Consider the following 144179-nt stretch of genomic DNA (forward strand, 5'->3'; position numbering starts at 1 on the left):
TAATATCAGAAAATGAAGTAGAAATGTTGGAGAAGTTGAAGATTACTGTTCAGAATTTGCAAGACTCAGTTCCTCCCTCAAAGAAGTTGTAACAACCAAGTGGGATATTCTAGAATGTTGCAACAGCCATTTACCCGCATTTTCAATAATGTTGCCCTGCAGTATTTCTGTAACGTATATTTGCGAGATATTCCAATATATGTGTCTTTCAAAGAAGCCCTAAAGGCTGGGGTTACTGGACATTCAATCTGCGGATTCTGATTCCATCATCCAACATGCCAGTCCTTTGAAACGTAGGGGTGATATAATGTGATAGTGAATCCAATTTTAGATTAGTGGAGCTTAGGACTTTATGGTGTTTATTATTTGCCTTCCCTCTAGTTTATCACTTTTAAGTTAGGGACAGCTAAATTATACAGCCATTGGGTAGCTTGCGCGAAGTTCAAAAAACAAACTTTCAAACATTTTGGCAAAATCTAATAATTTCATACTCACGTGCAATAAAATGAAAGGCAAGAATAACTTGACAATGATTTATTAAGGCCAAGAACAACTTAATACAGTTAGACTATCTAAGATCTGTCGCACACTTAATATAGCATAGCGAGTGTATAAAACAGCAGGATGTATCAATTTATAATACATTTATAATAGCCAGACCGTGAAAGTGCTGTTAGAGTTAAATTGTGTGAAGACTCTTCATCAAACTATAAATATTTGAATCATAACAAATATTAGCAAACAAAAATGTTTGAAGGCTGAATAAAAATATTTCCAAAGGCGTTTTTGTTCAAAGTAAGCTTTGAATTAGAAGACCGTTTTTAATACTATTTTTAGCCTCTAGCAATTTTATTGAATTCTACAATATTTGTTTGCTTGTTTTATAATTAAGCACAGAGCTACACAATGGGCTATATCTGCTATTCTCACCAAGGGTATCGAAACTTGGTTTCTAGCATTGAAGATCCGGAGACATACCGCTGTGACACTTGGGAGGGCGCAAAGCTGTCACGCAAGTTGTAACTGTGTAAGTGTGTTTCTTAGTGCTTTATATTCACGCAGAATTCCTTATATTTGTTCACCACTTTCAAATTCTTCGTGGCAGCTTTTTTCCTTTCATTATTTTCCATCGTTGAAGCTTACAGGAATCATAAGGAAATATTTGGAATTGTTCTCAAGAACCGTTGTAATCACGTAACAGAACAGAAAACAATATAATGTTGAACTGAAATTCAGTCTAATACAGTGGAATTCCATCAGTAAAACTACGATTAATTATCATTACGTAATTTTCAACTAATTTTATCCTAATGCATCTTTAATCGAGCAATTATTCAAATTCTTTTATTAGAAACTTCAAACAATTTCAAAAAGCACAAATTTTTCAGTTCTTAGATCGATTATCAAGTATTTTTATCAGCACTCGGAAAAACAGCATCAGTTTGTTTTATTACATTACTAAAGTAAATATCTTGCATACTGGTCTTTTACCATTCAAATAACAAGGTCATTGTGCACTTCTTACGTATGTTTTTTTTTTCTTGTTTGTTTATAGCATCATAACCGATATCACCTCTTTTCCGACATTTGTTGGTTCTTGGATTTTAATTTTTATGTTCTCCTATTTTATCCTTCGTTTTCGTCCAGTGACTTAGAATGGAATATAGGATTCCTAATCACGAAACAATTGACGGTAATGAGACCTTAAGAGAGAGAGATATCCTGTCGGCCTGCACAACTATGACGCCAGAGCAATACAGTTTTAATATTGAACCTTCGAGCATATCAGAAAGATAGACAGTGCGGTACAACACTTTAATATAGAACCCCCCAGCATGTCGGAAATACAAACAGTCTGCATGAATTTAAGATTAGAAACTATCTAAACAACTCATTCGGATTTCTTTCGGCGCAAAGTTAAAATGGGTTATGCGCGCTAGGGCCACCAGGAAGGGGGGGATCGAACCCCAAATATTCGCGTGGTGAGTAAGTGAAGCTATCGCTACTTCACCGGGCAAGCATTCTATAAAAACTTGATATAACAACTTGTTAAACAGATAAAATGCTCTAGTGCAGTTATAGGCTTTTATACTTGTCGTATACGTCAAAGAATCGAGCATTTAGTTCTGAGGTTTTCAAAGACAGTAGAGCGTTTACGAGATATGTTAAATAATGTTTAATTATGGGTTTGTTATTACATGTTTCTTTCAAGTTAACATAATAAAGTGATGCGTCTGTTAATGTGTCTTGAAAGCATCATTAGAAGTCAGCATTGTCTTTCAAAAGCCATGCATTCCTAGGGCAACTAACCACTCCATCCACAGACAGTCACAGAGAAAGGTGGAGGTAAAATAAACAGATATAAAGGCATTATTAGTACGAAACAGTTTTGGTCAAGTTTTTAGGGTAAACTTTATAATACGCTTCAATGCATCCCTTCTTAGATAATAAAACTATGGATCCGTTTTCGTAGAAGTTGTAATCAGTTGATTCATTACAATTTTGTTATTGTTGTTCAGTAAATTCGAAATGATTTATCTGAACGATTTCTGCAATTTATATTTAAAACTAATTCTTGTAGCTTCAAATACACAGGTTACTCGAGCGATTATAATGCGACCAAAACCAAAAGTGTGAAGCGCATTAAGAGGCATCATGGCTCGAGCCTTGGACCTTCTCATCCCCAGCTGTAAATAAGGCTACTTTTAGCCCAAATATCAATTGCAAAACGTTCGTTCATTGATCTGTGGGCTTAGAATCAATAATTTAGTTGTAATATTTCTTTCCTAGTAGTCAGTGTCAGTCATAATAAAGAAGATAAATAATTAATTTTCAAACTTTCATATTCTTTCTGCGATCTAGTTAATTTCTTTTGTTATTCTATAACGGATACAAAAACATCTGTAAAAAAAGGCAGAAAAATATATACAGTAAGAAATATACTGATGTGAACGATAATTCTCAAAATACATTATGAGGCACAGAGTTAAAGACGGATTTCACGGATATTGTTAAACTTCCTTATACATTTCGTTAGAACAGCTTATTCACTCCCAAACATAAAAAAACGTATAGAAAATGGCATAACTAGTTATGTCCTTTCGTTTCAATTCCAAATGATTTTAAATAAACACTAATGGAGTTGGGAGACAAAAAGAAGCGAGAAGACACTACCAAGTCAGCAGATGAAAATTGAGTAACAACTAATTCTACCTCTTCAGACCTAGTCTGTTACAGTAATACGAGGTGCTGTTCATTAACTCAACGCTTTAGTTCCAAACATTTCTTCAATTCCTAATCGGATATGTTAGTGTAAATAACTCAGTCAGGCCGTACTGTGTTTTCTACATTTTTATTGAATTCATTCAACCTGTCATCTTTTAAATTAAATTCGGAGGTTTGAGAAAGACGATATAAAAGAGAGTAACGAACCGTCAGTAACAGACATCAAGAATTATTTAAATGAAAAGGAAAAACTCGGTTGTTGATGAAATATCCTACACAATAAACAATCTTTCTCCTCTTACATTAACGCCCAACAAATTTCAATGTTTGGTATTAATATTAAATACGATTATCTAAGCACGGCTCGAGTCGTTTCGGTTCTTGTAACCGGTTCTTCTTCGTGTACGAGAAATCCCACAAATTTTATAATTGATCCATTACGTTATAGGACGTGGGGAGTTTTAACCAGCAGTAAAGAACAAAAAGAATCGTAATATGGTTTTCACTTATTTTCAATAAGAATAAAAAAAACACCTCGGTCATGTTAGTCATTTATACCAATACCAGAAATCAGAGGGTTTTTTTTGCAATCAGTTTTATTAATTAGTAATATTATGATTGTATGTATACTTTACTAAATGAAAACACGTGTTCATTATTTCGTTAGGGATACACAGTAGAAGCTAAAAATACTTAATATACCAAAACAACAATTCCGAAAACGTTGTTGTGCTTTAAAGATATATTTTATTGTTCTAACGGAAGAAAAAAAAAACTAAAACATACTTTCAAAATAATAGAAACATTCAACAGAAAATAAAATAAATAACTAACATCGTACATTAGAAAGTCCAAAATGAAGTTCAAAGATTTCTACATACTGACTTTCAAAATGCACACTATATACAAGTATACATATTTCAATTACTTTTTTCTATAGAATATTGACAACATATATAACATCAGAATGAATTCTAAATCAGGCAGAAATTACACTGAGAATGTAATCCTGCTTATGAGAAAGTTTTTGACCTTTGTCTGGCCTTTAAACTTAAAATTAGATATCCTGACACTGTTAATACAGGTGACCTTTTCACTTGTATCAAAAACTGCAACCAAAAACTGAATGAAAGCCGCACTTATTATATTAAATAAACTTAAGTAACTTGGATCCACCATTCAAAAGTTCTCCTATGACAAAGTGCCTGAAAAATAATTCTTCCGAATTATACTACAAGGATGAATTGTAAGCAAGGGTGAAATCAGTGCAGTAGTATAATGTTACCTTAACTTTAAAATTTAGTATTTAGTTTATACAAAAAAAAAACCAAGAAAAGATATGAAATAACATTAAGACCTTCAATATATAACGCGTTGTACTTTGTACGCTGTATTTATATAGTGGCATGCTTTAGACATTGAGCATTGTGTAGCGATAGAATGGACGTTCTTCTTAAAACAAAAATAAAACAGCAGCTTTCTTGAGCGACTGTTTGCCACGAAAAACAAAACAAAAAAGCTAAAGTTCGTTATGTACATGTTTGGCGCGTGGCTCCTACAAAGCAGAAGAGGGGCTGCAAGATCTCGGAAGTAGCTTACACGGGCATATCACAGTACTGACTATATGAGCCTTTCTTGGTAATTAGGAAGAAACTAAACAAATTCTATCTGAAAGCTTAACGACTGATTGATTTGACACTTTACAAAATTTATTTAGGCGCAGTACTTGCAAACAGAATGTTGTTACCATTATTATAATATTGTTTTGTTTACATCAAGGGCTACAATTATTTACCATTCAATAGTCAATAAACATTTTACCTCACAAGCAAAGTTTACTTCACAATGTAAAAGACAACTTCCGTTTCCGAGATTATGAGCGCTTATTAGGTTTCTGAGGAAGATAGGAGTAAGAGACCTTAACTGAACGCCATCACTCACAAATATCATTAGTTCTTTCCATTGCCTGGCGTGACCAAAACAACGGCGATGGAAAAATTAGTACAGAAGATAAATGTTAATTTAGTAATCATGTGCCTATTGTTCTGGAATCGTTCACGGGCCTAATATCTCCATAAGATTCCTGTTGTTCGGCACTGTTTGCAGATGGAATGTTTTGGCTGGCTAATGTTTTGTTCGAGTCCTTTGGCACTCCGCGTCTATCAAAATTTTGTCTCGAATCCGCCGGGTTCCGACTAGTGTTCTTGTGACTACCATCAACGGCGTAAAGCCCATCTTCGTCTATTGATGCGTAAATATTATCCGCATTAGGTATGTTCCTACCTCCTGGTCGAAAGGTCCCTAACTCAGGAGGACCTGCCGAACGCGGATTGTCAGTTGAAGGAATATTACGAGGTTGATTACCAGGATATAATCCTGGCTTCTTAACAGATCCACTAAGTCTCTGATTAAGTTCGGAAAGAACAGCTCCTGGAAGTCGGCCAGATTTAGATCTGGGTGTAGAACTGTGAGGACTTTGTGTAACTTGAGCCTGGGCAACGTCTTGATCATAAGGGCTAGGAAGAGGAGACGGGGAGCTCTCGGTTCGTTTTTGGGTCCGCCTATCTGATTGATGGCTAGAATGTATTCCTTTGTGACCACTTCGTGAGTAACCTGGGTCATGTACAAACGCAGGAGCATTGGATGAAGTACCAGACGTAATCGGGTGTGGTTTAGGTTTTAAACTACCTAGAGGTAAATGCGTTACACTACCTTTTGGTAAATTAGGATAAGATATATCAGGGCCATTCGCATTTTTGTGTAGATAATAATGTTGTTTGGCTTCAGACCCGTCACTAGCATGTCCGTTTCGATTGCGTTCCAACGACAGACCGCTATTTTTACGTTTCGAAGATCCACTCTTGTTCCCACGAAAAAGTCCACGGAGTTCTCGCGAGTCCGAATGGTCAGTCAACGCACCTTCACTAGAACCAGAAGCTACATCAGGACACAAGTCTTCTCCCGTGGACCCCTGCAAACTGATAGTTATCGACCCCACCTGTCCCGATTCTCTTGGGAACTCTGCGAGGCTCAACTCGTCTTCTGCAAACTCGTCCTCACTGCTAGTTATCCGAGCTTCCGTTTCACTGTCATCAATGTCCGAGTCTCCACTTCGACTGCCACCCTTGTCTTCGGAACCTCCCGAAACCTCTTCGTAAATTGGATTGAAGTGTTCTTTATTTTTATTAGATCTTACGTTTCCTATTTCTTTGTTGGAAAATGTAAAGTTGGGGTGTGTAAGTTGGGGTGCTCCGTATCCTCTATATCTGACGTCCAGAAGTTGCTGCTGATCAAAGAAGAATACAATATTGATCAACTGATTGATGAATAAAATAATTTATAGAAACTAGTTTTAAAACTCAATTAGTCGTCGGCTATCCCGATTGAAACCGAAATAATCGTAAGTTATTACATACGAAGAAAAAATGTTTGTTTGTTTTGAAATTTCGCACAAAGCTACTCGAGGGCTATCTGTGTTAGCCGTCCCTAATTTAGCAGTGTAAGACCTCTATAGAGGGAAGGCAGCTAGTCATCACCACCCACCGCCAACTCTTGGGCTACTCTTTTACCAACGAAAAGTGGGATTGACCGTCACATTATACGCCCCCACGGCTGGGAGGACGAGCATGTTTAGCGCGACGCGGGCGCGAACCCGCGACCCTCGGATTACGAGTCGCACGCCTTACGCGCTTGGCCATGCCAGGCCTAAAAAAAAAATGAATGGCAATATTTTTAACCAAGTATTCTGAAACAAACAATAGGTATGAAAAATTAAGTCAGATACTCTATCTGCATAATTCTGTTTAAAAAAAACACCTGAATTTAAAATACGGTTATTGTTTCGATATGTTATGAGATTTTTTTTTTCTTATTTACCGATTTATACATTTATTTTCATATTAAACAGCGTTCGTGTTGATGAATATTAAATAAAATACAACAACATCCATGAACATAACAGCTATTGAACAATAAATAAGCTAAAATATGACCACAAGTATTTTGGTCAAAGTAGTACACAACATATACGCAGTTTAAACAAATGCTACTTACGATTCGCCCGCGTCGCGCTAAACATGCTCGCCCTCCCAGCCGTGGGGGTGTATAATGTGACGGTCAATCCCACTATTCGTTGGTAAAACAGTAGCCCAAGAGTTGGCGGTAGGTGGTGATGACTAGCTGCCTTCCCTCTAGTCTTACACTGCTAAATTAGGGACGGCTAGCACAGATAGCCCTCGAGTAGCTTTGTGCGAAATTCCCAAACAAACAAAATACTTACGATTATAAAATTCACATATTTTATTTCTTCCCATTAGGTTAAAAATTTATCACCTTTAAAAACTGTATTTAAAAATAATTAAGATATGTTAACGGGACAAAGTTCGTAGTGATAAAAAAAAAACAATCAAGCTCGTTGTTATTAACAAAAAATGTAGAATCGTCTAGAAACCCTGTAGTTACAGCTACGGATTTCCAATATACGAATTACGTTACCAAAATTACCAAAATATAAATTAACAATCACTGGTGTGAACAGTATATATGAATCAAGTTTTAATCAAATTATAACAAGTTTTAGTTGATTAGCAAACACGCTGAGAATGGGATTCCTTAGAGTATTAGTGTTCCTGATGGTGTAATTTTCGTTTATCTAACTGAAAAGCATTATACGAAACAAGCATATAACGTTTAGGTTAAATCGTGATTTCCATTCGATCTATGAAATCATTTTTAGAAGAAACAAAAATTAGCAGCTAAATCAGCGATGAAATTTTACACCAACAGAAGCGAAAATTTAGCTACTAAACCATGATAATTTTTTAACGTTTGAAGTATTAGGAAACTACTTACTTCGAACGAGGTCAGAGTTTGGTTACTGGATCCTCCATGTATTCTAGGGGGATGATGACTGATCAGTACGTCGTCATACGGAACTCCAGTAGGACCAGGAATATCACATGGTGGTTGGTGATCACTTTTACAGGGCAGAAAATTCTGAACCTTCTTCTTATGTCTAAGCAAATTAAGATACATATTTTTTTTACAGTAGGGAAATGATACCTTAAGATAAAGCATAACTTTTTTTTTTTACTGTAAGGAAATGCTAGGACTTCAGTGAAAACAATTTTAGAAGAAAAGTAGAACATATATAGATTCTGAACAGACATTAAAGGTGAACAAAGAAACCTTTAGGTTTACACTACAATACAAAAATAACACGGCCTTCGGTATTTGTAATTAAATAGAACAATCTAAACACAAGGTGGATGGAATGTTTGAAAAGACAGAAGAGAAACGCAGAAATGGAAGTCTGGAAAGTGCTTCTTATGTAGAGAAACTATCGTGTGCAAATTATTAATTTCTATTTAGGAATTAGATTTACAGTTCTGTTATACAGACATGTTTGCAGATACGGTGATAATACTGTATCTGTTTTTGTCATGTACCCTGACGACCTTTAATATTCATTAAAATTCAACTTTTTTTTTTACCCTTTACACACAGGCATATATGGGTCACGTGCTATCAAACTCGGATCACATACAGACACTGTAAAATATATATAATAGCAAAGTCTCACGATACTGTAGTATTAGCTTTTCAGGAACTACTAGTCATGTTGATGGTAGACTGAGCGACAAAGCAATTTTTTTCATTTGGCATATACAATTTGTCAAGATAAAACAATACGTACATTTTCATCGACTGTGTTCATTACGTGGAAGACAGAATGGCGCCTCTTCGTACAATAAAATGTAACAAGATATAATTTGTTAAAGGGCTGATGGTATGGCAGAACTAAAGAATTGAGAATGAAGAAAACTTGAAACTTCAAGTATATCAAGGTGAAACTGGCGTTAAGAAAGCCATCTCAAAACATGGTAGTTTACAAGCATGTGTAGCACGCTGTTTTTTGTTTAAAAGTTCACAACTTCTATTATGTTTGCAATATGAAAGGCAAGTAAACGCCTTTGCGTCTGTTTTCCATCCTGAATATCCAATTTGCAAAATGTTTGTCAGAATTCAATACGCGAGTCAAATGTTCAGTTTGATAAAATAAAAATGGTTTGTGATTAAGAAATGTTTGTAACATAATGTGAAAATACCCAACAATATTTTCATTACCCACTATTGTTACTATTATTACTGGACTGAGGTTGTTTTCACTCTCTGTTGTGTGCGTGTGCGAGTGTTAACAAGAATTATCGAAAACGGCTTGTTGGATTTGAACGAAAGCTGGTACGCATTTTGGACTATAATCCAACTTGAAGTGTTTAATTTTGAAAAGTCGAGTTCAAAGGTCAAGGTCACAAAAATCCTATCTGCTGCCCTGCGAACCGATTTTGCACACCGATAGTTGCTGTATAAGAAACTCAGTCTAAAAATGTTTGAAGTTCAATGAAACGTAGAATATTGTTCACGGCCCTACCAAATATGATTCGTATCCATTGATAACGACGGACATGCAGACCTAGTTTCGTAGGTTGTAGAGCCAAATGTCAGCAACAATGCGTGACCTTATAACCCCCTAGGTGCCCCTACAGTCCTCAGAGTAATGTTGAAATATGAGATTTAAAAGCAGTCGAATTTGTTTCGTGAAAAATAAAAACAAGTGACATCGTCTAATTATAAGTCACTTTTAACATTATATTCAAGACAAAGTACACAACTCGTAAAACACTACAAATTAAACAAAACCAAAATTAGTAAAGAAAAATAACGCGAAACGTGCCGATAAATCATCTAACCAGTTACAGTAACGGTTTATATTTACAGAGCTCATTGGATTCGTTCTTTCATTATCATCAACAGCAAGAAACATACGACCATTACTTAATACAAGTCTTTACATGGGGCAGTTTATAACTGGTAAACTTAATATGTACCTTTAAATATGACAAAAAAGTAAAGTTAAAATACTTCACTAAATGCCCGTTTGGGGGTGTACTTACATAAATCAATTTCTATGAAAAAACTGAAAACCACTGATAGCGCTCTAATCTCTGTCTGCGTCTGTGTGTAAAATAAACAACAACAAAAAACTATTACTGCGTGTTGATGCTCTATAAGGCAACTTCTCGAAGGTATTTATATTATTATTACTCCATTTTATAACTACATTGTAATAATACGAATGTCGGTTCACTAGCTAAAGACTTTCGTGAAAGCGTGACGCTCGTAAAACAGTTAGGTTTTAAAAGTATACAAAGTTGGCTCGTAAAAGCGTGCGCTTATCTTATTTTAGCAGGCTAAAGGCATTAAGCATTTTAATGAAACAGCTCAACTCGTAAATTTCATTAGTTCTAGTTTCAGGTTGCTTTTAATTGTAATTAGTTCTAATTGGGATTATATTTTGGATAGTTTCAATCACAAATATAGTTACATTTTTGTTACTTAAAAATGGAAAATAAAACATTACTATAATATACCATTCTTACAAACAAGTACTTCAACCTGCCACTTGCTGCTTAGTATACATACTAGCTGATGGCCAGTCTGATACATCCACTGACCACACAGGAAAGAGAATACGGTTACCCTCACACCCTCTCCCCAGGAGGGTGTGTTGTAGTCATATCCAAGAGCTAGCCTTTCTATATCACTGCCGATAGGCCGAAATATACATATCAGGTTTAGTGACAAGGGATCCAGCGGTTCACTTTATAGGGGAAAACATTCTTACGAAATTTAGTCAAATAATGACGTTGTTCAATGGACATTAGCGAAGTTTAAAATCAAAGCTTTCGAACACGTACGAATCGTTAAAGTAAAAGGAAAGTCTGATTTATAATCTTTACGAATGTTTGGATGTTGTTCTTCCTATTAAAACCGACAAATTTAAATCTCCGATTTTCAGAGTGTTAAGGGAAATGTAATACTTGCCTACGAGCAAAATCTCACAATATTATAATTACAAAAATATATAAATGAACAGACTGTTAGATATAGCATTCAAAATGCTTGTATCTCGATGGGATTTTCAGTCATGCTACCAACATACAGGGTGGCCCGTAAGTCCCTACCCATCCATATGTAATTATGTTATATTCAATAATACTAATGATGAGTTGAAGGCAGCTGTTACCGCGACATTTGGAACAATAACCCCTGCTACGTTGAGGAAAATGTCTCATAGAACATGGCGTTGCATAATATTATGTAGCGAGAATGAGGGACAACACACAGATACACTGGATATCTAAGATATATGTTGAATCTATATGTTTGTCTACTTACTGGGCCACGCAATTAGTGTACTGGCCTGTAGTTCTTGGGTTCCGTCGCTCATGTTCCACCACGAACTACAAAGAAAAATTTTGATACAAACTTTGGAACAATTACGGGTGGGTGCTAAGAGTGACAGTCAAATGCGATTAGAACCGTCTACGTGATGGCAGTAGGTGGCGTTTCATCTACTTTATCCTTCAAGATTACGAATATTAACCCTCGAGCAGCTTTGCGCGAAATTCGACAAGCAACATGATCTTGCATATTCTCAGTTGTATGGTTCTACGACAAGTTTACATACATCCATACATAAAAATCAGATACACTCCTAATACTACAGGCATAATCGAGTATGTTTTGTTTTTAATATAATGCATACAGTGAAAGAACGGAGCTTCGAGATAGTAAAGAAATTAGGTAAAAAATATAGTTTAATAATAGAATCTATAAAGTGTGTATGATTTTCTTAATATTAAAAGGTGCCTTGTGAAACATACGAAACTGTCATTACAACCACTATGTGATAGTTCTAGGTCCAGAATAATATCAATGTGTTTGGGTATGTTTTTTGGGGTTTTTTTGCTGCATTTAATTAAGGACTTATTTTACTTTTAGAATTTTGCGCAAAATTACACGAAAACTAACAGTTTGGTTATTTAATATCCACACATAGCTTCTCGCTAATCGTCCCTAATTGTGAAAACTAACAGTTTGGTTATTTAATATTCACACATAGCGTCTCGCTAATCGTCCCTAATTGTGAAGTATTTTACAAGAAAAGCAACTAATCAGCACCCATCTTCAACTCTTGAGCTACTCTTTAACAATGAAGAGATTTAAGAGTGAGATTGGGCGTCTCATTACAACAAGGCAGAAAAGACAAGCGTTTGTGAAACGGGTTTCGATCCCATGATCCACAGATTACGAGTCGAACGTTCTAATCACAAAGCTATTCTAGGCCAAGGGGCTATCGACAGAGTTTTCCCCACCTTCGAACTGATTAGCAACAATCATCGCCAAGTTGTATACTACTATTGTCTGACCGAATATAATTCTAGAAGTTGACAAACGCTTTTTAAGAGCAGATACAACGCCATAGTGTAGAGTGCATTTTTGCAGAAACAGAACTTTCAATCCGTTGATTCACAGTCCATACAGCTAACCTATTAGCTAAGCCTATCCTATTTCGTTAAGAGAAAAGCAGACGACGCTGAGACGCAGATGTGATCGCACAAAAACTTGATAGATGGATTGTAAAGTAGAAGTAGAAAATAAATACAATTCAAAATAAAACATTATCTCAACTGACTTTCTCTACGAAAAAATCTTGTTAATTAAAAAAATTTTTCGAAACATCATTAACAAGGTACGACACATTTCGGGCAAAACTAAGGGCAATTCGAGTCCCTTCAAAATGAGCAGTTTTATATTTGTAAATTCCCAGATATGAAATCTTTTAAAAAATAAAATAAATCACTGCTTACGTAATGGAAAAACTTATCAGAAAGAAAATCTGAAATCGATAACGTCGGCTACTTTGCTTTCTATACTCAGACTTTCAAATTTCATTTCGAAAGCCATAATTACAAGGACGAGAGCAAAATTATGTACACAAGCAAGGAACATCTTAGTGTGACATCAGTAATTTTTCAATAGAGGCCGATTGGCCATTTGCGTGTCAGATGTGCTTAACGTCACACGGAAAAGGAAAGTGCGTGTATATATTGAAAACAGTGTATAAGGATCTGACTTTGTGGTGCACTCGAGTACTGACTGACTGTTAAGCCTATTTCTGTGACACACGTCAGCATTGTAACCCTAGTTAGATCTGACAGTGTAGGAAAACATAAGTATAGAACTTCAAGCTGTAAGGATCGTGACTTGGCAGAAGTACGGGAAAAATTACAAGTGTAATCAATAACTTAAACATGGTTTGCATTCGTATTCTTAGTGGTATAAACCAAAGACATTTTAAAATTTACGTTAATTTCGCAAGATTGAGTCGATGCTTCTTTGTAATAATATTTGTGTTATTAGTTTGAAAAACAGAAGTAAAGTAATAAATTACATTGCAAGGTCGTAATCCTATGTGCACTTTCCTCAGTATCTAAGTGTTAGTCGTCTAAAACAAGTCGCGTTGTTTAAACCATGGCTTATTACTAGTTTCTGCCAAAGAAAGATGGCCGCTGGATTAAATGAATACAAAAATATACAAATGAACGAGTTATAATAAATCGGAGGGTAGTAAAAGAGTTTTTTTTTCAGTTAAACATATTTATTCGCACTTTATAACAAGAATTATGTCATAACAAAATCGATGTTTACATTTGAGCCTCAATGTCTTTCATTATATACAATTGTTAGATCTAACTCAAACTTGACCATTTTTTTTTGTATATTGTGATTTTTCAACTTGCTTTTGTTTGATAGCGAGATAAAACTGGTGAATAGAAGTCGCTCTAATAGTTTGGTGGGTGATTCAATTGTGGTAAACACTGAAACCCAATATAAACTTATTTGAAAAGCTGCTTGATGCACTTTTTTTAATTTATAACAGATTTTAAAAGTGAACTATTTTCTAAAACTAAATTTTCGTTAAATACTCAAATTATCAACATATTTTTAAACTTTATTCTAAGACTCATCAACGGTCTTAAAAGAAACTTCATTTACGTCATTCTCAGCGTGTGAAAAACAAATACCGTGCAGCTGCAGCCATTGGTCATGTGGCTACTTGAAGATCACGCCATCTATACACTTTGATTTTTTCTAACCCTTTATAATTATTTAAGACAATTATTTTCACTTTATTTAATTTATATAGGTTTTTTCTTTAATATCTCTAGCCATCATATTACTCGGTTGAATTAGAATTAGTATTTTCCCACTTGATGACATGACCATTATAACATGCATGTTTAGCTAGTTTTCATTTAACATTTCTTCTAGTTTAACCAACGTGTACGCAACCACATTTATTTTCTCCATCAAACTGGTTTCATCTTCAGTCTTATTCAATGTTTGGCTAAATGTGAATGAGCTTTTCTTGCATTTATTTATAAAACAATCTGACCTGACAAACATTCCCTTTTTGATCTGTTTTATGAAATGTTGATTTTTAGTATAATTTTATCATCACTTTCTGCAGCTGTATCGATATTACGTGTGAAATCTCTAATGATTCAGATTTAATTAATAAATTATTTTTTTAAATCTTCTAGATTAGAACATTTAAAGACCTGTAAACATAGGAATAAAAACCTGATTTTTTTATGGCTTCGTATCACATGATTCATTAAAGTAAGCAGAATAATTAAAAAAGATTTATGATAGAAGTTAACTTTGGTTTCTTTTGACTAACACGTCGAAGAACGGTAAACAATTATTTTCTTCAATAACGCGGATAAATTGAAAAGCAGACTTAACCATTCAGGCTAGTAATAAGAACTAACATTTTTCTTTAACATGCCGCCACACCAAAAGAATAATTTATCCGCCTCAGAACAATTATGTGTGTACTAAACAGATTTGATCGTTTGGGTGTTTTGATGCATTTCAAATATTTACACAAGTTCCTGGAATTCGATTTTTTTATTTCAATTTACTTTTTGTTGTTTGTCGCTTTCGACTTAATTTACAAAGTCGGGAACATTGAGTGTCAGTGAATTATTCAATCAAAATCGTAACTATAAGCGACATAGGAAACTGTTTGGAATCTCTGATTAAAAACAGAGAAATCAAATAAATCCATTAACTAAATAAGACAGTAACTGCTTGAATACATACGATTTACATCCAAAGCGAAGATAATATTCTTCGAGATAACAACTCCAAGGGTACATTGGAAGGTTTTACAATCAATCGTATTAAGTAAATAATGAATCATGCTGCTAGCAGGGCCCTGCATAACTAAGTAATGATATAATCAGATAACAAACGTCTTTCCTTAATTTCCATTCTTGCTGTTTAATCATATACTACCTGTTTACTCCTCTGCCTTTTTCTTCCTATTCTTGTTCCGTTATTCATTTCTCAATAAAATCATTACACTTTTTTTTTTATCTTGATTTTTCAAGGAAAAGTCGCAAAATAAAACAATTTCAGTGTGACAACAAAAACCTGAAGTAGAGCTAGAATATCAAAGAAGTGGCAATTCCTTTAACATTAAGATAACAAAAGACGACCCAGTGTTACGGATTGAAATTGTACTTTGTAGCCTTAAGAGATAAACATAACCTTGGGTTTAACATTCAATGTAAATAGAAAAGAACATCATAACAAAAATGTTTGAGAGAATGGCATTTGTTTTCTTCACTCTGTCATACTTCCAAAGCAAGTTCTAAGTCTTTTTTATCCTTTGTTAAAAGTTGCTTCACTAATGGTTTACGTAATATTTAATACATAAATGTTGTGTAATCTTACATGTTGCTTTCGATTTTTTGGAATAATTTATTAAACCTGATTTTAAAAAGTGACAAATTCGTTTACATTTAAAAGAATGAGTGGAAGGGGGCAACGGGAAAGTGTCTTTTATTTATACATTTATTGGATGGTTGTGGGGTCATTCTGGGTGCAGAGTTTTCCGAGGCAAATCACGATCCAAGATTCGCAAATGAGGGAGCTGCAGGAAAAAGTCTATGGAGGGATTGTAGAAAATACAAAATACTGTTAAGATAAAATTTCTCGATAGATACATTAGGTGAAGTGTGCGAAATGTTCTGCGGGGAAAGAAAGGATTCTTGTACTGAGAAAGTCTGGAAACTCGTGGCCACAATCCAAAACTTAATACTGCTTTACGTTTGAAATACCGAACAAGTATTAATTGTATTGTCCACACACAACGGAACCGACATCTAATAAATATTACTTTTCTAATTTCATTTTCGCTAATTATTAATATTGTCCACAAAAGACAACCCAACTATGAAACATGCTGATTACTTGGCACTGGTACCAAAGACTCCACAACCGAGCTAAAGTTAGAGAAAGCCGAAAGTAATTACTTTGTGAGACAAAAATTTAACATCGAGTAAAGTTTGCACTTTTTTTTCCTTTCTTTTTATAATGTTATGAAATCATATATTTCAATCATTTATTTTTCAACCAAACTCAAACATCATCGTTCATATGCATGGTTCGCCAAGAGATAATATGAAGCTAGACTGAGTGGTCAGTATGGTTATTGTCACACAAGCAATTTGCTTGTGTATCAGATATTTTTATCCACCACAGATTTTTATCATATGATCTATTTACAGTTGGATACAATAAATGAAACCTACCACCAAGGTAAGAGATATAATTTTCAAATGGAACTTGTTAATTATATTAAGAATATTCTTCTACTTTGTGCAAGTAGTAAGCTATACTTGTCTAATGAATAGAATAAGTGGTTTTGCATCTTGGCTTCAGAATATAGTATTACATTTGACACTATTCAATTAGGTTTAGCTTCGAAAAACAAATAATATCTCAACCAAAAGAAAATAACTTAATGGAACGATTAGAGAAACATTTGAATGTATGTTTTTAAACTCTAGCCAACAGAATTAATTATGCTTTTCTATTAACACTACGTTCTTTATCCAGCACCTCAAAAGATTTTGGTACCAGTGTACTCCTTCAAATCTTTCACTCCCGATGAGGTAAAGTAGATTGTATTGTCCAATAAAGACAATTTCATACATTGCATAGTAGTAAGCAGCGAACTAGACAAATACCACAAATAATATGACATGTTTAAACCTTAAACGGCAGCCATCGTCAGTTGATGATGGTACCTACAACGTTCCCACTGTTTAAAGGTTAATATCTTCTTCCAAGAGTAGGCGGTCATTTTACATCTGCTGGCAAAGTTCGCCTAGAAACCGTATTAACGTGTGGAAACGCACGTAGGTGGCTGAATGCATATATTTGTGGTTCTTTACTTGCAATCTTGCTTGCTTTCCATACAAGCACGCGTTGTTTAGAAATTATTCTTAAAAAATCGATTATATCCTCAAGTATGTTCTCTCTCCGTACCTAAATGATTTTACTAAAAAAAAAAAAATTAGTAACTATTCTTAACTGTGCTTTAGAGCCAAACAAAATATTTGATGAAGGAGTTAATCCACCACAGCCTTACTATCTTGTTAGGCCTAACGAGTAAAAGTTTCAATTAACACCAACACAGTCGCTCTCCTAGCTGTCAAGTATATAGAAAACAGGGGCGCCAGGGGGCGCGAGCGATTAGGGCAGAGTCAACAGTGCAATAATGTAAAATTAAAAGATGTGTTAAAATATGTAATTAATGAAAATAAATAATTACGACACAATTTTAAAGCACACCTGGTGTATTATATTTCGTTACTTAACCAACTCTTTCACTCATTTAGAAACAGAAGGAGGCGCGCAAGAACCATATGTATAAAAGGAGGGCGTGGATGACAAAAGTTTAGAAAATGCTGTTCTTAGACCATTAATCATTCGTGCCTTTTTGTTTTTTTGAGGGGGAGTTGCTTATGTTATTGATCTATTGATTAATGTACTTCTAATAATCTTACGCTAATCACACCCGTTTCATAGAATATGAAGATACTTACAGGATAAACAATACGAAACTTGTGCAACCCTAAACTTATCGTTTCCTCGGATGTTTTTGGTACAAAAGAAACGAGATGAAAATACTACTTGTATGCATTTTAGTGAAACAAATTCATCGTGTAATAATCAATTCTTAGTTTGTCTGCATGAAGATTCAAAATCAAATTTTTTTTGTTTAAGAGGATAACGTTAATTTAAGTATTTTAGTGCTTACATTAACAAAGATGAAATAGCAAAAAGCTCACCTTCTATTAAAACATCTATTTTCATTACGGAAACTACACTTTAGGATTACATTATTTTTTATCCACTCAAAACCGTGTTTCATGTTCATAGCTCACTCGCATAATTTGAAAAAGATAAAATAATAAGAAGGGTTGAACAGTCCAATTCCTTTAGTTCATTTAGAAATTTTACGTAAAACGTTATAACTTTATATTTGCGGTTGGTTTTTCTCAGTTACTTCAAATTCATTTATTTTTGAAAAAGCTTTTAGAACGTTTTGGAACTTCGTGTGGATTTTCAAACAGAAATACACAATCTATACGAATTTTTTTTTTTTTTTGTAAACAGGTTTTCAGATCTGACACTCATGCAGTGTTGTTTTTTCCCCTTCTACAATCAAAATATTTCATGTGTTAGTTAGAATGTAAGTAAACAAAATTAAACATTGCATCATGGTGATGGAAATGAATCATTGTCACCACAGCCACCAGACAAAACCACATCGGACTATCTGCTGTGTCCATCGAGAGGAATCGAACCCCCTGATTTTAGGTGAACGAAGATGTTTCCACCCATGTGTGTGTTTGTCACGAAGAGTTCTCGAAATTGGTTGAATATTTGGACACAAGTTGGTTTAAGTTTGGACTATGACCCAACTTAGAAGGGTCAAGGTTATGGAATTCCAAAACAGATTCTTAGTAACATTAAGACCGATCTTTCATACTATTTTTTGCTCTGTACAATTGAAGTTTAATAAATCTTGGTAGACATATGCAGAGTAGTATTCCTCGTTGTACTGTCATAAATGGTCCGTATCTATTCATCATGACAAACGGCGATATATATATTTTAAAGAGCCGAGGCACGAGCTCAACTAATCGCCCCTCTACTTGAGGTTCGAAAGCCCAAGACAAGACAATTGATAAAGGTCTGGCAAGCACAAAACAGTCATGTATGCGCGCGCACACAGAGTTCGTATTATATTATTCCTAGTGAACATTAACGTCTTTCGGTGGAGCAACTGGCATCCTGTAAGCCAAATACATTTGCGTTTTGTATCTCAAAACGGCTGTTACAGGTATTAAAACTTTTATCAAAATAAAGAACAAACGTCCCGACCTTCTCAGGTCATCTTCAGGTTAGTAGAGTTTGCAACTGACACTTGCGGGGCATACGTCTTAGCGACGAGAGTGTAAACAGGTACGAGATTGTGGGGGGCGTTGCAGTATATGTTAGGTTATTAGTCAGTATAAGTTTTTAAAGGTATTCCTTTATATTGATTTAATTTTGGTTTGAGTTGTTATACAGGGTGGCCCATAAGTCTCTACCCATCCATATGTTATTATGTTATATTCAATTACGCATGTATTATAAAATTGTTTCTTTTTTTTTTTCAGAGAAATATGGCCGATGTAAGCCTATTTACACTTGAAGAGCGAATTGTGACAAGTACGTGGGTACATAAGCGCAAGAATACTGGTGACACCCTGAATACAATAACTGGCAAATTTAGAGAAAGATCCAATAAGGATCCACCAACACGAAAAACGATGTCAAATTGGGAGAGCAAATTGTTTGAAACTGGCAATATTAAGGATGCACCTCGTTCAGGAAGACCAGTTAAACGTAGAGAGTCATGTGCTGGTGTGGAAGAGTCAATAATTAACTCACCATTAAAGACGACAAGGAAAAGATCAGCTGAACTTGGTATCCCGCGAGCAACCATGTAGACCTTTATGAAAAAGGACATGGGAGTTAAAGCATGGCGACCCACATTTGTGAATGAACTAAGTGATGCTGATAGAGAAAATAGGAAACTGACGTGTGATGAGTTACTGCGAATCTTCAATACGATCCCTTCTCGAGGAAAGGTGATGTTTACAGACGAGTGTGCAATTTACCGTTCGAGTCGAGCAAGATATGTTTACTTCTGAGCAAAGGATAATCCTCATTATTATGAAGAAATTCAATACAAAACTCCGCATGTCATGATGTGGAGAGCACTTAATCCGCGTCATGTTATTATTGGACCATACTTCTTTGAAGGGCCAGTAAACCATACCTCATCTCTAAACATGTTACAAGAATTGTTTATACCGAAACTCGATGAACTTGGAATCAGAGAGGAGGTTTAATTCAAACAAGATGGAGCTCCGGCTCATTATGCCATCACTGTGCGAGATTATCTTAATGACACTTTTCCAGATAAATGGATAGGTCGTGGTTCTGTAACATCCCCGGCACCCATGTAATGGCCCGCAGGAAGTCAAGACTTAACATTTGATAACTCTGGGGATACATAAAAGACATTGTGACTGAACAACGTTATAATAGTAACGATGAGTTAAAGGCAGCTATTACCGCGGCATTTGGAACATTAACCCCTGCTATGTTGAGGAAAATGTCTCACAGAACATGGCGTCGCATTATATTATGCAGCGAGAATGAGGGACAGCAGACAGATACTCTGGATACATAAGATATATGGATGGATAGGGACTTACGGGCCAGCCTGTATAAGTAGGGCTACTTTGATTTTCCGTTTATTTATATTTGTTTCCCTACTTAGTATCTGGGAGTTTTCTATGGTTATGTAGTGTTTATTTGATTTGCAGTGTTCAAATAAGTGAAGATATTTTTGTTCTTTGAATCTAGTTTCCATTCTCCTGCTGGTTTCCTCAATATAGAAGTCGTGGTAGTTTTTACATTTTATTTTATAAATAATTCTGGTGTTGCGTTTGTGTGCGTGTTATAGCAAAGCCACATTGGGCTATCTGCTGTAAATCCGGTGACTTACCGCTGAACGAGCGGGGGGGGAGGGCGTGTTGCGTTCGTCAGTGTAGTTTTTACATTGTATGAACTTTGGTTTGTACCTGGTTTTTTCAATAAGTTTGGAGTTTGTTGGAATAGTTTGGTTTGTTTTGAATTTCGAGCAAAGCTACTCGAGGGCTATCTGTGCTAGCCGTCCCTAATTTAGCAGTGTAAGACTAGAGGGAAGGCAGCGAGTTATCACCACTCACCGTCAACTCTTGGGCTATTCTTTTACCAAACGAATAGTGGAATTGACCGTCATATTATAACGCCCCTATGGCTGAAAGGGCGAGCATGTTTAGTGTGATGGGATTCGAATGTTGGTTATATTTTCGCCGATATTGGAAATATGGTATGCAGTAGCGTAAAGTTTTGTAGCTTTTGTGTGTGTGTGTGTGTGTGTGTGTGTGTGTGTGTGTGTGTATTTTTTCACAGTTTTTTAAAGACATTTGTTGATATTGATGAATGTGTAGTCCAGGATAGGTGATTTTTCTCTGGATTTCTGTTTTGAATTGTGTATCAGTTCTTGTGATCTTGGGGAATGCTATTAGTTTAGGTTTTTCGTGTTCAAAGATAAACTTTATGTTTGGATTATGAAGTTAACGTGGTTAAAAAAACCTAAGTGTGTGTTCTGTAGATGTGAATCCAGCAATTGTATTGTCAACACATCTGTACAAGTATAGTGGTGGGTGTAAGGCTGAATTGATCGCTTGTGATTCACTCTGTGTCATAAAATGTTGGGCTGAAACTGGTGACACGGGTTAAGTATGAGCAATCCCGCTAGATGGCGCTACGTCAGAAGACTTTGATATATGAATATAATTTTTTACAGCTATGATAATTTTTTACGTTGTGAACAAATTTAATTGTACAAACAATAATACATGTAACGAAACATCTTATGTTCCGACAAAGTCTACATTTTCTTCTCCAAGATTTTTCTACTTATAGGTTACAGTTTCATCATAAATTAAAAGTAGAAAATACATTACCCGGTTAATTAACAAACATTATACCAATCATACGGTATTTGAGTATATCTTATAAATAGTTCGCATTTTATTTTTATAAAAAAAATATTACTCTAACCACCGACACAAAAAATAATAAACGTTTTGTAAAGTAACGAGATACTCATACGAACATTATTAATTTAGTAATTTCTAAAACAACAACGTTATGTTTGTATTTGTTTAAGTATTTCACCTAAAAGAATGATACCTCAAAAAAAAAGTTCACAATACTGATCGAAGTCCCACGAGAAATACACTTATTCTGATCACCTCAACAGACATAATTCAGGTTTCCATTTACAAAAACAAAAAACGTGAGGCTAGAGTTACTATTAAATAATTTCACTTTTAAAGTAAGGAAAAACACAGATAAGCATACAATTAATTTTTAGCAAGTTCGATTATGTAGCTCTTTCAAACGACTTAATCTGCATAATTATAAGCCGTTTGTCATTAATTTACCTTGTTCTCAATCGACGTGTATTAGACTACTCCAGAGTTACCTCCACAACGAGACAGCAGTTAATACAAAGTTGATCGATACATGTGTGGATTTAGAACTGAAGTCGTTAAGACTTCATTTTATTTATTTCTTAAGAAATTAGCAGAAAAAAATTGTACACGAGATTTCTCGAAGGACAATCTTAATAGACGAAGCTTCTTTGAATATGAATTTTAAGAGATGAAAGAATAGTTTTTTTTGTCATAAACCGTACGTTAAGAGTGCGGATGTTAAAAATAAAAAATGTCAGCCCTGTCTATACAGTTTACAACTTTAATATAAAATCTTGTATGGAAAACAGAATGTAATTCGACATTGAAAAATGATCTATATTGGAAAATATTTGACTGTACTACATTTTACCAGTATAACTAGTCATACTTGCGTTGTTCATATCCTAAGCTGTGACAAATATTACAAGTTTCTTTGAACTAGGCATATTCGAAACGTATTAACCCCCCCTTTTTTTTTTTTTTTTTGCAAAACTTGTGTATAAGTATTTTCGTTACTTAGAAAATAATTTTAGGTCAAGTTTACTTTATCTTTATGACCCATAGTGGTTCGACGGTAAATACGAATTTCTAACGCTCAAAATCGGATTTAGATACCCGCGGCTGTCAGATATAACCAGTCCCTTCAAAGCACATTTACAAACAAGAAAAATAATTAGCTTTGTAAACGGAACATAATATTATGGGTAAATATATTCTACTTAGGTTGAAATTGCCTAATTATTTCTATTTTTACTTGTATAATCTATAAAGGTTACTCGTTGTTTTGATTCATTCTAGCGTCATTTGCTTTGACGCTACGAAGTCACTAAAATTGGGAATTTCTAGGAGCCTTTAGGATTGAGATTTTGCAGCAAGTGATTTTAGTGATTGACTGTCACTTTTATAACGCGCCAATAGTGAAAAGAAAGGAGCATGTTCTGTGGCATCACGTACCGAGTTTCACGCTCTCCGACCCACAAAAAAGAACGGTAATACATTATTATAGTGGACTGACGTATCAACATTGGACCACCCAGTTTTCTTTGTAAATTTAAATAATTTAAAATGTTAGAAGTCAAACAAGGAAAGACAAATCATTAGGATTGCGAAAACTGATGGAAACTTGATGACTATTTGATATTATTAATCTATTTATTGATCAATAGTTAAACAACAAATAAACATACTCATATGTCGCTAAACAAAACAAAAGTTAGTATAAACAAATCGCTAATGTTTTTGCTGAATGTTCCCCTCTTCCTCCCAATTAGCAACAGCATAAAAACAAAACAAAGAAGAATAATACAGACTAATGCCAAAACCTTATTCAAGAAACTAAATTCGTCTAAAACTACAACATACCTATTATTTTCTTATTAAAAGTTTAATATTTAAAAATGAGAATAAAAACAAATTCTAACTAATCAAGTTTTTCCAAATAATATACTTCGGTGTATCAGCCGTAAATTCACGAAACTAAACGCTAAAATTCGTAATTCGATTATTGGCAGGTGCCAATATATTTCATAACGTCAGATAAAAACGTAGGTTCAAGAAATATTGACACAAAGCGATAAAAATCTTACAATCCTAGCACTTTCATACATGTAAACACTAGGAATAAAATCACCTTAACAATGAAGCTTTTTTTTTTTTTTTTTCCTTTTAATATATCAATTAATGTAGAACTAACAGCTAAACTTCGTGTTCTTATGATGACCCGCGTTACAGAACACAGATACAATAGCCGGGTCTAGGAGATTAAGGAGAAATCGACTGTGGCAGCACAATCATGAGAATGCACCCATCCATGACGTTCTTTGGGATAATACCAGTGTTTTCTTACACAAAAGCAGTTATTCTAAAAAGGCAATACTGATCGACACTGATGACAAAAAACTGAAGAGTGTTGGATATTAAGAGACTGGGGAAACCGCAACACCGCTCACTAAGGTTTGTCGTCACGTAATGTTTACTGTAAACTTCTATTCTCAAAAGTTAAATATGCAGAAATTATATAAACATTATATGAGTTGTCTTTTAAATGTATAAAAAATGCTAGTACATGATACTTAAAGAACATTTAGGTTTAAAAATTCAGTTACGGAATGACTGAGACGAGGTGTTGGTGTTACTAATGGTGTAATTGTATCTCGGAACGGCTGATATGGGTATTAACACTTATTGATAAGCAGAGAACAACGTTTCAACCTTTCTAGGTTTTATCTTCAGGTTAAAGAGTTTGCAGCTGACCGTTGCCAGGTACGTCTCAGGGACGACAGTATATACGGGTACGGGATTGTAGGGGGCGTTGCAGTTGGACGTTCGGTTATTAATTCGTATAGGTATAAAAGGTGTTCCTTGCCAAAATTAAATCAATATAAAAGTAACATATTTATACCTATACTAATTAATAACATCCAACTGCAACGCCCCCTACAATCCCGTACCCGTTTATACTCTTTTCTCTAAACTATGTGCTCGGCAACGGTCAGTTGCAAACTCTTTGTTGACCTGAAGATGAAACCTAGGAATGTGAAAACTTTCTCTACTTACCAATAAGTGTTAATACCCATACCACCCGTTCTGAAATAAAACACTTAAAATTAAAAAAAAAAATGTTTCTCGTCATTAAGAAGTAATGATATAATTATTCGAACTATTATTCTTGTCTTTATTGTGTGTATAATTATTTTCACAACGTTTCGACCAGGAATTTTTACGGCCGTCGTCCGATGCCATAGCAAACATTTCTGGATACGTTACAACCAGAGAGTTTGTTTTTGTGGAAACTCCCGCATTCTGGTACTCCAGCCATGTGGCTATATATTGCCCGTACTCCCGCATTCTGGTACTCCAGCCATGTGGCTATATAGTGCCCGTACTCCCGCATTCTGGTACTCCAGCCATGTGGCTATATAGTGCCCGTATTTACCATCTGTTGTTTCTGATCCAAGTAAATGACATGAAAATTCAGTTTCTTTATATTTTTCTTACCATCCAACTAACTTAAGGCAACTAAACTTTTCGTAAACAGGCAACGTATGGTTTTACACTTAAAGTAAACAAGAGGGAATCCTCAATAGTCACGGCACTTGAAATTCTTTCAGGCAAGATTAAAGTTAATTTATGATACTATTTTTCCTTTTTTTTTTTGCGAGCTATATTTTAGCTATCCCCTCGTATACAAATTCAATGATGTGACCATGACAACATTTATCTAACGTTTCTTGTTTATTAGTGTTAGGTAATGCAATGAAAGCTAATTTAAGATTACACAAATACTGTTATCGATAAACCAAGCAAACCTTTTATACAATAAACAAGGATGAGAAACGACTGAATAGGGGTACGTAAAGTATTATCAATTGAGGATAAATTAATTTTTAACTAAATTTGATTGAGTCAAAACAAATTATGCAAATGAACACCGAAAAGTTAGTGAATTATAGGACGAATAAACAAGACCCAATAAAAAAATAGTTTCAGCTTTGTTCGTGCATTACTTATCTAGTTATTAGTTCTTTGTCGTGATTCATACGTACATAGGATTCTTATAAAATCTGGAAATTGTTTCCAAATCCTTAAAACCAACTGAAATGGGGATTTCGGCTTTATAATCGTTACGTAAACAATAACATTTTGTTTTTAGTGTAGTATGTTTTCATGCATTATACTATCATACTTCAAAGTCCAATAGTTTGAATTTTCAGGTTTTCTGTTGTTTTACGTGAACCTGCTTGACCTAGTGGTTAGAATAATTGAATAACAACATATAAGTCGCGAGTTCGAATCCAGTCCTTGAATATGTTCCATATTTTAGTCGTGGTAGCGTTGAGGGTCATTCCCACAATATTCGTTGGTAACAAGGGGCCTAAGATTTGGGATGGATGGCATAACTGCTTGTCCCTCAGTCTATCATTTGAAAATTAATGATAGGTAAAGCAAATAAAACTTAAGTAGTTTTGCGAGAAATCTGACAAAAAAAAAACAACAAAAACGCATAATTAAAACAAAATTTATACCAGTTACTAAATCATGAGAAACATGAACGAAGTCAAAATATCTCAGGACAGTTAAAGTTTTAGTATCGTATTGATATTAGAAATTCACAAAAATATTTAGAGGCAACATCTAGGTATTAGGTGAGCCACCACAATAGCTCTCATTCTACATAAATGGGTTATATAAACGCTGAATATAGTGTTGACATAGCTAGCACGGATAAAATACGTAAAAGTAAATCGGGCTATCAACTAAACATAATTATCCAAGGATGACAACAAATAAAACAAACTTTTTTTTTAAATTTTGAAATAATGAGGAAGAGTGCAGTTACATGATGCATATTGTTTCGCGTCAGTACTTTAAAAGTTCTCACGATGTACATTTCATAAAAGGCTTAGCAGAATGCACATAATTCGAAGAGCCATCGCAAGGCAAAAAATTTAAAAACACAAGACACCTAGTGACAGAATAATTTACTCCTGACATATCAAACACCAATGTATAAACAATCTAAGCTAGGTGTTTCTTGAAATACAAGGGGGGGGAGACAAATGTTGTATTTCCCTACTCACACATTAGTTGCCAGCCGCGATAATTATATAGCAGACAGAGCCGATGATAAAGACATCCGAAACCTCATTAGGATGGCCGTCGGGCAGGTGAGGACAACGCCATCTGCTACTTCCCTATAAGCAGGTCATCTGGAACAGCAATAGAAATTCTGAGGTAAGACCGCCTAAAGAAGGGGGTCAAGGTGTGCATTGCTAAATCTAAACGTGTGTGGTATTAGAGTTAGCGCTCGAGCACCTGCCACACAAGAAATATCTTAATCTTTCTATGGGCCGCGCCTTCTCTTGAACACGTAGGTGTGCGTACTCCTGCTACATTAAGTTAAAAAAAAAAAAAAACTTATCAGCGTCTGGTTGCTGCATACACTGATGTAGGTATCGTTTGTTTACGTCATTAAACCTCCACGAAAAGTCACCACAACTAGTTTCCAGAGCCGATCACAATATTACCAATTTAAATTATTTTGTTTTCCAGAAAACACTTAAGATAGATGACAATCACTGCATAAGGTATTCAGTGCATTTCCTTTTATATAATGCGTTATTGTGTATTTATTAATATGCACTATATTTTTGACAAGGTTATAATTTAAACAAATACAACACTCTCAACTGAGTCTCAACTGATAGAAGTATTTTCTTTTTCTTTACATTTTTGTGCAAATGAAATATTTTATAGAATAGTTAACCTAACACTTCACATCACGTTCAACTCATGTAAAAGCAACAAGTAAAACTGGGTAAAATGTAAAAAAAAAAAATAGTGAACCAGTTAACCTAGCCTGTCTATTAATGCGAATATCATTTACTATGTTGCTTTATTTATCATTTAAGAACTAATCTATTCGTGTTACTTCTCATGTTTGTTTTTATTCTGTTCCTTCAGTACTAGCTTATCAATTAGCAAATGCATGTCACAACTGCCGTTTATTTGTTTAAATCTAGGTAGGTGCGACAACGGTAAATCTACGAACTTACAACGCTAAACACGGGGCTCATTTCTCCGTTGTGTACAGAGCAAATAAATGTATGGCCATATTGGGGTGGGGATGAGTTAAAAAATTTCAGGCAGTGGCATTTGCAAGAAAGGCTGAAGCTAAGACGCAAAGGTAACCGTGCTTTTTCCTCTAGTTCTAACACAGTTATTGAATACCTAAACGTAAGTGAATGTCTTATATAAAGAGAGGATAGTTTGAGGTTTCATTCATAGGACTATTTTTAACTTAATGATGTCGAGAAAACCCACTTGTAGGGAAAACATACATGTAAAAACTGCTGCTTTGGGTTGAGAAATTTTTTTACGTAGAGAATCGAACAACGTTTCGACCTTCTTCGGTCATCGTCAGGTTCACAAAGGATAATATTCTATTTCTACAGTTATAATGAAGTATACTAAAACTGCGAAATATTTGTACGTTGGGAATTATGGGGTTAAAAATGAGTTTAATATTTCTGTAGTAGACATTCATATGTCCAATGACATCTCTCTAAATACCCGCCCCCTCCTTGTTTGGTACGACGAAAGTGGTTCTCAGGATGAGGTGCATAACTTTCTTTTTAATTTTTTTATTCTTCCTAGCTGGGTTCAAACAGCCCATTTCCTATAAATTTATAAGGGCTTGGTGAATAGAAGATAAAAATATTAACTTTCCTTGCCCTACAGATAATAGTTTTTGTGCGACGCTTTAAGTGAATGCTCTTTTAACAGGTTTTTGATGGTGAAGCCATGGTCACAGTTAAGCTTTTAGTGTAGCCTTATTATGAAAAGATAATCCCCTGAATTCCAGCTGCCATTATCTCGGTTCAAACCTGAACATTAAAATGTCAGGTTACGTAGAATAGCGTATAAAGTCAACAACTTTAACAAATTCTTCTTTGTTCGTTACTAATCTGCACATAATTGCCTTTCTTCAGTTTCGAACTGATAGACTTAAAGAAAGACAGGCAGTCATCACCAACAACCGTCAACTGTTGGGTTACTCTTGTCCGACCGAATAGTGGGATTTAACTATCACTTTTATAACGACCCTATGATCCGCAAGTGAAAAAAAAAAAAAACAACTTTCAAGCAACGGGACGCGATTTACTGCTAACCATGGGATTACATTTCAGCCTACAAAGGCGCACTTATGGAAATAATGCAGTAGCGCGATGTTTAAACGATAACCGTTAAACTGTGCTCGTAGTGCACAGACGACCTTCGTAGCGGATGAAACGTTAATTTTGCGAATTCTAAAAACAGACGTTACATATAATTGGACTTTTATCTTGCTACATGTTTTAGCGAAACCCACGCACAAAATCAAAACAGATCGACTTCAACACCACACTACTGTATACGTTCCGCAAACTAAAGAAAGGATAACTTTAATTCAGTCAGAAGGCAACAGAAGATTATAGATTACGGCAGAACCAAGTTAAATCATTTTGTCAAGTGTGCTTATGTTAAAAATTTGCAAGTTTTCAATGTGTTACGAGAGGTCTACCTCTAAACGTATGTTGTATTTTTAAGTTACATAAATAAACCTATAGTAAGCTTACTTGTAGTAATGAGTATTTCGAAACCTTCTCATTTCTAGGGGTCCGGTGTAGCCAGGTAGATAGGGCGCTCGACTTTTAATTTGTGGGTCAAGGATTCGAATCCAAGTCACACCGAACATGCTCGCTCTTTCAGCCGTGAAAGCGTTATACGTGACTGTAAATCCCACTATTCGTTGATAAAAGAGAAGTCCAAGAGCTGTCTTTGGGTGGGGATAACTAGCTGCCTTCCTCATAGTCTTACACTGCTAAATTAGGGACGGCTAGCGCAGATAGCCCTTGTGTAGGTTTGCGCGAAATGCATATCAATCAAACTCATTCATGGGAAGAGAATTTCAGCCCTTTGTCGAATTTATGTATAGAATAAAATACTTGACGAAACGTTTAATTAAATACACCGAATTGTTGGAAATTAAGTTGTCTTTGTTGCTTTTTATTCAATCCACAAATTAATCCAGTAAAACCATAGTTTCGAAAATTAAGTATTTCCAAGCGTTTTACTGGGCAGATTTAACATGCTAGTAATCACAACAGAAAGAACAAATACTTGTAAACAGGCTAACAAAACTAATAAATACAGCAAGTTGTAGTAACACTAGCGATATTGTGTACTTTGTTTCTTGCTAAGCATAAACCTATGCGCAAGAGGTTATCTGTATTTTTATCACATGGATGTCAAAACCCGGTTTTTATCATAAGCTTTTTAGACTCTTCACTAAGCCATTGGGGGGAGCATATTATATACTATAATGACCTTGACGGAACTTGTGAAATACAAGTTCGTCCCCTTCCTCCCTCAGTAAAAACTAGTTAGTCTCAAGGTTTTCTATCTTTTTCTTCCAGCGATTTTTTTGTATAAAATGGATACCCTGTGGATATTAATAAAGCTAAATTTTAAATTTGATTTTTATATAAACCAATTCTAACAATTATCATGATGTGTTAAAATTTAATAAAATTGTATAACTTAAGTTTCTTCAGAAGGTTTTACTGTATCAGTTTTAAAATGTTTGTATTTTAATCAAAGCTATTGTTAGTTACATTAATTTTGTATGACACAGGTGATCTTTCACCAAGAATGCGATCGATTATAGGTTCATCATGAATCAATACGTCAGTCGCGAGGCAATAATTTTTTTTTAAAACGAATTCCTTTAATTGTATTCACGATTTTTAGTAGTTACCTTTATCGGCACCTTAAGCTAAGATTCATGTTCAACCATCCCTAATCTAGTAGTAACTACACTAAGAAAGGACAGTCCGTCAGCAACACCCACACCATCCCTAATCTAGTAGTACTACACTAAGAAAGGACAATCAGTCAGCAACACCCACAGCCTACGCAGATACTCCTTTCTACAGACAAACAGCATGTCAGAGACTAGATCGGTGACCACATTCCGGCACATTGACGGCCAGGTGATTAAGGCACTCAACTCGTAATCCGAGGGTCGCGCGTTTGAATCCCCGTCGCACTGAACATGCTCGCCATTTTTTCTAGCCGGGGAGGGCGTTCTATTGCGATAGTCAACCCCACTATTCGTTGGTAAAAGAGTAGCCCAAGAGTTGGTGGTGGATGGTGATGACTAGCTGCTTTCCCTCTAGTCTTACACTGCTAAATTAAGGACGGCTAGCACAGATAGTCCTCGTGTAGGTTTGCGCGAAATTTAAAACAAATCAAACTGACCACTAAGCCATGTACGGGCCGCTTCTTGAAATGACACCATGTTATACACTTTCAAACGTAAATTGACAGTAGCTATGACGAGGTAAAGTTGATGTTATAAAATAATGCCAATTATCCCCTTGATTAATTCATTGTCACTCAGGAATCTGATAATCCGTCATCTAAATTGTGATCTGAATTGCAAATGATTAGTTATCCAGCTTATGCTTGTTAATGAACATTTTGAAGAAGTTGCATACCATTTTGACATTTCATTATGTAGTACGATCACCCCAATCAACAAGTGAAGCAGACACGAATCTTACGTGGGAGAAAGCAGTGCTGATAAGATCCCGAGATCTCTACAGCAATTCCTCTGGAAGACTTGTATCTAGGGCATATTTATCGTTGTGTCGCTTAGAGATATAACACGTTTCAGAGGAGCCATCTTATACTGGTATTATTGATGGAACTGATTTCAGGGGAACGCGTAGGCAATTCTTTCTTCTCCGTAGGTTTGAATATTACCATTATTTTTGATTGGTAGAGTCAAAACTAATTGCATCGATATATGTACCATGAAAAATCGTACGGTGTAGTCGCTGTAGTAAAGTGGTTCCCAAATTTCTACAATTGCTCAAACCCTTTTGCAACTTTTTAAATAGATTTTATTATTCTGTAGAAGTGCATCTCAGAACGGCTGATAAACAGAGAACAACGTTTAGACCTTCCTAGGTCATCTTCAGGTTGACAGTTTGTTTGTTTGTTTTTGTTAACATGAAGATGACCAAGGAAGGTCGAAACGTTGTTCTCTAATTATCAGTAAGTGTTAATACCCATACTAGCCATTCTGAGAAGCATTATTTCAAATGGATTTCTCGTTATCAAGAATTACTTCTGTAGAATTATTCTACGCGTTGTTCCATCAAGAATAAATTAAAAATAATGAAATATTAAAGAGAAAGAATGACAGCGTGATGTGTGAGCTTGATTCCCTTCACGGTGAAAGACTGATAACTGTTAAAACGGGCACCGTTAATGTTAATGAAAATAGAAACGCTACTGATGTTAATGCCTTAGTATTGAGCAATTCGACAGAAAAAGAAAGAAAAAAGTGAATTCGTCATTGCTAAGTTTGTTTCACGGAACTCTTGGAAAGTGTTCATAGGGTAAAGGTAAGTACATATTCCATCACACATCACCACTACCATAGAAAGTACGTTCCTGTGCAAAAATAAGGTGTGGCCAGGTGGTTAAGACGCTCAACTCGAAAACTGAGGGTCACGTCTTCAAAACTCAGTCACACCAAACATGCTCGCCCCTTTTAGCCGTGGGGGCGTTATTATGTGAAGGTCGATCCGCTATATGTTGGTAAAAGAGTAGCTCAAGAGGTGGCGGTGAGGGGTGATGAATAGCTGTCTTTCTTCTAGCCTTACACTGCTAAATTAGGGACAGTTAGCATAGATAGCCCTCGTGTAGTTTTGTGCGAAATTCCAAAGAAACTAAATTTAGCCAACTGTCACGCGCACAGCTACACACTTGGCTGTGTGATTACCCATAATATATCGAAAAGTCCAAACTTTAGAATTTTAAGTTCGTAAACGTACCGCAAACCTATCGAGAGACAAAACAAACTGAATAAAACTGTACACTGTGTTTCAACTCCAAATAGCTCGTGCATGAAAACGCTGATAAAATATGATTTAGTATTTGTGTCATTTCTTACATTGTGAAGAAAAATGAAAAAAAAAAGTGCTCCCCGTTGTCTTGCACTTCCTAGTGCTTGTATAGCTTTGCGCAAAATTCAAAAACAAACAAACAAAAACAAAATTGGATATGGATCCAAGTTATCCGAGTGTATGGATGTTATGCGGTTGCAAGGTGAATGAAGTCCAACTCGCCTGTGAAAAGAATGTTAGTGGTGCAGTGGACGTGATCTTGCACTATTACAGGCGAGGTGTTTTGTGATGCGAGGAGATTCACCTCATAGGGAGGTATGGTATAAAATTGGCTTTGGGAGGTTGTTTTAGCTATATCATTTGGTTTTGAAGCAAATACCCTAACTATTGCAGCGAGTAAGAGCCCGCGTAGTTTCAGTCGTCCGTTTGTGTTTTGGGTATATTTTAAGTGTTCAATGAACTGTACAACAGTTCCTTATTCTACAAAACACTTAAAGACGTTTGTAGCTAATTCAAAACAACGGCTTTCTAGATGAAGGAAACATCCAAGTATCTTCTTCGAAGTCTAGACAAGGTTCTTAAAGTTCAAAGCTGTAATTTACTTCAAAAGTACCAACTGAGACAAGTTTGTGTAAGAAAACTTCGTACAACATAAGTTATATGACTAGTTATTTGCATTTAAAACTATAAGACTAATTTCGGAAACACCAAAGAAATTAATGTTATAATTTTTCGACAGTGCTTTTGCCATGTCATAGTTATATTACATTATCCAACTTGTCTTGTGCAATTTAGTTCTTACATCAACGTAAACTGCATACTTCATTAAACTTTAAAAACAATCTTATTTAGTAATAAGTTAGCCAACACAATGCAACTTATTCAAAAGTTTCCATAAAGCTTTAGAAACACTCATAAGTCTGAGATTTCCGTTACTTTCAAAGAACAAAATTTACAATATCAACATACCACCGTAAACAGAGTTAATTATATGACTATATTATAGAAAATTAAGATGATTTGTGTTGAATATTTGTACCACTCGTATCTACTGTGCACACTGTAAGAATGACTTTATAAAACGTTCTTGTTACAATAAGTGGTATTAAGCCTACTTGAAATTTCTGAATTACGTCTATTCATCCATATTATTAAAAGCAATTCTTAAAAAAACAAAATCGAATGTTACAGGTAGCTATGTATAAATTTGTATATAGCTATGTATATATTTGTACAAGTATTGGGAACTTTGGTTGGCGGACGAAAACAGATATTTGTAATTCATTCTTTGGAAATTAATAAGCTAGTAAGTTTATGTAAGATCTCACTTCTTTAAAATCTCAAGTAATTTCTTCCATATAGATCTATCATACGAGTTTGAGGAAAGAACTGAGAAAGCCAGTTGTCACCATACGATCGTTTCATGGATTATTTAAGTTTTTTTGTTTTTTTTCCAACACACAAAACTTACGCCCTCTTGTGCCTGAAGGTATTCGTTTGAAGAAACTTGCATTACTTTGGAAATTTACTTAAGAGTCTCAGTAGAATAGTAAATGCATTATTGTTAATAAACAATTGCTATAAACTATATTATTAACAAACTACTGCTCTTTGTACCTTTTCGGATTTAATAAGGTGCTATCATTTTATTGAAACTTAATATCTTACAAATGACCCTAGTGGATAATCTGTGAAAAGTTAATACATTCGTCAAACTTTGATTTAAAGTTTGCACAAAAACGTAGAACGAAATTGCAACTAAACATATTAGTTGCTGTTAACTTCCTGTATAATACGTGCAAACACACACACACACACACCATATATGACGCTTGAGACCCAAGTGCGCGATTCTTAAATGAACCACGCCATTGGCTGTTTCAGCATTAAACTTGTGCAATGGATTATCCTAGAACTGTTTATACGATATATACGTACATCATGACGGCCTCAGTTCGTCTTCCTATCTTTGGTCACAAAATATAATTATCTCCCAAGGTAGTAGTTCTAATTAACCGTTTCTCGTCCTTTGACAAACTAATTTATCAGTAATGAACACTACAGGCCTTCAAGTGAACCTCCTCAGTTCTATTACTAAGTTACAAACAGTTTAATATACAGCCAATAATCTAGGAGTGTTCCTTCTCCCCTCAAACAGCTTTGTTTCTTTAAGAGTAACGGTATGTACGCTGAATTCGATTTCTTTCCGTAAATTTAATAGACAATGTGCTCCTGGTAATTACTTCTAATAAGACAGCGATTTAAAGTTCTTGGACTAGGTGGTGGTTAGAAATACACTAGAGGACTGACTGAAATTATAACTTTATAGTCACGTAGCGCTCTCTACTGGCTTCCTTTTTTTTTTACTTTTTCTTGTTAAAAAGAAAATTGAAGTGGATTTCATCGAATCTCTCTCTCATATATGAAGATAAAGCAAAATAAAGTTTAATCGTATTTTACAATGTTTGGCTCAACGCTGTGTCGAACATGGAATTATTCAACACTTGTATCAACTAGCGACTTCTTTCACGCTATACGTAAATTTAGATGTTACAACGACAGCTCTAAACAGCCACCGATAGGAAAGTGCCTCCAGATACCGCACCGATTGTACAATCGAGAAACGTGTAATTAAATCTTCGCAAATAGATGCTATAAATCACAATACGAGTAGTTACTAAAGCCCTGCAGGCTACATCACTATTTTCATGCGGAGTCCGAGACAGTTCTTGCGCTGCGAAAACTTTAGATTAGCGAGACAAAAATCTTTACATCTCTTGTTACTTGAACACGGGCATGGCTGAAGCTACTTAGTTAAGACTTTCTAGTTCTGGTGACGATCTGCTGCCGGCTCAGAAGCCGTAATAAAAGCTGTTTTACTAGAATGTAGGGACTCGAAAAGTGAGAAAGGGCATTAATCTGTTAACCATATAAAACCGATTAGCATTCATCCTCAAATTCGTGGGCTTAGGAAGGAAAAAAGCAGTCAAGAATACAATCGTACAATATGAAACACATCCTGCTTATAAAAAAGAAACACCGTGATATGCATAATTAGAAGCAGTTCGCTTGGCCTACTCGCAGGGCGCCGTGGGTGGCCCCCGTTTATTTGAGTGCGTTCGTTCACTTTTATCTTAAAATCGTTTTGAAACTCCATTAATCCCAAAGGTAAGGTTACAGCATACGTGAAAGAAATTACAATAATGCCAACTACTACTAACAAGTGTATTAATCCTGCAAGTTCACCAAATTCAAAGACATATTGACAAACACGGAAGAAGCAAGATTTCTGAATTAAGAATATTGATGTTGGCGATAAGAACTAATTGTAGATCTAAAAACACAGATGGAATTAGTTATTTCCTTATTTCAGAATTTCGCGCTAAAAGTCAGTAGGGCTACCTGGCTATAACCGACCTCGAAAGAGTAGAAAGAATGCAAATAGCCAATAGCAAATATCGTCAGCTCTTCGGTTACTTTTATCAAATACTGAAATTTGATCATTCCTCTTATATCGGTGCTTATGACCCAGAAGTCCGGGATGCGTTTCTGTAGCAGTGGGCCGCGAATCGGGGATCCTCTGATTCAAACGCCAGATATAATAATCAACAGACCACCCTTGACCCACAAACAAAACAGTTACATTTCAGTCTACGGTGATAGACGAGTTGAGAAAGTATCCATTCAGTTCCAGCACTAAAATATAAATTAACATTCGACGCATTTACCTTCTTTTAAAATTTCTCTAGCGACAGTTGTAACTTCGTTTTGCTTTGCCAAGTATTATCCAACAGCACTGTTGAACAAACTAAACATCAGAGCTTTTGTTCGTACTCAAAACACTGATTATATGAGGTCTTGTTTTTCCCTTCACCCACGACTAAGTGCAAGGAAACGATAACTACAATCGTCTATTAGAACAATTTGTCCTGTTCGGGGCTACGTTCCAATGTCTAGAGTATATGGTTGACTGAGCCACTGCTATCAAGGGTCACCGATTTCCAATAAAGATACCATCACTAACTAAGCCTGCTGGAGGGGGGATCCCTGCGAGGCAGGAAGGCAATCAAGTCAGAAGACGAGTGGCCCCTGCTGCTCGATCAAGGCACCCGTAGCTTCAAACTATTTTGTTTTTATGAGGATTAAAATATATCCCCCAGCAATTTGTTTTCTTACTTTCCTTTTATTGGCACTTCTTGCAAGATTTTACAGTTTACTAAAGTAAAACGTAACACAACATCACCAGTAAATGGCGCACGTTCCTTACACGACCAACGTGGGAACACAATGTTCCTTTTTATTTGTACCAACCAACGATATATTTTCTCAGACCAAAGCTACAGTTACTTTGTCACCTTTGTGGATGTAACTTTTGTCAACTTTTTTTTCTTTCTTATCTATAGAAACGTGAACCTACTTTCTACGGATAACTCTGGCCTTTTCATTTCATTATAAAATGACATTTCAGGCTCCATTCTGAACCCACATGGTCCATTTGAAAACATAACCTACATATCAAATACACTGCATAACCGTATTGCAAAATAATAACCTTCAGGAATGTTTTGTAACCATCGATTTTCATTTTATTTTAGGCGGATCATATTTTTTTGAGTCAGTAGATTTTGTTATTTTTTGTAAAATTTCGTGCAAAGTGACTCGAGAGCAGCCTGCTCTAGCCGTCCCTAATTTAAAAGTGTTAGACGGAGACTAGACGAAAGACAAACAGTTAAGACCAAGGAAAAGTGGGACTGACCGTTACATTATAACGCACAACTGAACGGGCGAATATGTTCGGTGAGAGGAATTGAATTCGCGGTCCGCAGATTGCAAGACCAGGGTTTTAACTTCTAGGCCATGCCAGGATAGAGAATTAACACTCAGAAATAATCGAATCATTTGAATTATATTGTTCAATGCATAAAATACAGCAGCCACATACACCTTGTTAGATTCACTGATTTCTGGGGCTATTCTGAATCAAGTCCGTCCTAAAGCTCTTTATACAAGTTTCATTACTAAGCACCTGCGTAACTTAACACAGACATACTCAGATTACATGAAACAGTTATGCTTTCAGAAGCACTACAAATTGCTATCCACTCTTAACAATGTATCAGTAAACTTATGCACTATACGCACGTTCGCAGGTTACGTTACGAATGATGCATTAAATAATATTGAAAATATATTTTAACTCCTAATGCATAAACCGTGTCAGCGAACATCAATAACCTGCTTTTGTTTCAAATATGAAATGTGCTGAGAACGTACCTTACTCAGAGAAGTAAGGTAACTTTAATGCCGTTTCCGGGCGTCTCCAGAGAATGCGTTTATGAACTTACTATTTTTCTTGTTGATGATAAAGGATGCTCAAATACATGTCGAAAGACAAGAACTTGTTTCGTGGGTCATTTCTTTTACTATCATAAAAAGTCTGCATTTAAATTGTGGATACGTTATAAGAGTGTCGTTCAATTCCTTGATATAGACAATAAGTGATAGGGGTCATGGGCGTCGGAAGAAACTATTCCAGGGAGGGGCAAGGTTTTCCGGAGTGGGGGAGAAGACCACAATTGAGAATTGAATTTTAAAAAATCATATTCATAGACTGTACTTTGTAACAAACACCCACGACCCTTATACACATTGTGCATAACAATACATTCAAATCAATTGGTCACTGACTTTAACTACTTACGGGTCCTCAGTAGCTTTCAAATCTGTGTTTTTCAGGAAACTGCGAAAATCCATACACTGCATTCATCTGTTCAGAACAGTATGAATAATGATAACAATCTACGTCAGATAACGAAATTCTGTAGACACCTGGCATAATAAACTTAGATAATTAGTTTACGAGCCAATTTACTGCCATTTGTAGTAATGTACGAGTGGGTTGCGTGACTTTGCAAAAGTACAAAATCCTGTGCACGAAGAATGACGCCTATAAGAAAATGTAACTTTTCCCGTCATATACATCAAGTGCTTACAAGTTGAGTTGTTTGCTGTAGGCAGAAAGGGAGTACAATTTATCAGAAGAAACCTGAGATCTACTCCATCAGGACTTACTTATTCTTACCCAGCGATTTTTATGTAGTTACTTTACTTTGTATCACGCTACGTACTTAATGTAAATTTTATGCCTCTAATATACAACAACAATGTTGTATTATTTTGACAACACTCCACCTCGTAATGACGTGGGACCAATCAACACAAGGCTTTATAGGCGCGTGTTTTAGTAATAGCGTTTTTTTTTTTTTTTGTTTAATGATAATAAGTGTTGCAACTCTTGGCGACAGGTGCCAAAATACGAAGTTTTCTAGTACATTATTCCTCTAGCGTCGTGTAGAGATTTATGTACACTTATTTAAATAATTATTAAATAATTTATTTAATAAAGAAAATAAAAAATTGTAAACTCTTGAATGACGACTTGTGTTTAAGACAATGGAATAATTAACTCGTCCGGTCTTTCGTGTGGTGCCTGCCATAGGAGAGGGGGAGAGACTAAGAAACGTTAAAAATATTATATAAATTTTTGACTTATTCGAAATATTTCTACTTTAAAACATACCTCGAAGTTACCATTACTTGTTAATTTAATATTTACAAATAAAAAGACATTGCTTGGACTTTTCTTTTAATACTTATACAAATGCGAACACATACAACTGTCACAACTAACAAACTGACTAAGTTATAGTGTGAAGTTTAATTTTTCATGTAAGGGTGGCTCGTAAGTCCCTACCCATCCATATATCTTATGTATCCAGTGTATCTGTGTGCTGTCCCTCATTCTCGCTGCATAATATTATGCGACGCCATGTTCTGCGAGACATTTTCCTCAATATTGCAGGGGTTAATGTTCCAAACGCCGCGGTAACAGCTGCCTTTAACTCATCATTAGTATTATAATGTTGTTTAGACACAACATATGGATGGGTACGGACTTACGGGCCACCTTGTAGGTAACGTAGACTTATCCATGTACAGTTGATGCTTGGAAAAAATCTAGCTGTTCGAAACCACTTTACGGAAAAGTGTCGTATCAGCAAACGCAAACGAATGTGGCAGGGGTTTAGTTTAGAGAGAGAGAGAAATCTGAAGAATTCTCTCTCCAATTGGGGTGAACAGGAACGTTGTGGTTCCTCTTCGTCCCCTCACGTGAGAAATTATCATGTATCAGTCTTAGCTTAATACCTTTTATAGCAGACAACTCTTCACTGATATTTGTCTTGAAAACTTTAGAAAGTCACTGGCGTCCGTAAAAACCTTTTCCGGGGGAAGCAAAGCAGTGCGACATTGCGAATTGAAATTAACGAAAAAATATCAATTATACACATGTTGAATGAATAAAGAAATAATTGTTTCTTATTTTCCAGGTCAGGGCAAACCATAGCAAACGAATAATGTGTGTCGTCTCTTGGCGTTTCGCGTTGGTTACATGTTATAGGCGTGAGACGAGATTCTAGAAATCTCATCTCGCACAACAGTACTAACGTAATAGTGTTTATTATTGCACTCGAGAATCTTCTACAATTTTAATGAATAGCCCGGAATTTCGCAATACAAACTAAACAGTATAATATACGTACATTGCTAAATAAAAATTTAGCTTAAACAAGCATCGACATTAAAATAGATGCACAATAGTAAATACGTCACATTACATAGTGTCAAACTGTACAAGTTTGTGTCGTGTACTTACTTCTTTCATAATACATGTGTATTCAATATTTTCTTTTCATGGTTTACAGAAAGACAAAAAACTAGATCTAAAGAGATAGGCGGAGAATTATATAAAAAAGACTAAAATCTATTTTAATATTTGAAATGTCATAATTATATTCATGAAACTATCTTCTTTTCACTCATATTTATCTTCTCGTGTAGTTTTAATTCTAAGCTTACGCTGTACGCGTCCCATTTATTGATCCAAGTGATGCAACTCAGATTCATTAATGAAAGATTTTAAAACCTGTTTAAACTACACGTGGCTCGTTACATTCACGTGTCCCATTTTGAATAAGGATCTTTTTTTCCCATTAGAATATTTTTCTGAAAAATTACTCACTTTTCTGCACAACATCGCATGAACAAAGCGAATTATTTAGCAGAAAATAAAATTTAAAAAAATAATGCTTTGACAGCTTAATATGTTCACTGGTTGGCAGCACAAACAATATGTGAACTCAGTCCATCGGCTTCACTCTTCAAACAAAAACATTTCATAATGCAAGTTTTAGGGCAGTTTTAATTTCGAAAACAATACAGTTAAAAGAAACAAAGTTATTTCGTTCTGTGTATTTGTATGGGTTGGCATTAAATGGAAATCCGTGCAAAGTGACGTTCACGGTTCATATAGAAATTTTGCTTCAATTGCTAATCGTTCAGTTGAAGTCCGTAATTACACCTTAAAATTCATTTCTCCATTTATTCCTATTCAATGGTCCGTAACTTTTAACCTATCATCTCAACCAGAGTTTTAGAAGACAGATAATATATCTATTCCATAATATAGTAACTACGTTTGAACCACGCGATATGTGGACCTTCATCAATCACGAGAGTACGGATGCATTTCCAGTGTTCTCATTCTAACATTGAACATAACGTGAATTCAGTCCCTCGTGGGATAAGAATACTATAAAAGAAACTGAAGACTTGACAAAACACCTTATTCTAGTCTGGAACTCCAATGATAACTTTTATTCTTATAAAAGAAAAAAGAGGAAATACTAGAGAACACTGAATTAGTTAATTCGCTATATGCGATTTTTACGAACGTTTCCAAATCGCTAGTGTAGTTTACCCTCTTGCACAATAAATCATTTGTTGTTGTTGGTACGTACTAAATGTTTTCTTTATTCAATGATTAGATTTCCGTCTATATCGACAGATCTACCTATACATTTTTTTTTTTTTTTTTTCAATGAAGGAACAGTTGGGGTCGATGAACATCCCGTCCATGTATAAAAACATAACACGTTTATCAATGTCTCTATGAATCTTTAAATTTGTGGCAATTAAAATGTTTTCAACGTGATTCAAAATTACATGGTGTGATATAAACTTATTTTTATAATCAATACCGTGATGAAGAAATCGGGGAAGGAAGGGAAATAGACAACAAATAACACTGTCAGTACACGTTGTTTGTCCAGATGATATAAACTTATTTTGATAATGAATACCGTGATGAAGAATGCGGGGAAAAGACAACAAATAACACTGTCAGTACACATTGTTTGTCCAGAGTCGATTTTAATATTCAAAGTTCGTGAAAAATTACACTAGAATCCTGTTACAGGGTTTCAAAAATAACTATACTTAAAAACGTTTCATCTTTATGGAAAACGTTTGGAAAGAAACATTCCAGACTGTACAGAAGTGAATGTCATATATATGGGTTTCTGCAGTGCTTGAGAGTTACATTGGGGTAAAAAACAAAAAAGCCTAGAAAAGTAAGGTGAAACGTCAACCACAGAGTTGATGGTGTGCATGACTGCACGTTACCACAGATATCATCATACGACTTGATGGTGTACATGACTGCACGTTACCACAGATATCATCATACGACTTGGTGGTGTGCATGACTGCACGTTACCACAGATATCATCATACGACTTGATGGTGTACATGACTGCACGTTACCACAGATATCATCATACGACTTGATGGTGTACATGACTGCACGTTACCACAGATATCATCATACGACTTGGTGGTGTGCATGACTGCACGTTACCACAGATATCATCATACGACTTGATGGTGTACATGACTGCACGTTACCACAGATATCATCATACGACTTGATGGTGTACATGACTGCACGTTACCACAGATATCATCACACGACTTGATGGTGTGCATGACTGCACGTTACCACAGATATCATCACACGACTTGATGGTGTGCATGACTGCACGTTACCACAGATATCATCACACGACTTGATGGTGTACATGACTGCACGTTACCACAGATATCATCATACGACTTGATGGTGTACATGACTGCACGTTACCACAGATATCATCATACGACTTGATGGTGTGCATGACTGCACGTTACCACAGATATCATCATACGACTTGATGGTGTGCATGACTGCACGTTACCACAGATATCATCATACGACTTGATGGTGTACATGACTGCACGTTACCACAGGTATCATCATACGACTTGATGGTGTACATGACTGCACGTTACCACAGATATCATTACACGACTCCTATCATAACAATCCCTTACTGCGTTTTGTGCTATAGCAACGCATTACTGTTAGAAACTTGTTGTTTCTGTCCTCCATTATTAATGGTCCCCAATGACACAGAAACCAGGTTTCAATACTTGTGATGGGCAGACCATAGATAACCCATTGTGTGGCTTTATTCTGAATTCCAACTAACCGACCAATCCATTATTATAGCTTTTGTTAAGAATATTCGTTTTTCCAGCTAGTACGTCGAGTGTACTAGCTTATTTTAATGTATTGTTATACTCTTATTATACAGATAATTTTACTTTGTTCATTAGGAATTTGTATTCAAGACAAACACAAGTCTCCTCACCTGACCAAAAACTGATAAAATATTATTGTAATTATGGCTAAAAATGTAGTTTAAGGTGATGATACTCCTATGATGAAAGTGTTCTAATGTATTTAGAACGGCTGGTATACGGTTAGTATGGGTATTAAAGCATTGATAGTTCTAAATAGTAAAAATAAATTAATTTAATTAACTATGCTGTTGGCCAGGATGATGTTTCTTAGTTTCGCTCTAAATAAACAGCTTATTTTGATCGAAAGTTATTAAAACAGCGAGTTACTGATACAGGTATAACACGTTATAAATGAAGGCACTGTGCTACGTGTCCTGTCTTACAGTGTAATACAGGGTGTGTTCTATGCCTTCGTATGGATTAATAGCAGTTACTCGTCTTTTATACTCGTCTTACGGTATAAAAATATTAATAATATACGGTAACATGTTTTTGCTTTTTTAAATAACAAATGTTACTAATAGAATGATCAACGGTACACGTGTGCTCGTATATTACATACACACGCAGTATGAAACCGCTTCGTGCAACGGTTTTCTAATTCACTTTGGGAGCCATTATCCACATTCGTAATATTTTTACCTAAATATTTCTAAGTATCACTAATGAAATAATTTATATTAGACGATACGTCGAGCAGGTCACCACATCTGGAAAGACGTTATTACTTTAGCAAGTAGTAATAAGAGAAATTTCCTTGGATTGAAACACTAAAAAGTGTAATCAAGTTTGTTTGTTTGTTTTTAATTTTACGCAAATCTGTATGAGGGCTGTCTGCTCTAGTAGTCGCTACTTTACCAGTGATAACCTAGATGGAAGACAGCTAGTCAGCACCACCACCATTTCGGATAATTTTTTTTAAACCAACGAATAACAGGATTGATCGTAACATGTCACGCCCTCAAGGTTCAAAGGGCGAGCATGTCCGTAGATGGGAATTCGAATCCGCGACCCTCAGATTGCGAGTCGAACACATTAACCACCAGGCGACTTAACGTTTGCTACAATGTTTTGTGATTTAATTTATCTTAAAGTTTAATTCCAAAAATCCAACTGCTGCAAAATCCAGGAATAATAAACTTGGATTTATGTATTTTGCGAGATAACCAACTAAACCTCATGTGGCAGTTACCCGATATAATAACCTTATCGATCAACCAACTGCTCCATTTCCATTAGAAAAAAGGAGGATAAGAAATTAATCTGTGACAAACCTCCTTTAGTCTGTGTTTAGGTCAAGTCAGCTTTCTCAACTACACACATTTAGCAATGCACCATAGCATACTCGCAACAATTCAGTAAGTGCCAACAATGAAGGTTAATATTGAATTTAATGAGCACCAGAAGAAAGGCTATTCTGAATGATTGACGTTTCAAACGCAGTTTCGTAATATTACGAAAAATATACGATTACTCTAGCCTCTGGTATCGCAATAAAAAGACACCACGAAACGAGATAACTTTTGTATATACTCTACTACAAAATTTAATAAGCGTTAATATTATATAAAACTACATAATTAATAGCAAACATAATTGGGTAATCGTACAATAAGTTACACGTAACGTGGAACAAAATATTTTTACTCGCATCATTTTGCAAAGAGGTGGAAATTTAGAGTTATACCATCCACAGATGGAAACAAAGTGAAGGAAGCAAAGCTTGTCAGATCAAGCGAAGATAAAAAATGGACCTATTAATTTAATAGAATGTCTATTTTGACACAGACTAAAAGAAATGCATCTGTATGTGTGAATCTAGGACAAGACAGTAGTGGATTGTTATAACAGGAACCATAATAACGTATGTGGCAACCACCTGGCCAGTATCAAGTTCATTCAGAAAGATACCTGCAAGGTTTATTAGACCAAGCGAAGCTAGGAAAAGTATGCCATAGGCACATCTGTCATTACTGTAGTCCAATGTTCGCCTTATAATCGAAGCTTTTGGTTTGTGGATTAAGTTTTATGAATTATCCTGCTTATCCTGAGACTAATTTTTTTATTTTGACGCATATATACTGGAACAGATCGAAAAGTAGAGGGCATATTCTAGCAAAAACGCAGAGGCTTAAAACTAGTGCCATATATGTATATATTTTAATTTTTACAGTATTTTTTGTATATTATTTTGTTTGTTTTAGAACAAAGCCGCATTAGCCAGTTCGTCTTCACCGGGGGGATTCGAAGTCCGTAGAACCACCGTTTTCACAAAGGGAAGGCTTTTAATGGTAACTATATCAGTTATGATCCTAAAGAAAATCAATTATTATTACTTAGGCAAATCAGTGTATATATTTCCTAAGTGTATGAATTAATAACAGTGTACTTATAAGACTCTACAGTTTATTTTCTGTTTGTCCATTTAGAGTTGCATAGAGCACTTTAAAAGTAGCAATATTTACATTTATAAAAATCCCAACTTAAAGATTTTCTAAAATGATCCATTCAAACTATTTTGAGTTAAAAGACCAAATAATACTTACATAACTACCAAATGTACTTACAATGATCAAAATGTCGAATGAAAATGTACAGTAATATTAACATCAAATGTCCATCAAACAAGACTGTTATTACGAATTTATCTACAAACTAAGGACAAACAGTTGTTCCAATCTGCACCAGTCACTCCCTAGTTTATTATATACCGGCGTTACACTATCAACAGACTAAATTGTAAACAGACTAAATTTCTGTATAAGATGATGGGAGAGGGGTCCGAGTAATGCTGGATTGTTTTGATTTACTTTGAATTCGCGTAAAGCAACACGAAGGCCACCTGCGCTAGCCATCCCTAATTTAACAGTGACAGACAAGAGGGAAGGCACCTAGTCATTATCCACTGCCAATTCTTGGGCTACCCTTTTACCAACGAATAGCATGATTGACATTTACAGTACAATTCCCTTACGATTGAAAGTGACGAGAATATTTGATTGGACGGGAATTCGAATCCGCGATCCTTAGATTGCGAATCGAACACCCCTAACGACCAGGCCACTCCGGGACAGGGTAATATTGACATGAAACAACTGAAAAAATGTACAATAAAAATCAGATTGGTCATACTATGTAGCAGTAAGGCAATTGGGTACAAGTTATTTACAAGAGGATTATTGTCTTTGTTTAAAGCTACAGCTATTTAACCAAAGCGATTTTTAATAGAATGTTAAAGTAAAAAACAACGTAACAAAAGAAAAGCAATTCATAATATACTAATTACAGATGTATAAACAACAATGCAAACGTAGTTGCAAGCGCGTTAAAAATAAGTAAATACTTCATTTTTTTTACTTCTTTGCCAAGTCGCACATTTGCACAAACGACTCACTAGCCTAGAAACACATTTATTTTACAGCCTATACACTCATTACTGTACGACTTTGTTTTTGTAATTTCATTATAATGCAAGATTTAACTATATCGTTATTTTAAATGAACTTTATAAAACATTTTATATAAAACACACACAGAGAGAGAGAGACGAAAGAACATAATAATTACGAAAAAAAACCCAGTAAATATCATACTATAATAAATAACGTGGTCAGCCAGGTATTTGCTTTGAGTACAACGTGTTTTTTTGTGTTGGTTTTACAGCTCAAGTATATATATTACATATATACATAGTACTTTTAGTACTTGACACAAAGTATAGAGAGATATTAGTACGTTATATTACCATCAAATGAACATTTTAAATTTATTTGGCACTACGTAGGTAGTTTGATGTAATAAAAAATTATCGCTTTTGGGTAGGGTATGTGAACCTTTTCTGATGCAAAAATGCTCATATACTCATTTAGAAGTTAAGACGATATCCCTAGTGCTTTAGGGTATTGAAAAACAAGATAATATGGATCAATTTGGGGTATCAGAATCATTCTGAAAGGTACCTGCAAAAAGTCGTACTCTAGCCGTGACAAGTAAAATCCACAAACACAAAAGTCGTGAGAAGAGCCGCCCACGTTCTCAAGGCAGAGTACACAGTTTATTTCTACAACGTATCATTTCCTTTCAACCGATGCATGCCTCAAGCAGCTCGAGAATGAAAAGCCTTACAATTCAAAACATTGCACAGCTATTGTCAATATCACAATCGTTAGATAAAGCACAACCGGACGTAATAGCATAGTAACTTCAAAATCGTTTTAAATGTAATGTACTCGAACTCTGTGTATATGAAAGCAATTCGTATTAATTGTGCTAGTTTGATAAACGTTTGTCATGTGATACGTAATGATTTCAGTAATTTTTGATCATACATATAGACATACAGTAAATATTTGCTACATGCGATTTAATACAGAGTACATGTCCATGATAAGGTACATTATTTATCATTATAAATCACCCTTCACCACTTGTATAAATAGGTGAAACTACAGTATGAAAAAAAAACCAATGTTGAAATACCAAATATAAATATCAGCTAAAAAAAATCTCAAAATGTATTACTGTTATAGATCTTGAAAACACGTTGATACACAATCGCATAATTCATTCTACAGTATAATACTAGAAATATTTAATGGGGATATATTTAAGTTGAATACGTGTCAGCGAGTGACACAAGGTTACCAGAGAAACGACGTTGCGCGTGTGTAAAATAAAAACTTGAGTTGGAGACGATGTTCTTAAACAAAAAAATTCCTGAAGCAGATAGTCACGAGAGGGAACTACGACATCTCCACTCGTGCAGAGGGCGCAATGTATTCCTGTTATGAAAAAATGGCAACGTCTGACAGGCAGAAATATGTAAAGTGCCCATTATAGTTTGGTCTAATAGTACGTTCAGCTTGTGACGACTGGCACGTTCTGTGAAACCACGTGGAATTCTGTTTAGAGTAAAACAAATCTTTTAATATTTTGTTAGTGTTTTACATGATACCGTAAATATCACAATAACACACTCAGTTTTGCAAAACACGGTTCTGGAGGTTAAATCCATAATATGCTGTGCTAGTAATAGTTCTTCCCAACCCAGTTTTATTCTCAGTTTTCTAGTTGCGTAATGTTTAGTTCGTAGGTCGCCTGACATGTTTTGTCAACTGATGGTGATAAAAAGTTTTTTCTTGCTGTTTTTGTTTTTAATCTAAAGCTGATAAAAGACAGTACAACAGATTTAGAAGACCTTTGGTTGATATATATATATGCTACTTTAATGAATAGCAAAATTATTTGCAAGAAATATTTTTGCGCCTGAGGTACAGCTTTATGCTTGTAATTTCAATATCCTGTTCAAGTGTAGTTTCATTTTCACGCACAATATTGACATTACGAGAATGTGAAAGTTTCATGATGATAAAAAAACCACTAAGTAAAAATGTATTCTCAAGACGGCTGGTATAGGAACGAAACTTTAAAATAAAATACAGAACAACGTTTCGATGTTTTTTGGTCATTTTTAGGTTAACAAAGATTGTTTGCAACTAACCGTTGCCGGGTGCATATCTTAGGGACAAGAGTATAAACGGGTACGGGATTGTAGGGGGCAATACAATTAGATGTTAGGTTCTTAATTAATATATGTATAAAGGTGTTCGTTATATTGGTTCGATTTTGGTTTAAATTGTACAATGTCCTTCAAAAACCGTTGAAAGAAATCACATACACACCTAGAGTAACAAAAAAAACAAAAAATTAATTACAAGGAACAAACTAAAACCTTACACTGCTGCATACCACGTATTCCTGATATTAGCGAAAAAACAACCAACATTTAGAAGAAACTTACCAAAAGAATAACATTCCAGTAAACGTAAAATTTATTCAGAAACTAGATACAGAACTAAAGTTCATACTATGTACAAACTACACCGATAAACACAATACCAACATCATTTATAAAATACAATGCAACAACTACCATGACTCCAATATTGGAGAAAAGCAGAAAAATGTACCCCAGATTCAAATAACACAAACAACTTCACACGTTTTTGAATGCTGCAAATCAAATAAACATAATCATAGAAAACACCTAAATACTAAGTAAGGAAACAAACATAAACAAACGCGAAATCAAAGAAACCCTGCTTATAGAACTAAAACCAAAATTAAACCAATATAAAAGGAACACCTTTGTACCTATACTACCTAATAACATAACATACTGCAACGCCACCTATAATCCCTTAAAAGTTTATACTTTCGTACGCACGTGCCTGGCAACGGTCAGTTGGCAACTGTTTTTGTTAACCTGAAGACACGTGCCTGGCAACGGTCAGTTGGCAACTGTTTTTGTTAACCTGAAGATGACCTAAAAGGTCGAAACATTGTTCTGTACTTCATTTAATTAAAGTATTAATATCCATACCCGCTGTCTCCACACTACAATGTAAAAGTTTGGTAATCAACATAAAGTAGCTTTACTTGTAGTACATAACATTGTATTTGTAGAGGTGTGGACCCACTTACATCGGCGGATTCAAGTTTGTATGGTCCCAGGGACTAGTAATTTTTTGTGGACTATCCCACGTAATTTTACATAGAATAAAATTATCAGGGAGTCGTGGGGTTGAGCCCCTTCTAAATACGCCACTGCTCACCTACCCTATTTACAACGGATGTATCTTGTGAATATAGAGTGAAGTCACTATTTCAACATACAAGTGGGTATTCCCTGTCTCAGTGAAATCAATATGTTTAAGCTTTTCGAGAGATTTGCAGTACATAGAAACAGATAGGTGTGTAAGCATCCAAAATTGTTAAGTATAGGCTGCTTTATATACACGTTGTAGGTGAACAAAACATAAATGACAGTCATATTTTGATAGGGCACAATAAGTTGCATTTGACGTTTTGCTGTGAAAACGGCGTTGTGACCAAGAGATGTTGGAAGAGCACGTTATCTATGGAACTAAGATTTGTTAGTCAACCATGAATTATCTCACTCTGCCGTTCCCTGCATCCCACTTCTTCAAATATATATATACATGCGCTAAGAACGTGTTAAAAATAATAATATCACGCTTACTCTTGTCGCCTAACTTTTAAGAGGAGCTTACTATTTTAGTTGTGAGAAACAGAACGTGTTTTATAAAAACACTTTGAAGACGCAGTTGTTGCAAAGTGAAAACCAAGTGCTTTAACCCTTTCGCTGCCGCATTTATAGATGGCAACTCTCCCAGTGCCAGATTTATTTTTAGATGCGAAAAATAAACAGCTTTTTATGTATTTTATCACTTCCCGAAACTTGATATAAACTGAGAACATCGCGGGAGAGTATATTTGTTCACGGTTGCACAAAGGTTTTAATTGCTTGTGACAGATTAAGAGACGGTCCATTAGCAGTGAGAGAAATACGAGTAAAGTTATTCTCAAGTCTTTAATGTGGTGAAGTTAAGCAATAAAACAAAACTTTCTGCCTATAGAAGAAATGTTTCTTTTAGAAGAGCTACAATGGGCTGTTTATTACGTCCACCGAGTAATCAAATCCCGGATGTTAGCGTTGAAAGTCATTGAACTTACCTCTGCCCAGAAACAGGGGAGAAACACTAAACTTAAATAAAAAAATTGTACATTCAACATTCTTCACCCCTAATTCAAATACTCTGGAGTGAATAAGCACCTGTTGCTTAATATATTTCATTTACAGTACCAGTATAGCTTGGAATTTTCAGCAAATATTCACAATAGCCTTTTTTAACCCTAATATGGCTGCCTTTTACCATTGAATGTTAGAAACAAGATCAACGTGATACGAGGTTCCTAATAACGTGTATGATAGTTTGATACCTAAAGCATGGCATACAAACCGGTTCACAGCTACACTGATTAAAGTTTAGACTTGGGGTAAAATATTTCAAATAGATAAAAACGTTAAATTATCATCTCTTGGTATGAATGTACAAGAATTAATACATACTGTTCCACAGAGCAAAATTATGTCATAAAGGTTAACTTTTGTTGCTCAAAAAGGAACAAACTTGGGCTCAGACTTAGCAATAACAATTAAACGTTAGAATCAATAAAAACACAATTTCAGTAAGGACTGCTAGCGCCACCTATAACAGCATAAAGCTGAAAAAATAATTTTATTTACGAGTTGATTATTAGATGAAGAGTGTTTGGAATTAATAATCTGAACAGCATATCACGAATCAATGGGTTAAAAAGGTCGGAGGTTTTGTAAAGTCGTCCTAATTTTAATTAAATTATTATGTTTGTTTGTTTTTTAATTTCGGGCAAAGCTACTCGAGGACTATCTGCGCTAGCCGCCCTTAATTTAGCAGTGTAAGACTAGAGGGAGGGCAGCTATTCATCACCACCCCCCCAACTCTTGGACTACTCTTTTACCAACGAATAGTGATTGATTGTAACATTATAAAGCCCCCACGGCTCAAAGGGCGAGCATGTTTGGTGCGACGGGGATGCGACCCCGCGACTCTCAGGTTACGAGTCGAACGCCTTAACTCACCTAACCATGCCGGGCTGTCCTAATTTTGAACTAGTTAACCACTAATCAACCAGACGCATTTGCCGCCACGAATTTTATTTTGGCTCTTTGAACTGAGAAACAGGACTGATTGTCATTTCTATAACGTCCCTACAAGCTGAATGGACAAACAAGGTTTCGCGGCATCACTTTTCGAACCATGAACTTTATTTTGCAGGCTGGTACGTCAACCCCTAAGCCAAAGCGACCCTAAACACGCACAAATAAAAAAAAAATTAAGATAAGAATGGGTGTTGACATGAATTTATTTTCACCTATCAAGTTGAGAACAATAAAAGAAAAAAAAAAGGATTATATTAAGACAAGTTTTTGTTGTTTTGAAAGACAATTGTTGTTTTTAAATTAATTATCCATTCTGTTTTATCAAGATGCATTCTCTCTCGTAAAATTACAATTAGCTTTTCTCTACCGATTAAATAGTTACTTGAATTATTGAAGAACACAGTGACTGTCACAAAATATGACAATATGAAAATAAAAAAAATGTAGATTTTAGTGTATAGAGCTTGTGATAAACGTTACCATAAAAACAGATGATCTGGTTATAACACAGACTAGCCTTAGCTATTGAGAGTACCACAGAGTACTTGCACAGATTAATCGTAAAAACAAATACAAACAATAGATATCGCTGCAACTTAATATTCGAATCATTTAAACAAATTCAAGTGGTTCTGTTGGAGAGTGGGGTTGAAGGGGCTGCTTTTAACATACATTATATTTTATGCAGATTTTTCATAAAAACATACTACAGCATGTAATGTTAACATCGCAAAGTTGAAACATAGATAAAGGAACTCAAACGATCACTTTATTTATTGAAGAATACATTAAGATAATTTATCTACTAACTTGTCTTGCCTAAAAAGTACGCTTTTCTTCTTAATATCCACTCAAATAGCAAATTTGAGAACTGATAAGTCATCGTTAGGTTTCCTTCAGTAATGAAAAATTACCACACAGTACTAGTGAAAAAACATACTTGAATATAACTGGTACAACTAGATCATAAAACTTCAATCTAATATAACACAATATATATATATAATATACTTCGTCGTTTAGCATTAACAACGCCTCAAACAGATATTTTCTCCAATATAAAATTTCCCCTAAAATAACCACTTCTACAGTTTTCAGTTTCATATGTATTATGAGACTAATTGCAGTTTAGACAATTCATTTTTAGTCGCTTTAGAGCAGAACGTTATGTACGAGTGTCGCATATCCATAATCATCAACACCGATTTTAAGATTATCTTTGTAGTTTATTAGAGTATGTGACAACAATTAACTCTAAGTTGTTAGACTGAGTGGAAATTAATTGGTCTTTTTGTGCTATCTTATGTGGCTAATTAAAACTAAGTAAACCACGCTTTTTTTATTTTACGTCACCTCTGTGTTTTGGAAGATACTCGACAGTTATTGGTTGTTACAGCGAGTCTCATCGTGTCTATTATTGTCTTCCACGAAGAAAAGTAATTCATTTCTCGTATCATGGGTTGTTTTTTTTGAGGTGATGTTTCCTTGGAGTCTAACGTGTTCATTAAGATTAAGTGTTAAGTGCTGGAGAAATGGACGTTGTTGAAGAGATTTAATTGGTCAATCACTTAAATAGCTTGCATCTACCCTTTCAATGTTAAAAATGGAAAACTGACTTTAAAAAGCACCTCGTGTCTTTCCTGCTAATACATGTATAGAAACAAAGGCGGCTTAGACCGGTTTGTTGTTTAACAGAGTTTTGGCAAACAGGTCTTTCCTTTAAACTTTCATGGAATTTGTGTGTGTGTTTTCTTTTAGCAAAGCCACATCGGGTTGTTTGCTGAGTCCACCAAGGGGAATGGAACTCCTTATTTTAGAGCTGTGAATCCGTAGACATACCGCTGTACCATCGGGGGTCTCGTTCAACTTGATGATCCTCTCTTTTCGTCTAATCAACATGCTGCTTTTTAAAGTAAGCACTATTTTTCTCACATTATTACATACGACTTAACTACGGCCTTTGATGCTTCAACAATAAATCTGGAAACTCAAAACTATTAAAATCATATTTCGATACTCGTGTTGTGTAGCTAAACGGTAAAATATTATTATTATTATTAATCCCTTTTAAATAGTATTGGAATACACATCACAAGATTTCTCATCGACTAATTTCATGTATACAAGTAAAAAATTTTATTAAAGTATTCAAGTTATATATACAAGTCTACCAAATATATATATATATATATATATATATATTATATATCTGATCAAATGGGATTCTACGTTTTCAACAACAATAAGTATTTATCATGCACGAGTGTTTAAAAGGTCTGTGAAGATTGAAGATGAATGGAAGAGGATTACATATTTAGACGCTTAACCTCGAATTTTTCCTGACAACAACCTCCTGCTGAGTAACATACAAATGACTTTGAAAAAGAGTTGACAGAGATTATAATTTTGGAACTATAAAAGAGTGGCATTAAAAGGATCTTCGACTATCCTTTTCAAGTGGACAGATGGTACGGTCAGCACACTGGAAAGACAAGGAGCAACACCATATAAACATGATGATATAACTCTCGCAAGAATCCTATACATGTTATTGAAAGTAGAATATTTAAAAAGCCATCAAAAGCCTCTGCCAGTAGATAATAGATGACAAAATGACACTCGTTAAATCAGATAAAAAAAACTGTTGGATGTTGGCTACTAGGTCTCACACAGATACCTATCTATTCGCGCTGACATTTGCATACGTGGGTATTCCACTTGAGAACTTGTCGCTTTTCGGGACGTTTTAATGGACTGCAGTATGACATTGTCTATAAATATTGGTCATTTGAAGAATACAGCCTAAAAATGCAGCAAAAAGAGCTTCTTCTATCTAATGAGCACAGCAGTCCTTACCAGAATGAGGTACGGAATCTGGTTATATGCATCAATGGCAGTCAGCAATATACTTGTTATTTCTAATAACAATGCAGTGTAGAATGCAGCAATGAGAAGGATAGCAGGAGCAGTCAAACCAATATCCTGCATTTTTGGTTTGAGTTGAGCACTTACTACAAAAGTAACAACTGTAAACAGCCAAACGTTACTCAAAGTAACTACCACCATAACTTACCTACTATCAGCATACGAGAGAAAGAAGACAGAGAAAACAGGATACGGAGGGAAATGTTAATACTGGTGAACACAGCTTAAGTCATGGAATGACGCATCCAAATCTTTCCAGGAAGCGTATGGACATACAAGTATCTATAGTGTTTGGCTTCGCAGTAAAAACTTGGCTATCCAGTTAATTCAGAGAATATTGTAAAGCCTACAAAGTAACTTGTCTGTGTCAAACTGAAGCTCATCACAGGTTCACACTCCTCATTACAAAATTGAAGACCATTTGTGACCAAAGATTAGGAGTAAAAACTTTAAGACTTGAAGGTTCATCTGAAAGCAACATATTTCATGGCACAGTGGTATATTGCACCTAGTTAGTAAGGTACTATAGGTGACCTGCTAAGATCTTTGAATGAAGTTGTCAATTAAATATAGCACATAGACTGAGGGAGGAGGAAGACAGTACCAAGTCAACTGAAGGTGAGAGGACAAATTCGTTTGTTGTGAATTTCGAGCAAAGTCACACGAGGGCCATCTGTGCTAGCCGTCCTTTATTTAGCAGTGTAAGACTAGAAAGAAGACAGCTAGTTATCTTGATCCATTGCCAGCTCTTGAGCTACTCTTTTACAAACGAATATTAGGAACTGACCGTCATATTATAACGCCTCATGGCGAGCATGTTTAATGTGATGGGGATTCGAATTTTCGACCCTAAAATTACAAATACAACGCCCATACCACAAGGCCATGCTATGCCCACGCTAGATGGACTACGCAATGACATACCCACAGTGACGGACTCTATACAAGTGGACAAATAATAGCCTATGCTTTATCACTTGGAAGAGTCAATTAGCTCGTAAATGATTACATAAACCCAACTGGAAAGTTACAGAAGAATTACATATTTCTTTCCACCATTCGTTTCTTGCGTGATGTTATCACTGCTAGCTAATGGTCAGAGCCACTTCGACTTCAAAAAGGTAGTGAGAATATATCAGGAAGTAGTCAACTATATTTTGTTTTATCCGTCTGTGTAATTCAACTGATGAAATATAATCAAAGTAATAAAGACATTTAATTTAAATTATCAAAACTGGCATTAGTATTGTTTACACGTAAAATTTTACAAGGAGTACACAGACTTCAAACCAATACAGTCTACCTGGATAATCAATCGAATCACAAGTTGATCACAGAATTATAATACATCACACAAAAAGATGGGCACCCAATCACCACAGTCAAAACAATTCTGTTTCAAGTTCAGTACAAAGCAACGAGCTATCTGTGCTCTGCTCATCATCGGTATCAAAACCTGGATTCTAGTGTTGCAAGTCCGCAGATATGGCATTGTGCAATTGAAGGGGGGGAGCAAAACGAAGAACAATGTATTAGTCGACTGTAGCATAACTGAAGAGAATTTATACAGCGCATAAGCTGAAGTCTGCTATTTTAAAAACATTTTACACAAATAATTAGTAATATTTATGATGTATATAAATTAAGTATAATTGAACGTGACCCACCGATAACAGTTGTACTGTTGCTCTTCAGACAAACTAAACAGTAAATTTAACTTTTTACACTTTTTTTTGGAATGGAAGGATCGAGGTAAACAAGAGAACGTGTCTGAAAAAAGAAACTTGTTAATGTGGCAGTTGATCAACTAGAAGTTGAGATTACTCTATCCAATGAAGGTACATCTGCAAAAGTCGTCCCTAATTGAGCTCATAGACTAAATAGACTGCTAATCAACAGTAACCATCTCCACCTCTTGAAATACTAATCGAATAGTGGAATTTGACAGTCACTCTTATCGCATACTCACAACCTCACAGCGTGGAGTGTAATTTTATTGAGGGTTAACTTGACGTGAACCATTATGAAATGAGACTTGCAGTTAGGATTGTGAATAGTTATTCTGATAAGAGTAGCCCGAGAGTTGGCGGTGGATGTGTTAACCGTTTACCTTTCCTCTAATCTCACTTAAGTTTGATTAGCACAGAAGCTTCTCTTGTAGGTTTGCACGAAATTCAATCAATAAACAAACAAGTTTCTCTAACACATACACATACACAACGTCTAACTGGTTGCTAACTAGTTTTGAAGAACTTCAATATGGAAAGACATCAATTTCCTGACATTAACCGGACTATTTTATTATTCGGACCACTTTATAAAATATGCGATGCAATAATACTAAATAATAAACTTTTGCGTATAACAAACAATGAAAGTCGAATGATCAGTAAACGGCACTTGATCGTTAACTGTCAGGTTATTTATTTAGCTAACTGAACGTTGTTGGAATTTTGAATAATAATAAAATACTTTATCATTCACGTGTGCAGTCTTCTAAGTATGAACTACAAGTGTTGTTTAAACTATTATGCAAACGAGAAAAGCAAACTTTTGTTGTTGTTTTCTTCCAAAAAGAGATGGTATCACTATAGTTTGGTTTAAATTTCGCGCAAAGCTACACGAGGGCTATCTGCGTTAGCCGTCCCTAATTTAGGAGTGTAAGACTAGAGAGAAGGTATCTAGTCATCGCCCCCACCGCCAACTCTTGGGCTACTGTTTTACCGACGAATATTGGGATTGACCGTCACATTATAACCACAGCTGAAAGGGCGAGCATGTTTGGTGTGACGGGGATTCAAACTCCCGACCCTCGGATAAATTTGTAAATGCAATACAAATCGTGACATTGTCACTTGGGTGTTAATTTAATAATTATTCTTTGATAACACAAAGATTTTTGTTACGTAAAAATGATTACTGGGTTCCGGAAAAATATTAATTAGAGCTTTAGTTATACCAACAACACTGACATGCTCGACCTTTCAGCATTGGGGCGTTATAATGTAATGTTCAATCCTATTATTCATTTGTAAAAGAGTACCCCAAGCGTTAGCGGTGATAACTAGATGCCTTCCCTCTAGTCTTACATTGCTAAATTAGGGATGGCTAACTCAGATAGCCCTCGAGTAGATTTGCGAGAAATTAAAAAAAACAAACAAAAAAAAACAGAATAGCACAGTTGTAAATTTTTCTGAAAGTTAAAACTCCGCTACTGCCGGAAAACATTTTTAAATCTAAATGGATAAAACGGCTGTAAAATACTTCGAATTTCATATCAATATCAACAGCTGAAACCCATTTATTGACATTCAAAAAACAGCTCATATGTTTAGGATAAGAAACAATAGAAATTACGAGTTACAAATTCAGCCATCAAACGTAAGTAATACAAGTGTTTTACTTTTTCTCAAATAAATGTTCGTACCTTAAATATATACATGCGATTTAATTACGGAGAACAATAGGGTCAGGCCCTCAATCTCTGGCTATAGACTTATACTGTCACCTAAGGACACCAAGAACACTATGTATAATATTTGATCACAGAATAGATACAATTAGTTATGAAAATAATTTTGTTTTGTTTTTGAATTTCGCGCAAAGCTACACGAGGGCTATCTGCGCTAGCCGCTCTTAATTTAGCAGTATAAGACTAGAGGGAAGGCAGCTAGTCATCACCACCCATCGCCAACTCTTGGGCAACTCTTTTACCAACGAATAATGCGATCGATCGTAACATTTTAATGCCCCCCACAGCTCAAAGGGCGAGCATGTTTGGTGCGACGGGGATGCAAACCCGCGACCCTCAGATTACGAGTCGAATGCCTTAACTCACCTGGTCGTGCCAAGCCCAAAAAGAACTTAAAATTAGGATATTCAGGAACTAGATTAACTTGCAAAGTCATGCTACAGAGATAAATAAATGAAGACATAATGCATGTAAGTTAGTAACAAGTCTAACATACAAAGTTTACAAAGTATAATGATCGCCAAGTTAATGCCAAGCGCCCATGAGAATTATGTAACTGATATACCAAAATTACACAAACACCGGGTCTAGACATTAGTTTATACCAGAACAAATATGAATTATATACGCTAACGACTTTTATCTATGTACATGACAAACAATGCAACAAACTAGTGATTTATCTCTGAAACCTATCCCTTCGTATAGTAATATCCGTATTGGTTTGTTAACTATTATATTATTCAGTAGCTGCCGTCATCGTAACATTTCACGAAAAATAAATACGTCATCATTGCACGTGTCATGGTTAAAACATGTTCTTCTCAAACTGTGAATATTAATAACGGTAAGTACAAAGCAAATCAAACAGAAGCGCAAATAATCTTGAGAAATAGATTGCACATTATATGAATACACACGCACATGCATAATGTTTATAGCATATAAATAAATAAGTACTTGTGGAAGTTGTGTAACTAATTTATTAATAAATTGTTTTCCCTGTATTGATGTAGTGTACTTAAGAGAAAAATCGCACACAAGTCAAATGGATATGGCGGTTGTACTGTGGTTTTGAGAAATTCATTCTTTCCTACTACATGTTCAATAGATTAATGTATTCAACTGCATAATAAAATATATTAAATAAAATAGCTGATAAAAGTTTCTAAGGGAAATCAATTGGTTGAATGCAATTACGTTTTGACAAAATAAAAAGGTTTCGAAAACATGTTCGAGTGTTTCAACGAGTATCCGTTGCTACAGGCGTTTGCTGAAAGGGAGAACATGTTTGGTGTTACGGGGATTCGAGCCCGCGACCCTCAGATTGCGAGTAGAACGTCTTAACCCACCTGGTCACGCCGGGCCGTGTACGATCTCTAATGTTGTCTTATTGGTGCTCATCAACTTTTTGCAGCGGAATCGCGAAGCTCTGGACTACACAGTTTCAGAGCAACGTATTCATTGACAATAGTTCATATTAACTAATTATTACTTACACATAGAAAATATATTAGTAAGGATAAGGCATAGAAAGAATAGTTAACATGGGTAATATCCAATCTAATAGATAACTCAATCAGTCGGAATTCAGACTCGACTTGAATATTTAGGGCTTGGAAAACGAAAGTCGAACATATATTACAAAGAACACATTGTCATAAAATTTACGTCTGTGTGTGTGTGTGTTCGTTGCAGTTTTTTCCTGGTTTTCAAACAATAACCCCGATAATTATCACGTAATTAGTACACGTTGCTCATTTTCCTGGAAAAACGTTGCTATTTCGAGAAGTTTCATGATAAAGCACATTTTATCCGAAACAAAATTAAACACATACAGCGTTACACGTGTATGGTAGCAGGCGAGTCCATTTCTAATGTGTCCAAGTCACACAGATAGCGATCAAGATTGGATATATTTATAAACAATCTTTTTTCCGAAAATGATTTCCTCTACCGAGTCCTGCCGAGGATTAGTCACCCAGCTTTGCTCTAGTCGCTTTGTTATTTGTAATAGTCACTACATCCCCCAGTTATTCGTTTCTATCACAGTATATTACACTCACTATTTCCTTGTTTAACCAAGTTCATCAGCTGCTCCCTTTCCTCATGGCTTGCACTTTAGATTTTGTTTTCGACAATACCAAACCGGAGTCACTTTTATCATACATTCATATTGCCATTTGCTTATTGCAAATTGTTATTTTGCTTTATCACATATCTGTTTGTTTGAAGTTAAGCACAAAGCTACACAATGAGTTAATGTTCTGCCCATCATTGGTATAGAAACCAGTTTTATATCTTTCTAAGTCTGGAGACATGCCGCTGTGCCAGCCACTAGGGAGTTTCACACATCTGCTACTTACAGTGAGAACGAAATAATAAAAACAGCGATGGTGGTGCATCATTACACCTTTGACAAAATAAATCTACTTGATCTAAAAACAAAGGGCACGATTTGAAAAGTAAATTACCATTTTATTCTGCATAATTACTTATCAGTTCGTTTGTTTTTAACTCGTTTTTTTATATTCAAATTTAGGTTTAGGGAAATAAAGCTACCCTAAATGATTGTTTCTTTCATTCATCGGTAAATTTGACTCGCGAATATAATATTTATAAAAAGGAAAAATTCAGATATTTTAAGTGTATTCGAATGTTTAAGTAAAAATGAGAGTATAAATAGGATTAGATAGCTTGAGTTATAATTATTTAAGATTGACTCAAAATCACTTTCATTATCTTTCAACGAAAAACAGTCTATTTCTGATCAGTTTATAGCTTCATGGTGACATGTATACAAACTAACAGTATAACTGAATATGCCAGAGGTTTATATTTAAACATGTTGTGTAGCGACTGAAAAATATAATTCTTGTACGTGCATATTCACACACACTCAAAATGATAGGATCGTTTCACTGGAGAAATGATCCGAAACGTCATGGTTGCAGTCAAAAATACGTGTTCAAGTTTAAAAAAACAAATTCAGGAAGTAGCAGTTGTAAGAATGTTTAACGTAACCTTTGAAAATAGCTGGAAAATTAATGCAAAAAAGTTAACTGCTATTTATCTCTCTCTCTCTCTCTCTGGTTTCTTGAAACCGCAAGTCATGGTTTCCACTAATATTATACAACAATCAGAGTCTTTCCGTCCACATGATCATTTCTTCTCATGGTAAGGCCTTGGTAATTACAATACGATTTCCGATCTTGCCACTGAACATTTGTTTTTTTCAGCCGTGTTGGCATTATAATGTGATGATCAATCCAATTATTCGTCGGTACATGTTTAGTAACCCAAGAGTTAACAGTCTATAGTTGCCTTCCTTTTAGTTTATGGCCCCTAAATTATGGACGATTAGCGCAGAAAGACCTCGAATAGCCTTTTCTGAAATTAAACAGACTTCTCCTGGCTGAGTCAATCATCATCAGAAGAAAGTCTCCTTTAGACAAACACGTTTATTTCATGTATTAGTATTTATTTAAAGCGTTTCACACATACAAATGCTTTGGAAATACAATCATATGTCACAAATAACACTATTGTTTTGGTCTTTTATTCGAGTTGTTAGTTATCATTAGTGGTATACTGCAATACAACAAATAAGTAAACACAAAAAGGCACCTACAAAAAACTTAATTTTAGTTAAAAAAAGTTGTTTGTAATATAAAAGTCAAATTACATAAAGACTCGTTCATGCAATTACTTCAGTCAAAACTCTTCTCATCTGTTTATTACTGAAAATATACATCTCAACATATTCTTAATATTAAAAACGAAAACAATCAATAATTCGTGCTAGCCGTAGTTGTTTATTTACAAAAGTAAAATAACAGTAACAAGACGACTGGTCCCTACAGAGATCTTCACGAATTATTCCGTTTCTTAAAAGTCAAACGTTTTGGCTTAGCACCTGATTACTTTTCCCACTGGTCAGTAGTTTAAAATTAGATTTAGCTTTACCTGAATCTAACAAGCTTCTAGCCTGTCCGTTTAACTCACGCGCATATAAGGCGCAGTTCAGGTTATAAAACTTCTAGTTACTTTATGTTATTACTACATCAATCCTAACTACGTTCTTATTAACAAACCGAAATTACTATGTCATTCACAGTCACCCGATTTATGTCATTAACACAACCACGATAATACGTATCGACGTCTTGCAGCTATTTAACTGTTCTTGTTTTTAAAAAGCGGCAAATGATATGTGTTTATTTCTATTGCATGATGTCACAGTTATTATATTAAGGAGCAACATTCTACAAAGTAAAACATAATTTATGTTTACAGTTAGTGTTTCTTAGCGTCTTAATTCTCTTTCTTCGTGTTGCAGCCGTTGAATGTCTTCTCTCCCCATCTAGAAATAGTGACTAAGACGTGTTTTCGCGGAGTTTCGCTGCTGTTTATCTTAAAATTTAGTGATCTTGGTTTATGACTGGATAAATTTGTTAATTACACTGCACAACAAGTTTTTGAGAAGATTTGCTGATTGTGACAGGTACCTGGTGTGTATGCACAAATATAATTTTGGTTTTGCTCCATCACGTAGGAACTCTGAGAAATAAACAGTTAACTGTTTACCGACAATAACGTATTTAATTACGTTTATATTTCTAATACGCTATAAAGTTCAACAAAATTAAAGGTATTTTGCTCCTGATTTTCGTTTGTATTCAATGTCCGATGCATCATGTTGCAGTATCCAACAGCAGTCAGCAAGCATTCATGGATTCCAGTTGCCCTGATATAGTTTCTCCATTGTAGCAAAACTTAAGATTTCGATGAAACGGTACGTGATGGGCAAATTTGGATGTGAATTTTGTGATCAGCAGCCAAAAATCTATGAGGAACACCCAACAGTGTTCAAAAAGCAAAAACTTTGTTGTGTAGTGTTATGGAAGATTATTTATCACGGGCGTGTAAATAATACTACACTTTCTGTGTCTTTTTACAAACAAAATGTGGATCTTCTACACAAAGAAAGCGAGTTACACGAAAAACAAAGGTTTATTTAAAAACTTATCAGACACTGTGTAACAGAGGAATTATATTGAAAGCTATGTATAATGTACTATATTGTAAGTTTCCCTCGCAAGGATATGTACGTTATTTGTTTAGTCAGTTCTTTTAAACCAAACCCATATTGAACTACATGTCCGGTACACTGCAGAGAATCGAACCTCAGCTTTTAGCGCCAAGTCTGTGAGTTTACCGTTGTGCTATTGTAGGACGTGTATATTATTCCCGTTGATTTAAAAAAAATTCGTTTTTCTTATAAAATTTGAAGCATCTTTTTTAGATTTGCGATTTTTGCTGCAGAAATCTCCATAATAGCTTCTAAGCATGGCAAGTACATTTTTCTGAAAATCAGATATATCCTGTTTGTTTGTTTTAAAATTCCAAATACCCCAAAGTAAAATGGATACACAATTGCCAATTCGTGGTATTTCCTAAGGAACGGAAATGTCTAGATTAACTGTCACGACAAAGGAAGTACCCTGAAGTTCCAAAGAAATGAAAGACACTAACGCTATCTACTTCGCTTGTCGTCTTATCAGTTATAAAACAAAACAAAACACACACAGACTAATGAAGTTTTAACAGGAAAAAACAAAATTATCTTGTTTTTGAGCCGTGAATATCTCAGATTCCTCTTCTTCGAGATGTTTAGAACTCGTTAAAACAAATTTAATCAAATAATTAAAATCATATGACGTGGAGCACGAGAGCAACACTTTTCACTTTCGGGGTTAGGATACGTTTCCAGACGTATGGTCACGATGTTCTAAAAAAACACGTACGTCCAAGAAATCTCGATAAAAGGGTTATAGGGTATCCGTTTCATTTCTAGACGTATCAATAGCGTCTATAACAGCTTTGGCTGAAATCTGTTCTTTACTTTCAAGGAACAAAAACAAAACAAAGTTTATAATTAATGAAATGTAATCCTTATGTCACATTTTATTAGGAGGATGATACTTATGTAGTTGAAATAGGAATTTATGAATAAAAATAGGTAATTTCACAATAAAATAAAGCAACTTAAGCTCGAACCAATCAAGTATTATAATGCACATGAGGCTCAAATCAACGCAGAAATCGTACACTGTAGATAAACCTAATCGTACACAACACTTAAATTACGAATAAGGGCAGTCAATAGTTAAAACAATTAATAATAATAGCATCCTGTGTACCAATAAATCCATTAAAACCATCGTGGTGTTTTTGATTCCCTTTGTAATCTTAAACCGAAACAGTTAAAACCTAGGAAAGCTGTGATAAAGAAACAGTTTAATACAAAGTTTCTGGAGCATTGTGGTCGTTTCTGTTTATTCTACTTTTATACATGTACGAAAGTGCAAACAGATAAGTTCGTTACAAAGAGTTTGAACTTATTAATAAGACCAAACATTCTTAAAGAACAATAAATCCTGCACGTACGTCTTTAAACAATTATTTGACAATAGTGTATGTGTGTGTCCACTCATAGTTAACTGGTGGACTGCTGTATGGAATGTTACTAAAATTAGCATGTATCCTAAGAACTCTCACTGGGGAGTAACATTCCCAGAAGGGAAGTCGGCATTTGTATTTGAAGCACCCTTCCCCCCCAATGTCATGCCAGTGTTTTGTAGGTACTTCAACTAATAATTTGCCCTAACACTACACCATACGATACACCAGAAACAGGAAACCTAATTACAGGCGTAAGTTACAATTTTGTTTTCAGTTTCATTAGAATGCGAATATTGGGAATTTATAAGAAACGTCAAACATATTCAAATAAATAACTTGTGTTTTATACGTGTTTGTAAGTGGTATCCAACGTGTTCCTATACGCCCTTTTTCTGATAATTTATAATTTGTTTAACGGGGAGGTTCGTCAGGTAAAGCAAGTTAGGCACTATTTCACACTATGTTCCTAACGTACTCACTTAAACCACACGTATATTTTATCATTTATTTGTAATAACCTATAAGGGTACACTGTACAATATTAATATATTGACACTTCGATGACGACTTAATATTTCCGCATAAGGAACGCCGACAATGGCAGTACAACTCGTTGCCATGGAAACACGTAATGAGGAAGTGGAGAACGGAAGAAAAATTAGGAACGATAGTTGTAAAACGTGATGCAAGGTGGGCGAAAACTTAGTCGTATTTATTGTGTCTTTTGTCTGAAACAAAAATCACCAATTGCTACTGCATTATTCTTGTAAATATACTAACGAATGTTTCAGGTGATTATTCCACGTGAGCTTGCATTTCCTTCTATCAGAACAGAAATTTTAGAAGGTAATTTGGAGAAACGAATTACAATAGTTTGGCTGATCTAAATGTCATCTTTTATAGTACGTGTAAAGAGACGAAAGTGTTTGTTGTTCAATAAGTGGTGAAATGTGACATCACCATTATGGTAGAGTCATTCAGGAACCATGGATATTCAAATTGCATTAACAATTTCTTCATTCTTGGTACCGATTTAGGCTAGTTCGCACAGGTTCGCTAGGATTAAGTTTTATTTTTTCCCCATCACTAGAGGGTCTTTCACATCGTAATAAACATTGCCTAATAACTAGAAGAGGTAAGTTATGTAAACGTTCGTGCAATAGTCAGTTAGAAATGCATTTTATAAACGAATTATGCACTTATCCTGTATCGTCCAACGAGAAATCAACAATTCAAATTCATAGATTTGCTTTTGAACTTGAAAAAGTTATCGAACACAGTGTCCATGAAAGAAAAACAAAACTAATATGATTCGTTCCATCGATTACTTTACGCACAAAAGAAATAAATATAATAAGGTATTAACTACTAATATTTCACCGAGGTTTACTGAATAGATCCAACAAGAGAAATATCCGGTTAATTAATTTTATCTTTGAACTTCCGTGTTTTTTCTTGTTGTTATTTAGGAATCATGAACAAAAGTTGAAATCTTTTTAAAGACTTTTCGTTGGACGATGATTAAAAATTTCAATTATCAAATATTATATTTGCTATATTGCATTAAGAGATGGTTTCTTTCGTCAATGATCAATCAACAGGTACAGTATTTTCACGTCATAGATTTTGCTAGAATTATTTCACGAAAGAGCTGTGCTGTAGTTTTCTTCCAAACGCAACTTCTTCCCGGTAAATTCACCGAAATTTCTTCTTTCAATTATGAATCAACACTTGATTGAATGTTGGTTTATATTGAGGTGACAGTTACGTATAAATACATGTGTCAAGCAACAAGGTGATCGCCGGGGAAGTAGCGGATCAATATTATACGTATCAACGATTTTTGTTTTATTTATCAAAGAGAAGTGGGCATAGTTGGTTAACAGACGCCTAACTGAAGGTAGCAATATGGCTGGATAAAGTACAAACAAGTCTAGAAAGACTGATCGAGAGTTACGCTCAATAAACAACATAAACCAGTCAGCAGTGGTTACTTTGTTTTTGTCACCCATGTCAATAGCTTGCTTTGATTGTGTAGAAGTTAATTATAACTATAATAAAATTGTATTGTAGCATCAGAATGACCTGGTTCCACTGAATCAGTTACAAGTGGAACTTTACTTTGTAAAATCACCTAGACTTAAATACTTCCCTTTACGAGTATCAAGTACGCTTTGTCTCCCCCCCCCCCCAATTATGTTTGATATTAATTTTACCTTCAATTAGTATAAAAACGATGCAGAGATATATAAACTGTTTTGTTCTTAATTCGACGCTTCTTCGTGATGCGTACTCGAAAGATACTTCAACAATGTGATGCGATTATATTATAAAATGTTCCTCACACAGAACAATAATAATTATGTGAAAACCATAACCGTGAAACTTACTTCAAACTTACTTCGCTAAGTTAATGTCGTCCACGATAAGCAAGTTTAATCAGAATGATACGCATGGTGTTAAGTTGGTTCTGGGTATTGTATTGCACTCGCGTAAAATATGAATAATACTCGAAGATCAAATATTTCTTTAAGACCTGGTTACTTTGTTCAATTATGATGCTTACTTCTGCGTGAGGGGGGGGAGTTAAGGGTCAGGCAAGGTTTGAGGTATTTTCCATGTTTATAAGTCTGCAGCTCTTGAGCTACTCTTTACCAAAGTGAGACTGATCGTAACAGTATAACGCCCCCTATGCCTAAAGGAGCGAAATAACGTTAAGGAATGGGATTGAAACCCGAATTCTTGTTGCGAGTTGATTACCTTAAACATCACTCAGAGAAAACACCGTAGCAACAGGCTAACATTACACGCTTCTGACAAAACCAGTCAGCATATACAGTCAGGACAGTATAACTAGATATGGCCATGTGAACCTGACGATGACCGAAGAAGGTCGAAACGTTGTTCGCTCCTCTACATAAAATTTTTCTCAATCCAAACCAGCAGTTTTTACATATAGATATGGCCCAGCTTGGCCAGGTGATTAAGGCACTCGACTCATAATCCAAGGGTCGCGGGTTCGAATCCCTATCACATCAAACATGCTCGCCCTCCCAGCCGTGGGGGAGTTATAATGTTCGGTCAATCTAACTATTCGTTGGTAAAAGAGTAGCCTAAGAGTTGGCGGTGGGTGATGATGACTAGTTGCTTTCCCTCTAGTCTTATCCTGCTAAAATAGGGACGGTTAGCGCAGATAGCTCACGTGTAGCTTTGCGGGAAATTCAAAACAAACCAAAACCAGATATACCTCATATTTTAAATTACGCGTTCTTTATACGAGTGACAATTGTTTAGTGTGAATGGAGGATGGTAGTGTGCCACTGACCAACTGCTCTCCTTCTGGTTAGAGACTGTCATAAGTACCGAAATATTAGTATATAAATGTTCAAGTGTAAATATTTAAATAAAACGTTTCATCCAATACGCAGACGCTATATCTGGCTTGTATCATCTCCGAATTCTTGTCCACGACTGAAGACGTTCTGTACAGAGATTACAATTATAATTTATTATTAATAAATATTTAAAAACAAAAAAAATTATGGATTTTATTTACGCAAATAAAATCAATTTCTGGTTGTAGAAAAATCAGGAAAAGCACAGGAATAACAAAATATACTGATTAAAAGTAGACAGACAATCTAAGGAGTCTCATATTACTCAAATGGTAATCAACACTAATTTTCTACACCTTACATAAAGTAAATATGAACCAGTGAGAATAATGTAATATATTAAAAGTGCTATTCAACAAAACTCCATAATTACCAGCATTTGTAACTTTTCACTGTTTTGGTTAACATGTTAAGATACGTATACCTTTACAAGTTTCTACGAACCAATCAATATGTTGACGACATAAACTTCAATAATCTGTTCTAGGCTAACTTTTTTTTTTGTAATTTTACATCTGACGTACAACAAACCCAAAGCTGTCAGCTTCTGTTAAACCCATGGTTGAGAACAACCAGGTCTGGATACGCCTCTTGGCAGAATATTTGATCTTTCACACGTTGCCGTACCGACAGTAAAGGTAAGTGCTAATTATAGCAGTATTCTGACACTTCGAAAGAAGCTTCTGGAAACAGCTATCTTTAAGCTTTTCCCACAAGTCACTGGTGTAGTTTCTTTTAAATTATTTTTAGCAACTCCATCTCACTTATAGCAAAAATTAAATTTATTGAAATATTCACTTCGCCAAGAGAGATTATATTTGAGTACACTCTCGACCGTTTTGACATTTCGTTATAACAATCTATTCATGTACTAACCTATAAGCGTGTCCAGCACAGAACAATAGTTGGCTACGTAGTTAACATAATTTTTAATTTAGAAGCGTACCGTTTATTTTTTTAATCCAAGATACCCACACACACACACGAAACACAGCGTAATTTTGTTTCTCAGTAGGTTTTGTGCACATGCTACGTACCTGCAGCGAGATTGTAGCAATGCCACGTAAGTTACGTTCGGTTTACGTTTCGTCTCAAAATCACATTCCACCTTGTGCCCGGTTCGTACATTCTCTAAGATCCAACCGTCTTTCGAATCTAATTGAAAGTCCGAGTTGCGTACTGGATAACTTTAGAAACAACACGAACTGGATTTGGAAGACAGAACAGTTGTAAGAAACTCGATGCATTTTTACTGAACTTCCAATGGATTTTACACTTTCACACCTACGTGTTCACTTCTTCCACCACGTGTCATGCTTTTGACTTGCAGTTTCGTTCCAAGTAGTTTTGAAGGAAGACGCACGTCTAGTTGCGAGAATGAAGTATACAATAATTTGTTTTCTTTTGTGTTTTAATTTCGCTCATAACTATTCGAGGGCTACTCTGATCTAGACGCCCCGAACTTTGAAGCGACAGATTAGAGGAAATACAGCTAATCAACACCACCCATCATTAACTTTGTGGCTACTCTTTACGAACGAATAGTATTGACCATCACACTATAACGTGCCCACGGCTGAAACAGTAAGCATATTCAAGGATTAGATTCGAACCGGAGTTATGGTTGTAAGTCGAATGCCCTAAACACCAAGCATGTATACAAAGGTTCCAGAGTATAGTAAAAGCCTACACCCACCATGTTAACATTACACTCTTCAACCAGAACCATATTCAATTTGCGAGACAAATGATATACATCTGGGTAATCTTAAAACATTTCTACGTCCAATTACAACAGGTGAACGATGACTGAAGAAGCTGCTTGATATACATTTAAAATAAATGTCACCAACATTTCCTCGGTGAGGCAATCAACAAACCCCAAAAACTTTTGTTTAATTCCATCATTTCTAGCTAGTTAATGGGATTCGTAAACAAAAGTGGTGAAAAATCCTGTTAGTTGAATAATCGTAATCATAATGCGTTTTGCGGTGTCTGTCAAAATTTGTAAAAGTTAATTTTGAACGAGGTTAAAAGTTTGTTTTTCCCCCCCTTAAAACTGCATACTTAATTTACAACGATGCGTAGGTTCTTTTAATTCATTATTAACGTAAGAAAATGCCTCGTTTTGAAATATTCTCAGTTTTAACGCATCTCAAATTTTATGAGGGTAAAACTAATTGTTTTTTTTTTAAATAAATTAAAACAAGCGACTCTGTAACCACTGTTTGTGAGTAACAAACAGAAGTTTCTGAATTTTCTTATAATGATACATTTTCACCCCCTTATTTTGTTATTATTATTACATTTTCGGACTTTAGAGCAACTTTTGGAAACTACAAAAACATCTGCAGATAAAATTGATAATGATGCATCTACTGCATATGGTATTCCAAATAAATATCTTGTAGTATTCTGACAAGAAATGAGATGATCGTAGGGTACCGAAACTCTGGATTTGCGGGTTAAACATTCGCGTTTCGTTACTACAAAATAACAAAAAACCGCGTTCAGCACTTTGGAGACGCGGATGCATTAAACACATACTAATCAAATTCCACCATTAGCCCGAGGGCTGGGTATTAGTTCCGCTGCCTTTCTTTTAGCCTTTTAGTTTAAATAATTAGGGACGACTTATGCAGATAGTCAGAGTAGTGGGGGCACAAATATTCCAGTAGAAACGTACAAGAAACAAACAGAATCGACAAGGAAACTCGATCTTATTTGTTTAAAATAAACAAAACATGTTAAACATGGACTTGGAAGTAGTGCGTTGGTGTCAGTTTGATGAATGAGTTCCGTGGTCTACCAGAATTACGGCCTTCCCGCTGCTATGGATTACTGCGAGAAGCAGTCAACAAATTTCCGTATTTTGGAGTTTCTTCTTGTACATTGAAGTTAGTTGGCATATTGCTACTGTTATAACTAGTGCTTTGTGAACTGTAGAATAATTAACAGTAAGAAAGGTATATATCCATTACTACATTTGCTACGACTTAACGGTTAGAAACAAATGGTTTGCGCATCTTATAATTGATAAAATATTGTACTGGGTGGGGTGGGGATTAACTTGGTGCATTCCATTGTGCAATCTTTATACTATGTTAAATAACTATTTAAAGTGAGGGTGCATGGCTTTGTTTAGGATAAATTAACGCGAGGTTGGTTTGTTTTGAATTTTTCGCAAAGCCACACGAGAGCTATCTGCGCTAGCCGTCCCTAATTAAGCAATGTAAGATTAGAGAGAAGACAGTTAGTCATCACCGCTCACCAACTGTTGGGCTACTCCTTTTACCATCGAATAGTGCAATTGATCGTCACTTTATAACGCCATTATGGCTGAAAAGGCGAGCATATTTAGTGTGATGGGGATTCGAACTCGCGACTCTCGGACTACGAGTCGAGTGCCTTAACCACCTGACCATGCCGGGGCTATTTCCGAGGAGATCGGAGCTAACCATATGGGATAAAAGTTAGTTTTCCATGTTTTTTTAGCTACCGATATTTATCACCAAAGGCAGGCATTTGACAATTCATGACATCGAGTGAGATGCAAGTGATTGGTCATTCAGCCAAGACAGGGCATGACAGTTCAATATGAAGTATGGTAATCATCAACATACTTGTTTGGTTCTAGACGTGTTCTGTACTTGAACAATTGTTGAACCTTCGTTTGTTTGTTTCTTGTAAAGCAGAAAGCTACACAATGGGCTAAATTTGCGATGTTCACCAGAGGCATCGAAAATAATTTGTAGGACTGCAAGTCCACAGACTTGCCGCTGATTCACGAGATGGGGCGGACGACAGCGATAACATTGGTATAGTGGGGTGTCTCCGTGTGGAGAAATAACTGCTTTTGCTTCGTCAATATTCCATACGTTCATCTAACAGTTTGCGAGAAGCTAAACCATGTCAGAAAACCTCATCCACGAAGTTATAGAGCCTCCAAATAAGAAATCAGCGTTTGTCTCTGGGAGAAGTGTCGGGTCTAAAAACAAGCCATCTTTGAACAACTTCAATAACATTATATATGCATGGAACTCAACCGATACTGCAAAGTGTGTTTCAAGTTAAACACAATGCTACAGGGTTATCTGTGCTCTACCCACCTCGAGTATTAAAACCTGGTTGCTTGTGGTACATGTCCACAGCCCTAGCAGTATGCCACTGGGGAGCACTCCCGGAAAACCACTTGTGTTACCAATAAGGAATTAACATGCTGCTACTTGCTTGTTTTTGAATTTAGCGCAAAGCGATTCAAGGGCTATCTGCATTAGCCTCCTTAATTTAGTAGTGCAAGACTAGAGGGAAGGCAGCTTGTCATCACCACCCACCGCTAACTCTTGAGCTACTCTTTTAACAACGAATAGTGGGATTGACCGTCACATTATATCACCGCCACGGCTGAAAGGACGAGTATGTTTGGTGCGACGGGGATTCGAACTAGCGACCTTCAGATTACGAGTCGAACGCCTTAACCCACCTGGCCATGCCGGGCCAACATGCTGCCACATTACCATTAATAGCTCTTATAATTAGGGTTTTTTTTGTAACTTCTTTTTCAGCTACCGTTGAGGATATTTCAACGCTAGGGGCAACGTTTTGTATCCAGTATAGAACAGTATGGTTTACGAGACATTTAAATACCTCATATTTGTTACATGCCTACAACAAAAGCCTACAACTGCTTAACTTATACTAAAAGTTAGGTTAATTTAATTAACTCTGATTAATTACTCATTTAATTCAACTGATCATGATGAACATTTAAGTTAATACATTAAATGTGAGCGTTAATTTTCCTAACTCCGCTAGCAGCAAGAAAAGCAAGACCTCGAATCATGTTTAAAAGGTACTATCGATAAAGTCCTGGGGGATTCATGACTACTTGAAAAAGCTGTTTCTAGAACATCTTTAGAGTCTGGGGTTACTTGACATGATAATATGCGTCGCCTAAATGACATACCATACATGATTGTCTAGCTTCGGGTGATAGGGTCTGATTATACTCCTAAAGGGCAGAACTTACTAGGGTTGAGGATATGACCCCTATAATGAGTGGTTTTAAGTGTAAGATTTTATAGGCTGTTTTACGTCCAACAATTCTTATTTCATTCATTGTTCTACCACATACAACACGTTCCTGTGCGAAAATGGAGATGGATCTGGTTTGCACGTTCTGTCCGAAAGATATAAGTTATCTGCACGAAGAGGGCGCTTGAATCGCTATGAAAAATATCAAGATGCCGGTGGCCCATCGCACGTGATTTTCATAAACATTGGAAAGGAGCTGTTTTGCGGCTTTCCTATGATCGGAACGGATCTCATTAGGCGTTTAACAGAAAGACCTGCCCTGTCATCTCTATTCCGAATTGTTTACACGCCGTCAACTTTCAGTTTTGTAAGTAACTTGCGATTGTGGCGAAACAGAATCATCACACCATGATTGTCTGTCTTATCTGGGCATTATGGCAACTATTAAATTGTCTTAAAGCCATCCCAGGCAACTTGCAATGACTAACTGAATGCTTTCAGTATGAAAGAAATACAAGTCTATTATTATTATTATGGAGTATAACAGTACATATAAAACAAGTTGAGAAGTTTTTCACGTTTCAGATCACAGATGCCCGAGTTGTATATCAACAAATTGAAAGGTTAGTTCTTCCTGTTTACAGATACGATATTACCAAATAAAGAGACTTAGACAAACGTATACACGCATTTTCTTAAAGCTGTCTACAGTTATACATATCTATATGATACGTCTCTAAAAGAAATGCAAGCTTTGTGAAGAGCGCAAGCTTAGAACCTTCACACGAAGGTGGACGAATTTTCGCGCAAAGTTGCACAACGGTGATATGCACATAGCAGTTTATAATTTTGAATGGCTTGAAGGAAAGTACCTAGTTATCAGTATTTGCCCCCAACACATGGCCACTCTAAAGAAATAAAAGTGGGTTTTAACCACCATTCTTAGAGCGTTGTCACGATCCCAACCATGGAACGCAGACCATAGAACATAGAATTCACAGTTCATGGGAGATAACCATTAGGCCACATTCAGTCCGTAAAGACAGACTTGTTAGTTCGTTTGCTCTTTGTTTTTCTAAGGTATCCCGGGAAGTCAGCGACAAGTTTAGAGAGACTTACTCGTGCTAAAATCTGGGGCGTGATTCACTGCTGTGGACAAATAGCATACAGCTAATTGTGACTTTGCGATAATAACAATACAGCTTACTGAACAAATAGATGTTTGTTATTATACCCTTCTGTAAATTAATTAAAACAAATGGTCATTTTACAATATTTTCAGCATGGCGGCGGTGTGGGCTCGCTGGACCTGCTGATTTCCTTTAACAGTCATTTTTCCACACAGACGGCGTCATTAGCTGTGTTTTGCAGTACGGTCGATGTATTTTTTAGGATATATGACGAAATTTTGAGGAATATTACGTCATTCGAAATTGCGTTAGAAGGGCAAGAAGACCAGTTATAAAAACAACTTCTTAACAACTCAATGAAGGGTCTAAAATACAAGAACTGGCCACAAGAACAATGGAGGAAGATGTTATTCAGTAACGAGACTCATTTCCTCGTACAGGGTCAAAGAAGTCTGCATATTCGCAGATCTCCAGGTGAGAAACTTCGAGAATCTCGCATCAATCAGTTCGTAAAACATCCCTTGAAGAAGATGTTTTGGGGCTTTTTCAGCTACTATGGCGTCGGAAGCTTACATATCGTAGAGGGTATGATGCGAGGACCACAGTACATCGAAGTTTTGCAGAGAAGAGTCGTTCTAGAGTTGAAAAAGATTATCAAATGAATCTCACATTTTTCAACAAGATCTGGCTCTGTGCCACACATCGAAACTTTAAGGATTTTATGGCTACAACGCAAATAAAGGTGCTGGACTGGCCTGCAAACTCTCAGACAATCCTACTGAAAATCTTTGGGCGATTTGTAAAGAAAGACTTCGGGGAAAAGACTGTACCACGAAAGATAAGTTAATTGAGGCCATAATTGAGGTGTGGTACCGCAATCCAAAAATTAGTAAAGATTGCAGTCAACTTGTGGACTCGATGCCAAAGCGGATTAATGATCTTCTGAAAAATAAAGACGGTCATATGATGTATTAATTTGAGAGGAATTTTTTGGATTCTCGGAAATAAAACGCAAAAAAATGAAAAAATCGTAATTTTCCGTCTTGTTTTAATTAATTTGCACAAGGGTGCAAGTACAAAGCTACACAATGTGCTCTATGTGCTGTCCTCATCACGGGTATCATACCCAGTGTTTACCATTACAATACCGTAGAATTACCATTGTACCATTGGGGAAGTCACAGTATTAACATCTTACTCATTAAAACAGTCGATTTTTTTTAATTGTCTTATGCTTTAATAAAATAAAAACAAGTTACACAGCTTTTACTGTACATTAAGAACTTAATAGCCAAACTGGTTATATACATCGCAAAATTCATCTATCAATACACAAGTGAAAAAGTTTTGAAAGTCTGTAGTTATTACAAATAACGTAATTTTTTATATTAAGCTAATTAATTTATATCTTCCATTTATGTTTGGTATATTATATAATTTTTTTAAAAAAGAAAGTCATTTTAATACAGGGTTCCCCCACCCAATTGAATCACGATAGAATAACGCCAGTTTTGCAGTCCTCTGGAGAGAGTACGAGGCCTGGTAAGTTATAAAAGTGTATTCACAAGCACGAATAGGACCTATAACCAGGAATTTCTGGAATTCATTAGCGCATACGGAATCTTGAAATAAAATCCATGGTTACGATGGGCTTAATTGACACACTACAGATACATTTGCTCTGGCTTAAGCACATTTAAGACGCGCGCATGTTGCGACTTGCATAATCGGTTGGGTAAAACAAAATACATCAGCAACAAGGAAACGAAATACACACATCTGCCACTTATAAAAAGAAAGTCTTCACAATATCTTCATTTACTTACAAGGTATTTGATTGGCGTTCATCGTCTTGCAGAGAACATGACCTTTCACATTTGAAAGGAAATCAAACATGTGTTCGAGATTATGGTAGACACGTGCCTGTCATCGCAAATACGAGAGTTTTCACAAAGAAATGCTGTAAAATATTTTCCATTTGTCGTTGAAAATACGTTCGTTTGTACCTTGTCGCAAGTTAAAACTAAGATTACGTGATTTTCATTACTTTTAAAACCGAACAAGGAGATAAGAATATTTCAGATATTATCAGTTCTTTTAACGGGTAAGAAGATTTAGTGTTAGTACGGGCAGAGCTACAAAGCGCTATGGGACTACAGAAGTCCGCAACTTTAAAATGGGAGAAGAAAAGAATGATAGCTAGTAAACACTTCACTTCCAGTTAACGGGCTACTTTTATCTGAAAAAAATGTACTTTACAAAGTAATTCAGATTACCCATCGCCGTCCCAAAGCGAGGAGCGCAATATGCAGCAACGGGACGCAAACTATAAATCTCCATTTCGTACATCATTCTGAAGGAAAAAGAAAACACACAGAAATACTAAGCACAGTGGTGAATACACTCCTTTAGAAGTTTATTAACCAAAGCAGTCTATTCAGGTTAAACAAAAAAATTGCGAATACATCATTTTATCATATACTTCACGTTTGTCTGAATTTCGCGCAAAGCTACACGAGGACTACCTGCGCTAGCCGTACCTAATTTAGCAGTGAAAACTAGAAGGAAGGAAGCTAGTCAATACCACTCGCCGCCAACTCTTGGGCTACTCTTACCAAAGAATAGTGGGATTGATCGTAACTTTCAAATGCACCCCACTTCTGGAAGGACGAGTATGTTTGGTGAGAGGAGTATTGGAACCCACGACCCTCTGATTGCGAGTCAAGGGTCCTCATCACGTGACCATGCCAGGCCGTATACTTCTCGTGAGACGTTATTATGAAAGTGCAAAACTATCTACATGAATCAGCTGATATACTTATTAATTACTAACTGAGCTTCTAACCCAGTATTATTTTATAATAAAAAAGTTCATACAACTTGAGGGTCAGTAATTATATATAAATATTTTATGCGTATTATTCACAAATTTTTGATTGCACAATACAACTGTTGAGAAATTTTTGTTTTACATATACTTGCACACACACGCACCTAACTATGTGGACCTAACCATAGTGTGTGTGTGTGTGTGTGTGTGTGTGTGTGTGTGTGTGTGTGTGTGTGTGTGTGTGTGTTTATATAGCAAAGCCACATCGGGCTATCTGCTGAACCCACCGAGGGGAATCGAACCCCTGATTTTAGCGTTGTAAATCCGTGGACATACCGCTGTAGTAGCGGGGTGACAACAGCTGTATGGTAGTTGCACTATACCAGAGTTCCTCTTCTCTTTCCTTGTAACAGTAAATTGAAAGTGAAGCAAATTTACTAAGATATAAAAGAGTGGATTCCTCTGCGTTGTTACAAAAGAAACCGTGCTTACACGTCTTTTTAATTTTTGTTTTGTACATGGAAGCAATTTGCTCGTTTGCGTAAGACTACAAAGAGAAGTCGTGTCCAACATACTACTCGCTCTTCTTTATTCACTCTTAGAAAACGTTTTTATCCATTCGGTCTTTATGCGCCATTAAGCCTATCCATCTATCTCCTCTTACACCTTTCGTTAAAAAATAGCAAGCAAAATGATGCTAGAACGTAATGCTAGTTCGTCTTCCTATTTCACGAGTCATGTGACAACCACCAACGCCTACAAGAGATAATACATACGCTAGTCATGTCTTGAATATAAAACAAGTCACTGGGTAAAAGGCGTTTTGCTGGGTACATAATTATATAAAAATTTCGTAAAACACGTGCTCTTATAAATATGTTCTGAACTCGTACAAGATTTCGGGCAGACGAATTAAGAACATATTTCTTAGAGCACGTGTTTTACGAGATTTTTATATAAATATGTACCCAGCAAAACGCCTTTACCAAGTGACTTGTTTTATATTCTGCAAGACATGACTAGTCATTTTATATGCATCAAGCTATGAAAAGGTTTAAACAAATAAAAAGTTAACTGGAATAATCTCTATTCCTAAATATCGAAGTACTCGCGATTTCACACAATCAATGAAGTATATCGAAAGACATGTACAAAAGTGTAGGAAAACACTCATTTTCTGTACAAGAAAGTAATGATTATAGTTACATATTTTGGAGCAGAAGAGATTCTAGATGTCAACCTTATGATAGATGTTGCACACTCACACAGCTTAAATGTAAGCCGTTTGAATATAATAGAGTTTACGGTGAAGATTATGGTACCATCCGACACTGAACAAAGTTTTCAAACCATTCTTTATAAAATAAAATCTTTGAAACAATCTGTCGTCTATTTCTGACTCAAAGCATCGGGTTTTTTTGTTTGTTTTTTTTGTAAATTGTAGCATAACTTTGAATATCTGGTGGTTATCACACAACTGCTGTTGTACAAAAATTTTAAGTTGCACAGTGCAAATTTAAAGTTACACGATTTTCGTTACTTTTAAAACCGAACACGAGATAATATTTAAGATCATCAGTTCTTTTAGCAGGTAACAAGATTTGGTGTTAGAAACATTTTCACTGTTTCGCGGCAGATACTTTATATTAAAATAAAGTCACGTGTCCATTTACATTGTGTACAATATTATTTAGATACATATTAACAGCCACTGTTATTTGGAAACAATTTCAACAATTAGTGTATTTTGTGGATGCGAAGCGAAACAGTATTATTTATATATTAGATTCAACGACGGGAAACATGCTTTATTTACATTCACACACACACACACACACACATATATATTTATTTATTTATTTATTTATTTATTTATTGGCTACTCTAAGCAAGAACGGATAATGTTTTATTAAACGAACGACAACAGGTACTTACTTCCACAGCAGAAAAGATACAACCAAGATGGCGACCAGTACTACAGATGAGCAGACGGCAATTACAGGAAGAGAGGGAAATGCAGGATGTGTGTATTCAGCTCCTAGTGGTCGAACATCACAGTACTGTAGATCGGAATGCTGGTTCTGACACAGCTGTAGGGATGGGGGAGCAGGAGGAGGAGGGATTACAAATTGTGGAGGAGGAGGACCAGGACATTCACAATTCTCATACTGTTCATCTTCTCCACTCCAGTATGGATTTAAGCCTACGTATCTGTTATTTTCGGGGTCCATGATATGTTAGGAGAAAGTGTAACCTGTAAAACCGAAAATAGATTTATTCAGTATTGGAATACTTTTTCCCTTATATTATACATTTTTATGAATCTATCAAATAAATTCAACACTGGTTTTAATTAACATAATTTTCGCTATTTTATTTCCCAGACACTAATTTATTATATCACTAATACAATCCAAATTTGTATTAGGACTTTTGTGCTCTCAAATTGGGTGGCATTTGCATAACTATATACTGCATAATTTTAATTTTTTTCAGTTTGCTTTAAGGACATTAGATTTAATATTTTTTCTTTTAGCAAGATAACTAATAGCCAATATTTTCGCCTGATTAGAAAAATATAGGATACCACATACAGTACTGTGCAAGAGTGTTAGGACAAGAAAATACGAATATTTTATCATTCTTTTCAATTTCATGGGGCTAATTTTTCATGCCACTACAAAGTGTAAACCTCAACATAATGGTAATACTTCACTGATCCCCATTGACAATTGAATGACTTGGGGTAGGAATACCTATTCTTTAAAATTCCCATATACTTCTACCAAAGGTATGTCAGTGTTCTGGTTGAATGAACATACTGATAGTACCTCACACAGAAAGAAAGTGCTTCATATAGAAAGAAGCTAGCAAGGGACTAGCGTACGGTACACACATGTGCTAGAGAAATACATTTAATGCCACTCCACAAATAAACCTTATAAAAAAAAAAAGTGCAACACTATTTTGTTGCTATGCCACGGCCCAAGACGTGTATCGAATTGACCGTAGAGCAGAAATTCCCATAACGCTTTGTGATGCTGGTTGAACTATTCAATAAATTGCTGCAGGCTTGAAATATTACTCAAAAACTGTCAAGTATACCCAGAGATCGTGAAGCCGATACAGGAAAAATTTAAAAACAGGAAAGAAGGAAACATAACACCTAAACCCAATGATACTGGTGTTAAGCATCTTTGTTTATGCAGACTTCGAGACACAAGGAAGAATGTTACTGATCTCAAGGAAGAGATAAACAACCATGTACAAAATAGCAGAAAAGTGTCCAGATCTACAGTATCAATAAGACTGAACGAAAATGGAATAACAGGTCATGTAGAACCTTAACTTCGATCTCCAAATATCACCAAGAAACAGGAATTTAAGTAGAAAAACTTCAGTGTTAATGATTGAAAAAGGTGTTATGGACGGATGAGTCCAAGTTTGAAATATTTGGTTCAAAGCGTAGGTCTGGCCGAAGAAAGGTGAAAGGAATTACTTTAATGTACAGCACCTACCATGAAGAAAGGGAAAAGCAGTAGGAAAGTTTGAGGCGTTTTTCTGCTGAGACGACAGGAAATATTTCCAAAATAGATGGAATTATGGATCATCGCAAGTACTGATCCGTCATGGTAAACCCAATCGTTTGGGTATTATTGGTAAAAAAGATTTTACTACCAAAAAATGACGCATTCAACCTATGCAGAAATTACTTAGCTAAGAAAAAAACTGAAGTCATTATATCATGCAATAGTCCTAAAGAGTCTCGATCTCAACCTTATTGAGGAGTTCTGGTATTTGATGTATCAAAAACTTAAGAAATCAAAAATTAATTGCAAAGAAACTATATGCGACTGTATTAGAGGCATTTAGGATAAAATCCCGAAAGGACACTTTAATTAAATATGTTGTAACAGTGCCCGAAACTGTTTGCAATTATTAATCAAAAGGAAGACACATTGTCCGTTTAAAGTAGTCTGAAATCTTAATTTTTGAAATTGTCAACACTTTTGCACAGTACTGTAAATAATCAATTTTATTACTTTGGCAAATATTATACGATATATTAAATGAAATGCTTATTTCACGGAAACATAATCACACGTAGCTATAAATTTCCCAAACAGTGTCGACAACGGCCTTTAACTACAAACTTCTTAATTAAGGAAAGATCAGTAAACGAATGGTGCTGTCTTTAGGCTTCATAAAAGAAACCAATACTCTTATTATGTGCAAACTAACTGCTATTAACTTTAACAGATGAATCTGTAGCATTTTAGTATATTATTCTATAAGGCCTCTCACGCCTGCGTGGTGGTAGAAAGTTCGTAAAACATCCAGCAGGATAACATCCTCTTCTGTGAAACATAAATTAAATAACTTTCCTATAGTTTAGTTGCAAATAACTACCACTTCAATTAAAAACTGCTCTTGAAAACTTGTTTAATACGAAGTGTGCCCTTTCTTGACGAGTTTCAACCACATTAAAAGTTTAGATTGACGTTTTCGTTTTGCTAAGATTAAATATACAAATGCTTACGAGTACTAAAATGGAGTATCTAGGTCACTTGTGGTTTAAGATAGAGACTTTGTTAGATCTTCAGCCTTTCTGTTTGCAAATGTAGTTTGTGGTAAACAAAAAATAAACTTTATTGTATGCAAAAGAAAGTAAATGTTTAACAGTGAGCGAGGGTTGTCTACAATATACCAAATGTTCATTTAAAAAAATCGAAAGGAAACGACGAGTTCATTTACTGCATATCCGTGTACAATGAAAAAAAATGTAGAAAATTCGTCAAAAATATATTTATTAAAAGAAAATAATGATTATGTAAGATACTATGGAGAATGTTTGTAGGAAAAAAATGAGCGGCTGTAGCTCTATGTGAACGATTTCATGAAACTTAAAGCGACAGGAACAACCAGACATGTGTTACAGCAGTTAAGAGGACGTCTTTACAGATTAGTGCAGAACTTTATGGTCTAATCTATCAAAAGCAAAATACAAAGATATTAACAAAAATATTCACGAGCGTCAAGGGAAAGATTCCGGAATAAATGCCATTTAAAATCCATACACTCTTATTCTTTTGACGAAGAAAAACTAGCCTGGCCGAGCTTACCAGATGATGGACTTAATACAAGTATGATAGTATCACCGACTGCCTTTAAAACCGAATTAAGAAATTAACTAGGTTAAATAACTAGTTTATAACAAAAGTTCCAAACGTTTTTCATGGCTTGATTCAAAACTTTACGTAATGCTAAGAAAGTGGTGGTTCTAAAACCACTCAATTTTTCAGTTATTTATTTATTAATTGAAGTGGATCACAGTGGGACTTGAACAATATACTGTCGCTTTAAGTGTTTTTTCGCCGAGTCAGCAGTAAGTTTACAGACGTAAAACGCAAAAATCCGAGGTTATATTACCCCGATGGACAGGGCGCAGATAGCCAGTTATCTGACTTTAAACAAAGAAAATAATCATTCTGTAAATCATACAACGTTTCCACAAACCACTTGAATAAAGCAAGAACCACAAATGGAAAACCGCTAGACTAAAGAGAAGGCAACTAGTCAACAGCAACAAATGTACAGCTGCTCTTGTGTGATTGAAAAGTAGAATTTGACTGCCACTCTTATAACGCACTTACGATGCAAAATTGTAGAACAAATTGGTTTAAGAACCCTAATTTTTCAGATTCACAGTCCATAACTGCCTAAGCCATATATACCAGACCTAGGCAGTAAATTTGATGCGTAATAAACAAGAACTAATATTTTATTACCGTATGAAGTGTAATTATATAATTTTTAATTTAAAACAACTCGATTTTTATCTGTAGTTTTCTACTGATCGGTCAGCGCTCATTTATGCTAAGTGCTTTTTGGCGTTGATGCAAAATACATTTCAGAAAACAACCTTTGATATTTTTCAACATCGTAAAATGTTTTGAAACAAGGGTTTTTATATTATTAATGATTTATAAAAGTTTATTACAAGGTAATTGCTAACACCAGATATTGTAACTTAATTGTTACGCATGTTCGTAATTACGTCCACGCAACTCGTTCCCTGGTAGGACATCAGTAAGTTTACAGACTTACGTTATAATTCGAGGTTCAATTCCTAGCGATGCAAACAGCATGTACTTCAACGTGATCTTGATTTTTAAAAATAGATAAAACAATATTCATTAAAATCGAGGTTTAACATAAACTACTCAGGACTGTTTAAAGAAACAAAATCGTGTAAAGCGGTTAAAAACTAAGATAAAAGCGTTCAATAAAGACAAAAACGCAAAACAAGTATGCTATGTTTGGTAGCACGCGGTAGATAAGCTAAAGCAATATAGAAAGTCAACATTTTCTAACTAAATGCACTGTGAAGTCTGCTTCTCGTAATGATTGATGGCCTGTCAGCTTTATGTGTGGAGGGGATACCACACCCAAACTTACCTGCAGACTCCATCGTTGGAGATTAAAAATAGATAGGAACATGCTTCGAGGGATTGGTCTACACCCAGTGAAGGTTTTGGCCTGGTTTCCATTGAGACTTGGTCAAATCACTACAAAACTACGTATAATTACAGGCTACTGGAAATTTTTTTTTATCCTTTGTAAATCTTTAGCACTGACGCATTCACATTTTAATGCATTTACTTCATGTTCCTCTGTAGTGTTACTACACAGTTTTTCAATCAACGGAAACCGTATCGTATAATCAATTCCTTTTCAAAATAGAACCGAGATGACAGACGATGAAACAAGTTATTACTTAAAAACAATTTCGTGAATAGTGGCAAAGTTTAATTCCTTTTCATACAAATAGAACAAAACATTTTCATGTTTACTGTGCATTTTATATACACGAAAGAACAAGGTGTGCAACATGATAGTAAAAACAAAACTTGCAAGGTTGTAACCCTCAAGTTACCGACTAGTTTTTACACTTTTCACTCTGATTTTTTTTATTTCAGTTACTTTGTTCAGTTTTTTTTACATCAAAATTGTAAAACACTTTTGAACAAGATGCAAAGTGGGACAAGCAGCAACTAGTAATATTAACAGAATATTAAATGGTACATCTTATAGCTTTATCTTTTTTGTGGATGAATTGTATATTATTTTAGATCTTACAACCAACAAAATAATGAACTCGCAATCAACCGGTGCATAAGTAATTCTAGAAAAATCTGTACAGAAGCTGAGTTAGTTCTAGAATTAACATTGGATTTTAATTAAAGTTTGCATCAAATCATTTACAAGTTCGGACAAGTACGGAATTCATTAAAACATTGCAGATGGAATGATTATTCTTTATCTGTTCAGGTCGTTAAGGAAATGCAGTTAACAATGACAACAATAAAAAATGTTTCGATTCTTTTAGTTTCTATCAAGCCTAAACGAGTGTTATCTGTGCTAATCGTCCATAAATTAGGAGTGACACACTAAAGGGTAGGCGACTAAGTCAATCTGTACCCCGCACACCACTAGTTGTTGATCTATTTTGTTTCCTGACAAAGTAGTAGGATTCAACCGCGATTCTTATAATTTATCCACAGCCCCGAAATGCGGAGTACGTTTTTGCAGCAACAGAATGCCAAACACGAGCTTTCCAATTCACAACTCAGGTAAGTTGATAATTAGACCAACCTCGACCCATATTTATGATGCACGTTAATCGATAAAATTACGATTACAGGAGGTAGGAATAAGGAAAGAGAACACAGAACGGTTCACTGATCGACAGCATCCTTTTATCCAAACAATTATATCAGTTATTCAAGACTATTTAATACGGTAAACTATGTATTAAAAGGATGCATTTCGAAATAATTAGAAACCGATTTTGAAGAACAGAACATATAGACAGCCTTTGATAATTTTATACTTTAATAATCGAATAATGTTGTACTGGGTAAAGCTATGTGAATAACGTTAACATTCTTTATCCATTTTCCGAAATTCAAGATACTGGTAGGACTTTCGTGCTCAGTGGTTGCTGTAGCGAAATTAGAAGTTTTACTGTAAACACGTGAAAACGTTCTTTTCCTTTCTATGTCTTAACGTTATAGCTGCTAAGAGATGTTCAGATTCAGATATGAGAGATAGACAAGTGAACGTTTATTCAATAGTAAACTAGTTAACAAAATGCAGATTTTATATTCGTGTCTGTGTGAGAAATAGTTTACATTTCACGCACTCTATAACATCCAAATCATTAACGCATCGTCAGCTTCAATAATAAAAAAAACATTAGCTTCATTCAAATTTAGTTTTAATTTCTCTGTCTCTTATTTACAAATGTATTTATACCGAGAATTATTCTGGCAATCTTAAATCAAGTTCCACGTTAAGAGTTGTTTGAAAGTTTTTGTGGCAAGTGGTTAAGTCATTGTCATAATATCAGCAACATTACAACTGCTTCCATTTGGGATAATAAAGAAGTGATTCTTACATTAAGATCAGTTAAGAGAGTTTGTTTGTTTTTTTAAACAGAGGGACAAATCTCATGTTTAATTCCATACATTTTGTTAATACATTTAAACTAAAATGGATATAATCTAGTTTTCTGGAACACTGATGTTCTAAACCAAAAGTTCGCTCACAACTTCCATGACCTTTGGGCATCCGATTAACGAAAATGTCATAACTACGTATAGCACACCTACACAAATATATCTAACTAAAAGGTGTATTCTATACTAATTGTAGTGGATCTTGGATTTCTATGAAAAGTAAGAAGTCTATATTGATTTGAGACTGTTTTTGGCGCATCCATGTAAAGATAAACTGTTATGTTATATTAGATAGTTACAGTTCCTACGAACTAATTTTTATGAAAATCAACAACTCTATGATAACAGTATTTTTCTAAGATAATTTATTTACTTTCAATACTTTTATCAGTTCCCAGAGAGAGTATTACGAAGTATTTCCGTAAATATTTGAAGGATGAAAATCAATTCTAAAACAGTTATTATTCAAACTTTGCAAGTCTGTAACTTTACTACTGCCAAATTGTGTGTAACTATATTAAGATGTCCCCTCTCTCTCTCTCTCACACACACACACACACACACACACAATGGGGCCCTTACACATATCTACGAAATATTTGTAGTTACTATTCTGACTCATTCGCATCCCTCCAAGCATGTGGCGAAAAAAAAACACTTACTAAATTAAAAAAATATCACAACCATTTTGTAAAAACGTCTCAACTCTACAAGTAAATAGAAAATAGTTAATGTAACTATTGGATATCGTAAATCAGTTTTACTACTGGAAAACGTATTACATTGGTACTAGAGAAAAAAATATTTTCTACAAATTTCTCAGAGAGAGAAAAACTAAAGAAAACATGTTTTACAAAAACTCATTCATACAAAGAATCGTTTCTTGACTTGTACAGCTCTCAATATGGGGATGTTTTTTATCCCAGGTTCTTCTATCCGATACCACTTTACGAAAGAAAAAAAGCTGAGAACTAGTCTAGGCGAAAACGCGTGAAAGAATGAAGTGTTTATTTTTATGGAAACTCTGAAGGCTTTCATTTCTAAGTGTTTTACCTTCACTGAACAATTTAAAATGGTTCTTGGATATTAGTCACTACATTAAGAATTATGATACAGATGTGGGAATATTATATCCCATAATCAGTAGTTTCCACTAACGTTCTAGTTTTTAATTATTTTCCCCTACAACTATGCAGAAATCCCATACGATTTATAACCTTAGTTTCTCTCCCAACGAACCTTTAAGATATGCTTCTTATTTAACCCTATAAAGGATTATACAGTTTCTTATTTGAGATTTATATGGTAAACTAATGACAGACAAGAAAACTTGCATACGCATTTTCCAACATGAAAGCTGAAATCATATTATACTTACACTCAAAAAAGTTTCTTTTCGAATGAGAAAATAGTTGGAGAGCTGAAAAGATTTTTGGTTTTTTTTGTATTTCACATTCAATTCCCATAAAACAGAGGTTTTTAAAAATTAATTTCAGCTTAAGGCTCACAAAAATAAACCAAAATTTATTTTTTTTTGGGAGGAGTAGCATTCTCTTTGAAAAACGACATCTTCAGAAAGTTGTTTTGGATACTACGTAATTTTTAATTCATAGAATAGAATATGACGAAACAAATCACGTGTGATTTGTGTTGCACGTTTTAATTTTTCGCCCGAGTATCGATCCAACTTGCTATATACATTAAAATATTTAAAAGATGATAATATTCGAACATTAACGTCATTAACATTAATGCGAGTTTTTCTTTTTTTCCCCCCTTGTGGCTTACGTAACAGAAATTTAACACGTTGTTTTATAAAACAAGGCAGAATAACCAGGATATAATTTATGTTGCAACCTCGAAGTTCAGCGTTACACTACCACTAACTTCTAGCCTTGATAAACGTTTAAAATTATTTTACAGTACTTTATCAAATAAATACAAACACTGTGTAAACGCACTGCCACAAACTTGTTTGCACGATTGTTACTTTAAAAGAATTTTGCTTTCCAAATATTTACCTTTAAAACAAAACTATTTGTTAATAGTGACATTGAATAGTGTTTCCACTTCCTTGAGCCATTATTAATGTGAGAACAAGAAATAAATTTGTATATCGCATTCAGTTCACAGATTTCATTCAACGGAAATCAAAGTCTAATAATTAACAGTACAATGACGAACAACAACGAACATTTGACCCGTGTGCGCACACTAAAACATTTATCTTTGCATTGTATAAAAGTCATAACACGTAAATTCCTTTCTAACAAGTTTGAACCTCCATAGAAACCACACACTGTTGGTAAGCAAAGTTCCATACGAAGTCTCAACGTTTTGAATGAATGAAATTTTGTTCGCGAGATAAACTACAATGTTTAAATTGCCGTTCCGAATACAAAATATTAAGATCTAAAGACCTACCACTGTGATTTCCAGGATCGTAGCTAAAATACAGGGTGGAAGTAATGCCACTTACTTTAACAAAACAAAACAATACAATTACACCTGCTATCCTGAGAATATACGCGAGTATTAAGCGAAACCGATAACTAACAAATCAATTATCGTTTATTGTTTATCTTTTAATTTGCTTCATCTTTTTATTCTGAATTTAATTATTTAATAAAATGCTTAAACTTTATAAAACTGTGTTTAATATTTTATCCTATTCAATATAGTTTGTTAAAAAGATGAAATGTGTATATTCCGAAGCGTTCAAGAAGTAAATATTTGTTGCTGTATACACGTATCAAATGTTCATTGTTGTTGTCGTTGTTCTATAATTCACTTCACAGATATGGAACGAAAAATAAAAATTTGTATGTTACTTTTCACACAATGTAATATAAGACCAACTATTTGTAGAAAAGAAAATACAGATTTCAGAACTAATATGAAAAATATCTTTGTTATCAATGTGAAGGCCCGGCATAGGCAGGTAGATTAAGGCGTTCGACTCGTAATCCGAGGGTCGTGGGTTCGAATCCCCGTTGCACCAAAACATGCTCGCCTTTTCAGTCATGGGGGCGTTATAATGTTCGGTCAATCCCACTATTCATTGGTAAAAGAGTAGCCCAAGAGTTGGTGGTGGGTGGTGATGACTAGCTGCCTTCCCTCTCTAGCCTTACACTGCTAAATTAGGGACGGCTAAGGCAGTTCGCCCTCGTATAACTTCAAAAAACAAAAACAAACAAAATGTGAAGCAAAACAAACAATTGTAGTAATTGAAGTGACTTGCTTTAATAAATTCCTACCCGAGGCCTCTCGGTGGTTCAGCGGCAAGTCTGAAAGTTTGTAACACAATGGGCTATTTGTGCTCTGTCCATCGAATATCGAAACCACATTTTCTTTGCGGTTAACAAAAACAAAATTCTCCCCTTCAGTTGCAAATTAATATACCGACAACCAATATTAAGTAACAAAGAATACACTGATTTTCACTTCGCAGACATGTCAATATTACTGAAGATAACTTGATATTACGGTATTCACCTGCATTTAAGATGAAAATTATACATTGTTTTACGTGTAAAAGGTACCATATTTAACCAAAATTACGTAACGTTAGGTTTTCTGTGCTTGTTTTTTTTTTTGTTGTTTTTTTTTGGTGGGGAGGTGTTTGCTGCTATTGAATAAGTACGTCGAAAAAAGTGCCACCTATTGAGTTAGAATAACATTTTGAATTGTATCATTTGTCTCTATTCTTCATAACTAGAAATAATGTCTCGTATTCTAGTTGCAATCAAGACATTTTTAATCTCAAACGTATTGGTCTCGTCCATTGTACTAAAAATATTGCTAAAGTTTCTGTAGTGTAAATTAATTTCGTAAACTTCTTTCGATTTTACGGTGTATCTCACAGTTTGGTTTGTTTGTTGTTGTTTTTTTAATAAGTAAAGTTCAAGAGTAAGTGAAATAAAAAGGTTGTTAACCGAGCGCTTTCGAAAAGGTGGACTTTTCCCCCTTCAGGGTCAAACTGGGGTAAAGACTCCCAAGTTTGTTCCTGAAGAAGAAAAGGTCCACCTTTCGAAAGCCCCTCGAGTTATAGGGTATATTTTATTTTGTCAAGACTTATTGAATCTACATGGTTTTCTAACATCATGAAGGAAAATTTGTAAAGATGTTTAATACATGTATGTGACTAAGTCATGTCACACCGAGCTGTCTAGCGTTTGAAGAGCATAAAAAAAGTACGCTTGTGATGGTGCTGATTACTTTTGAGCACAGGTTTGAACAGTTTTAAAATAAATTAAGATTTTTATTTACTTAATTTTTTTAAACAAAAGGTAACATGTACAATTTCTTGCTAAAAGAGGTCGTCCTATAGCCGAATCCGAAAGAAACACATTTTAATTTGCTCAAGAATCCAGGATCGTCTCGTACATAGGATCATCTTGTACACCAGCATATACGGTGTATCTCCATGTTACATTATGGGATTGCCACAGATGAATAACAAAAATGTTTATAAACTACGTAAAGCACGTTAATATCAAATATGCATATCAGCTGCATTCAAAGTTTCCCTAATCTGTTCTCATCTATCTAAAACAGAAGCTACTATTGTAGTGATATATTTATTAACACACAGTAAGTCACTCAACACTAAAAGTTTTTTTTTCATTAACACATAACCCCACCCATCGATCCACTCCAATAGATACCTACTAAATATTATATTCGTGTTACTGTTCTACCTGAAACACACAGGATAATTTATAAATCACGCTGATGTCACCAGGGAGCGTCACGATGAAAGATGGTTAAGCGATCTGCAAATAATAGTTACGAATATTTTAACGTACATCTTTAAGATTTATTGCTATAAATCGTACAAGTCCCAAGAAAGACGACAGTTTCGTTACATTTATTTATTTGTCCGTTTGTTATTGAGCACAGAGCCACACGACTGACTGACTATCTGCACTATAGCACAGAGCCACACGACTGACTATCTGCACTCTTGCGGTGAAGATAACGATACCAGATGTACAACATTCTAAGCTTTGGACTTCTCGCAAGGGTACCAGAGGCTCGCTATTTACATTACTATCTTACACTATTTGTTTGTGGTAGCAAACTGTGGGTTTGGCCAGGTTAAAAAAGTAGAGCAACAATGTTAAATGTACATGGACTTAGGTAATGAGAAGGCGCTTTTTTTTCTATAGTTTTTCAGTTTCGTGGCGTATTGATTTGTTTTGGTTTTTTTATTAATACGAGTTTACATTAATTTAAATTTCCTCTATATAGTTAGCTTATATGGTTTAAAATGTTTAATAATAAGCGAATAGGGCAAATACATAAGTAATAAGACGAAACAAACCAGTATTTTCTTCTAAAAAAAAAAAAAACTAAAATAAAACTTCGTCTTTGAAAGAACCAGATTCTATTGAGCTTTAAGCGTATTTTTCTTTACAAGGTAATTTGATTAATTTTTTTTCAATGTAAATGAATTTAAATTGTTATGGGTTTTAAGGGGCGAAAGGAAACAATAGCTTAACATAACCTCAAAGAAGGAACAAAGAAGGTGAATGACTGAAAAACGAGCCGTTAGCATGTCGACTTTTTAGTCAACTATTTTGACCACCCTGATTAATTGCTAGGACGTTCACGAATCTCACTAGATTTTGCAGCACTTCATATTCCATTATAAATCCCCAATCCTCACCAACAGTCTCAGTAGATAAGCGATTTTATATTTCTGGCGAGTACAAAACGTAACCTATTGTGTAGCTATACTATAAAAACAAAAAATACACTTGCACTAGGAAGAACAAACACAAATATATTGCAACTAAGCCTTTCAATCAAAACTAAATTTAATGATGAAAACTTCTTGTGAAACAAGATGAATTCATAACAAGGCAAAAAATGTTTTACGTACAATAAACTCATCCGTAAGTTTGAGAGCTTATAATGTTAAAAACTAGGAGTTTGATTCCCATAGGGAGCACAACGAGCATAGTTCACTATGTAGCTGGGTGATTGAAGAGAGACAAGTAGCGTTACCCAAAAGTGGTCGGGATTTTGAAAAAAAAAAAAAAAAAAAAACCTTACTGACTTCGCTTCAGTCCATATTTCTACAGGTAAAGAACAATTTGTGAAATTAGGACAAAAAATAACAAACAAAGAAAAGAAACTTAGGTTTGATTTTATAAATTAACTACGAACCTGTTTTAAATCAGGGCTTTCTTAAATTATGTTCATTTTCCTACAGTAGCATGGATAAATAGACCCTTACATAAAATATTTAGGTTATCTTGTACACTTGGGATACCAGTTCTGCAGTACAGGATAAGCCTAGCTGTACCTCTCCCATCAATCCCTAATCATTCTTCAACTACTTAAAAAACATCAAACTTAAATATGGATGTAATATATTAAGTTTGCTTTAGTGTGAATTTAATTCATTTTTATTAGCTGGATACGGTATTCATATTGATGTATGAAATACACTACAAATAAAATGCAATATTGTGTTTTATAATGTATAAAAGATTCACTTCCAGATGCGTCACCACCATAAAAAGTAAAATAAATTTAATTCATTGACTCTAGTCTTACTTTACACAGTAACTGTTACACCTTACTACTTACACTCTTTTATAGTAGCATAATTTTATTTTGTAGGCTAGGCCTACCGTTTACTTTTTCTTCAAACACAACATTCTAATTCTGCACAGACTTTCATTTTTTTATGCTGTTATTTTATATATGGGTGGGAATATATAATGTACTTAAGATGTTTCTTTTATGAATTTAGCGCAAAGCAACTCGAGGGCTATCTGCGCTAGCCGTCCCTAATTTGCAGTGTAAGACTAGAGGGAAGGTAGCTAGTCATCACCACCCTCCGCCATCTCTTGGGCTACTCTTTTACCAACGAATAGTGGGATTGACCGTAACATTATAACGCCCCCCGCTGCTGAAAGGGCGAGCATGTTTGGTGCGACGGGAATTCGAACCCGTAACCCTCGATTACGAGTCGAACGCCTTAACTCACCTGGCCATGTCGGGCCGCTAACGGATCTAGAGTTAATGATCCACAACTAAATAGGCATATAATTATTTTATTCCAAGTTAAAAATTAACTCAAATTTATTTAAAAAAATAAAGGCTGGGTAAAGTTTATTCACATGATGTACATGTTGACAATAAAATTACCGGTTCGGCAATTGACGACAGAGGCGTATATCAACGAAAACTTGTTTTGCTCACCGAAGTGTGTGCGACTTTCGTAGTGAATGCGACGGACAAACAAGCAAAGCCCGGTATGGCCAGGTGGGTTAAGGCGTTCGACTCGTAATCGCAGGTTCGAATTCCCGTCGCACCAAACATGCTCGCCCTTTCAGCAGTGAGGCGTTATAATGTAACGGTCAATCCCACTATTCGTTGGTAAGAGTAGCCCAAGAATTGGCGGTGGCTGGTGATGATTAGCTGCCTTCCCTCTAGTTTTATACAGCAAAATTAGGGACGGCTAGAGCAGAAAGCCCTCGAGTAGCTTTGCGCGAAATTCAAAACAAATAAGCAAACAAACAAACAAACAAACATTTTGAATCATAGAAAGATTCACATATCTTGTAAAACCTTTTCTTAAAAACAGTTGTACTTTCAATTCAGTTATTCCCTTGACACAAAAACGACAAAAAGGTATTCGAGTGCAAATATTTTAACTTTACATTTAGTTCGTTTATTAAATGCATGCGTTTTCACCAGTTTGTATAAAATATTTATAATATTCACGAACATAATTGTTTTTATAGTACAATTTTCCTAAACAGCAGTGTTTTCGACTGTATGCTACCCAAATGTTGAGTGTTGGGAAGAAATCAACGTATCAAGAGTTTTTGTTAAATCACACTTCTTTCATAAGAAGATAATTCCTCCATAGTTAATCGTGCTCAATCGGAAAATTACAATTATGCATTACAACATGACACTTTCAATTTTAAAGAACTTCGGCACAAAAGTTGGCGAGGCAAATCATATACCAAATATTTTTAAAACAACTGTCTACTAATCCTCCACTATCCACTGATATCGGTTTCCAAAAGCACATTTTAAGCAAGTGAAAGGCACAAATATCCAATGAAGCCATATCGAACTTGACAAGAAGATAACGAAATGGGACTGCAGCAAAAGCAAAACATGTCAACTCGTAGCTTGTCAGCTTGCGCGATTTTAAAATTCCTGTTTAGTTTACTTGTGAATAGTTTTAGGATGTGTGTTCACTTTTCTAGTAATGACTTTCGTCTATTTGACAACTATAGAACGGAAGACGGTTTTGCTCCAGTTTGGTTTAATGTAAAGTTTCGGAACATATTGTTGTCTTAACCAAGAAAAACAAATAAATAGTAAATATAAAAGTGAAGACTTATTTGTAATGGTACGATCATGGTAACTCATTGTTTAACAATGTGGCATATTCCTCCAGATACAGCACATCATATCGGCATTACACCATCGAATGGTCAGGTATTTGCTGTGAACCCAAGTATAAAGGCATAATTAGCCATAACTGCAGCGACATGCAGATATAAAACATTCTTTTAAGGTGTTGTAACTTTCTACAAATTCCACACAAATCTTTTGCTTCACAATTCTCTGGATGGTTAGTTTCATGCGAGCGATTTGAGATATAATCACTTTCTGTTTAGGGCTGACGAGTGTTTGTGTTTTATAAATAAAGATTACAGTGGTGACAGCGATCAATACAGCATTACTTTCTATACACGTAAATTCACAGTAGAGTAGCTGAGACTCCAGTCTCATAATAGAGTATTTGATTATTTAGTATGCTATGTAAAAAATAGCTGGTTATGGCTTTTGTCCTATTATTTTGACCGATTTTAGAAACTAATTTAGCAACCTGTCAGTAGGTTAAACTCAGCAGCAGAAAATAGAATTGCGTGCAAGATACAATTAAGTTAAATACAAATGACAACATTTTATTCATTATACTAAGGCCATATGGGTTAGCTTTTTACCTTGGATCCAATGTCAAAGTGCTATTAATTGTTTTAGATATGCTTTAATCGTTAAGAACATAACTCATTGTAGGTTTAAGTAAGAAATGTTTCACCTGAAACTCTGATTTCATTAAAGCTTTGGAGTCAACCTAAAAGTTAAACTCAAACTCTTTCTGGTATTTTAACAAACAGCGACATTTATCATACGTAGTGCCCAGTATCTAGAAGAGACAGCCCATTAAAAGTGTAGACGTTTCGAATCTGCTTACCCTCTGCTTTTTGACAATATGCTATTTTCAAGACCACAAGCGAACTCTAAACCCTTCTGTCGACTGATACAAAGATTTATGTTTTATGTCACAAAATTCCCGCTACCGGGGACATGAATCTCTTATTGATTACGTCACAATGCTGGCAGATAAAAGCCCCAACCAACTTAGCCGCCTGAAGATCTGCTTGTTTTCGACTATCTTGTCACCGAAATTTAAAACATTAACATTGGGCTATAAAAATCATTAAAACACACAATGCAAAATTTCGCTTTACATAGTCAGTGGCGTTGGTTAATACTCATTGTAGAGGAGATGTGTTGGGCTAGCCAGGTTTATGTAGGTTTATGTTCTTAGCTGTTTACTTCACGATTGTTTAACTTTTTAATTACACACACACACACACACACACACACACAAATCATGAAGCATACGATTTTCATTTATTTCGTAATGTAAATCGTTTAATATAGCAAAATGACAAATTTATTTAATATTCATAATTTCATTTGCTTAAACCTAAAAGTCTGAAATGTGAATAAAGCATCAACAAGAAGGAATCTTCAACAGCCTCGGCACTCAATTTTTTTAAAGACAAGATTAGAATGAATTAATAGAGGCATTGGGCAAGATAAACTACACCAAATAAAAAGAGGGTGACTTTCCGAAACTGTAATTATATATCAATCGGTCAAGAGATGGAGCTATGAGCTAAAAAGTTTGTACTTCAAAAAGAAGTTCAGAGCAACTGTACGAGCTGCTATGCTGTAACTAAAAATAGAATAGTGTTCAACGTAGGTGAATTTCAAGTATCGCCTCTATGGACAACTAGTTTGTGCTACCCCTCCCCTTAAGAACACAATTAAGTCGATGAAAAAAAAAACAATCCAAGCGATCATAATCAATCTAACATTTTCTACTTATTCAAATATAATTGTTATATCATTACAAGCAATTCACTTGCAATCCATACTTACTGAACTTCAAAAACCTGCTTACGTATAATAGAAAACCTTTAACCAGAACTAAAGTGCTAGTAATATGATACTATAAGAGTTGTATCATGGGAACTTTTACGGTAATGTCAATACAATACTTTACTGAATAGCTAGAAATTATCTTTAATCATTCAAAAGGATAACGACTACAAAATGATTAGAAGTAGAGAAATACATAATCAGTAGTAGCTCATCTACACAAACAGGGAAATGTATTCCACGTACTTCTGTGTACTTCATGATATTTACATCTGCTAAGAATGTAAAAACAATAGGAACATAATATATTTTCAAAATACAGTACACTTCAGGTCCGGCATGGCCAGGTGGGTTAAGGCGTTCGACTCATAATCTGAAGGTCGCGGGTTCGAATCCCTGTCGTACCAAAGATGCTTGCCCTTTCAGCCGTGGGACAGTTATAATGTTACGATCAATTCCATAATTCGTTGGTAAAAGTGTAGCACAAGAGTTTGAAGTGGGTGGTGATGACCAGCTGCCTTCCTTCTAGTCTTACACTGCTAAATTAGGGACGGTTTGCGCAGATAGCCTTCGTGTAACTTTGCGCGAAATTCAAAAACAAACAGTATACTTCAAAAATAGAGTATACAGTTATGTAACCAATATTTAAAAAAAATTACGCTATTATGTTAAGATTCCTCCTAGTAACAACTTCCACAAACATTTAATTATTTACACTTAATTATCCAAAGGGGATACAAAGCCATATTTGGGTTATCTGCTAATTTTGTAATGCGTTCGGTAAAAAGTCATGAATTTCCTCAGGTGGTTCGAAACTAGTTAAACAAAAAATAAAAAATTGCGCTTCGTATTTTGATGCCAGAAGTGCGTTGTAAGAATAATGGTCATATTCTATTATTTAGTCTATAAAGAGTAGCCCAACAATTAACAGCAGAAGCCCTTCATAAGACCTGGATTGGACTCGCGTTAAGTGTTCTCGTTTGTTTTTGAATTTCGCGCAGAGCTACACGAGGGCTATCTGCGCTATCAGTCTTTAATTAAATCGTTTTCTGTACCAACAAGTTACGCACTATCATTTTCTAAGGTTAAATGTTGCCGAGATAAGTAAAGTGATATGTAAAAATTCGGTTTATTTCCCATCTCCCAAGGAATAATCGCGTTTTTATGAGAAATGCGTTCGAAATCCAACGATGTTCCCGAAATTATTTCCCTTTCGTTGATGTGCTCTTGTGACAGCCAAGATTATGAATTATCGTAATTGTAACAAAGATTTGTCTTGATACACTTTAACTCGTACACAATCCATTGTGCTTCAGCTTGTAAGCTCAATTTTAAATAGACGTAAGACGCAAATGTTCCTTCAAGATAATTCAAGGATGGAAGTGCATGTAATTGATATGGTTTCATTTCCTTTGCACTTTTATTTGGGAATGTTATTTCGAAGCCTGGCTAGAATTTGACACTTCTTAAATTTTCAAATCATTGTTTATTATTTTATTATATCAGATACATTCCAACGTGTTGCTGAGATTGTTTTCTAGATGAGGATTGTACTTTTGAATTGGCTTCGGTGTAGTTTGAAAAGATCGTTTTTGTTTCCCGAAGGTAACATTGATGTAGTCTCTTCTGGCTCCACGTCACTTTATATTCTCTCCATACATGTATCGTCCCTTGGAAAAAGCCGACACATATAATTCAAGTCGACCTCGGCAATGAATTACGAAACAGTCCGAATTAGACAAATCAAATGCATGGATGTTACGTATACTGCCGGTGGAACAAAGCCTCGCAACTATGGCCAAGCGCAGCTATATTAGCATATACAAAACGTTATAGTAGAAAATAATAGTTGTTCCGTACCGAGCACGTGACACATCTGCCAGATTTAACATATCCCTGTACCAAGAGGACATCATAATCATTGTCGTAAAGTAAACAGTGTAAAACAGTGTATTATAATTTAGGCCTGATGCACGATGCAAATCAAAACGCCACATCTATTTCACCTAATTTTTCGACATCGTCAAGCTATTATGAAAATAATAATGCTAAAAAAAAATCTACCATATATTTTTCACAAGACTTGATTAAATATTTTCAAACTCAAAACTTTTATGTTCTATAGATATCCTAATACTATACAGGTATTCACAACAAATGGGCTTATCATACCTTTTATTCTCGCACGTTGAAATGCAAACAATTGTTTTAGTGATTTCATACTGTAGATTAGCGTTATTTATGGTTAACGGAGTCATTATAATGTTTAACATAAAGTTAGATCTGTTACCAAATATTCGAGTTATTTCAAATAGCAAAGAATTGAACAACGACGCTTTACATTCTCTTCCAGTACAACTGAATAATCGTATGTATTCCCGGGTCGTCTCTCCTTTTGTACAGTCTTTTATATATGGGTCTCTTTCACTTAAGCAGTTAAAGAAAGATGAAATCGACAATGGGTTTCTTCGATAGCACACAACTCCGGCAAGCGATAGAGAAAACACTCAAGAGCGAGAGTTAATGAGCATTTAATATTCTATGTAAGTATTGTAAAGCAGTTAGTTGTGTTTATGGTTCATAGGTGGTATCACTTCGTTGTAAAAATCATATATGAAGAAGGTCCATCGCATACAAACGATTGTCATCTTACTGCAGTACGATACTATGATATTTCGAAAGCTGTAGAAACCATTTACAACTGACCGCTTCTTTCGCAATCTAATTTCAGGTATAATAGTATATTACTTATCCATAACTATTATTGTATAATACAGATTTTGTGCTTCATTCATGAAATGCACATTAACCCTAACAACATGGCTTTCACTCAAATTAAGTTGCGAATACTACAGTTTTAATCTCTGCCTTTTCACGGATTAAGCCATCTGTTCTCAATATCTGCCCACTGTGCCACTTTATGGAAACGTGACATCACTGATAACCAGATAGAGATCAAGTCTTTCTGTAAAGAAAACTACGGTTCCTTACGATTCCAGAATAAATGCTAACATGAAGCAAAGAAACAAAAAATCGGTTTAACCAATTTAAAAAGTCACTTGTGAAACTATTGTTGTCCTACAATACGTTAATTACAAATATGCTACAAAGGTGTTGATATGCTGTTAAACACAGTTTTACAATGTGTTAGCCATTCGTGCTCTGCCAAGTATAGGTATCGAAACCCGACTTTTAGCACTGTAAGCACACAGACGTAACTCAGCCATGAGGGAGCTCGTGAGGAACACAACAGTACTTGATATTTCTAAATGGTTTATGGAGACGTTCGTTTTCAAATCAAGTTCCCGAAACGTTTATTCATTTTACGAAATTATTTTAAAAGCCAAAAAAAAATTCCTTGATAAACCTAACACTGGAATTCCTATATAGAAATGTATAGAACTAGCATCAGGTAATGTGGTATGCAAATACAGTACGTGACCCAAGTACAACCTATTCTAAAACAAGGGATAACCAGACCAAAAAGTTTTACTTTAAGTCCTTAAGTACGTTCAGTAGCCAAACTAAACGGTTCGACCCTTTACTATCTCTCTCCTGTCGTTTTTTTTTTTTCTTAATATGAATAATCCTATCATAAAGAGACCATCTCATAAATGTAATTATACATTGATAAGGAATTTCTAGAACTGTCCATCTAGGAGCCATACCAAAAAAGTCTTTGCTCTCGCCTTCACGTAATATTAAAAACGAGTTATTAAACCATGTAAAAACAACATGCGTCAGCGTTTATAAATAATTGCATACTCATATTTTATCTTTTATGGTTTAAAGAGGAAGGCAAGACGAACAAGGTTCGCAAATTGAAAGTTGGCCAATACCGAGATAGAATGTCGCAATAAAGTACATATTCATAAAATAAACATGTATTCTTACGTATGACTTGTATTACATGGCTAAATACAATTTTAACATTTGTACTTGTGTTCATACTATACTCACTAAAATGATCCTACATAAACAAATTAAAAGATTAAACCGGTGAAACGTGTATTAAACAGAATATTTAAATAATACACAATATTGAATAAAAACACATCAGCATATCTGACTGTAACGTCAGTTCTGTACAACGTAAATGGTTTATATACAATTATTTTTTTTATTCAGGAAAAAGTAGTGACAGTAGAACAGCTCGAGATTTTTTCAAAGATGTCGCGGGTAGAAAAACATTTGAAATTTTCCACGTACAAAGTGCATGAAAATACAAATCACTAAACTTTGTTAAAGAACAGTCGTGTACTGGTGGTTACTACCACCACCAATGGTCGATTTAACTTATTATTTGTTAAATATCCGAAATTCGTTTGTTTGTTTGTTTTGAGTTTCGCGCAAAGCTACACGAGGGCTATCTGTGCTAGCTGTCCTTAATTTAACAGTGTAAGACTAGAGGGAAGACAACTAGTCATCACCACCCACCGCCAACTCTTGGGCTACTCTTTTACCAACAAATAGTGGGATTGACCGTCTCATTATAAAGCTCCCACAGCAGAAAGGTCGAGCATGTTTGGTGCGACGGGGATTCGCACCCGCAACCCTCGGATTACGAGTCGAACGCCTTAACCCACCTGGCCATGCCGGGGCCTGCCGAAATTCGTTTTACACACAACTCTCCACAGAAAGAGTGGGCACTCTTCCTCTTCCTACAATGTAGCCAGCACTTGTTTACTACTTCAGTTTGGTTTTCACTTCAAGAGTTAGGTTATTTGAGGCGTAATACTCCATACAACTTCTTTATTTGAAACTTAAATCACTTGTAGTGTAGGAAGAAAGTTTGACACGGTTTCACTGCGTATGAAAAACAAAATTAAATAAATGTACAAAGTTTCGACAATATCATCCTCGGGTAAATTTATTTATACACCCAGTAAAGCTGTCTCCAAAACCTTTACATTCCAAACAGTGCATACACCCAGTAAAGCTGTCTCCAAAACCTTTACATTCTAAAAAGTGGGTTCTCGTAATCAAGTTATATTATACTAAATAACTTCTGGTGAAAGACTACTAGTAAAACAAGGGCTATTTGCGCTGTTAATCTTAATTTTGAACTGACAGACTACAGGGAAGGATGTTAGTCAACGGCACCCACCGCCAGCTCTTGGGCTAGTTTACTCGATTTTGCGGCAAGAAGACGCGAACGTTGGACACCCAGATGCAAGACAATCCAGAAACCTACGGCTGGCCTTCACTGTAAGGGAGAAATAACTGTGGTTAATGTACGTTTTGGCACAAACGACCTCCAGATCCGATGACGGTCACTTGACAGAAAATTTGACCATCAAAAATACAAACCTGACAATGTACGATTGTATAAGTTACTTCTGAAGAACTAATTCTAACCCCATTTCGTATGCATTTTATATTATTAAATTTTGAGAACTTACGAATGAAAATTAATATATAAATCACGCTACGTTACCAAATCCAGTACCGACGAAGCCTTTCCCAAATACCGTCTGGAGTAACTCTTGAGTGGTTAAGGCTGTATTTAATTATAAAACATTGGCTTTCGTGAACACCAACAACTGTTATGGCGAGAACTACGAAAATTAAGTGAATTGTAATTCTTACGCAAGTCATACAAATCATATTATATGGGTAGGTTAATAATACAGTATTATTTATTACTCTTATTATAATTAACTTTACTGTCAATGTGCTATTTAAATGTAACTTGCTGAACGTCAGCAAGTTACCTGTAGAAAGTTCTTTAATTCTAGATATACACACGTCTAAAAAGTGAACTTTCAAAAGTTTCTTGCGAGACGTTTTCTTACGACTAGCACTCTCTTGTTAACCAACTCGTTACTAATTACCTAACCGACATGGTAGCTTTATAGTGTAATGTAATGGCGTTCAACTGTCTGTCTAAAATAAATGTATTTAAACAAAAAGTACTGACGTTCTTGAAGCTATCACGATGTCTACCACTACCGTTTCCTCAGAGAGGTTTTCTCCAATGAGACCGGGAAGTATTTTACCATTATTTCCTTATTTACCACCGTCACTTCACGCTTTAACAGAAACGAAAATACAGGTATCCATTTTGTTTTGTTTTTATCATAGTTTTTTTTTTTTTTTTTACGTAAGCTGACCACACGGTCAAAAGTGTGGCGTTTTGCTTTTTTGTGTGTGTCTGTCACTAGGTGTAATTTAACTTATACGACGACCAACGTATTAGTACCAAAACATGTACTCTTTCGCGGGGAAAGGAAATAATAAGCGAAATATAAAAATAAAAATTGAATTACGCGTGTCCAGTATGCATCAAATACTTTTTATTAGTAGTATATGTTAGTTAGTAGGTCATTTACTTATTTAACTAGGAGAACAAGGAATTGAACTCATACGGAAAATAAGAGCAACAAAAGTACACATTAAACCAAAATAATACGCATTGTTACACTTGTATTTTGTGTTGTTTTTACCAAATGTTTTGATGTGGTAATAAGTGGTTAAATTTTTAATATACTGGCCTTACGGTTCCGTAGTTATGGACATTTCCACGATTTAGGTTCCGTGTATAAAATATATTTATTTATTGTTTTTATTTTATCTGTCTTCCTAACAATTCAGGGACAGCTTGTGTAAACCTGTTCGATGCAACGTATTGACGTGTATAGCCTATTTTCAGTAAAATACCATTTCTTTTGCTAAACAGCTCTTCGTAAATTTTGTTTGTAGTTGTAATTTTTAGTTGAAGATGCCGATAAACATTTTATCGTAATTCACGAAACTTTAGCTTGATACGTTTAAACGTCATTGGTTAAATTGGTTTCTCAAAGTTTCAAAACTGACTGTTCTAGACATCAGCACTACGAGGAATATCTAGCCTCTTCAGATAAATATAACTTCAACTTCGTTTACTTAATGCATACTACGCAAGCCGTCGTTCAAGGCAGTTTCTATTGCAGATATACGAGTAACATTTAAATATTTGCGAATTACAAAACTACACGCTTCGCTTCAGAACCCTTGCTGTCCCAGAACACAATACAATGGAAATGAGACATAACACTGCAGAAGCACTTTTCTGAAGCGTGTAACCGTAAAAGCCAAAGCGGTTGGACAATGTTAACATAAATTATATTTATTCTGGAAACGTTTCTTAGTACGTTAGACGCTGCAAAAATATTAACACACAGAAGACACTTCGAGAACAGTGCATATATATTCAGCCGCAATACAATATCCTATCTTATACTTGAGGAATTTGACACGTATTTGAGGATTCAAATGTTTTAATTACAAGGTAGTTTAAATTAAGAAAATGAGAAACCACTGGTGTGTCAAAGGAAAACCAAGGAAGATTTGTGTAAGTTCTATATTTACTGCATATACAAACAATACGCATTTTATGACAAACCCTTAAGACGCACGTGGTTTGGATTTACCTTTTGCTGATGGTTCCTCTGTTCTCTCCACTTGTCATCTCCTGAGGATAAAAACACTACTAGCAGGTTTGCAATTTGTGGCCGTTATGCTAGATTACGACTATCCCCGCCGACTGAGACGTAGTCTCGGCTGAGTTCTCACCGAAAAATTGCCGCAGGTAAACGTTACTTCTTCATCACTCGTCGGACGTCAGCCCACTGCAATGGGGGAAAACCGTCCCACATTTTCAACGCACAATATACGAGCTAACTAAAGCTGTGTAGTTTACGTAACTTAACAAGCCATTCTCTCCTACGACACGCACTCGAGTTTTATAAAAGTTTCATACAGCCACACTTTTCGCTGACGATCCGTCCATATTCCGTAGAACAGTACATTACTCACTTCATTCGTTTCCGAACCAACAATGCTGACTGCCGCACCACAAACTGAAAGGAACGGCAGAGCGGGCGAGAGGTTCAATAGTCCTTACCAGCTGGGGTGAGTCCACTACTTTTAAGGAGGAGCTACTATCTACGGAGGTGCTTCTAAACAACATTGAGCCTGTAGCTACATCGTCTCCTGTCAAACATCAAATTTTGTTGATTAAAACCTAAAAAAGACTGTACCTTCCCCCTGCTACCAGAATCCCCTGAGATGGACAGAATGGGGAACACACGTGTTGACCTCCCTGCAATCTCTCGTAGATGTCGTAGTAATATACATATAGATGAATTAGGAAGTCTGGAATAACTAAAAATTAATCGTTACAGCAATACCAAGGTGAATTAACCACCCTTGGTAGCTCATTTTGCTATTAGCATAACAAAGCATCGAACAGATCAAGCAGTGTAAAGTAATATGAAGACACCTATGGTAACCTAGAAGGATGGCGCATCTATACTGACACAGAGAGGCTTGAGGGGAACTACTACATCAAGTACATTTTACAAGAATTACATTTGAAAATGAGTTAAGACAGAAAACTCTGACCACATATATTTTGTAAGAATTCCATTTCCAAATAAGGCGAGACAAAAACGACACATTTGTATTATACACGTGTTTTACCTAATTTGCTTCATTCCGTATATAGAAAAGACTGTAATTTTTAGGTTCAGAATATTTAGGTTGTGTTGATTTTACCGCAACAACAAAACAGAACAACTGATATCTGTAACTCGGATTTAACAAGTAGGCGGATTAAACGTCATTTAGTGATTAACAATTTCACTTATATATGTAATGGTTATTGAATGTTATTAAAATACACGACCATAAACACGAGTGGAATAAATAGATTGTGGGCAAACTGATGTAAATAATTAATTAATTAAATATTCAATGTTTCACATTATCGTGATACCAAAGGTATTCATTCTGCTATCTAAATATAATAATTGAGCACAATAGTTACTGTATTAAGAAACAAACAAAACTGCACCTACAAAACAGTGAATAGTCAAAAGAAAATAGTTCAACTGACTCGAAATTAATTGCCTAACTTGGTATTATTTTACTAACTTTTTTATTGTTAGATGTCTTTCGAGAGATAAAATATTATCAACCTTTCAATTGTGGCATCACAGATAAATCTCTACGTATTTGTGAGTATTTCATCTCTGATATCCTCAGTATATCTCAATATATTTGCCAACTTTTCAGTTGATATAACCTAGATAAAATATTATCCATGTATTTTTGAGCATTTCAGTTACGGTATCATGGATAAATAAGTCTTTATGTATTGTTTCATTCTGGCTTTGGAAAATGAAATTATTAGATTTCATGCAGTATATACTGTCTGCACAGTACAAGGGCTAGAGCTTGAACCCTGTAGTCATGGGCTACTGGACGCTTGTCTTCCTATTGATTGGTGGGATTGTTGAAGACAGCAGATTAACCTCTTCTCCAAGTCACTGCTATTATAAGTAAGTGTTCGGTAGGCACAGATTACAACTGATTAGTCGCCTCTCTACGATGCGAAAGGCTACATTCCAATCACAACATATACCTGCCATATCAGTCGACAAAGGAACCTATCCATTCAAAGTCTTGTCCGTTCTATTACGTATACCAGTTTTCACGTGCAATGTTTTATAACAAAAGTAATACTTATACTTTTATATATAAATGTTTTGAACGTGAGTAATTAGGGTCTGTTTGTTTTGTTTTTTAATCCATGTGTGATATTAAACTTTGGTTTTAAATGTCTTTTGTCTTAACACGATTTTCAGCATAGCTACTACAAAATTTATATGACAGTTAAAGCTATTTTCAGTCACAGGCATATGGGGATTTTCAGAGGGGGGAGCAACTGTCCAATTGTTGCCCGAATGAGGTCATGAGTAAAAAAGCTAAAGTTCAGGGAACAAGTGTCCGATCACTTTGAAACTGTTTAATTTGACTACTCTAAAGTGTATTTGGAACCTTTACATTGCGTTATGAATGTTGAGTTACGTGGTGATGGCGCGAATATCGAGCGAAAACTGAATATTTGCCCGAATGACTCCCCTTCCCCTCATGATTGTATGCCAATATTTTCAGTCCATGCCCTCAGAAAGTAAATTTTGCTTAAAGTGTAAAGTAAACTATGAACACACCCCAACGTTTTTACCGATAATTACTAAATATTTTGCTCAGTTTGATACTTTTGTAAAACTATCTGTACTCGTTCCTTCTACAACCAATTTATAGCGTTTATTGTTTTCGTGATCAATGTTTTATATTCACATGAAATTAATAAATAATTTGGATAAAGGATAATGAAGAATAAATTGACACGTGTAACCGAAAACGCTTTCTACTTCTGCGATGTTTCGAACACACGCCTTTCGTCAGTCACTAAAGACCGCGTCACAATGGAATTAGCTCAGCAACAACTGTTAACAGATAAAATAGTAGAAGTACTCTAATTACACACGTTCAACGTGGTGAAAAAAATATCGATTTAAACATTGTTGAGATTATTACTTAATTATTATTAAAACTAGCAAGAATATGGAAAATAAGTAATTAGAAGAATAGATTTAGGAATATAAACACACGAATATACTAAACATAAATTCGTAAAATAATGAAATAAATAGCCTAGTAAAATAACATGGAAATAATTAAAGGAAGGGTTTGTTTGTTTTGAATTTCGCGCAAAGCTACTCGAGGGCTATCTGCGCTAGCCGTCCCTACTTTAGTAGTATAAGACTAGAAGTCATCACCACTTACCGCCCACTCTTGAGCTACTCTTTTACCAACGAATAGTGGGATTGATCGTCACATTATAACGTCCCCAGGGATGAAAGGACGAGCATGTTCGGAGTGTTGGGGATTCGAACCCGCGACCTTTGGATTACGAGTCGAGTGCCTTACCCATCTCGTCATGCTAGGCTTGAAAGCATATTGTGTAGATTAACTTCTAAACGAACAAACTGTTTGAAGCATAGCAGAAAATAAACTAGAAAGTGTTTTCATTTAGCTGTGTCTATTCGTTCGTTGTTTTCCTTTATCTTAGTTTTTCTTCTCAAGTCTTGCGAAGCGACACTCATTCGTAATTAAATAACTGTCTGTGATCGAGTGCTTGACTTCAGATTAGTTCAAATTCTTAGTTATTAAATCCTGTAATCTTGATATATTTATCTAGGTTCTCGAATGCTGGATTTTGTTTGTTTCTTTGCACCATATATTGTGTTCACGAGGGGAATCGAACCACGGATTTAGTTTTGTGAGTCCTTAAACCCGCCGTTGTCCCAACGAGAGATAATTGAGAACTGGTTCAGTGCAGTTTCTGTTTATAACTGGAAGGGCAGATGACGAAAGATCATTATCATGACGACATAAACTGGTTTAGTTTGAATTTCGCGCAAAGCTACACGTGGGCTATATGTGTTAGCCGTCCCTAATTTAGCAGTGAAAGACTAACTAAGACTAGTAGTGAAAAACTAAGGAAGGCAGCTAGTCATCACCACCCACCGCCAACTCTTGGGCTACTCTTTTACCAAAAAAATAGTGAAATTGACCGTTACAAGAAACGACCTACGGCTGAAAGGGAAAGCTTGTTCGATAGAACGGGGATTCCAACCTGCGACCCTCAGATTGTGAGCCAAGCACCCTAACAACTCGGGCCTGCAGAGTGCTTAAAATAACTAAATTTCAAAAATAAGCTGTTTAGTGAAAAGACGAGCCCTATTCTCTCTGTTTAAGTTGTTCAGGTCAGTTTTTCATACATTTTCCAGAAAGATGCGTTGTGATTGTATAAGGGAATTAACAGATCTCACCCTCGAAACAGTTTAGGTGTGAAAAGAAAGCTGTTGCGCATTATTGAAATTCCACGTTAAACTAAACCTCACAACATTCCCCCAGAAACGTCCGAAATTCTTCAACAACAAAAATATCTAAAACTCACTTTTCATATTGAACGTTTTCCATTCGCTGTCATTTTAATTTATTGTTCTCCAGGAACAGCATTATAAACTTTTTCCTCGTCGTAATGGGTTTATTTGATACTTTAACAACTACCAGGCTTAGTGCAATGAGATTTCAGAAATATGACGAAGTTTAGAAACAAAGTTCAGTTTTCATTAGGATCAGGTGGTTGCGAAAATTGGAATTAACGTCATTTTCGCAATAACATTGAAGAGATAAAAATAAAAGGTATATATCATGTAGGACAGGTATGAATTCTCAGGTTCAACGTTCACTGCCTGTTTCTCACACATGAAGATGTGATATTTGAGTTTACACAAACCGTGCTTTGTTTGTCATTGAACTCAATTCGTCTGCAAGTAAATAATTATCATATTTCCCTAAGTAGTTGCTATTATAAGCCGAATTATTTTTATTTGATATTTAATTTTGAGACAACGTGCGTGTAAGTTTACAAAAGATCACATATGGTAAGTAGCAAAATTTACCTGTTTCTTTTTTTGTGTGCGTGAATTGAATAAGTAATTTCAATTCTCCATCACAAAATAGAAATATTCGAGTTGAATGTGAGTTTTTAAAGAAAAGAATCTAACAAGCTAATCATTTCACAAATAACTTTGATACTCAATTAAATTATTTCATTTGCTTAATCTACAAAGATTCAGCTGAAAGCCGTGCTTTCAAAGGAACCCGCCAATACTGCTAATGAGAGCTAAAAACCTTTTATCTAATCACGTGAGGGAAATGAACTTGACAACTTAATTAAAGCTTTAACAAAATTAATTGCATGACTGTATAGGTGGCACAGCTTATGGAGAAATCTTATAATCAGTTTCTGTGCTTTAGGAGTTTACAACAGCGTGTGATCGCATATACAAATTTACTTGTAAAACAATGCGTTACGTTGTTACAATTCCATTCCCGTGGACAGGCATGTATATGTTTTACTTCCATAGTATATGTTATAACGTTGTTCCTTGGGGATATAAATACACAATAATACAATCTCACTACTTCACAAAGTGTTAATGAGAAAACGACAACAGGTATATTGTTTAATCCTACCCTATTTTAATAGTCCACAGATAGACATTGCACGTCTTGCACGTTCTAGTAGTATCCTTCTACAAAATGTAAGGCCCGGCATGGCCTAGTCGTTAGAACGCTCTGTTCATAATATGAGGATGGTCGTGGGTTAGAATCCCCCGTCACACCAAACGTGCTCGCCCTTTCAACCGTGGGGATGTTATAAAGTGACAGTCAATATCACTATTTGTTGGTAAAAAATAAGCCCAAAGAGTTGGCGGTGGGTGGTGACGACTAGCAGCCTTCCCTCTGGTCTTACATTGCTACATTAGCAACTGCTAGCCCAGGTAGTTCTCGTGTAGCTTTGTGCGAAATTAAAAGCAAACAAACAAATATATATATAAATTGTGAGAAAAAAACATCACAATTTGTCATATTGTGGGATTTTTGTGTTTAAAAATCCTGTTGATAAAGTAGTCCGCTAAGTAACATTGATTTGTAGGTTTTAATGTGAAGACCATCAGAGTGACAATAGAATGTCAAAAAGATTGAACTGGGTGAGAAAATAGTACAATAGCAGGAATTTACAGATACATATCAAAGATAATCTTTATATATCTTATCCTGTGGCTTCTCTATCTCATAACTTTTTCTTCGCTGACATATATCTGATAACTTACCTCTTATTGACAAAATCACGAAATATATATAAACACAAGACTAGATGTAACTGTAAGAAACTGCTAAAATATTTATATAGTTCACCTCGTGGCTTCTATCTCTTACCCAAAATTTTCCCTGGCCATCTATTTTATACTGTAAAGAAACATTTCGGACAACCTAACTTCTATTTAAAAAACATAAACACGTACACAGACACACACATTAAGTAGAAACTGCATGAAATTGTCAAAGAGTCATCAGTTGATGTTCATCATTCAGCTGGACCAAGACGTTTCTAGTACTGTTCCCTACTGAGATTGGAAAGTCTGTACTAAAAGTTGCACATAACACGTATAGAAACTTTGCCAATTATTCCAGCTTTTCTATCTTATAAAGATTTTACAAGATGACCTCCGCGCAGTCATAAGTGATCTCCAAACCCAAGCAACTTCCAGCTTATAGCAGCCAAATATACCATTGAAAAAAGGAGAGAGTTCATAACTAGTTATAACGTAAATATAGGACACCATATCTCGAACAGTGGTTTAAAACAATTAGCACTGGTAACTATATTCAGGAATTTTGATACTATTGAACTACATTTACAGAGGTAAAAACTAATATCGCACACACAAACAAGTTGACTGTTTGTTGGTGAAGTCAAGATGAAAAAATGAAATTATCGAAGTTTCCATCACGACAAACAGATAGAGGTTCCTTTTCTGCGAAATATTTTATTTTATACAGTCAAATGTGTTCAGCGACTGTACAGGGGATTGTACTCTCTTTTTTGTGATCAATCGGACTGGAAAACATTTCAATAGTTGATACACTCGCAGTTGCTGGTCCACATACAGTGTGCATCGCCTCTAACAGCGTCGATAACGGTGCAACTATGGTATTTTTTATTTTTTATTTTGCGGGAACATATATATCAGACCAAACATGGCCAGGTGGTTAAGGCACTCGACTCGTAATCTGAGGGTCGCGGGTTCGAATCCCCGTAACACCAAATATGCTTGCCCTTTCAGCCGTGGGGTCGTTATAATGTGACGGTCAATCCTACTATTCTTTGGTGAAAGAGTAGCCCAACAGTAGGCGGTGGGTGGTGATGACTAGCTGCTTTCCCTCTAGCCTTACACTGCTAAATTAGGGACGGCTAGCGCAGGTAGCCCTCAAGTAGCTTTGCGCGAAATTCAAAACAAACAAAAACGAATATATATATATCACATGTATATGCTGTATGCAAACATCCTACATCGCTGGTGACAGTGTGTTTTTTAGCTTTACAATTGTTTCAATTACATTTCGTTTTCGGCCTAATGAATACATTGTATTAGATGAGCTCTTTCTCCTTTTTGAATTGTGACCTATACTCATCTCAAGACTTGCTAGTTTTAAAACATGTTGATGAATATGAGCATAGCTTGCTTTTTGCTATGCTATTGAGAGTATTGAGCTTGAACATTTGATTTAGGAATTGAACCCACCTCTTAGATTCTTCAGACATGGGCTGGTATAATTGGACTTACTGGTTTATCAATTTGGTAAATCTTCTACTTCTGAAGTAAAGCCAGATAATAGTTGTGATACTCCAGCACTTTTGTCAGCTTCCATTTTTCAGGAAGCACACTTGGTGTGTTGTCCGTTTTATGGTGCACAGCTATCACAGTTTCTGTCACATTTGTTAAATCGCAGATACCTTACTGATGATTCACGAACTTACTAAACAGACCACTGAGAAATGTGTCAATCAGGCTGTCTTTCCAATTAATACCCTGAAGATGTCGTAGATTCAACACAGGTAGCCAGGTTTTATGCGAGTCCTTTGTAGTGAGTGGGCTTCAAATTTAGCTTCATAAGTTACATTATTCTCTAACTGTGGAAACCTAAAACATGATTATTCTATCACATTTCATAAACATTTAGGAGTTCTTTGCTCAGGTGATCAACTTTAATGACCATGCCCCATCAAAGGTGGCGAGTGGATTTTGTGTGTCTGGTTTGAAGCCCTTGAATTTTTGGCTTTTATAGTCCTGAAACAGTCTTCTTTGACCATTTCTTATAAAGAGAACAATTTGAACACTTTCATCTTACCACCATATTGTGATGGCAAAAAGTAAACTTCCTGAAGTCCTCATTTCTCTCTCTTTGCTGTGGCAGTATCATCAATGACTCTTCATAAATCTTGGCTATATGCAGATACTACGACATGTATTTATTATCCATCAGGAGCCTAGTATGAGTACCAGAGCCATGCAGATCTCCTTTTGCTTGATGATATTCATGGCTTTCAACATCATTAGATGCACTGAATCAGGACATGGTTATTAGTAAACCTAACTTGCCCTTCATGTTTTGGTTAGCTGTAATGCAACCAAGGTTCTAATTTTGTACTAGACTGGTAATCTTATAGATTTTTGATCAGGAGCTACCATGGTGTTTCTCCATCTGCTGTAAACTGAATACTTACGCTACATGACCAAAAGTATGTGGACACCCCTTCTAATTAGTGGGTTCGATTATTTCAGCCACACCCATTGTTAACAGGTGCATAAAATCAAGCATATAGCCATTCAATCTCCATAGACAGACATTAGCTGTACCATGTGTCGTACTGAAGAGCTCATTGACTTTTAAGGTGGCACTGTCATTGGATGCCACCTTTCCAACAAGTCAGTTCGTCAAATTTCTGCCCTGCTAGAGCTGTCCCGATCAAGTGTAAGTGCTATTATTGTAAAGTGGAAACGTCTAGAAGCAACAACAGCTCAGCCACGAAGCGGTAGGCCACACAAGCTCACAGAACGGAACCGCCAAGTGCTGAAGCGCTTAGCTCGCAAAAATCGTCTGTCCATAGTTGCAACACTCACTGCCTCTGGAAGCAATTAATAAAGTCCAGATAAAAAAACACATAATTCCCAAACGAATATATATATATAAATACAAGACTACCGTTCAATATTGACAATAATATCGAGTGATAAACAGCCGTAATTCACTAACTACCTCACTATCTAACTAACTATCTCGTGACTCTCTTTCATAGTGAAGCTTTTGACAGGGCACTTATTCACTGTGTTGGTTACGAAGATACATCTCATGTGATCATAGAATTAAATAATATTCTGCTAGATTAATAATATCTGTACGTTACGGCTGGAGAAGCTGGTTTCAAGTTCATTATATATATCTACTCAAACTACAAATAATTAGCTAGAAGATGAGTGTTATCGTTCTAATGCAACTAACAATTTACAAGCAAATTAAACAATAAAAGGAAATAATAAATGTACAATAAGTAACCATAACAAAATAGAATTTACTATCTGATAATATTAGGAATACTAGAATTTTTAGCCCCAATAATCAGATCACAATTAATAATAGATATTTACTCTGTATTTCTACGAGAATATTAAACCAACGACCTGAGAATACCACCTTTCGAGTCAGTGTGGACAAATATGCCTATTAGAACACAAAAACAACACAAAGTTGGTAAAAATTACAAATGCATCACATTTATAAAATACTAAATTAAATGGTCAATAATTAATTTCTATAAACAACCGAACTCTATGATCATTTTCATGCCATAAAATTAGATTAAAAGGATTAAGTAAAGAGAGTATTTCAGAGTATAATAATAAATACAGTAAGTAGTTATAACAGGAATTGGCTAGATGTGCAATACAAATTAAAATCTCAAACACACTGCATGCAGCATGTAAACAAAACTTTATAAGCATTTTACACACGCTGTTGAGAAGTAAACAAGCGAACTGCCGTATAACAAGCCGCCAAAGCACTCGACAAAGCCTGTAGAACAAAACAAAACAAATTTGTCAATCTAACTATCTGATTGATTGACTGACTAAAGCTGTTGGAAAGGCTTAGTTTTCTCCTACCTTCACCTCATGCAAATATAAATGTACGCTTCCTTGGTTAAAATAATCTTTTTCAACACTACTAACGAGCTAACAAAACACTAGTAGCCATATTATACGATTAAGAGCAAACTCTGTGAGTTGCCAAGTAACAACTCGCCATCATATCATGTAAGGGTGTACAATTGCTTCTTCACACGTGCTGCGTGGTCATCGTGAAGGTGTATCAGCTAGATAAAGAAAACGTGGACTACATAGATATTTAGGCATAGGATCTAACTGTAATCGAACATTTTATAGCAAAATTTTCAGTTCTATACATCTGACTCGAGGATTCTGGGTTGAACAAAGTATTTATATAAAAAAGTTGGTGCTTAAAACGTGAGTTTCCAATGTAAGGACAAATGTTACTACTGCCAAAGTCTTACAAGGCTTTACTCCAGTACTCTGGACTGAAAACAACTATAAGTTGTGATATATTGACATCTACATTTGTACTTGAAACAGTGTGATTTTTAAAATATGCCCTTCAAATAATGATAAAATTAAAAACAGTTATTCCTAAATATGCGAAAAGGCTGCCACTTTCACTAGATGGAAGAAAAACTATAGCGTAGATATAAACAAAAACTAGGGAATGTTAAAATATACCTCAAAGAAAAGCGAGGAGAAGAAAACGCCCAGAGCCAAATTACCCTCGAGTCTCAGTACAAAAAAAAGCTATTAAACAAGTGTAAAAAGTATTAAATAAAAAACAATTATCAAGTATGAATGGATCCACCGAAAACCAAGGAAACGAAATAGGAGGAATAACGTTGTAACACTTGATGGTTTTTGGTGTAGCCTCAAAGTCATTGTGGCTATCCTTCTACTCATTGCTTCTTCTTCTTTTACTATGAATTTTGATTCAATTACAAACTTGAATTGAGTTTTATCAGTAGCTAATCCTTTCTAAATTCTAAACAAATTTCAGAAATAAGCAGTTTTGATATTATTTTTTTGATCCATCCTTCAAACAGTCACATAGCCATAATGTACCCCAATAAACAAAGTATGGCCATTTGAGCTTTCTGTTTCAACTCTAAAGTCAAAGATCCCCTTATAATGTCATGCAGTTCGATAGGGTCACTTACTTGTATTACATATGTATATCGATTATAGTAATATTTATTAGCTTATTAAACCTACAGGTAACAAAAACCCTACAATAGCTAGAGTAACAAATGAATTAACTGGGTAAATGTGAAATCGCAGTTATTTTGTGACAAAATGAAAGCACAATGTGTAAGGTGTTCAATAAACATAAACGTTTTATGAGTAACACTTAAACAAATGACACAGAAAGTGAACTAAAAATCACAATAGGAAACACGTTACCGAGACTGCAGTTTAACAGTATTTTAAAGTAAAAGGTTAAAGGCTAAAAGTAGCAGAAGAGCTAAATGCCAGTTTGGAAGACAGAAAATAATTCTCTTAAACGTGAACTGGCTGCATCCTAATTCTTAATGTGCCAAATTGTGGATTGGAAGGTTCAATGTTCTAGTACATGACATGTCGCTGATTACGCCTTGCATTTTCTAATGTAGGAATGTTATAAAATAAGGTGTTAATTATGTTAATTTTGTAAAAGCATCTATTTACGTGGCAGACGCTACTGACCAGTTGCTCTTTCTCTTTCTTTGGTTAACTAGTTCTAAAATTAAGGACAATTTTGTATGAACCTTGGGATCTTTGACCTTCTCAATTAGCCAATGTATTGCATAGCTGTCTTTTTTGACTGGAAAAACAAAATGCCTCTTAAATGCAGCATAATTCCAACTAAGAAAAATTATGGCCTATTTCAGAACCAGTGAAAATAAAACGTCTGCTGCAATTGAACAGGGGTGAACGTAAGATGTAGGAACACTGTCTACACTAGGCCTAGACAAATCCAGATCGCCTTGACGACTACAGATTTCATCGTGGTGCTTAGTATTTTCTACTACTTTATCCTTGCGTAGAGTTACGCTAAATAGAACTCGACATTAGAAAATTTCTGGAATCATTTAAGTGTGGAACTATTATTTGCGTTCTTTGAGTCCTAAGTCAAACTTTTTTCTAGGATTTTAATGGTGGATACAGCACTTCAAGTTTTTCCAAAAATGAAGTTTTGCAGTTGCACAACATATTAATAATTTCGTGTCATTTTGTTTTTTCTTCTTTCTCTCAAGTCAACGAATCAGGGTATGTCTTCAGACTCAGACGGGACCAAAGTCAGTTAGCTCAGGCAATACTATCAAGTGGTTGTTGATGTAATCGTTAGCATGCGCTCGTTGCTGTGAAGGTAAATAACTACAAACAGTAGTGAAGTTAGCTAAGGCACACCTCGCTGTTAGAGTTAAAAATATTTGTTGAAGCCTGGTCCACATAGATGTCACAAAGTGTATCAAGATTGCAATAAGTTATATTATTCTTGCGATAAAAACTACAGTTCAGTGTAAAACCTTCACAAATGTGTTCAAATTATACACGTTCCCTCAGTGTAAAGCTATCACAAGTATGTTCAAATTACACAAATTCTCCCGACTCATAAAACAACTTAATGAAATTTAAAATTTTTTATTTGTAGCTGTATTAATCATACGACGATAAAGTTATGGTAATAGCATGCTACATATAAATAATGAATTCAGTATATACTTAGAGACTTATGGGATTGCAATGAATAATATTTCTTTATAAAAAAAGATAATTAATTGTCTGTTCTGGACACTGTAACAAAACTGAGATTTGTACTTCTTTTCACACACAGCACATACATATAAGAAACCAGTCGTGTGTATGTTAGTCATCTGAAGTAATGTATATGAAAAAAAATAAATGTTTATCTGGACCTCTGAGTTTGTTATGAATTTCGCTGAAAGCTACATTAGGACTATCTGCGCTAACTGTCACTCATGTAGCAATGTAAGACAAGAAGGAAGGCAGTTAGTCATCACCACCCATCGCCAACTCTTGGGCTACTCTTTTACCAACGAATAGAGGGATTGACCATCACATTATAACGCCCCCATGGATGAAAGGGCGAGCATGTTTGGAGTTATGGGGATTCGAATCCACGACCCTCAGGTTACGGCTCGAGTGCCTTAATAACCTGACCATGCCGGGCTTGAAACCAATAAATCAATTATTCGGTATACAAGTCGTAGCTGTTTCCAGACTTTTTGTGTCCCTCCCCTCCAATACAATCTTATCCTTCAACCATTGCATATCTTCTACCACGAGGAACTTGAGATTTAGTTTTTAATATTTAGGTTATCAGCAAGTTCCATGTTTTACACATTTTCGTAATGATTTTGTCCAACATGATTGCTTTTAAATAAAAGACCTTTTTTTTAAAGTTGATTATTATTTAAAACAATAAAAACTTTGTTTAGTTCTGTCTTTCCTTACCTTTATTTCTCGACGTAGCACTGTGAACTATGGATCTGAGGTTCCGTGGTTTACGCCTTCTTATCGCTAAAGAAAAATCTCTCCACAGTACGTGCACGGTAAAGATGAGTCTCACAAGAGTGGTGGTGTTAACTAGCTGCCTTCCCTCCAGTTTATCAGTTTAAATAGGCTAACGCAGATTACAATCGGGGAACTTTGCGCGAAATCACAGAAACCTTTGTTTCTCTTTAAGATACGCGTTGTTTTGAGTTGACATTGAAACCACCAACAAAATATCATTTAAATGTGTGAAAAAGCTCGTATGAATTAGCGTGTATATGGGTCAGGCTTTTCTGTTTTTAAATAGCACATAAAACGTAAGATATTATTATTATAAAAACAAAATCGACAAGTGAGTATTGTGACCTATGAATAGAATTTTTTACGGTAATTTAAAAACAAAACAAAAATGTTTACTATGTTAAGTGATCTATGGATGAAAACCAAAAAATACACCAATGTATATGTGTCAAAATGTTTCTGGTGAAAACCAAAAAAAAAATAGTAATTACCTGTAGACAAAAGTACTAAATATGAAATATTAATAACCTCATTTGCACGAATGGCTGCCCAAGGACCGAACCATAATGTTCGTAATTTCTGGCAAAAGACAGGAAATACGAGAAATTGGCATCACGAAAGCCGAATTGTTGACTACGTGAATTTCAATCATTTACTATAGAACTCACGAACACAGTAGGTTAGTATATAACCTAACAGGTAACGATGGTAACGTGGAAGGTGTAACCACAAGCTTTAGGGGTGGGAGACTGAAATTAGAGTAGTGTTACAGAAAGCTGCGCTTCACTGCACATTTGTTATCATAGGATACGTAATTAAAGGCGGAGTCACAAAAACATATCCTGGGGGATGTCCACGTGCTCTCCTCTCTCCCTCATTCACTGAGCGTCTAACTGTAGTTACATCTATTGATAATGAATGCAAATGAAGAGAATTAGAGAGGTATGAGCAAACGTGACGCATGCCACAGACATTATAAATAATCTTTTTTTGGAGATATTGCTTAGAATTTTACTTACAAATTATTATATGCATCAATTGCTTTACTCTAATTGCATGTATAACTAGAAACTGAGCAAGAAACTGGTTAACCGATATTTTCACATGCCTTGGAGAAAAAGTCTTAATATAGCTGCAAAAATGATCGAATACTTAAAAAACGAGACAACAGTCTTGTTAAAAACTGATTGAATAATAAAGAATGAATCTGCCTTTAACACCCAAGGCAAAACTTCTTTTAATAAGGTGAATTGTATTAAAGTACTATGTGTAAACTTTATAGTTTGACTATATCCGGGTTTGTTAGTTGTTGTTATTGTTGTTTTTTGGTTTTTGTTTTGTTAAGAGCTAAATTCTTTAGAAAGAGACTGTTTCTTTTGTATGGCAACAGAATAATGTTACCTTTTGAGCGGAAATAAAAGTTGTTGCTTTAGGCTTAATCAGGTTGATACAGGAGTAGAAAGTTTATGCAGAATGTGTGGTTTATCTCGTCTACTAAAGCTTTCAATTACATCTAATGACGAGATTAGTGTATAGTAACGATGTACAAACAAAAGAAAGGTAAGTTGTGTCATCCATTCAATTTTTATGAGTTTTTTTTTCTACATGTGAAAGCCAATCAAACTAAAGAATATTTCAACTTAAATATTTAATAAGAAACAACTGGAATAGAGAAACGTGTTATATCTTACTGTAATATTTGCTTCAATAAGTCATGCCCACGTTCATCGTAAATGACGCATCACTTTATTTAAGTAGGCCTAGTCACTTCTTCACAAGTATTCTTAGGTGTTTCAAACTTGTTTTCTTGTCAATTTTCTGCCCTTATAAATTTGTTTTACTCACTCATTAGAGGCTTTTCAGACCAGTTAATGAAGAAGTGTTTTAACTGTAACGGATTTATTATCATATATTTGTTTCAACATCGATGTTTGCTCTGGTTAAATATATATTTAGAAATATATGCAACTTATGTTGCTAAATGTGTATTGCAAAATTCCCGCCTATTCACTAAATTTGTAGAAGAAATTCACGAGTGTAAGAATCAACAAAATACATTTTTACGAAAACACTATCGTATCGTCAAGTATTGTTGGCAACTGAAATTTCTAGAATCTCCCCTTAACGTTTATAAACAGACGTGCCAAGAGACAGTTTATATTGTTGGTTTGGTACAGTTGGTATAATATAAACCTCTCTTACTAATTAGGAAACTACTCCAAATATTTGACAAGAAACGTTTACACATTTTGAAAGTAACATAACATTCAATTTCCATGAATTCCATAGGACATCAATATTTTTACGAAAACATCACATAACATCAATGGTGAAATATCAGCTTGTAAACAGCGTGGTACCAGCAGAAAATATAGAAATATCTAGCATCCTGTTACGGGAATTGTATGTACTTTAACTCGAAATTATTTCGCTCATCGTAAATCCTTCATAAAATACCAGTGAAGTTCCAAACCGGAAAGAAGACTTAATAATATTTGTAAACCCTTCGTATGTAAATCATTATTTCTATTAACTATTTATAATAACCATTATTATAAATTGTATTATTATTAGTACATTAAAATACATTTGTGTTAAGAAAACACTATATGTGTCAATTGTTTTGGCAACCATCATAAATTTGAAACAATTCTACATTTAATTCATTTCTAAATCCAAATTACAATTTAGTTTGATACAACTCTACATTTAATTAATTTCTAAATCCAAATTACAATTTAATTTGATACAACTCTACATTTAATTAATTTCTAAATCCAAATTACAATTTAATTTGATACAACTCTACATTTAATTAATTTCTAAATCCAAATTACAATTTAATTTGATACAACTCTACATTTAATTAATTTCTAAATCCAAATTACAATTTAATTTAGTTTCAGGCTGTTTGAAATTGTAATAAGTAACATAATAAATCGGAGACTCGTCCGAGAAAAATTATAGAACATAACATAATTTTTTCATTGGAAAATATCTGATGAATCATTACTTGTTTTTCGTTTCCCTCTGGTACAGTGGTAAGTTTACAGATTTACAACGCTAAAATCAGCGGTTCGATTCCCCTCGGTGAACTCAGCAGATAGCCCGATGTGGCTTTGCTATACAAACAAGTACATCCTTGCTTTTCATTTATTCGGGAGTAATTCGACAATATGTCGTTTCTATTTCTATAACACTGCTACTTAGGGAAGTTACAAAACCAGGAGTGATTTACGACTTTTTAAACCTATCAAACAAATATACATCACTATGTTTGGTAAGCTTAAATCGGAGATCGCAGAGAGGCTAATTTTCAACTATTGAATGCAAATCAGGATGAAACCTCGGGGTTGCATACTTTTATAGCATCGTAACCGAAAATAACAAAACAAAAACAATAGAGGTTATTCATACGTCTTGTAAAAAAATATATATAAAAGCTTATTGTGAATGAACATGTTTATACCGTACTATTACAATTTACCCATGGGTAGTTTTCAATAATACAATTTACCAATCTGAGTACCATAACCTGGAAACAGCAAGTTTTGAAATCATTGTTTCGTGATATTGGTATATTCCCGCAAGAATATGGGTGTATGTTCTGTTGTTTTTTTTTCAACATTAAATTTCAGAAAATAACAGCGGCTGTAATATGTTTTCTTAAAATGATTCGACAGACGACACACGAAAATTCGTTTCCTTGAATAACACGAATTTATTCAAATTTCGTACTTAAATTCTGGCAGCGTCTTATACTTCTTTATGTGACAATAAACAAAAGTATTCTTTCAATGTAAGAGTAATTCTGTGAAGTACTTCTGACAGCAACTAGGCCACAGATAACAAAAGAATTAATTGTTTTCAAAGCCAAAGACAACGCATGTTACTGACAGAGAAATATGAAGTCATATTTTTGAAAGTAAAATTCCTTATTTGTTTGTATGTATACGTCACTGGAAACGTTAGATTACAATACAGAAAGATCTACACTCAATCGTAAGTACTTGTGTATCTTAACAAACTATTGAAGACCCGACTTAAATCAAAGCGATTTTTAGTCAGATCTGTCATATCAACTTCACAATCGAAGAACTACATTTATGTTCTGAACTGTATTAAAAAGTTTCACAAAAATAAAAGAGAGTCGCTTATAACTGTTTGTTTTTGAAACTCTGATTTAGAAAGTAGAATCTATCTGGTCTTTCACTTCCCGGAGAGGTCGTATATATATATAAAACCATCTGCATTGCAGTCAGTCTATTCTCTAGAATGATGGCTACGAAAGAGAACGAATAAGATTTTTTGAAAAATTAGGACCTAGACATTTCTTAGGTTCAAAGAGTTGATTGACTCCCAAAAAAGTGAAAATCGTTCATTAAACTGTAAAAAAAAGTTGAGACTGAAAATATTAGTTATAACACTTTGCTTATAACAACTACTTTTCATGTACTTATAAAACAATTTTCGTACTAGAAAATACCGTTAATTAAGCGTATTGTTTGTTTGTTTTTTGAATTTCGCGCAAAGCTATTTGAGGGCTATCTGCGCCAGCCGTCCATAATTTAGCAGTGTAAGATTAGAGGGAAGGCAGCTCGTCATCACCACCCACCGCCAACCCATAACCAACCACCGTTTTTTTAGATGAAGGGTTTCAATCCCCTAACTTGCAGGTTGCTAGATAGGAGCCCTAACCACCTTGTATGCATCAACCACCCAGACTGTAGTAACGTACCTGAGAGAGGGAGATGTGAGGGAGCTTATAACAAAGCCACATTGGGATAACTGCTACGTCCACAGAATCAAATTGAACCCTGATTTTAGAATTCTAAATCTGAAGACTTATCATTGTCCCACCGGGAAATCTTAAGAAAGAGAAAGCATGTTTTATACTCGAATCTTCTCTTAGACATTTTTCATCATCAAAGTTATTTTGTAAAGATCGTTATTTGTAACTTACGCTCAATTAGGTGGGTTAAGGCGTTCGATTCGTAACCTGAGGGTCGCGGGTTCGAATCCCCGTCACACCAAACATGCTGGCCCTTTCATCCGTGAGGAGCGTTATAATGTGACGGTCAATTTTATTATTCTCTGCTAAAGTGATGTCCATGAGTTGGTGGCAGGTATTGTTAACTAGTTGTCTTTTCTTGAAGCTATCATTTCAAAATTAGAAATAACCAGCGCAGATAGCTCTCGTGTAGCTTTGCGGGAAGTTCAACACACAAATAAAGCTTTATAACGGGCTCGACAGTAAATTTATGAACATAATTCTCTCACGTGGCTTAAAAAATATATAATACACTGTTTTAGTATAGTAGTTTCTTTGTTCTTTTCATCAGAAAATCCTGACTGTTGTATAAGATTAATAGACAGTAGTTTTTGAAAGTTTACTACAATAGTATGTTGTATTTCGACTTAAAACGGGGTTCCACATTAAAATGACAAAATATAAGGTAAGCAAAGCAAAGTAACATAGTGCTACTTCCAGCATTAAAGAGAAAAATAAATCATAAAACGCTAGTTATCCCTACTTTAAAAATAAATCTTTGTTTTTTCCAATACAAGTTTTTGTGCTTTGCCGAACTCCCAACGAGAAATAGAGAAAGAATCATTAATTTCGTCTAGTCTTAAATGTAATTCTGATTATTTTCTTTTAGGTACAAATTAACATAAAGGAGCTCCTTTGTTTTGTTTTGTTTTCGAACAACGCACGAAGCTAGACGAGGGCTATCTGCGCTAACCGTCCCTAATTTAGCAGTGTAATACTAGAAGATAAAACGACTCTATAACGCCCCACAGCTGAAAGGGCGAGCATGTTTAGTGTGACGGGGATTCGAACATGCGACCCTGAGATTACGAGTTGAGCGCCCTAACCATCAGGCCCATGTAACAGGAAAAAAAATCATATTTTTCTTCAACCAAATAAACTTCTTTTACTTCTGAAGGCACTTAATAGTGTTTTTTGTTTAGCGTAGACAAGACACGTTGTCTTAAAGAATTTTCTTATTAATCTATCAATGACACTACATCATGCTCTGCTTTAAATAATTAAAGGTCTTCATATCCTATTGGCCTGGCATGGCCAAGCGCGTAAGGCGTGCGACTCGTAATCCGAGGGTCGCGGGTTCGCTCCCGCGTCGCGCTAAACATGCTCGCCCTCCCAGCCGTGGGGGCGTATAATGTTACGGTCAATCCCACTATTCATTGGTAAAAGAGTAGCCCAAGAGTTGGCGGTGGGTGGTGATGACTAGCTGCCTTCCCTCTAGTCTTACACTGCTAAATTAGGGACGGCTAGCACAGATAGCCCTCGAGTAGCTTTGTGCGAAATTCCAAAACAAACAAACAAACATATCCTATTGGGAAAATATTGTATTAACGCTCACGTTCGATACTTCTTTCAAAACCTTGGCGCTAATTTTTTAAGCTTATGTTCACTGAAATGTCAATTTCATTAATAGTAAATATTGTTTCATCATTACATGTGATAAGTGGAAGTTTCATTCTTCATTCAGGATGTCATACTAGTGGCGAGCGTAAATCATACCTTATATCGATTTTCCCTTTCATGGTATCTTTGTTGAGTCATTCTAAATAAAACCTGACGTTACGTCAGAAAGACATTACCAACGAGTACTGAAACTAAGGATGATCTTGTAACAACCACTTGAGTTCCCTCTGCTGGTAATAAAACACTAATGCAGCAGTTCCTTTCTGAAACGTCATAAATTGATTGTGTTAGAGTAAAGCCACATCAGGTTACTTGATGTGTTTACCACGGGGAATCAAACCCAGAATTTAGCGTTGTAAGTCACTGGAGGACGAAAGATCGCAGCACTTACTTTTGGTTTGAGACGAGAACGTAATGAGCCTTCGTGTATTTTATCTTGGTAAGTCAATATTGAGTAACCTCACACATCATGAAATGTATCAATAATAACACTTTAACAAAAAGTTAAAGCGTGTTTGGATTTAAAATAATTCAAGGTTTCCAAATTAAATTGGATGATTCGTACAGAAAAAATTAAATGTGGTTTTGCTTTTGTTGTGTCTTTTGTAAGCATATCTTTTACGCGAAAGGGTAATACATATTAAATAAAATTGAAACTATGTGAACATACACGTAAGTAATTTTCAAAAATCCAAAATTAATAATGTGTAAGATTTTTTTACCAGATAATAAAATAAGGAGAGATATTTTAACCTTATATATAACTCAGATATGATTCTTTATTTTATATGCAGAAGATTCAGTCTCTGGACGTGTAAGCCAGGCGTGGCCTGGTGGTTGAGACGTTTGACTCGCAATCTCTTGAAAACGAGTTCGAACCTCCATCGTTGAAAATACACTATTTTACAGTTTTGGAGATGGTTAAACTTACTATTCGTTAGTAAAACTCAACAGGTGACGGTGGTGTTAACTATCTACTTTTCCTCAAGTCTCTCTCTCACTACGAATTTAGGCACGTGTATTGAGTGCAGTTAACCCTCAAATCACTTTGCACAAAATTCGAAAAGAAACAAACCAATCTAGAGAGATGTTGCAGTCAAATGATCATTAACTGCATGTTTCATAATTGAAATATTTTCTTTAGTGAGAGTCTAAATGTTATAATACAATTCTTATCTTGTGGAAGCACTATTAATTTATTATCGTTAGTTATGGATCATTCATTAACACCAGGTGTCTCTGAAAGTGTTCTGTTTCAAGAGTAAATAAAACCAAAATTAAAAGTAGTAAATATTTTTACTTCTTGTTTTTGAAATTCATATATTATTCTATGTAACAACCTACAGAATGCATTATTCTTCTCCTGGTTCACGGCATGCGAAAGTTTTAGTGACGCCACAAAAGTTAAAACTGTAACATTAAGCTCCCCTTATGTGACATCATTTTCATGTTTACTGACTGACTGACAGACAACACACTACTGGATTGTAGTGCATGTGGTTGAAACAGGCGTCTTCCTTTCAGAGAAATGATTGACGGTTCCATTTTTGACAATGTAACTTTGTAAAACTGATGCTTTCGTTTACTTATGTAGCAGAAACATCCTACTAAAATTGCTTCTATCATAAAATTATTTAAGTACATCAAAGGTAAACTGGCAAATTTGTCTTAGTATTTATTCGAAAATAAAGATGTGGTCGCCATATTTAATTCTAAAATGTTAACTAAGTGATTTCGCATTTTTGAAGTTTAATTTTATGAAATATGAGACGTTTGATTTTAGTGTTTTTTTAAACTAAAATTGTAATTAATGAGAAATGTTAATTAATAATTTTCTGACAAAAGAATATATTTATGTATAAAGAAGGTAATAAAAACATTGCCAATGTGGATAAAATATTTATATTTGAAACTAAACATAATATAATTTGAGCTACAGGCTTAGTCGTTCTATTTATAAATAAAAAGGAAAATTATGGAAGTTATTTGGTTCAGGACATAACTGAAACTACGAATGTATTTAAATAACACAAATTATTTTACACATATATTTAAAACGGCAAAAAAGGGACTGATGGAAAAATAGACATTGAGTTTTATGAAACAAATTTTCCTAGAAGGCCTCTTAAATTTCTAATCAAAACACAACATGAAAAATACAACATGTTGAGAAATTATCATACATTATAATTAACACAATAGGATGACACGAATTTATCTTTTAAAAACTTTATAAAATATTATTTAGAAACAAAATTCAATGTTTCTCAGCCTTCATTATTATCTGGATTCGAAATAACAAGCGAGTATTGAGGGTTTCTTTGTTTGTTTAGAGCTATTTTTGCTGCATCCATTATAGGTATCGAAACCCGGTTTTCAGCATTTTATGTCAGCAGATGTAGCGCTGTGCTACTGGTAGGGAGTGAGCAACTGTTGAAGGAAATGATAATATGGACATTTACTGTAGTAGAGATAAATCTACATACGTTTTAGAAATCTGTTTTTCCATTATGCTGTTGTTTGTATATCGAGAAGCAGAGTAGAAAAGACAAACCCAGAGCTTCTGTTAATTTTTCACGAAAGTATTTTTTTTACTTCTGCTTAGCAAGATTTATAAGTGAGAAACGTGCCAAGATTCATGTCCTTAGGGCAATGGAGTATTTGTCTACACAAAATAGAACAGACCCTATGATAATGATCAATTTTGAGAAATAACGTTTCATTCTATGGCATTTGTGATTAAAGTTTTAAACTTTTTCAATTTTGGCGAAAAGAAATTGATTGATTAACTTAAAACATGCTATAATGAGCTAGAAACTTGTGAGGTATAAAACGACCATTTCTTTCAAATATTTTGAATAAATGTACGTGGGCAAGGTGAATCTTCTCCTCTATGCTTATTTTAGTATACATGAATAAAAAATACCAACGCAGTTACTAAAATCAAAAATAAAATCCAAGTCTAAATGGTGTGGAGGTAATATATGCAACCCATTCTCCGTAGCTGAAATGCCTTTCGAAATGCTTTAAATATTCTGTTATTAAATCGAATTCAAAAACGAATTTTCTTCTCAAAAATAGAATGGGTTGGTTTTTAGAAAAAAAAATCAAGTTCAAGGAAACTATGAAAATTAAAGTTTAAATTGATGTAATGATTTTACACTATTTTTTGTTTGTTTAGAATTAAGCACAAAGCTACACAATGGGCTATCTATGCTTTATCCACTACGGGTATTGAAACCCAGTTTCTGGCAATGCGAGTCTGCAAACATACCGGTGTACTATTGAAAGGGTGGTTATTTATGAATTATCATTGTATTTAGAAAATATAAAGGAATGGTGTATATTTACAAGTTTTGACATAAACTATTAGAAAAATAAATTAGAAACAACAAAGACCGATAATTATTTTCTAAGTTAAGATATTAGACACTTTTAAAAGCCATAGAAAATAATACAGAACATTCAGAAATATTACTGAACTTTTGTGGAAAGAAAACCTTTTTTTAATTATGAGTAATTTTCATATTTCAAAGTTAAATTTAGTATTTCTGGTTGGTGTATTCTATTTCAGTGATTTCGCAGCACCACATTGTTCAACAAGAATATAAACAGAAATGAAATATATACATCTGGTACAATCAACTGTATTTTGATTTAATTAGAATATTCACAAAATTATCCCCCGGAAGTGACTGAGAGAAAAGTGCAATGATTCATTAATGATTTACTAATCTTGATTGATTTGATTATTTTATTTAGAAATAATTGAAAATAATATATCATAGTTTTATGCGTTTAAGCTGTACAGGGTGGCCCGTAAGTCCCTTCCCATCCATATGTTATTTTCAACAATGTTATAACACTAATGATGAGTTAAAGGCAGCTGTTACCGCGGCATTTGGAACAACAACCCCTGCTATGTTGAGGAAAATGTCTCGCAGAACATGGCGTCGCATAATATTATGTAGCGAGAATGAGCGACAGCACACAGATACACTGGATACATAAGACATTTGGATGGATAGGGACTTACGGGCCACCCTGTACAATAAGACATATAGAAGTATCAAGAACTCTTATTTCCCTGCACCTATTTTTTCTTGGGTCTTACATCTAAATATTTTTATGATGCATTCATAGGTGTACGTTTGTGCATAAAAACAGTTAAGTGACTTTTTAAACATAGAACTTTCATCACAATAAATGCATTTAGTGAGACGTTAATATAAAGATAATGTTAATGTAAAGATAATATTTTTCCTTACTGCAATATTATTCTAATCGACGCATTCATTTGGTTAAAAATTTGCATCAAAAGAATGCAGAAACCATTGTTTCTGAAGAAAGAAAGCAGCTCTTGACTTGGCAAATTGCCAAGACATTAATCAAAGGGGGGGAGGAAAAATTTACCTGTAGCCAAAGGAACGTAAGTGTTAAAATTGAGTCACTTTGTTCACTAGTCTCACATTAGAAATAATCAATCAGAACTCATCTAATCAATAAGAAAGAATTTGTTTGATTTTGGTAACTCGATGTAAACCTTTTAAATAATGAATGAATTTACCAGTCGATTAATAAAAACGTTGTTTATTTTCTTACGAAAAAAAAGAAAAAAAGAATAGAATATTTGTTATTCTTGTTTTCATTGCTTAGTACAAAACATAATCTAATTAACTGGCATTTTTCTGAAGGAAAAATTATTTTAAGAAGGACATACCTTCTGGTCAAATACGACAGTGTAATTATGCACAAAGCTACACAGAGTGTTATCTGTGCTCGGTTTCAAGCGTTGTAAATTCGCAGACAATACCGTTGGGTCCGGCATGACCAGGTGGGTTAAGGCGTTCGACTCGTAATCTGAGGGTTGCGGGTTCGAATCCCCGTCGCACCAAACATGTTCGCCTTTTTATATGTGGGGGCGTTATAACGTGACGGTCAATCCCACTATTCGTTGGTAAAAGAGTAGCCTAGAGTTGGCGGTGGGTGGTGATGACTAGTTGCCTTCCCTCTAGTCTTAATTAGCGACGGCTAGCGCAGATGGCCCTCATGTAGCGTTTTGTGAAATTCCAAAAGCAAACAAACAAACCATACTGTTGTGCCACTGGGGTAGTTAATGCACGAATGGAAGAGCTAAAAAGAAACCTTCTAACTTTTTAGACAATTTTGTTTGCTCTCGGTGGATACGGAAGAAAGCCCAGTGTATCTTTGCTTTGAAACAAACAGACAGGCTGCTTTATGTGACTGAACTTGTCAATGACAAAACTATTTTAGTGCTTGGTTGTTAGATTCACTTCTGTCTTTAAGATATTACGAAACTTAAAGAAAAAGAAAGTTGAAAGGAGATATCAAATTTACTAAGTAAACGTATCGACAGGCACTCACAAGAAACTTAAGTTAAAAATTATACATTTTTTTGTAGTTCTATGCAGCTGACATCGGTTCCTGTCTGACGTAATACAACAATCCTAGTACGCTTGGAGAGGACGGCACCTGGATTATTTATTTCAACCACACTGAAAATCAGATAGTTATTAATGCACAACCTGTGCGAAGCCGCGATCACGAGCTTGGAATTACCGCTCACGTGCTGCAAGGTTCTCGTTAAAATAAAGTTTTGATAGAAAGTGTGGCTGTGTGTAAAGGTATTATTTCGCCAAGCCCTTTCCAACTGAGCTTAATTATCACTGCGTGGTTTAACGTAATATTTCAGGGAAAAACGTTTATCCCACATATTAGTTTACTTGTTGTCTATGTGTCAACAAGCCGAATGAGAAGAGGTTAGCGTGCCAGACTGTAAAACTTAAGTTCCATTGACCGCGTCTCGTTACCTGTATGAAAAATACCGCTTTACACACCTTAGAATTGTGAATGCGTTATAAATGTGACAGTTAATGCAATATCCCTCTTGAAGCTTTGCGTAAAATTCATCAACAAATTTTGTTCAAGTTAGCGTGTAAGATGGTGTCTTCAATGTGTGTTTACAGATGGCTTAGATCATACAGTTCATATACATCATTCTAAGAGATGGCGCTACCATCCGGGTGCTCTGACACTAAGATTATAGTTAATACAATGGAGAAGCAAAAGAGACAAAATTAGTAAATACAGAAGATAATTACTTTGTGTGAGACTCATTCAAACATTTATGAAATAAACACGATGAATTATATTCTTGTTTCATACAAAGAACAATAATAAAATATCGTTATTAATAGGTAACAAAATTGTTACTTTTCTTGTTCCTGTTATTTCTCAATTTCTTATGCCTAAAGTAAATGTAAAACACCTATTTTTCTCTTCAAACTTTGCTTTTGTGACCTGGGAGCGTATAACGAAAACATGATGGGAGACTGTATTTGGGGGCTGATACATGAAAATGATTTACATTACGGTTGCAAATCTCGAAAAACTACTCATTTCTAAACATTTATGTTTAACTTTAGTATAAATACATATAAATCTTGATTCATATGTTGTTTTATTCAGACCTTATGTAAATGAAAATGTGCAAATTCGCCCGTTTTTACATAGAAAATAGGTTAATTTCTAAATTTCATTATGCAGGTCACAAAAGTAAAGTTTGAAGGGAATAATGGCCATTTTCTGTACTTTTACAACATAATCAGTTAAGAAATAACACATACTATCCAGGGACATAATTTGTGTTACATAGTGTTATGATTGATAATTATGATATATATACATATAATAATGACAACATTTACATGATCAAATTATCTTAGTGATTGAAAGTAAACGAGAAAGTGGTCTGCCTTGAAGGTCCGTCTATCAGACCCAAAGTTATTGAAATAGCTTTGTGTGTGAAAACAATACATTTTTCTGCGGACAACGTTTCGTCTCTCAAAGAGTAATACATAATCATACACTAGTGTTACGGGAATTTCACTTTTAACTAAAGGGGAAAGCGTGCAAATTATTAAGACCAACATCGACATCAAAAATCAATGCGAGTTTATATAAGTATCAACATGACTGTTTGTCTGTTTTGAATTTCGCGCAAAGCTATTCGAGGGCTATCTGCGCTAGCCGTCCGTAATTTAGCAGTGTAAGTCTAGAGGGAAGACAGCTAGTCATCACCACCCACCGCCAACTCATGAAACCTTTGTTTGCTGCCAACGGTTAGTTCACACATTTACCACCTCATCTCGAATGTCATTTGTACATATATCAAATCAAGTTTTCATCACTATGACACACATATACCTTTGAAACAAGAATCTGATATCTGACGGTTTTTGTTTTCGAAATTAATAATTTTGTCAATATTTTACAAGTAAAACAAAGGAAATAATTCTGAAAGAGAGAAGAAACAGATGGAACTCGTTTGTTCGATTGACAATCATGTTCTTAAACATATTATTGTCGGCCGCTGCAGAACACATGAAACTAACTAATATATTTACCGAAGAAATTTCTTTTTTTTTTATGTATGCAATATACGCTCACTTAAATAGCGGGCACGTATACAATAGGCTTAGATCGTAAAAGTGCTTTGAAGAATCCTTTCTTGTCGAGTTCTCGAGTTACCAACAAATGTCTGTCTTTTACGAGGTGCCAAACTTCATAAAGCCCATCTTTAATGTTCGCTACTTTAACTTTTGCCCTTCCATTTTTAGTTCTTTACTGACTTTTAAACAATTGTTGATTTACATGCAGCGCCCTATAGAAAATCGCTGCTTGAGACAGGGTCATTAAGCCTTTTTTTATAAAACAAGTCTTTTAGATCATAAATTCAAATCCTTCAACACAGAACTTTCCTAACGATGTAAGTGTTACAACTCCTCCCTGCTAAAAAAAAAAACACAATTTTCTTGTTTAATGTGTTTCTTTCTTTTTCTTCGAAGCAACTTCAATGCGAAACGTTTGACTTGAGTTTAGTATTCAGTTCAAGCAATTTGGATATTTATTAACCAAATGATCATTCACTTCTTGTCAAACTTCAATTAAAAGTGCTAATTAAATATACCATTCTTACTTATGATAAATGGAATGCTTTGATTCATGACTGGACACCCTAGCTGTTGTCGACTTTTGTCTAAACAGTAATTGAACTATTACCTGAGTTTAGATTATTTAAGCTAATCCTAATTCAATATACAAAGCTAACAATGCAAAATTATCTATCATAATAACAAGAATAGATATGAATATATCTAACATTTTATTCAACATTACTAATGTAATTATTATTAAAGAAATAACACGATGTAAGTATTCAGTACTGTAGTATTTAATAGTAAGGATCAGCAAGGTTTCCAAATAATGTACGAGCCAAAACAACTACCCTATTAAATTCAAAACTGAAATACCGACCATTCAAAATATTGTTTACAATATATTATGCGCGTATATTATATCGTCAGAAGAAGGTCGAAACGTTGTTCGCTCCTCTACACAGTGCTTTCTCTGTCCATACCAGCCGTTTTTAAATATATAATTTTCTCTACAAATGGGTTTTCTTGTCATCACGGATTATGTTGTATATAATAATAATACTTTTTAAAGGGCACTAACATTTCCAGTAAAACAATTCAAAGATTTCTACAACAATAAATTTTCATTTACTATCTATCTACGTGACCACGTCAGCGGAATTAGCTCCTAGATGGCTACAACTATCGCTACAAAGTTTCTCCAGCTTACTTGGCTAGCAAGTAGGCAGCATCCGCTTTTGTTATTTCAATAAATATAGAGAGAGTTATTTTATAAATGGTAAACATATCGTGCATATTCTTAAATATCTTTTCAACTCAGTTCAACCCAACAAATGTTGCTATATTTCGATGAATAGACACGTGACAGTTCCTAAAGGTAAAGTATGCACTTTATACATGTATAACAAATGAGAGTATTAAAATTATGAATTTTAAAATGAAGTAGGAATCTCACTATAAAAATTAATAAAACAAATGACCAAAAATCCTTATTTTCTGTTAAAATTTGAATTTGTTTCCTTATTTATAAAACACTTATTAATTGGATGCTTTATACAGTATCTTGTTTTCTTTTTCTTTCCCGAAAGCGCAACACAAGTTTTCTCAAAACTTATTGTCCCCCTAACAACAGGCTAGTAAACAGAAGTATTGTTTGTTTGTTTTGAATTTCGCACAAAGCTACTCGAAGGCTATCTGTGCTAGCCCTAGCCGTCCCTAATTTAGCAGTGTGAGACTAGAGGGAAGGCAGCTAGTCACATAATAACGCCCCCACGGCTGAAAGGGCGAGCATGTTTGGCGCGACGGGGATGCGAACCCGCGACCCTCAGATTAGGAGTCGCACGCCTTAACACGCTTGGCCATGTCGGGCCGAAACAGAAGTAACTTTAAGCTAAACGTTGTTTAACTATAGTGAATTATGTTGTATTCCATTACACTTTTGACGAGAATGACTTAAATGTCATGCACTCTTAATGACTAATGGATTTTAGTAATTATTTTGGAACTAAATATGAGTATTTATATTTAAGGCGCAATATAAAAACAGAAATTTACTTTCTATCGAATTACCTTTGAAAATTAGAATAGATATGCCTAACACAACTAATTGTCAATGTAGTAGAACGCCGTATCAAATAACTACAACCTATGGCAATTAAGTTGATACCCAATTTCCGTTGGAGCTCTGGTTATAGTTGTGTACCTTCTTAATTTTGTGTCTAGCAAAGCGAATAGAATACATATGTAAATTAGCTTCCCTACCAATCTATGACAAATTATATTTTCTTATTAGAAGACACTGCTAACACTTAGTAAGTTATAAGGTTTATTGGCGCATACTGGAGTGTGATATTTTGACTTTTGTCTAGACCAGCACAGTTAACTCCGTTAGGAGTTGTATTTAGTTCATTGGTTTCACGTGAATAAGCGAAACAGCATATGTGTGTGCATCCATTCACTGATACTAAGGGAAAAAATTTAAATAACTCAAATTAATTATTCAGAAAAAGATAAAGTAAATTGGTTTCATAATCCCTTTAAGTTCTATTCAAGAATTCATGAAAACGTTATGGTGATGAAAAGTTGGGTGTATGAACGTTTCGTCCCAGACATACACCCATAAGCCGCATTATCAATAGTTGTCTAATAATTGTTTTAGACTGGGTGATGGTAGAAACTGAACTACTCTTTGCACTAAAATTTCTAAAATGTAATTTATATTACTAACCAATAAGAATATATCGTTATAAAAGATGATACTGGAATCTATGTGCGAACATCATCAAATAGAACCACTAATGTTTAAATACATTTTCCTCTGGTATAATGATATACCTCTTGTAACCTAAGCTATGAAGTGTCCACGTATAGTATTTTAGCCTTACGAGCTTTTTTGGCATCTGTTAAAATTTAGATAAGAATTTTGATTTCGAAAGAAGCGAATAAAGTACATCCGGTATTGAGCTATCACGTGTACAATGTGAAACATCATCGGACAAAACGCATCGCTTTATTTCTTACCGATAGGGGGGTTTCTGCTGTAGTAATACCATGTCGTTAGAGAGTCGTGTTGAAAAACACTCTTGTAGTTCCTGAGGTAAATCGGAAATTAACACTTTCTTGGGCACCTGTTAAGCAGTGAGGTTTCTCTACTGCAGCAACAACAACAAAAACAATTACCTTCCGGTGCTTCGTAAACTGAGCCGTTGAAAATCATGCATGAAAGCTATTAATGAGTGTATTAAATGTGTTAATAGTTTTATAGCATCTATTGTTTGTTTGCTTAAGAAACTGAAAATTAATGCGTGTCGAAATCTCAGTTTAAAGTCATTTTACTACGATTTTAGGAAAGAAAGCAAAAGAGCCAAAATAATTACAAAATAAAAGCCTTTTGCGTAATGTGTAATTTTATATTTTTTCGTTTAACCTCATTTCTCTTGCTTCCCGCTGGTACAGGAGATGTCTAGGGATCAGAGGATCGATTCCCCTCAGTGGGCTCAGCAAATAGCCCGATTTGGCTTGTTATAAGAAAAACACACACAGATCCTTTCTCCAACATGGATTCATTGACAGTAGCGTATTTAAGGTTGTGTAGGCCTTACATTCCACGTAATTTTACATATAATCATATTATCAATGGAGCCCTGTTATTTAAAGAAAAAGATGAGGTTATACTAAGTTGGTTTGTTTGTGTTTTTGAATTTCTAGCAAAGCTACTCGAGAGCTATCTGCGTTAGCCGTCCCTAATTTAACAGTGTAAGGCTAGAGGGAAGGAAGGCAGCTAGTCATCACCAACCACTGCCAACTCTTGGGCTACTCTTTTACCAATGACTAGTGGGATTGACCGTAACATTATAACGCCCCCACGGCTGAAAGGGCGAGCATGTTTTGGTGCGACCGAGATTTGAACCCGCAACCTTCCGATTACGAATCGAACGCCTTAACCCACCTGGCCATGCCGGGCCTGCACTAAGTTGGAAACACTAGTGTGTTAAAGCTAGAAGAAGGAATTATTAAAGTTAACATTTGACAGTCGTGTTATACGGTCCACTGCAGAGTTAATTCTTTGACCATTTATTTTAACACGTGAAATTTTCAGCTTTTGTACTAGGTTCGAATGTTTATAATGTACCACGTCAGTATGTTATAGTGTAAGCAGATTACTTTTTGGTAGAACCTAAGTTACGTGTTCATGTTTCTCTAATCTTATAACACGAACGTTTGGTCGTACAAACTGATTCGACGTTCAAGTCAGCCGTAAGAGCCAAACACCCATTATTTTATAAGTATTAGCCAACATAACCATTCAACGCATAGGACAGGCATAGTGGGGCATTCCTAGAGGTTTAGGAAAGTGTTGCTGTGTAAAGCGGACAGACAGACGACACGCGTGCTTTACGCACCTCATCACCAGTAATAACGCCGACAATTACGTCTTTTCGCTTAAAGCAGGTTTGTATGGATGTTTATGAATCAAGCCTATTTCAATTTTTGGTAAATATCCGGAAAATGTGCAAGCACCTATCCATACATATGAAAACAAAACAAAAACGCAAATCACTTCCGAATGTTTATTCATCACTCCAACTTTGATGACATTCTACTCATTCGCCAGTTTATAAGCTGATATAGACTACAAAGTTCTGTTAAATATACAATAGCCGTGAGTAAGACTAGTGCTTCATTGTTTCGCACTAAAGGATAGAGACTGTTTCCAACAGGAATATAATGAAGTTTTGTGTCGATCAGTGGAACATGTTTTATCCTGATATGTATCCTTGAATACTCGCGAGTTTTACCTGAATATTTTTCGTCGTTGCTCGATGCTCGCGGTTAAGATGTGTGAAAGAGTTTTGTAGAACAATCTTGTTTTACGTCATGAAGTCGAATTAAACCAGCTAACTGATATTACTACATGGAGTAATCTAAGAGATAACTTGAATTCGTGATGACAGTAAACCAAGTTGAACTGATAATGTGTTCTCGGGACGGTTGGTTTGGGTATTAAAACTTTAATTAAAATAAAGTACAGAACAATGTTTCGACCTTCTTAGGTCATCTTCAGGTTAACATCTTTGTTAAGTCGAATCATGTTACGTTAGAGACTAAATAGAGAAATCCAAGAGATACCTCGACCCTTCCTCGACTCATCGAATCCTTGGATCGAGAAAGTCTTGAAAAATTCATAGAATCCGCTGAAATTAGTAAATATTAATATTATGAGTTTTCAGTAGATCTTTGCGACAATATTTATTAAATGAGTAAAAGACATACGTTACGTTCATATATTTTATATTATGTCTCATGTTACATTCATATATTTTAAATTATGTCTTATGTTACATTCATATATTTTAAATTATGTCTTATGTTACGTTCATATATTTTAAATTATGTCTTATGTTACATTCATATATTTTAAATTATATCTTATGTTACGTTCATATATTTTAAATTATGTCTTATGTTACGTTCATATATTTTAAATTATGTCTATGTCACGTTCATATATTTTAAATTATGTCTAATATCACGTTCATATATTTTAAATTATATCTTATGTTACGTTGATATATTTTAAATTATATCTCATTCCTAAAATTCCAGAGCGATGTAAAACTTTGGGCCATGACTGTAATTCTACTCTTGTTTTCCGTCTAGCTTACAGATTTTTTTTGTCCAATTCACCGACCTAACGCCAGTCGCGTAGAGACAAGATTCCGTCAGCTGTTGGGTGTTACTTACGGCATGAATGTCAACGGTTATACTTAGCCGTTTTCAAGGACAACACGAAGCATTGCAATAGTCACGCCTCACCAAGATACAAGCGTTCCTCCGCCATCGTCTGCAAAAGCAAAAACCACGAGATTTAGAAGATAAATTGACGAAAAGTTCGGCATATAAGATGAAAAGCTGGCCTGGAAGTGCACTTAACTCGCTTATTTTGACTTCTGGCAACTGTAGAGCTATGTGATAACAGCCAAAGAAGTGACTAGTACAAGTTGTCGTGGTACAAATTACAAACCGTGACAAAAAAAACAAACAAAAACACTATTACCTCAAGATACTGGTTATCTGACTGTAACAGATATAAAAGTGATGACAGACACAAGTATGCAGATAAAACAGCTGAAGCAGGGTAGCTCATGCTACAACAGGACAACTACGGATTACCAGCTCAGAGCTCCGACACGCTTGTAGTCAAACAGTCGTTGAGGTTAAATAAAGTTTGCTATGTTTTTTCTTCTATCCTGAACACAAGTTGAATTGTCTCTGATTCATGGACATTGTTGGAAACAACAATTATTCTATTGATTTCTGTGTGTGTGTGTGTATACATATAACAATAAACAAAACAATTTATAATGACAATAACTGTTGTTTCTAATCAATTCAAATGAATCGAGAAAGACTAAAGACGAAACAAAATTGTAGTAGAATGATCCCAAAACAAATAGCGACAAGAGTCGGTATATCATCACACAAGAAACCATAAATGAACGCCATTATGATTATTAAATGCTATAAACCAACAAAGAAAGTGACTGAGAAAACATGACACAGAATAAACACAAAAATAACTTCTAAAGAAAACTACCACGAATTAACACCGAACACATGAGAAAAAGAAAAACAACATAAAACTAGATAAACACAACAGAACTACCCAGAAAATCACCACAGTACATAAATATAGCCTGAATTTACGAAAACAAAAATATATATACAATAGATATAACTTAGAAAAGACCTATCAGAAAATAAAACAGTGAAGCAAAATAAACAATAAAAACACGATAGTTAATAAATAGAAACAGAAATATCGTTTGTTTGTTTTGTTTGAATTTCGCGCAAAGCTACACGAGAGTTATCTGCGCTAACAGTCCCTAATTTAGCTGTGTAAGACTAAAGGGAAGGCAGCTAGTCATCACCACCCACCGCTAACTCTTGGGCTACTCTTATACCAAGGAATAGTTGGAACTGATCATCACATTATAACGCCCCCACGGCTGAAAGGGTGAACATATTTGGCACGACGAGGATTCGAACCCGCGACCCTCAGATTACAAGTTGCACGCCTAAACCCACCTGGTCATGTCGGGTCTCTAGAAATACTGAGAAAAACAGCAACATAGCACAAAAATGCTCCTGAAAATAATTGAAACAGCTCATAAACAGAATCAAAACGACTGAGAAATAGCTGCAGTAAGTCATCAAATAATAAGAAAAGGGACAAAACTATAAACAGTGATTTAATGTTAATAATGATGACTGAAGAAAAGTTGATAGAAACTCGAGAAACCGAGAAAAATATGAAATAAATAAATAAATGTACAGACCTGATAAGAAATTCACAACATTAGACTAACTCAAGTAGTACTAGTGAGCGATACACATAACTATTAAAACCAAAAAAATAGATAAATATAAACAGAACGCAATAGATTAATACATAGAATTACTTAGAAAACACAACAGTAATTTAATAGAAACCAAATTAGTGATGAAAAAATACAGAATGAGCTATCTGTGCTCTGCCCAATATGGGTATAAAAACCTAGTTTCTAACAGTGCGAGTCCGCAGACAAGCTTCTGCGCTAATGGGCAATGGGTGGGGTGGTGGGTGTGGGGGGGGGGGTGGAGCAAAAATTACACTAGGCCCTAAAGTTAAGGCAGAATCAAGGAATAATTGAAACTGCTGTCAGTATCGTAGAAATGAGAAAATGGATATAATTGTGAATTTTAACACTCGTTTGGAGCACACACAAGATTCTTTAAGAGTTACATGGTGATCAAAGGATTGGGAAGTTGGACATTTTTTATTGGGATATAAGATACACAGGAAATTCAAATGTAGTCTAGATGTTAATTAACTTTGGAACAAGCGTTATCATCTCTTATTTTGAAGACAACGCCAACTTTATCAGTACATGAGAACTCATACTTTCAACTTTGACATATGTATTATATTCAAGATTGTGTGTGTGTATTCTTACAGTAAAGCCATATCGGGCTATCTGCTGAGTCCACCGAGGGGAATCAAACCCATGATTTTAGCGTTGTAAATCCATAAAATTACCGTTGTACCAGCGGGAGACATTCAAGATTGAGCATGAGGCTCTGTGTTATTCCAATTATTTACCAATCAAATACACCTGTTACCTAGCTACAACATGAAACACGACTCCATTACAAAATGTAATATTGCTCCACCTGTGGTATGTTTTTGATATTATTTCGAGCAACCTGTTTTGCGCCTTGCTCTGAGCAAAGTTCACCTCACTAGGTATCTGCTATTTAAGTCAGAATTGTGAAGCCTTTTTGTCGCCATCCATACAATGACTGAAAAGATGTTCGATAATAGATCCATACACCATTCAGGCTGCTCCATACAAGAATCATACAATTCCTCTAGCTGGGACTAGTGGCCACCTGTTAGTCTACTTTTCCCAGATGTTTGTGTAACTACATCTCTGGTTTGGAAGCAGTTATATATTGTGCTCTAATTAGCCAGCTGTCATGCATCAAAAGGCTCTTCGCATTTAATTGGCTTATGATATGTAGCTGAGACAGTTACAAATTTACAGATTTTACTTTCTATGATTGATAGAAGCACATATGTTTATTATATTTTCCTCCGGATACATATTTAACAGTTATTCAAAATGATCACGCATATACTCTTCTGTCAGTTCATGTTCTTGTAAACAGGATGTATGAAATTCTGAACTTGCTTTAACAGCTTCCTAACGCCAAGGTCACAAATTACAGAAAACTCTAGATTTTAATTTGTACAAAATCGCTTTAGGCTTAACTGCTTCTTTGCTTCAAACCGTTACGGTCATTTTTATTACATCAACAAGTGTTTGTTTGTTTGTTTTGGAATTTCGCACAAAGCTACTCGAGGGCTATCTGTGCTAGCCGTCCGTAATTTAGCAGTGTAAGACTAGAGGGAAGGCAGCTAGTCATCACCACCCACCGCTAACCTTTGGGCTACTCTTTTACCAACGAATAGTGGGATTGACCGTAACATTATAACGCCCCCACGGCTGAAAGGGCGAGCATGTTTGGCGCGACCGGGATGCGAACCCGCGACCCTCAGATTACGAGTCACACGCATTAACACGCTTGGCCATGCCGGGCCTCCATCAACAAGTGCAATCCATAACTCGTAATTGGGATAAATAGTAGATACTAGATTTGGATTACCTGGAAAGGTTGTTTGTTTATCTATAATAAGCACTAAACTACACAATGGTTTATCTGTGTCGTGCCCACAACTGGTGTCGAAACCAGGGTTTTACATTATAAGCCCTCAAATTTATCGCTGTGCCACTGAGAACTTAGAATTGGTCACTAAGAACCAAGATTGTTTACAGTTATGTCGGTGGTTGCTACGTTTGATGAATTAATTGAAATTAGTACGTCCCATATGTCATGATGTTATACTTCGCAAATGGACAGCAACTGACTGATTGTTCTTCAAAGTTTTTTATTTCCAGATGAGAATTAGACCTCCAAGAGAATTTGGTAGCTCAATGTTCATTCACTGCAACTGTAATGCAGTATCTACAAGAATATATATTTGTTGAAATTACAAAAAATGACGCACTTTAATTTTTTGGCCATATGTTAAAACAGATGTAATAACAGGAAATTAAAGTGTTAGAAATGTAATAAAAGTTCAAGTATAGTAAGAAGATATGACTGTAATATGTACCTACAACTAATAAGTGAGTGAGGCCTAGCTAGAACATGGTGTATCTCATGAGTCGAGAGCTCAGTGAGCTGTAGTGTTTGTCTCCCAAGTGCAAGTGAATGAAACACGTATGTAAACAGAAGTCCTACGACAATGTAGAGCACTTGAATAACTGCTTGCTTCAGGAACTACTTCAGGATGAGCATTTTCATCCATAGTTGAATGTAATGACTATGAAAACATAGTGTTTTACTTTTCGACTGAGTGACTAACATGGAAAATTTTGATAGCTCGTACATAACATTTCATTATAAGTTAGCAGATTAACTGCAACAGAGAAGAAATGTATTTAACTGTTTTGAAAGTCTGCTGAGGTGGAAGTTCATGGTCAATGTCTATAGGTCAAGACCATAAGATAGCCACTGCATTATGGAACAGCTAAGATGGTCAGTTAATGGACAACATAATAAATGATTATTAGTTTTGACAATTAATTCACAAGTTGTTGAGTGATGTTTAATGTTAAATAATGGAGTAATTTAGGTGATTGTTACTTAACTACATACAAGTGTTGGCTACTTAGCAAGTTTTCGCTCTGCTTCTTGAATTGTTTACTTTCATTTCCACAGTAAAACTACAGAACTGCAAAGAAAGTCAAAAGTAATAATTAGTAAAAGCAGAAAGATTTGACACATGATTACAAGATTTGTTTTAAACTTTTCGCCTCCTCCTAGTGGAACAGCGGCATATCTGCGGACGTACAACTATAGGAAACAGGTTTCGTTACCCCGTGCTGAGCATAGCGCAGGTAGCCCATTGTGTAGCTTTGTGCTTGACAAAAAACAATTGAAATTTTACTACAACAGAAATTTCATGTTGTTACTTTAACTGAAAATCAGGGGTTCAATTCCCCTCGGTGGATTCAGCAGATAGCACGATGTGGCTTTGCTATAAACAAATACACATACACATCTTGGTATTGACTACTTTGTTTATTCCACTAACTCTTGACAAAATACTGATCATTTCCATCAGTACTTATTGAAGATGATGTTGAACTAATGCGGTGCTGAAAAGCTACACATTTGTAAACAGCGATTTGTAGAATATTTTGTTCCTTAATATCAAATCAAGAGCTTTAGTACTGAATAAAAAGCCGCTTGGTCAATGAGTCATGTAAAACAAAGGATAGGTCTGAAATTTTAAATTTACACGACCTTGAATGTAAAACAATTGTTACAGAAATAACATTTATTTTTTCTGAATTTAATTTATACTTCATTTATTTTCATGTAAATTACAATCTGGAATTACATGCTGAAACTGAATCCAAACTTTCATTATATTAGATTCAGTTTATACAGCATTTTAATTCTCTGTTCTTCCCAATTCATCTAATTCAGTTTCTCACCTTAACTTACTCTACAATATATTTCATTCTATTACTTTCGAGTTATTTCTGCTTGTATTTCATTCAGTTGTTTTGAGTTTGTAACGTACTAAGATAAACTCGTTGAATGTTTTTTTTTGTTCAGTTGATATTAATGTATGGTTCTGATTTTTCTTGTTTCATATTACATTTAATTTTGAATTATTATAAACTGTTCTTTGTTCCCAGTCCACTAGTGTCACAGCGGTATGTCTGCGGAGTCACACTGCTAAAAATCTGGTTTCGATACCAGTGTTGAGCAAAGCACAAGTAGCTCATTGTATAGCCTTGTGCTTAATACCTAATAGTAAATCAATGTTTACTCCTAAGACGGGTGGTATGTGTATTAAAACTTCAATTAAAATAAATTACAGAATCTTCTTTGTTCCACTTTGAATTACGTCATAGTGTTGAATTGTAATATTACTTTAGAGTTATTCTGTTTTACTATGAGTATTTTGATTCATTTGTAGACTGATGCAGACAGTATTTTATTAAAGTTTGTCATTGTTAGTCTAACATGTAAGCATCACAGAGTTTCGTGTTTGGTCAAGGTTTTTGTTCGTTTTCAATTTCAGGCAAAGCTACACGAGGGCTATCTGCGCTAGCTGTCCCTAATTTAGCAGTGTAAGACTAGAGGAAAGGCAGCTAGTCATTACCACCCACCGCCAACTCTTGAGCTACTCTTTTACCAACGAATAGTGAGATTGATCGTTACATTATAACGCCTCCACGGCTGAAAGGGCGAGCATGTTTGGTGCGAGCGGGATTTTAACCCGCGACCCTCAGATTACGAGTCGAACGCCTTAACCCACCGGGCCATGCCGGACCGAGGTGGATGTGACTGTTGAAAGTTGTCGGGTTTTGCCATTCTATGCCTATAAAAAATAAATTATTTATTCTGGTATATTCAAATTATTTAAAAAAATCCATAAAACTCGTGTATTCGGTTTGAGCATCTTCTCCAGTTAAGAAAGATGAGAATTGATGTGTACGTAAAAACTGATAATCTTGTTTCAGAGAACGTGCTCTCGTTTAGCTGTATTGAATCAATACCTCTGAAGTGAAAGGTGTTTTAAAAAAGTCGATAAGGCTTAGGAGTTAATCACTCTTTCAATACTTACAATGAGAATGATCACCAAAGTGAACAAACTACGATTATGATATATTGCACTAGAAATTTACTCGGACCTAAAATTGCAATATTAACACGACTTTCTTTTTTTTTTTTTCTGTGGAAATTCCAATATCTTGTATCCAATAATCAGAAGTGTTAAGTTGGTACTAATAATCTGGCCCATATATATTGTTTATGCAATTGAGTAGTAACACCTTGTGTAAAGGAAATCTTTTATTTCATTGTGTTACACTTGCGTCTGCTTCACTTTCCTTGCTGTCTCAGTTCATTTATTTTTCTCCAAATACTTTATTCGTACTTCCCGAATTCTAGTATATATTAACATTTTATACTATGTCTTTGTTTTTATTTTAAACATTTGTCATTTTGCCAGAGGAAGTTTGATAAAAAGTGAGGGAAATTTGTTGAAAGTTTGACTGACGACATGAACCATATAAAAAGTGATTTATGTTAGAGTAGCTTGCTGGTTGAGTCTACAAGTAAGTTACATCACTTCTGAAGCAGAAAAATATTATTTGATTGAGATTTTAGTCAATTAGTTAGTTCAAATAGAGCGAATAGAGAGTTCACATTTTCAGGCATCAATAAAAGACGCCACCCGTGTCATAGAGTGAGAAAGAACTGGCAAATAAGTGAATTGGCTGTATTAGCATCTACTGTGAACGTACGTCTACAATGAAATATTCGTCGAGCTAACTTTTAGAAGCTGTAATCAAATAAATCAATCACTTTCCTTATCATTTACTGAATTGGACTTTGCACTATTCTTTTCACAAAATAGTTAAAAACCAACTTAACAACAATATTAATATTAAATTCCGATGAAAGCAAACTAGCTGCGTAGTTCATAACTAAAAATAGACCTGATGAAAAACATACCGTTCTTAAGTTATTATATATAATCATTCTAATTCATACATTCATTAGTTGAGTGCCTTCGCTGTTAGCAATATTTTCAGCCATAAACCGGATAATATCACATGAAGTAATGATAAGAATTAATATATTAA

At 35.1% G+C, this 144179-nt stretch overlaps 1 protein-coding gene across 2 annotated transcripts; it reads right to left on the reverse strand.

Moving 5' to 3' along the window:
- Positions 1-3952: 3952 nt before the first annotated feature.
- LOC143252290 (uncharacterized) lies at positions 3953-104002 on the reverse strand. 2 transcript variants are annotated; one of them, XM_076504201.1, is made up of 4 exons: positions 103528-104002; positions 79314-79632; positions 8077-8239; positions 3953-6508 (listed from the first exon to the last, which is right to left on the reverse strand). In XM_076504201.1, the coding sequence occupies exons 2-4, from the start codon at positions 79607-79609 to the stop codon at positions 5255-5257; spliced, it is 1713 nt and encodes a 570-aa protein (XP_076360316.1). In that variant the 5' UTR covers positions 79610-79632; positions 103528-104002; the 3' UTR covers positions 3953-5254. The 2 variants fall into 2 exon arrangements, with proteins under 2 accessions (XP_076360316.1, XP_076360315.1); XM_076504200.1 differs by having other exon boundaries at positions 3953-6511; positions 103528-103996.
- Positions 104003-144179: the final 40177 nt, after the last annotated feature.

Source organism: Tachypleus tridentatus, chromosome 6 (assembly GCF_004210375.1).
Source record: "Tachypleus tridentatus isolate NWPU-2018 chromosome 6, ASM421037v1, whole genome shotgun sequence".
In the NCBI taxonomy this organism is placed as follows: domain Eukaryota; kingdom Metazoa; phylum Arthropoda; class Merostomata; order Xiphosura; family Limulidae; genus Tachypleus; species Tachypleus tridentatus.

What these genes read in the sequence shown, in the direction of transcription:
- LOC143252290 (XM_076504200.1), bottom strand. Translation starts at nt 79,609, where the DNA reads ATGGACCCCGAAAATAACAGATACGTAGGCTTAAATCCATACTGGAGT. An exon ending in GTATCTTTTCTGCTGTGGAA is followed by an intron (nt 8,240 to 79,313) that starts GTAAGTACCTGT and finishes TAATTTGCTTAG; the next exon opens with ACATAAGAAGAAGGTTCAGA. An exon ending in AAACTCTGACCTCGTTCGAA is followed by an intron (nt 6,512 to 8,076) that starts GTAAGTAGTTTC and finishes TTCTTTGATCAG; the next exon opens with CAGCAACTTCTGGACGTCAG.